This window comes from Amblyomma maculatum, chromosome 4 (genome assembly GCF_055883805.1).
Source record: "Amblyomma maculatum isolate TAMU_Amacu chromosome 4, ASM5588380v1, whole genome shotgun sequence".
In the NCBI taxonomy this organism is placed as follows: Eukaryota; Metazoa; Arthropoda; class Arachnida; order Ixodida; family Ixodidae; genus Amblyomma; species Amblyomma maculatum.
Window position 1 is genome coordinate 179,855,098 of NC_139347.1, and position 142,114 is coordinate 179,997,211.

At 48.4% G+C, this 142,114-nt stretch overlaps 3 protein-coding genes, 2 non-coding genes and 1 pseudogene across 9 annotated transcripts; 2 read left to right on the forward strand and 4 right to left on the reverse strand.

Annotated features, from left to right (window-relative positions):
* Nucleotides 1–953: 953 nt before the first annotated feature.
* Nucleotides 954–5,936, reverse strand: LOC146193732 (uncharacterized; annotated as a pseudogene). Its single transcript, XR_014706865.1, has 3 exons — nucleotides 5,780–5,936; nucleotides 3,638–4,985; nucleotides 954–3,596 (listed from the first exon to the last, which is right to left on the reverse strand). The product of XR_014706865.1 is annotated as an uncharacterized LOC146193732 (transcript).
* A 2,946-nt stretch (nucleotides 5,937–8,882) lies between these two features.
* Nucleotides 8,883–9,005, reverse strand: TRNAL-CAA (transfer RNA leucine (anticodon CAA)). The gene is made up of 2 exons: nucleotides 8,968–9,005; nucleotides 8,883–8,928 (listed from the first exon to the last, which is right to left on the reverse strand). It is a non-coding gene; the product is annotated as a tRNA-Leu (tRNA).
* A 391-nt stretch (nucleotides 9,006–9,396) lies between these two features.
* Nucleotides 9,397–9,518, reverse strand: TRNAL-CAA (transfer RNA leucine (anticodon CAA)). Its single transcript has 2 exons — nucleotides 9,481–9,518; nucleotides 9,397–9,442 (listed from the first exon to the last, which is right to left on the reverse strand). It is a non-coding gene; the product is annotated as a tRNA-Leu (tRNA).
* A 52-nt stretch (nucleotides 9,519–9,570) lies between these two features.
* On the forward strand, nucleotides 9,571–28,679 carry LOC146193735 (uncharacterized). The gene is made up of 5 exons (XM_084602817.1): nucleotides 9,571–10,252; nucleotides 10,993–11,277; nucleotides 15,482–15,586; nucleotides 20,023–20,344; nucleotides 26,308–28,679. Exons 1-4 carry the CDS (start codon nucleotides 10,100–10,102, stop codon nucleotides 20,278–20,280), a joined length of 801 nt encoding a protein of 266 aa, XP_084458943.1. The 5' UTR covers nucleotides 9,571–10,099; the 3' UTR covers nucleotides 20,281–20,344; nucleotides 26,308–28,679.
* A 7,652-nt stretch (nucleotides 28,680–36,331) lies between these two features.
* On the reverse strand, nucleotides 36,332–50,748 carry LOC146193736 (uncharacterized). 2 transcript variants are annotated; one of them, XM_084602818.1, is made up of 4 exons: nucleotides 50,601–50,748; nucleotides 43,981–44,375; nucleotides 42,724–42,860; nucleotides 36,332–41,855 (listed from the first exon to the last, which is right to left on the reverse strand). In XM_084602818.1, exons 2-4 carry the CDS (start codon nucleotides 44,349–44,351, stop codon nucleotides 41,800–41,802), a joined length of 564 nt encoding a protein of 187 aa, XP_084458944.1. In that variant the 5' UTR covers nucleotides 44,352–44,375; nucleotides 50,601–50,748; the 3' UTR covers nucleotides 36,332–41,799. The 2 variants fall into 2 exon arrangements, with proteins under 2 accessions (XP_084458944.1, XP_084458945.1); XM_084602819.1 differs by lacking the exon at nucleotides 50,601–50,748 and adding an exon at nucleotides 50,117–50,594.
* Nucleotides 50,749–50,763: 15 nt separating this feature from the next.
* LOC146193737 (E3 ubiquitin-protein ligase RNF19A-like) lies at nucleotides 50,764–114,677 on the forward strand. Of its 3 annotated transcripts, none has more exons than XM_084602814.1 (9): nucleotides 50,764–50,922; nucleotides 102,081–102,341; nucleotides 102,529–102,929; nucleotides 103,303–103,505; nucleotides 104,320–104,627; nucleotides 105,174–105,381; nucleotides 109,161–109,521; nucleotides 109,621–109,788; nucleotides 110,907–114,677. In XM_084602814.1, exons 2-9 carry the CDS (start codon nucleotides 102,126–102,128, stop codon nucleotides 111,088–111,090), a joined length of 2,049 nt encoding a protein of 682 aa, XP_084458940.1. In that variant the 5' UTR covers nucleotides 50,764–50,922; nucleotides 102,081–102,125; the 3' UTR covers nucleotides 111,091–114,677. The 3 variants fall into 3 exon arrangements, with proteins under 3 accessions (XP_084458940.1, XP_084458942.1, XP_084458941.1); XM_084602816.1 differs by having other exon boundaries at nucleotides 50,765–50,922; nucleotides 105,267–105,381; XM_084602815.1 differs by lacking the exon at nucleotides 50,764–50,922 and adding an exon at nucleotides 51,689–51,982.
* Nucleotides 114,678–142,114: the final 27,437 nt, after the last annotated feature.

A 142,114-nucleotide genomic window follows, 5' to 3' on the forward strand; every position in this document is an offset into this window, starting at 1 on the left:
GACAGCGATACTTGAGATCTCAACTCCCGGTCGGTGGCAACTAAGGCGCTTCACCGCGCCATCGCCCACATGGGGGCTAGCACAGCTCGAGGACTGGACGGCATTCCCGCTGGGTTGATTAAATGTCTTGGCAGGGAGGCCCGCGAACAGCTTGCTGAATTATACACTGGAATCATCGCCGGCGACCCTGTCCCCGAGGACTGGCTCCACGGCAAGGTATGCCTCCTCCCGAAAAAAGGCGGGGATCGAGGCTCCATCAGGGACTACACGCCGCTGACCATCTCTAGTGTATTCTACAGGGTGTTCGCCCAGGTACTGAAGACCTGGATAGTATCATAGGCCGAGGCGAAGGGCCTGCTTTCGGAGCTGCAAAATGGATTCCGACAGGGTCGTCGCCCAGAAGACATTTTTGTACTGCCGCAATGTATTGAAATAGCGCGCAAAGAAAATTGAGGGCTTGTGGCACGCTTCCTGGACATAAGTTGGCGTGACATGGTCAATAGGGTCACGAAGATTCGGACACGACTGAACGACTGAACTGAACTGTGATAGTGTTCCCCACGAGCTTCTACTCCATCGAATGGCTACTATCGGGTTGCCAACAAGATGGATCGAAGATGGATCGCTACAGCGACTATATAGCGACAACACCGTGGTGGGATACTTCGCCGATGCCAGCTCCGACCCTGTCCCCGTGCGGGTAGGACTGAAGCAAGGATGCCCAATGTCGCCGATCCTGTACATGCTCTACACAGCAGAGCTCGAACACTACTTGATCCGCTCTGGCGTCGGATTTGCCCTTCCGTACTTGCACAATGGCATTCCAGAGTCCTGGACACTACCGGGCCTGGTGTTTTGCAGATGACATTGTACTTCTAGCCGCGGAGGAAGCACAGCTGCAGAAGCTTGTCTCCATCTCCGCCGAACATCTCGGAAAACTGGGGCTAGCCTTCAATGCAAGGAAATCAACTGTGCTGTACTTCGCGGGTCCCAGCACCTCACTCTCCATGCTGCGTCTGCCAAGCGGAGAGCCTATACCTCAGACGACCACCTACAGGTATCTCGGCCTTAACATCAGTGCCCAAGGAGACGTATATGCAGCACACGAAGAACACGTGCAACGTTCCTCCCAGCGAGCGTGCTGTATTTTGCGCAAACGGTGCCTGTGGGGATGCAGCCGATACGTGATAGTCCGCGAATTGTGGAAGGCTGTGCACGTTCCGGACCTGACATTCGCGAATGCTGTGGTGTGCATATCGGCCTCCACGAGTGCTTGGCTGGAGCGCGGACAACACGAAGTTGGCCGAGTAGCCCTGGGGTGTCACGGACGAGTTGCCATTGAGGCAATCCAGGGTGACCTCGGCTGGTCATCGTTCGAAGCAAGAGAGGCCAGCAGCAAAATTGCATTCGAGGAACGGCTCCGCATATTACCCGACTCACGATGGGCACGACGAGTGTTTCGGTACCTCCACTTTAAGGGGACCAGAACGCGATGGTGCTCCGGGGTACAGCGGTTGCGTTGCAAGTACAGTCTCTTTGAAAACACCCAAGAGAACGAGCTAACTGAACGGAAGAGCGGACGCGCGGTGCGGACCCGGGTGCAAGCAACAGAGACCGGCCGCTGGCAATCCGCTATGGAGACCAAATCAACGCTCCAGATGTACCGCACCATAGCCTCCTTTATACTCTGTGCCTGTCAACGCGCCGCGCGAACAATAGAGCGGCGCCGTTTAGTAAAGTTGCGTGGTACTGCCGCTGAGGGCGCCACTGACGTAGAGGTCGAGGCGCACGGGTACGAACGCCGGCGTGGGGGCGGGAGCGCTGTTATTCGCTTGCGGGATAACTGCTACTAAGCATTAATCGTACATATTCAGTGTAGTTACTTGTAAGGCCGACATTTTTAAAGCATAGCAAGTGATCACGGTACTTGCTTGACAATGACAATAATGCTATGACATTTTTTGTGAGGCACTCTCAAGAAATGTGCGCATGGCTCGAAAACCTGTATAACTGCTCCGATAGCGTCAATGGTAACAGAAAAATTGTAATGCTAGTCTATGCTACGGTGAAACAAATTTAAGAAGGCACCAAGATTTATTACATTTAGAAACAGCAGCTGAGCTACAAGAGTAACCACTTTTACAACTTCATCACTTTTTGTGAAAGTGGCTTTTGCTGAAACAGCGGCTTACACAGATCATTTTTGTCAGTTATCGAAGAGGCGTAGTTCACCAGCAGCGGTCTGATAAATCTTGTTACCACAAGTCGAGAAAACTGTTGACGGTGACTGCTGCCACTGACGGGGCACTTTAGCAAACTTGATTTGCAGATGGCTGGAACAGCTGCGTCGGTCAGATTTCTAAGTGGATTTTGTAGTCTGGGATTTTCTTTTAAGGTTCTATCCACAAACAGCCGCAGAGTGTCTAAGACATAGAGTAATGCGTCAGATGGGTAAAGCAGCCCACCTCGGTCCTGACGTCGCGTGAACAGCTCGAGTGGGCTACTAGTAGGTGGCTTTGTTGTGAGTAAACAGCACTGCTCACATACCATATGCTCACTTATTGCACGAGCAATGTAGCCACCTACACAGAACGTAGCCGACAGCTGTAAGGAAGGTAGAGAAGCAGCGACATGCTGCACATCTAAGCGTCCCAAGGCTTCCAAAGCAGCCTCTGGAAGCTCATCGCTGCTCCCAAGTGCACAGAGCCCTGCAGTCCTAAGTCCAGTGCTGTGGTGACTCTCATGACAAAGCACGTTTCTGTGTTCAGATGTCGCGGCGATTCCCGTATTCAAGACCTTTTCTAGTCCTGAGAGTACTGACCGCACATAAAGTTGGTCGTTGCATCCCAGTGACCGCGACGCCTCAGGGCTCCAAACAGCGCTTCAGTTGGGTCACTGCTGAATTTCCGCGTTAGTACAAAACGGAACTTCTCCTCAGCTAGCAGATAGCGGATGCAGCAAGCAGTCGAGTAAGTTGTGAGCAGAAGGGCCTCGTACGTTTCGGCTGTGAAAAAGCCACGAGGATAAGTTGCATCTTTCTTTAGTTGGTCGATATATAGCGGAAAGGTAACTTCTAGCCATTCCAGCCTAGAATCATTTTTGTCGTCAAAGTGCCTGACGTCAGGGAACCTTTTCCCGATATGTTATTGTTTGTTGCTGGTGTCGTGCAGTAGGAACCACCGATGGATGTTTTTCATAAACAGTATTGTTGGTCCCGCATAGGCAAATGACATATGGCAGCTTTGTCCTGTGTGCTCTTTCAAAAACTCCAGAGCAGATGTAACGTCTGGAGAAAAAACTTCGACAGCTCTTTTGACCTTCATTTTTTCAATATTATTCGGAAAAACATGTTTTCTGGTTAGACTCCTCACAAGTTTTACAATCCAATCTTTCTGCATCTCGTAGAGTTTCTTCAAGTGAGATGATGTAATTTCTCCTTTCTTTCCAAGGTCGCGTGCAAGGAACTGAGAGCGGATGTTTTTCAAAACGTGGCAATAATCGCAGCTTGAGAACAGCAGCCGATCATGATTATACGTATGCGGTATCCTGTACGTGAGGAATCCGCAGCAGAGGTCCTTCATGGCACTCACGTTTACCTTATGGTTGTCACTTACAAGGCGCACCACCTTGAAGTCACCTTATGGTTGTCACTTACAAGGCGCACCACCTTGAAGTCAGCCTCTTCGACCTTAGTGAGGACATATCGCATCAATTTGGACAGCTGTGCGCCATTCAGTCCTTCAGTGAAAAAGTACGATGCTGGTATTCTGTGTGAAGTAGACAGACCGTTAATTACAAAACAAAGCAAGGAATTTGCCAGTACCGGCGTACTAGCTGTCAAGATCGATGGCCACACCCATGTCCACATGGCCCACGAAACTATCTTGCTGCTTGTTATACTGTAGCTTTGGCTTGATTCGCATCTCATCGACGATGAGAGAACATACTCTGCAATGCGGCAATTCCAGCTTGTCAAGCTCTGATTTCAGCGGGGCTTGTGCCAAGCCACTGAAGCCTGTTTCTCCAGAAGTACTTCCAATAAAGTTTTGCAGCGTGTTTCTGCTCGGAAGCTTCAACAATCTTTCCTTTCGGGCATGCTCATAGGCTTTTGTAGAAAGATGTCTAAGTATAATGCAGTGTCGCACTTCATCTTCCGACCATATGTATTGGCATTTTTCGCTTGAAATTGACAACTTGGTCCAGCAGAAAAACGGCAGCCATGTTTTTTTTCTTCCGCTTGTCTCCGGATATATGCCATATTCTCAAAATTGCTGTCTTCTTTAAGCTTTTTCAGCTCCATTTTATATCTATCTACTGTGGTGCGAAGCCTGTCTATTTGCTTTTTTAGGTCTCTCTCCTTCCTCTCCCACTTAATTCTTTCCACTGCTAGCAGGTTGGAAGATCTGATGTCAGCTTGCGTTGTCGGCGCGGACGAGTTCTTTTTCTTTGTTTCTACAAATAGCTCTTGGTTAATGTTGCGCCTGCACTACAATATAGTTGACGTTTGTAGTTGGAGAGGCTTCAGAGACCTCATTGTCAGTATCAGAAGTTGGCGTTGCAACGTTCGTGCATTCGTCGTGCTTCATGAGTTTTTTCGCTGGCTCATCTTGGCCACGGCCGCTCGATGGCCGTGTCTTGGCTATGGTGGGTCTCAAAAGCTGCTCTTTTTCTTACGCTTGTACTGTTCCTCTCCTTCAATGTTCGAGGTTGCAAGTATGACGGGTAGTCAGTGAACACTGATGGTACAACTCCCTTTTTCAGACGGCACCTTTTTCCTTCTGCGAAGTCCGAGTTTTTGAAATGTTTGCTGCATACCCTTGAATAGTTGGAAGTGCAATTCAGTATACCCAGTCGCCTATTCGTATTGCTGTCAGCCATTGCTCACGCAGCGCAGCTTCGTCGGGGATCTCATGAAAAGCAACGCCAGGCTCCTTCTTTTTACTGTCCGACCGGCACAGTGGCACACAGCAGTATGTCATTGGGATCTGCAAGGAGAATAACTTCGGTATCAGCTGTTACTTTCAATGATTCAGCAAGTCGCGCAAAACAATTTTTTTCTAACTTAATGAACAAGGAGAACAAATATACGCGTTGTATCTTTCTGTTTCACTCACTCCAAAGTAATCGTCACAAGAGGTAAAGCTTGTGTTTTTATTTTATCACAGAATTATGCAATTAGCCTATACACTGCAAATAAAAAAGTACTGCACTGGAGCATATGCAACATACCACACAAACGAGCTAACAAGGGAGGCAATTAGCATTGCAGTCCAGAAAATACACGTGCACATTAATTATTATTATTGCTTTACTGACGCGTGATAATCACAGTTTCTGGTGCTGTAATTATTTTTCACAGGCCTCAATGCGGTTGAATATGACTTTTGCGGTTTCCGATGCTAGAGAGGGACACAGCGATCGAGTTGACAAGGGAGACTAATATAGACTTTGCATCATCCGGTTTAACAAAAGTTAAAGTAGCCATCGTCACAATGGGTAAAGCCATGTAAAGCTTGTGTTTCAATTTTATAACAAAGTATCACAATTACGTATACTGCAAAAAAAAAGGGCTGCGCAGGAGCACGCCCAACATACTAGACGAGCTAGGCAGGGAAGCAATTATCATTGCAGTCCACAAAACACACGTGCACATCTAATATTGGTACTGCAGTACTTTAATAAACACAGTTCTTTGTTCCGTCACTATTTTTCACAAGCCTCAATGCAGCTGAATACTACGCAGCGATCGCCGGAAGGATAAAACAAAGCTGGCACTTACCAGTTGGTACAATGCTGCATTCCTGTAGCATCCGAAGGCAGAGTAAAAAGCAAGACCTTGAACAATGCGAAATAGCCCACGAAACAACGAGACATCAACAACACGTGGCTGTCCGGACTGCTCTGCGACGCGGCGCACCCGGCACACGCCTGCTACAGTCTAGCCACTGTAGGACTGTAGGCCTGGCGAGGGCGACCCTACGTCGCTGTCGCCATCTCTTGGCAGCCAGCGTACTGGCGAGGGCGACCCTACGTCGCTGTCGCCATCTCTTGGCAGCCAGCGTACTGGCGAGGGCGACCCTACGTCGCTGTCGCCATCTCTTGGCAGCCAGCAACGACGGCCGCGGAGCGCGGAGTTGCGGCACAGAAAGTATAAAGGAGGCTATGACCGCACGCACAAGCCCTCTACGACAACAGCGGGGGTAGTGCCCTTCTTTTCGAGGCGCGCGCTGGAGCTCTGCGCAAACTCGTGTACCGCCGGCGCTTCGATGATTCCGCCGAGGCACAAGCCGCCACCTGCAGAGCCTGCGGGAGACATGAGGAGCTCCTAGCACACCTAGTGCTCCACTGCGACGGGTTGTCTCCTCGACACGCAGATGGCGCTACTCTTTTGCGCGCATTGGGTTTCAAGGCGGGCGACGAAAGCGACGAAACAAACGCTATCGCAAGTCGTAGTGTTTCCACCTCAAATGCTAGGCTACAACAGTGGTGGCAAATAACTCGGCGATGACCGCCAAATGACTGAACATCGCACTCAGTGACTGCCACAGTGCGTGTGTGAGTGTGTGCCAGTGCGTGAATTTGTGCCAGTGTGTGTTTTGTGCGACAATGTGTATGCGTGTTTTGAGTGTTTGTTTGTTTTTTACAACTTTTTGGTCTGATCCGAGGGATCCCGTTGATCTCCCGATACGAAGGGAATGACTACAGACTCATAATAATAATCATAATCATCATCAGGTGTATACTGGCCAGCTCAGACCCGTTAACGCAAGTTCGGGCTACTGAGTGGACTCAAAAGGTCGCTGAGAGCAACGGAACCTGAGGCCATCTAAGTATAGCGCCCACAAATAGCTCATTGCTGACAATAAATGTTTTCCAATCCAAAAATTAGTGCAGAGGAATGAATTTTGTGCTGCTTCACTGGAAGGTTATTGTGATGAGAATACCAAATAACGCAAGCGTATTCTGGTTTGGGATGAATGAGCGTCAAATATGCGAGCGATTTCACTGATGGGGGCGCTTGTCGTAGGTTCGACTTGACTCTAGTTCGACAGAAGTAATTAACTGAGGTGACGATTTGCCTTGCTAGCAATGTGAGCAACTTGGAAAGACCACCTGAAATCGCGTTAAGTGGGTGCCTAGATATGTTTAAGTTGTCTCTGAGGTGCTTTCAGAATCGCCGATAAGTCGCCTCGAGGGTGGTTCTGAATGACGTCGATGGAGTGACGAAAAAAAAAGATTTTTTTCTTTACATTCAAAGACATCAGCCATGTTTTACACCCAGTCAGTACGCGCTGGATTTCAGACTGGATAAGCACAAGGCCATCGTTGTTATTTGTAAGGCGATAGCATGATACGCAATATGGCCAATAAATACGTCTGAAGTATCCCAGATACTAGCCACTGTTGCTGGTCAGGGCAGTCAGAGACACAGCATTTGACGCAGACGGCATACGGGCAAGACGTGTACTGTTTGCTGTCAGCTTGCATGTTAAATGACTGCAGGCCTCCACTATGACGTCCCTCATAGCCCAAGTCGCTTTGAAGCGTTCATCCTGCAAGCCCAAAGTTAAACCATGAACGCTGATTTTTTTGACTCTGTAAGGCCATCTCCGCCTCGGTGATGAAGTGTACTAAAACTACTGGGTGCTTTTTGTTATAGTTTCGTTTTTTCTAGAAGGTCGAATTTTTTTGAAACAGACAGGTAACTGATTTTAATTTTAGCCCCGGGACCGGAATATATAACTACACCATGTAAGACGTAGAATGATTGAATTATTCGTAAATAACTAGATACGTTAATTAACATTCTTTTTTTTTTAATTTTCATTCCAAGGGTTGTGTTGTATTTGCAGAAGTGGAGCTAGTCCTGAAGGTAGTAAAACTATGAAAAAAAAAAGATTTTCTTGCTACAAAGGCCACAAATGTGACCCTGACAGGCGGTTTCACCCAACAAAAAAAAACAGCGCCAGCGGCGTGTCCGGCGCAGACCGCTCGTCGCGCGCTTTCAGGCCGGACCATGGCCGGTCTGCAAGCGCAATGTCTGCACGCATTGGGATACCGACGCGCACCGACGCGGCGACTACCAGCGAGGCCGCGGTCGAAACGAAATTAACAGCGACCTGCCGTGCGTCTGTGAGGATCTCAGGTGATGCTCGAATGACGAAATATCTGGGTGGAACGATCTGCGTCACAGGCGCATTGGTAGGGTGTGAAACTGCCCTATCAGGGTACATTTGTGGGCCTTTTGTAACGCGTGCTAGCCACAATTAAAGAAAAAAAATTCGCTGCCGTACTACGAGTATAAAGGACGAGTTACAAATCTGCAAATACCACATACCCTCTGAAATTAAAATTAAAAAAGTTATTTTGTTTAGTTATTTGGCAGACTAATTCAAGCAGTTTGACTCTTAGATGGTGTCTGCGGCGCAGGGTTGAAATAGAAGACCAGTTATCTTCGTCTTGGTAATGAACTCTGGGAAATGTGCTGTTCTCGGCGCGGAGCAATAGTGCGAGGTGACACAGGAGGGCTGCAGCTTCGCTTGCGGCGAGAGTTTCGCAAGCAGTAAATGGAAAGAAAGAAAGAAAGAAAGAAAGAAAGAAAGAAAGAAAGAAAGAAAGAAAGAAAGAAAGAAAGAAAGAAAGAAAGAAAGAAAGAAAGAAAGAAAGAAAGAAAGAAAGAAAGAAAGAAAGAAAGAAATCCGCTGAAAAGGAGGGGAAAATTGACACCTTCTGTGAAAGCAACGCTTCGCGTGCTGCCCTTATCTTCATCGACGCTTAGCGCTACACGCACTTTCCACTTTAGGGAAATGTTAAATTCAGACCAGAAAAAAAAAAAAAAAAAAAAAAAAAAAAAAAACGTGACGCATAAAAACAAAAATTTGTGTCAGAAGTGGGATTCGAACCCACGCCCACATTCGTGGACCAGAAGTCTCACATTACCCGTCTAACGCGGGCAAGGTTTTAAACCTTGAGTCTGGCGCCTTAGACCGCTCGGCCATCCTGACACGCGATCACGACGCCTCTTGAATAAAAATTACGGGTAATGGTGAGTTGATCTGTTGACCTACTACTGAAGTTTTTGTCGGAGTTTAGGCTGAACTGCAAAGTATTTTCCTCCAAGCGAAGCCCATACGTACGACACGGAAAGAATGCATGCACATTCTTATCCTAGGTATTGCTGATGTACCACTTACCTTCTTCAAGCCGCACTCAAAACAAATGTGGCTGCTCCGTGCTGAAGCGTCACGCGCACTGTAGCAATTGCGCGTGACGCTTCGTGCGCTGCTCTCATCTTCTTCGACGCCTCGCGCAACATGCATTTCTCACTTTGCCAAAACGTTCAATTCAATAAAAAAAAATAAATAAAAGAAAAAGTGATGCATAAAAAAAATTATGTGTCAGAAGTGGGATTCGAACCCACGCCCACATTCGTGGACCAGAAGCCTCAAATTACCCGTATGACGGGCAAGGAATGCAAACCTTGAGTCTGGCGCCTTAGACCGCTCGGCCATCCTGACACGCAGACACGATCGTATATAATGTTATTTATCCTGTACTCTATCTTTGTATTATGATTGCTTTTGAGTTGGTTTGATTAACTTATGTTTATGTGCCACTTACTTGCTACAAAGGGGCACGCATGATATACAGTGAAAAATAATTGCGTTGGAATACTTCCAGGCGCGACTAATACGCACGTGAGTTCCGATCGAGGCCGATTTTTCTGTAGATGGCGGTCCGAGCACATGTTCCATTTTCTGATCGCATGTCGCGATTTGCACAGCTATGCATAGCTGCACGGAATTGTTAGGTGGCGGTTTGTCGTTTGAGCCTCAGTGGTAAGGAACTGTGGCTTAGCGGCGAAGGAAGCCTCGCTGCTGTTTCAGCAGCGAATACACACACCGTGCATACCTGTGAGAGTGAGAGCTTGCCTGTGCGGTGTCGAGGATGACGATCTCACAAGACATCGCTGAGGCCGCTGTGTGTTCTTCGTGCTCAATCTATTTCGACTGCCTTCACGTGGCCCTTTGGTCGGCACTGCTACGGCGTCTTGACTTGTAGCAGTTGCGCTGATCAGCCCACTGGACGCATCGAAAAGATGGTGAACTTTGCCAAGGCACTCGCCTCCAAGGTGTGGAAGGTGGTGCTCGGCTTCTTCGGTGTGCTGCGGAGGGCCATGTGTTGCTTCCGAAAGCGCCGCAGGGCATCTGACGTCGGGCTGCCCGTCTACCTCACGGCTCTCGATGCAAAGGTACGGCGTGGTGTGTAAACTTGGGTTCGTGTTTACCCATACCCTCTCTCACCACCTCAGGCGCGAGCCCCTCGCGACTCGACTCAAGGCGTTGTTTCACAATTGTCTTGGATGCCGTTTATGGAAAGTAGACGCTCGATATCGAACAGCTGATACCGGCTTGGGAACATGGGGAAGACGCCACTTTATTGTTACCACATTAACTGTCTTATTTCAGACGTACAGGCTCAACCACTGTCAGCTCTATTAAGGACACTCATTTCAGCCGGAAGTTTGATCAAGTGGCAATGTCTTCATCTACGAAAACAAGCGCCGCAGGGCACGGAATTCAATAAATTGTCGTTTCATCCAGAACGACTGAGAGCCATTGAAAATACAGTACCACCCTGAAAGGAGCACGAGTGATCAACGTAGGATGTGAAGAGTGCTTTCTAATTTCGATTAGCCATGTACCTTGTGCCAAAGTTTCACGTTTTTGTACGTTTTCCAGCCTACTTCATTTGGTTGCAAGAATACGAGTGTTTGGATTTGTAAAGTCAGCTCAGTGCATGATTTCATAAACCTGTAGCATAGCATGAGCGTGCACGTGAGTCTCAAAGTGAACTGAGTGCTTCTGCAGGCGTAAGAGAGGAAGGCATAAGAAGGAGGCCTGACTAGACTTTCAAGCCTTTTGGGCATTGCATGTTGCTATCATTGGTGTTGGTACCACACATACCAATGCCTGTGGCTGCTTCTTGCAGGTGTGCGTCATGCAGCAGCTGGGAGACGATCTGCAGAGCTGGGAGTGGAATGAAGATGATGGTCCCACCTCTGTCCAAGTGGACTGTGCAGGGAACACAGATTTGATGTCACCAACAGCAGCAGCAGGAGCCCAAAGGCACGTAGCGGCCAGCAATGGGCCATCCAGTGCTCGGCCTGCTTCCTCTGGCAGTCGGGGTTGCGGGGACCAGAGGCGGGACTCGCAGAGTGAGGACGATGTGGACTTCTTCAAGGATATGGCACCCCTCAACATCCGGCAGAAAAAGGTGCAGACGGCAAAAGCTGTGTGATCATGTTGTGATTGCACGCCTTCACACATGACCGAAGTGGTCACATTTTTTTATTTTTAGTTAGGTGTGATTTTTGGAGGTTGTGGCTGTCACACTTACGGTCCTTGTATGTTTTTCTTTTTCTTGGCTCAAGAATTTGGGATAGCATTGCCTTGTACTTCAGTGTTTGGTTTTGCTACAAAGAACCTGTAGTATGACCCAACGCAGTGACCTGTTATGTATGTCATAACAAGCAGCTTGAGCAGAATGCACTGTAGTTATGCAGTGCCACTTAGTGTCGCATATAGTTCGACGTACGCCTCGCAGATGAGGCATGGAACTGAATAAATTGGCAGACTACCACCTGTGCCTTTGATATTGAGCCCATTTTAGGCGCTATGCAAACAACTGGATGCACAGCAGACTCTCAACATTCTTTTTTTTTTTTCTCTGTAAAGTTGTGTCAAATTAAGTTGCTATTCATCTCCATCATGACCTTTCTTTTTCGGGTTAGCTGGCATATTTAATAACCAATATTTCTAAATGAATGAGAATGGCAGGATGCACTTGAACACGGTCATAATGTACTAAGTTTATCTTGTCATTTATCCTAATTTTCTCTCGTTGCCTGCAGTTTCAAAAATAATCGGTGATTACATGAGTGCTTATTTCCTTTCAGAAGTAGGTTACAGTTTCCCGATCATCGACTCAGTTTTTTTACACAGTTCACACACAGACAGGAAGTAAAAGGCATGTATCTCATATTTCAACTCCAGTTAGTTTACTGTCAGGCATTCAGAGACTGTTTAGGCATAAAAAATATTTGTCATTAGGAGTGGTGAGTGCTGCCTGCAAGGACTAAGGCTGTGGATGCAGCAGAACAAGCTTTCCCACTGTCCAGAGGGCAACATAAGTCTGTTTCGCTTGAGAGCAAGTGTTTACAATGTTACAGTTCTTCCACTTTGTGTTATACAAATCGAGCCACATGTCCAAAAGTAGGGCTAGAAATCTGGCAAGGCAACAACACAGGGCCTCCCATGGTGGCAAAAACCAGCCAGGTGGCAGCAGCATTGCCGTAGCCACTAAGGCTTTAGTTGCACATAGCTACTGCAGCTACACATAGCTACTGCAGTTGCACATAGCTATCGTTGTTAACCACAGTAAACAACGGTGAGCAGACGAGGCTAAGAAGTTTGCAGAAGTAAAGTGGATGCAGGTAGCACAGGGCGAGGTCAGTTGGAGGAATATGGGAGAGGCCTTCGCCCTGCAGTTGGTATAGTCTGGCTGATGATGATGATCACAATAAGCAGTGGCTAGCGATTTCTCTTAATGAGTACATAATTGACTTGAGTAAAAAGAGTAAAAGAGATGTGATGGCTGATGGAGGATTAATATTATATCCATGACGTAAATTCGTGACGCCTGCATGAAATGCACAGATTGAAAACAATGGGCAAAGAAGTGTCACGACCGCTCGATGGAAGCACACTAAGTGCGGCCTGCTGCGTTGTCCGAAACCGGCGGGAGGCGCCTACTTCCCGTCGCCAGCGCCATGGCGGCACCACTCGGGAAGAGCCGCGCACGGAAAGCTGCGCTGGCTGCGCTTTGAGTGAGGTGTCGGCATGGTCGGAGCCTGCTGTTTTAAGGATCTTAGAGCTCCGTTTCATACAATTTGGCAACACGAATTCGTATATACTGTCATGTTTAATGTGAACATGTCAATACTTCGCGTTTGCTCGGCAAGGGTGTATACGGGCGTGTAGTTCATCGCTACTCGATTGAAGTGTGCGCATTACCATGATGTTGTGCATTCCGATCAAGTTGGTCATCACATGAAAATGTTACCTGGCCATCACATGAAAATGTCAGCCGGCTGTGAACAATTCGAAGCTGTTCAGTGGCCTTGGTAGCCTAATGCATAACCCTTTAAATAAATATGTCGTGAATTCCGTATGTGTAATTTTCATACTGTTTACTCATTCCTGCATACATATTGTATAAACAAAATTGATGTCAACCTCCTCTAAGCTCCCAGCGCTATCAAAAGAATAAATGTGACCCTATTGTTAGCCACTTCTCTGAAAGTGCGACTTATAGCCCACCTTTTCTAGACTCTAATTCTCTGACAAATTTGCAGTGGAAATAGGAAGACGTTTCTTGGGTAAAATCTAGCTAATAACCCGATTTCAACTTAGTTTGGACTTTGTACACCAGAACTCAATCCGTGATAGTTATCCGAGTTTTGGACTACCGGTCAAAGTAAGCAAGTATCCATCGTGCCAGGCTGCTTCAAAGTGCAATGTATATGCGCCCAAAGCTTTTTATTCCTATATTTATTTGCTTCTCGCAAACCATCATTTTGCTGCCTTGCCATTGCCAAGGAACGGCATTGAGTGTTCCAGTTACGAAACTCACCTGCAATCACAAGAATTGCTTAATGTTTCTCTAATATTCAGCACATTTCTGTGGAAGATCAAGGATGTAAACTGTCATAAGTTAGAAAAAAATACATTTAGTGTAGCCAAAAAAAAAAAAAAAAAGTTGTCAAACGTTTCTAAGGGCAACTGCAGCCGAGAAGACCACAGCGAGCTGCTAGATGCATTTATTGTATGGTCATACATTAAAAAGAAGAAAGCATTCACAGGCGGATAACTTTCCTTGCGAAAGATTTATGCCATTGCCTTAAAAGTCAGTAGCTATCTCATCGATGACGAGAGAGCAGTACACTTCCTGCCCTTCATGTTCGACACAAAGCCGCTACTTTATTAATGTAGGCACTCGAACTTCCCCGGCTGATTGTCCTACATATTTCTTAAATGTAGCACGACATGGAATTTTTAAAAGGCCACTGCTTCGAACATGGTCATACCTTTTGTTTGAGCAGGCCCTCCACAAAACGCATTCCCGCAGGACGCCTTCACTCTTGGCCGTTTCTTTTTTTTTTCTTGCTGAAACTGGTCACCTGGTTTCTTATAAATTGCCGCTTTGTCACCCTTTTTCGCTGATTTTGATACATGTACAAATACCTGTAAATCTTTGTTGTTTTTGTGGACATCTAGACATTCTTTCATTTCATTACAATTGGATTGCAATTTTCGCAGCTTCTTTTTCTTGGTGTCCAACTTTATTTTCGAGTCTGTTTCCCACCTTATTCACCTCTTCTAAGACACGCAAAATCTCTAGTGTAGTTTTGCAGGCCCGATCATGCGCTTCTAGGCAGCCTGGGAAAGAAGGGCTTCCACGGCATGGCTAGGAGACTGCCGAGGACTTCCACTATTATCAAGGCTTTCCTGAACCTTGTCACGCCCATCGTCTATTCTAACTACTATGTCGCCAGTAGAACCCCTTCAGTGGGGCTTTCTGGACTATGCGAGGTTCTTTTGCAAGTACTGGAGGTATCTATGAAACAAAGTTGGGACTGCAGTTGAAAGCAGGAGCCTTACCTTGGTATTCATTTTTCTAGTCATTCTCTGTGAAATATAAGGAGAATACCAGAGACCTGTCACAAGGCTCCCACTTTTTATTTTTCCCGATTGCCCTTGGGGTGAAATATTCTTGAGCCACGCTTCCAGACGCTGCAGGTCACATGAGAACTCATGAGGCTTTACGGTAGGGTCCTTACTCACGCTTGTGTGGCAGAGATGCACACAGCAGTTGTACAGCATTGTGCCACATGCGTGATCCTGGCAGTCACACGGGCGCACAGAAAAAAGCCTGAAGCGAGCATAGCACAAAACGTTAAGGTGTCCCGGCCATATCGGCATATACGTGCTCGCACACGCGCGTATAATAAAGCTTACGCTGACCACGCAGACATGAGGCGAACGCGTCCAGACAGGAAGCAAACCGTGCAATCAGAGCCACCAATCCCACTCTCCCTGAACAGTGGCACCCTCAGCAGAAACAGCGGGCGCAACTGTAAACTTCTCAAGGACGCGCTTGTCCATTGACGGCGGTGCGACGTAGCACGCCGCACCTAGTGTGTTTCCATCAAGCGGCCGTGGAAGTATCAATTGCATGGAGCACTGGTGGCGATAAGAGTGCATGATCTAGCAGTGATTTGTGTGCTTTGTGTCATATTCAAATGGGCCAATGGAGAATGTTGCCCGGGTGTAAGCTACTGTGTGTACTGCTGAGTCGCTCGTGCAGCTGCACTGATTGTGTTGTTGCCTTTCTGGTCTTTCTGCATGCATGGCTGCAGTATGTGCCCCGCACCGAAGACACGCATGGAGGTTCCGGTGGGACCTCCAGCGGGGGGCTTTCCAGTCGTCTCAAGTTTGACTCCCGAGCTGTGCTGCCTTACCAGGTGACTGTCTGCAGTTATTGTGGCGTTGCACCATTGTTAAGGAAGCAACATATTTACTTGTGAATGTTATTTTTTTGTCCAAAAATTCGGTGCTGAATTGCTCAGTGGACGTATTTTTACGCAAAGTGCAATTTGTGGAAGGGTCATTTTTTGCAAGTTCTAATAAATAACTAATGTAAGAGGTACATTTTTTAGTTCGACAGTACTAATCTGGAGGTTCAGAGCCTAGCAAAGTCGTCTAACGTTTGCATGTCTGTGAACTGGCAGCGTGGCACTGACACCCTCTTGGTCACGCCTGGCCAGAGACACTGGCTTCCAGGACAGTAGTCCGTCTAACCAATATCTCGGAGGCAACACGCAAATACTGCAGCGGGTGCTTTTGCTTGATATAACCACTTTTAGGTAGTGTTCAGCATTCACCATGCTTTGCACATGCCGCTTGCCATTCTTCACATCTCGAACCTCGCACCAAGCGTTTTGTTTATTTAATAATGTTTTTGAGGGGCCATTTATGATTTCTTTACCCACTGAGGGGTGTTACAGCTGTAGACACACCAAATTTTTGTTGTGTGTTCTCTCTCAAACATGATGCATGGGACGATATAAGACATGAATATCCACATGGTTTATGCAAAGAAGTGATAAATAATTTACAACTGAATTTCTTCGCTTCTGTAGCTTCATTTTCGTTTCAAACGCTTTAACATCAGACAGATGTTGATGTCACGTGAGGTGCACAACAGCAGCTGCTTTGTTCCTTGTAATTCGTAACAACCCTTGTGCAAGAGCTGGAGTTGCAAATATCGAATAAGCAGTGATTACATCACAATCTTCTTTTCTTTTTTCATGACTCACATGACTAGAACTCACAATTCACATCGCTGCTGTCATTCAACGGTTAAAGCCGGAATCGAAATGCACAAGAAAAATTTCAATCGATATAAATTATTTATCTGGTGTAGGCAACTCCATTGTTCTTAATGACTTTCACTAATAAAAAAAAAAACCTGCATCCGAAATTTGCTGTCAACTCCTCCAATGTAAAGTGGTATTCACACGAGGCGATGTTCCTCTACGATGCACTGCACAGCAATGGTCACTGCCACTGGCATGCCCGCACAATGCAACAGGATGTTGGCAATGGAGTGGCTCGTTTTCAGCCTTACAGGAACCGCTGCATAAAGATGCAGAGCACAAGAAGCGAGGAGGACGACAGGACAGGTTGCTGATCCCCCTTGACCTCTTTTTTTTCTTGAGCTCTTGCCTTTTTGTGTGCAGGTTCTTGTAGGAATGGAAACAAACCAACTGGCCCTAGTGGCAAGCATTGCATTTTCAGTGTTGTGCTCGTACTTCCATCATATTGTTCAGTTGCCTCACAGTGCGAGGGAAGTATATAATTATGCTGGGAGCCCATTTTTGAGACTGAACAGCATCGAGTACACTAACGGTAATGATGGGAATTCTTCTGGTAATACACGGCATTTCTGAGGGGTACAGTGTGGTGGTTTCAAACTATATTTTGCAGTGCAGAAAGTTACAAGAAGCGAGTTTTCTTTCCGACGCCTTTCATTAATGTTAACCTCATAGTATAGTCGCAGCTGCTTTTTTTTCTTTCCACTATTCCTGCCAAGCTATCACTGAACCAAACTGTGGCTCAGGCCACAACTCAAACGAAACGAGCGTAGGGAGCTTATTTGCTAAAGCCATGCAAGAGCAACTAAGTGGAGTAGCAAAACAATGAGTAGATCGACTGCAGAACCTCCAGCAATGTGTAGTGTCACGATCTGTGTTCGGATAATGAACGAAATTTTCCCCAAACGCAGAGCCTGATCGACACGGCGAGCAAGTTAGTGCCCGAAGTGACAGCCTTCATCTCATTGTGCACAGCTATCATGCGGCGTGTCGCTTTTCATTATCAGTTAGGTGGGGCACTTTATGCAATCACAGTGAACACAAAATACAAAGAGACTATTGTCAGCATGTAGACCAGTAGTGGTATGTTTGCTATACTCGCGGACAAGTTTTTCTGGCTATGGATCCAAGGCTACGGGGGTGGAGCTTTCGTCATGGTGTTACTACAGCATTTAGTTCTGGCCTCAATTACGGTTTTGGCTTCAGTTCTGGCTTTACTTGAATTAGTGACTTCCGCAGAAATGTCTTCTTTTACACTACTTAAGGTCTAAGTGAACATATATTTGCGGTTAATGAATATCACGCGCTATGTATGTTGCCGAAACAAGTGCATTGCTAAAGCGCACAAAATCCGACGGGTAGATACAGCAGCAGCAGCAGCCGACATATGCTTTAGGAGTATTTTCGGAGATTTCCGGCAGATGGTGCAGCCTTCCCGTTGGGACGGTGTCATGTACTGTTTTTACAATGCACTACACTAACGTCATACTGGCCTATATTGCAGTACAATCTTGATGTAATAACAACATAGGCATTCCTGTGATGATATAATATCCCAGAGCACGATCCGCATAACTTATCGAGGCGCTACATTCTGCTGCGCAGTGAGCTGATGCGCTTGGGCTCTGTAGCTCTGGCTGCATAGCTACAAAAACTTGTCCGGGAGTATATGTACACCCTGGGGTGTGTTATGCTGACTTTCTTCTGTGTACTTCTCAGGGGTGAAATTGTAGGCCAGCCTGGTTTAGGCAAGTCTTTGAGCTCGTGTCGTAGTCACCAGCTTCCTTAATGGAGCATTCAGAAATTTCTTTCCTTTTTTTGCACGCCCACTTTCATCATCATCATCAGCCACTGCAGGGAAAAGGCCTCTCCCGTATTTCTCCAATTAGCCCGGTCCTATGCTAGCTGCATCAACTTGACTCCTGCGCCCTGCGAACTTCTTAACCTCATTTGCACACCTAGCATTGTGTCACCCCCTGCTCGCTTTCCTTCCTTTGGAATCCAATTTGTTACCCTAAGTGACCATCGGTTATCCTCTCTTCGCACCACATGTCCTGCCCATGAACAAATTCTTTTTCGTAATTTTCAATAGAATTTTATTAACTTGTTATTTCTCTGATCCACTCTGCACGCTTCTTATCTCTTAATTTGGCACCTACCATTTTCCGTTCCATAGCCCTCTGCATTGTCCTCAACTTAAGCAGAACCCTTTTCATTAGCCTTCATGCTTCAGGCCCATAGGTGAGTAGAGGTAAGATGCAACAGTTGTATAACTTCCTCTGGAGCAATATACTAGTAGCCTACTGGTCATTATCTGTGAATACTTGTCAAATGCGCACCATCCCACTCTTATTCTCCTAGTTGTTCCCTTTTACGGTCTGGATCTAATAAGTGGACATACTATCCGCCTACTACTTCTAGTGCTTCGCTACCTAACGTAAACAGCTGTTCCTTCCCCAGGCTGTTGAACATTACCTTAGTCTTCTGCATATTGGTTTTCAAGCCTACCTTTCTACTTTTCCTGTCTAGGTCATTTATCATTCTTTGCAGTTCATCCCCTGGGTTACTTAGCAAGACAATGTCATCAGCGAATGGCAAATTACTGAGGTATTCTCTGTCTACCCTTATCACTGACTGTTTCCAGTCCGAGTCTCTGAATACTTCGTTTAAGCAAGCCCTGAACAGTACTGGGCAAGTCGTGTCTTCTTGCCTGACTTCTTTCTTTATGAGAATTTTGTTTCTTTATGCAGAACAATGTTTGCTGTGCAGCCACTAAGATATCTTCCCACTTTATCCCATCTTTTTACACTAAGTTTGCATGCACACTTCATATGGATGAGTAAAATATTGTTGGCAGGGGAAGGGCTGTGTATCAACTCTTTTTCTGCATTTTGTAGATTGAACTTAGCATCATTATGTTGCATTTCTGTCATGTCATCTTTGCTCTGATGGAAAGCGGTAATGTTTTAACGCCTGCTATTTGGTAGCCCAAATTTCTATAGGAGCGTGCTTGGGACTGAACTAATCATGCAGGGAAAATGCACAAAGACAACAAATAAGAACATTGCACGCAGACTTTCTCAGCTTCCATTTATTTCTCTTGAGGCACATCCTTGTAGAGCTCCTATTGACAAATACAAAAGAAAGAGGAAGGGAATCACTGCCTTGCTTATCGTAGAGTCCATCTGGAGCCCTATAATTCAGGCTGTATGATTGGAAGCATATTTATTTTAGCCGATTACTTTTCTTGGTACTATTACCCGTTACTTTAAGTCCAGGGTCCATATTCTGAGTTTGCGTAGCTGTCGAAAGTGTCACTATTACCCTGACCTTGAGTCATCTGACTGGTGGAAGCACCTGAACCAGATGTCACCAACACTTCTGGTTCCATTCGGATGACTCAAGGTCGGGGAGATAGCGCCACTTTCCATAACGACGTAAACTCGGAATACGGACCAAGCCTGCACTGTTAAGTGTTTCATGTCATTGTGGCTGCTAAAGTGGCCCTCCTGCCATTGTTCCAGGGTGCAGATTTGGGTGTCCTGGAGGACGATGACCTGGCCTCCATGGAGGCGAGCTGGGAGGACCAAGCGGAGCTGGAAGTGGACTCGGCGATCCGGGAGAAGCGCCAGGCAGAGCGGGAGCGCCGCATCGCAGAGCACCAGCGGCGCAAGCGCGAAAAGGAGCAGCAACGCGGCAGCGGCAGTGTAGGACCGGCAGGCAGTTCAGCCACTGCGAGCGGCACGCCCCATGCCAGCGCCACGAGACCCAAGGTCTTCTAGGCTTCAGCCACTGCCCTCCTCCTCTACGTGGAATCCTGAGGGAAACTTCTCTGATGGTGGCTTGGTAGGTGGCGCTTTCTGATTTCAAAGCAGAATATTATACTGAACTAATTAAAGGGCCCATGAAAGGTTACTTATGAAAACTGGAAAATGTGTACGAGGAATAGGTGTACCATGAATCGTCGCCGCAACATAAAAATTTTTAAACTACCATTATTAGCACAGAAGATATAGGTAGTCGAAAATGATGCTCCTCCTCAATTCGGCACACGCAGGCACACAAGAAAAAAGGAAATAAACAACTCACGACAGCACTCACAAGTTACGAGTGTTGAACTTGGGAGCACAAATTTGGGTAACCAACTGGATTCGAAGTGAAGGAAACCATAGCAGAGGATGGCAGAAAATTAGGTGGGCGGATGAGGTTAAGAGGGTCTCAGGGGTCAGGTGGATGCAGCTAGCACAGTACTGGGTTTATTGGAGAAGTATGGAAGAGGCCTTCACCCTGCAGTGGGTATATCCAGGCTGATGATGATAATGGTGAACTTGGGAGCATCCAATGAGCGAGTGTACCCAGCAAGCCCATGTGATGTCACATGGGAGGTTTGTCCATGGTGCTCGTGTGGATATGTTGCCCAAATCAGTGGCAAGCTTTCAAATTTGACTTGAATACTGATAAGGACCACCTCTGTGGAAATCTTGCATTAGAATATTATTGCAATCAGCATTTCAGGGGTCCTTTAAGCTTGATTAAGAAATTCGCATCTTAGTGTGGATTTCTAGGCTTGTTAGCAACTTGTCACTGTGAAAAGTGCAGAAAAAACATGGACAGGCAAATAGTACTGCACAATGCAAGCACTAAAAACATTGAAGGTTGGTGCTTATCTCTCACCTTGCAATCCGTCTTCGTATATGTTCCTTCAGCAGCATATTTGACACTTGGGCAAATGTCAGCCAACGTGGTCATTCTGCTTTGTCACTTGTAGCTCCACATGTGCCGTGCATGGTGTGTGTCACTTGGGTGAGTGCAACATGTTTCATAAGCTCCATAAAACCCCGGCCCTCAGTCACCAGCGGCTGCGGAACAACTGACCACGGCGGCGGTCAGACCTGTGACGCAGCAGGGGGTGCTAAGAAAGCCTGGCTCCGCTGGACAGGCCGCCATTGGAAACTGACCCTGGCAACGTTTAACGCTAGAACCCTAGCTAGTGAAGCTAGCTTAGCAGTGCTGTTAGAGGAACTAGAGGGCATAAAATGGGATGTCATAGGGCTTAGTGAGGTTAGGAGGCCGAATGAGGCATATACTGTACTGAAGCATGGGCATGTACTGTGTTATCGAGGCTTACCAGAGAGGCGACAACTAGGAGTAGGTTTCCTTGTCAGTAAGTATATAGCGGGTAATATAGATGAATTCTATAGTATTAATGAGAGGGTTGCAGGCATCGTAATTAGGCTTAATAAGCGGTATAAACTGAAGGTTGTACAAGCCTATGCACCTACATGTAGTTATGATGACCAGGCAGTTGAAAACTTCTATGAAGATGTAGAATCGGCAATGCGAAAAGTAAAGACGCAGTATACTGTACTAATGGGCGATTTCAATGCCAAGGTAGGGAAAAAACGGGCAGGAGACAAGGCAGTAGGTGACTATGGCATTGGTTCTAGGAATAGCAGGGGGGAGTTACTAGTTGAGTTTCAGAGCGCAAGAACTTACGAATCATGAATACCTTCTTCAGCAAACCACATAATGGTGAGGTCCACAGGATGGTGACCACAGGATGGTGAGGTCCCGAATTAGCCTAAATCTGAAGAAGGAACGCAACAGATTAGTAAGAAAGAAACCCATCAACGAATTAACGGTGAGGGGGAGGGCAGAAGAGTTCAGGATCTCGCTACAGAATAGGTTTTCAGCTCTAACTGAGGATGGCGACATTACCCTCGAGGCAAGGAACAATAATTTCAGAGATATCATTACTGAGTGCGCGGTAGAAGTAGGTGGTAGGATAGTTAGAGAGGATACCGGCAAGCTGTCTAAGGAGACGAAAGATTTGATTAAGAAACGCCAGAGTATGAAAGCTTCCAATCCAACAGACCAGATCGAATTGGCCGAGATATCAAAGCTAATCAATAAGCGCAAGGTGGCCGATATAAGGAAGTATAACGTGAAGAAAATTGAGCATGCTGTAAAGAGCGGGGGAAGCCTTAAAGCGGTAAAGAAGAAATTGGGCATAGGCAAAAACCAGATGTACGCGATAAGGGACAAGGCGGGACGCGTCATCACTAATATGGAAAAGATAGTCAAAGTAGCCGAGGAGTTCTATACAGATCTCTACAGTAGCCAAAGTAGTCAGGACCGTAATGAGATTGGCGGTAGGGAAAAACAGTCAGACGTTCCACCAGTGACGAAGGACGAGGTCAAGAAAGCACTAGAAACTATGAAAAGGGGGAAATCAGCTGGAGAGGATCAGATAACTACAGATTTGCTGAAGGACGGGGGGGATATCGTGCTAGAAAAACTGGCCACCCTGTATACGCAGTGCCTGGTATCATCGACGGTACCGGAACCATGGAAGAATGCAAACATTATCCTCATTCACAAGAAAGGGGACTCTAAGGACCTTAAAAATTACAGACCAATCAGCTTACTGTCTGTTACGTATAAGGTATTTACTAAGGTAATCGCTAATAGAATCAGGACAACCTTAGACTGCAATCAAGCAAAGGATCAAGCAGGGTTTCGGAAACGGTACTCTACTATCGATCATATCCATACCATCAATCAGGTGATAGAAAAATGCTCGGAATATAACCAGCCCTTATACATAGCATTCATTGATTATGAAAAAGCATTTGACTCAGTTGAAACCTCGGCGGTGATGCAGGCATTGCGAAATCAGGGGGTAGACGAGCCGTACGTGAAAGTGCTGGAAGATATATAAAGCGGCTGCACAGGAACCATAGTTCTGCATAAAGAAACTAACAAAATTCCCATAAAGAAAGGTGTTAGGCAAGGAGACACAATCTCCCCAGTACTATTCACAGCTTGTTTAGAGGAAGTATTCAGAGACTTGGAATGGGAGCAGTTAGGGATAAGGGTAGATGGAGAATACCTCAGTAATCTGCAATTTGCTGATGACATTGCCTTGCTAAGCAACTCGGGGGATGAACTGCAAATAATGATGATGACCTAGACAGGAAAAGTAGAAAGGTAGGCTTGAAAATCAATATGCAGAAGACTAAGGTAATGTTCAACAGCCTCGGGAAGGAACAGCAGTTTACATTAGGTAGCGAAATACTGGAAGTAGTAGGCGAATATGTCTACTTAGGACAGGTAGTGACCGCAGATCCCGACCACGAAAAGGAAATAACAAGAAGAATACGATTGGGATGGAGCGCATTTGGCAAGCACTCGCAGATTATGACTAGCAGCTTACCGGTATCGCTCAAGAGGAAAGTGTACAACAGTTGCATCTTGCCTGTACTCACCTATGGGGCGGAAACGTGGAGGCTAACCAAGAGAGTTCTACTTAAGTTGAGGACAACCCAGAGGGCTATGGAACGAAAAATGGTAGGGGTAACATTAAGAGATTGAAAGCGTGCAGAGTTGGTCAGAGAAATAACTCAAGTTACCGACATTCTAGTAGAAATTAAGAAGAAATGGACATGTAGTGCGAAGAGAGGATAACCGATGGTCGCTGAGGGTAACAAACTGGATTCCAAGGGAAGGAAAGCGTAGCAGGGGGCGGCAGAAAGTTAGGTGGGCGGATGAGATTAAGAAGTTCGCAGGGGTCAAGTGGATTCAGCTAGCACAGAACCGGGTTAAGTGGAGAAATATGGGAGAGGCCTTCGCCCTGCAGTGGGTATAATCAGGCTGATTATGATGATGATGATGATGATATGTTCCTTCCACAACTTTTCACGTCAACCTAATGCCCTCAGGTTGGAAATCTGTTAGCAAGATCATTACGAGCTTGTCAGGCCACCGTTCAGCAGCATATTTGACACTTGGGCAAATGTCGGCCAATGTGGTCATTCTGCTTTGTCACTTGTAGCTCCACATGTGCCGTGCATGGTGTGTGTCACTTGGGTGAGTGCAACATGTTTCATAGCACACCACTTGCCACACAGGGCTCGCTTGCTTTCGCTTCGATGCGTTTAATCGTGTTCACGGATTGCTCACGCATCTGGAATTGGTTTCGGGTCCTTGTGTACGTCAAATGAAGCAGAGGATTGTGCTGCTGCTGCTGCTGCTGCATCTGAGCAGAAGCAGTGTTCTCAGCAGAAGGCAGTAGCATGGGAATGTGAGGTTGTTGGAGCAATAATGCTGGGAACATGTGTAGGAGGCACCAGACAGATCCTGACTCGAGGCAATGATAAGTGAATGCAATACGCATCATGCGGCAGACTCAGGCAGTCTCTCATGTTTTGCAGCCAGTCTGAGCATCGTCTGGGTGTTCGCTGAGTGCAGGGCTTCGCTAAGCCAGAAAAATCACTCAGGAGTGAAAGAACTTAGTGGTGCCTTTCAAGAATACTGTAATACTAGTACTACCTGCACCTGTCAGGTGAATCCTATGCCGACCTCAGTTGGCTCTTTTCCTTTGTGTGCGATACTCCTTTTTAACAGGAAGTGACAATAAAATAGGAAACAGCATGACCAATCTTTGAAACGAAAGAGTGAGAAGTGTCGCATGATTCTCTGTCGGCTTACAAATGGAAATAGATTGTGCACATCATCTTTGACAGCACGAGCCAGAAATGAGCGCTCTGCATTGATTGCATTCTTTCTGAACAGTGAGGCCACTGTGTGCATGAAAGACGATAAAGTTGGACTCATGGCAACATAGGGTGCTGTTATCCTTCCACAAATACTAGTATTGCAACAGGTGCATGCATGAAAAAGGCTTCTTTGTTTTTGTTCTGCACCTATGTTAATGAATATTTGGTAATTTCGAATATTCTGAATATTTGGTCTTTGAAATCTGAAGTATTCATTTCAAGAGGATTAATTGATTGGTTTATAGGACAGGTGTAGTATCTGTCACACTTTTACCGTGGACACCTGAACCACACTGTGAGGGAAGGCAACAAGGTGCGAGTAAAAGCGGAAAGAGGGAGGGCTGTAGCGTAATTTCAATCACCTGGGGATATATAATGTGCACTGACATCAGACAGCGCACAGAAGCTCCTGTAGGAGGGAGGAAAAGCTAGGGACGGTGAGGGGAAGTGAACTTAGCTGAGTGCCAGGGCCCTTCACCGAGTGCTGGCGGTGGCTTCCTTGGCTCTGGTTGCGCAAGCTTGGTTTTCAGCACATTCGCTTTATCACACCAAGACTGGGTGGGAGCCCTCCAACATTTTGAAGTGAAGAATGCTGAAAGATGATAAAAGTTGGCATCATGATCGCGGCCAACAGTGTGCTTTTGCCGGTGAGATGTATAGAAAGATGGATGGCTCTTGAAAAAAAAAAAAAAAAAAAAGAAAAGAAAAGTCTCTCAAGTCTCCTCCCGCCACCACCACACCACACGTCTAATAAACCCTCTCCGCAACTTGGCATCAAATTTTCTTGAAAAAAATTGGGTTCATTACACGAGAGAATGTAGTAAATCACATTGGCCTTAAACAGATCTGCGTGAGTGCTTTTCCCATGCTTCTGCATACTGTTTTTTGTTAATTTTCATTACACTAATGTTTTTGCGATCCCATTCAAATTGTATCTTCGAAGTTTTACTGTTTTTGTAAGTGTTTTTGACTGAAGGATCCTGCAATCATACACACAAACACAGTTATAGAAAGTGAGATATGGTCAGTCTGCTGATTACTACTAGATCTGTATCTGTTCATTCCTTCTTTGTAGTTTACTGCGACTAGGTGAAAGTGCTGCTCCTGTACATGTGTAGCATGTCAATTTTTAGGATGCCCCAATCTTTCACACATTTTCTATTGGACTCTTCCTGCTAATGCACTCACCGAGAGTGGTGGCATTCTTTAGAAGTCAAGCAACTCCTCTGTGGTATTTTTTTTCTCGTGCAGGATGATTGATGCTCAAGCAGCCATGGCTCCCACTGCTTCAGTGATGGACGACTGCGGTGGCAGTTTTTGTATCGGTGTGAAGTAGCGACAGTGCAACACCAACCACGGTGCTTCGTGACGCACAGACCAGACAGAAATGACTGTTGCCATGTTGCTGGAAACAAGAATGATTTTGACAGATGGATGTGCTATATTTTTGTTTTTGCCACTTTTTATACTTGCAACTCACCCAAGACTTTGTGCCCAAGCATACACCTGTTGGCTGGCTCTAAGGACGACGCATGGCAGATGCAGAGTTTGTCACGTGTTTGAGAGTTTGCCGCTACTCTGTGTTCTGCTGCGTGCGATTGGGTGATTGTACAACGAGCGTTCAATCTTTACCTCTTTTGTATTTAACAGGTCCTTCGTGCATACATGTGTATATAGATACCTGGCGAGGTGAATTGCGGGGCAGTCTTGCAAAGACCACCATTTGGTCTGTGTCGGGACAGATGCAAGTGAAGACGGCCGAATTTGTGGACACTTTTCCCTGTGATATGGTGAGGACAATGCGGTACGACTGCTGTATGGCTACACAGAGTCACCAGGAAGGAAACTGCTCACTTTCTGGGCAACAGGTGGAAGTGCACCAAATGCGGAGGTCAGCAGCGGCATTCTGTCGAAGTGCAGGCTGTCAGATCATTTTGTGCATTTCGTGTTTCTCTTCACTAGTTAGCACTGTTTATACAAGGCTGCATTTGTGCACACTTGTAATGTGAATGTGCTTGCAGCATTGTATCGTTGCACATGGGTGACATACGCACAATTGCATGTTCCCTGTCCTCTCTGGTGCATTTGGCATGACTTGTGCACTCTGGCAGAAAAAAAAATGGCATGGTGTGTGGGCTGGGCTGTCTGTCCCACAGAATTTCCCGCCATATCTGCCAAACTTCTCTCGCCAACCGACGGTGTGGCCGAGAGGAGGTTTGTGCGAAGCCCGAGGAGGAAAACGATGGCGAATGTGTCATCAGCGGCAGTCATATCCGTCAAGAATCGCAACTTGTACTGACGTTGCTGTCGTTAGAATTATTGAATTGAAACCTTTTCTTCTAGCCATGCTTATTTCAATTTCATCGTCTTTAACTCAGTTCGAACTCTTCCTTGAGCTTCATTGCGTGCGCAAAAGCTGCCCGTCACTCCTTGCTGCCTGTGACCAGAGTCCTCGTGCATTTGTGACATGTTTCACTGTACAATCTCTAAGGGCTGTTTGGATTTCTCACTCTTCTCTTTGAGGGATTAAGGAAATCTTGTGGAGAGGATACCACATACTAACATCTGAAATTTGACAACCTCAGTCGTGTTTATAGTTATGTTGACAATTAGTTAATGCAGCAAATTTCACTTCTAACACTACTATGCAAAAAGCAAGGAGGTACATTGAAAGCAGGATACTCAAGTTTTCCCTTTTGGTGCCAGAGTGGACATGTCAAGTGGGCTGAGAGTGTAGAATACAATTGTTGCGTCGGACACACCTGGCCAGGTGCTTGTGGTTTAGCAGCTTCGATTCATGCTTACTGAAGCCATTTCTGGTGCTGTCTTGTATATCATAGGCAGTGATGTTGACTAACCAAATCTGAGTGTGTTAAACACCAAATGTAAAAAAGTTTTAATCAATTCAGTGGCGAAAGCAGTTGTATTTGTCAGACACGCTTTTGCAGAACAGTTCCTGTTACCTAACGTGGGCGATGCGATTTAGTGGTCCTTGGCTGTAGGAGCTTGGCAAGGGCTCCAGTTTTCCATGATTTATTTTGCTCACATGACCACATTTTCAAGCCCCTTGTTTCCCTTTTACCAGCTTGCCAAAGTGAACCAGGAAAAGTTTGGCCGTCCAGTAATGAATTTGAGCGGTTGAGGGAAGATGCAAAGAGGCTTGTGTTTAACGCATTTGAATCGCGTGATGATATTAGTTAAACTGGCTTATTGTATTACTGCCTTTGCAGTGCAACCACGCATGACTGGTGCGTTAAGTCATCATGCGCGCTAGTCAAAGTGAGAGAAGTGATATGAAGATCCTAGTATACAGTTGCTTCACTTCTTACTGCCCTGCAACCATGTTCCAAACTGTGTGTCCCACAGTACGGAAGAGCTTAGTTCTGGTAGCAAACCTGCAAGTAAATGATCTGCCATTTTTCTTTTTGTTTTGTCATCACAAACTCAAATCTTTTTGCTTGCGGGTTTTTGAATGGTGTGAAAGTTTGCATGCACAAACATTTAGGGCGTAGATTTGTTTTGCTCTGTTGTAGTCTTTTGTTGAGTGATAAAATGTTTAGGAGTTTGTTTTTGCAATGTGCACACTACTGTGCTGAGAAAAAGAATAAAGAAGGTGCACTGGAGATAGTGAGAGCTAAGCTTGGAGCAGGACACCACTTGCCTGTTCTGTTGGCTCATTATGGTAATGACAAAAGTTTACTGCAACACAAAGGGAATGCACCTTTAAGGGGTGATTGACACTCTTCTTAGCACGGCTGGAACTGTGGCAACATATTAATGCAAATATGTTGCATGACATGCACACTAGAACAAAATAATGCATGTGTTTGTGAAAGGGCATGGTCAGGTGTCCGATAGCATGTGGAATTTTTTCTTAATATTCTGGAAAAATGTAAATATTTGTGAGAGCACAAGAGTAAGTACTATATTAGCCCAAAGGTAATATTCAGGCTATTTTTAGTTTTAGTCCAAGTGGAGTGGCACACACTTGCAATTATGGACATGCTAGTGATAATGCATCGATGGTAAATTTTACGCTTGAGGAGGCATAAAAATTATGTTCGCTTTTCATTTGGTGATCTACATTTAGTTCCAATCAGTAATTCAAGCTGGAACTATGGATAACCGTGGATAGTGAATCACAGTTATGGACAACACTGTGGAGAGTCTATAACTGATTCACTATCCACAGTTATCCGTAGTTCCAGATTGAATTACTGATTGGAACTAGATGTAGACGCACGAAATGGAAAGCGAACATAATTTTTATAGTACTTCCTCAAGGCCTAAAATTTGCCATCGATGCATTAGCATTAAAAAGTCATGCTATAGTTTGTCTGATGTATACAGGAATACGAGTTTGTTCTCCTTCGGTGCGTTTTCATTTCATTGCCATAGAGTTTTTAAGCTTCAGTTTAGCTTAGCTGTGCACTTTATTGCCACCATGCCACTCCAAGTGCTCCATTGGCATCAGTGACTGTACTTTTTGCGAGGTTATGTTGGACAGAAGCAAAGCTTGAGGCTCATATCAACGCCCAAAGAACAAGATAGACGGTTATTATTTAGCTGCAATATGCCAGCTCTCTAAAGGAGTACAGGCATTTTCCTTTTTTTGTAAAGAGGCCTACGGTGGTAGTAGACAAACTTAATGGCTGCAGGACATTGGCCTGCCCTTAGTATACTGTGCACATTTGAATTTTTTGTCGCGCTATTTTGATTTCAGCAGGTGAACAATGACTATGATGTCAGAATTTAGCTCGGGTCACATGAGGACACAAGACTAGAAATTTTGTCTTCACACATCATCTTAATAAAGTACTAAAGGTGGAAAGCTTACCAGGCATTGAACAGTAACAGCATTGAACTTTATTTTGCATACCGTCTTTATAGTTATTTGAGTAGCTACTGCAGACAGTTAAAAAAATTTAGCACTCTATCATTTATTCCTCAAGCTTGCTGTAATTGTAGCCAGATAGCTCCATGCCAAAGGAGTAACATCTGTGCTCGAGTGTGGCAATGGCAAGGCCTCCCTGGTGAAAGCCAAGATGGATGCAAGAGCAGCAGGTACGGAGATCTGTAACGTTAGCAGGACCATCATTTCCAAGCGCTGGTTGTGGATTGTCTCCTCAACCATACAATTTATGGCATGTAGACCGCTAAGCCCCACGATAGCTTCGTTCCCTTCCTCAAAGTGTTCCCAAATTAATAATGACTGCCGCATAGTGAAACAGTCTGCTATATGCAAGAACAGTACTACTATATCCCAAAACAAAGTGGGTGTAGTGGAAGGAATGAGAGACGCATGGACTCTGGTGTTCAGGGAGCACAAGAAGCACTCCACGAACCTCTGGCTACAGCAGCATGCTTCACGTTTATTCACAATGAATGTTGTGGAGCACAAAATGGAAGGATGATACCAGATTGTAATTTGGTTCTTGTGTATCTTTATTTTCTTTTCTTCCTAAGAAGGCAGCCACACTGTCATTCCTAGTGCTTTCACTGTAGAAAATTCACCGCTCAAAGGAAGAGACAGGCTTTGCAAAACTGTTCGAGAACTCCTACCTTAGAACCATGAATGCGTGAGAGTCTAAGGAGCATTTCCATGCTGGGAATCTTCTTACCTCCAACAAAACTACTACATGTATAAGTACATCTGAAATAGAAAGAAAGTTAAGGCCTCCTCTGTTGCAGTGTTGAAACTTTTTAACGCAGTGGCTACGGCGCTCGACTACTGTTCCCAAGGACACGGGATCGTATCCCGGCCTCGGCAGCCGCTTTTTGATGGAGGTGAAAAGCAAGGCGCCCGTGTACTGTGCAATGTCAGTGCACGTTAAAGTACCCCAGGTGGTCGAAATTTCCGGAGTCCTCCACTACGGCGTCTCTCATAGCCTGAGTCGCTTTGGGACGCTAAACCCCACAAACCAAACCAAAACCGAAGTGTATGGTTCTATAAAATAAATACTATCACATATGCCATCGCCTGCCCACCCGTTATTGGAAATATCAGTACAGTCGTGCCCCGTTAATATGACCCCCGTTAATATGGACGACCCGAATTATGGACAGTTTTTCTGGGGACGAAACCTTTTCAATGTATTTATGCCTCGTTAATATGGAAACTCGCTGTCCGGACAATGGACAGGGGAAGAATGCGCGCGCCCCACTTGGGCCCATGTATTTTTGTCTCGTTAATATGGACAGTGCTTGAAAAAAAGCAGAGTAGTCCGAACGCAAGTTAAAGAAGGGCGCGCCGCCCGCGAACCTACGCGACAGCCGATACGGCGGGATGCCTGAACGAGTCCTGTCGGGTTGGAAAGAACCAAAGCCGGCGTGTTGCCGTTTTAAGGAAGGGAGGAGGGGAGCGCAAGAGCGGAGAGGAGCGTACAGAGCAAACCGAGGGCCAGCGTAAGAAAGACCCCGAAAGGGGGAACCAGGAGGCTTCTGGGTGCAACGGAAGTGCCGCCGCAGTCGGGAAAACAGCAACATGTGGTTGCAATAAATTCTGCTGAACGTGAACAGAGAGGCCGGTAAAAGCGTAAGAAAGAAAAGACAGGAAGAAAGACAGGTGCCTACAGTGGCGGTGGGAACTGAAGTTTCCTTTCCTAAAGAGCAATGTGTGTTCCATGAAGCCGTTAACGCTTTTCGGTGAGAGTTAAGACACGCTCACAAAGTACAGCGACAAAAGAGGCGACGTAGGAACACGCAACCCGGACCGGGCGTCCCGTCCTGGACGTGCTTCCCTCTCATGCTCCTGGTTTTCGGCCTTGTTGCGCTGTCGAACGGCCAAACTTTGCACACTAGGCGGTCCGTATGTCGGCTCCGCTTTGAGTCAACGATGCGGCCTTGACAAGGTCTGAGCTCTTCGTAGTCGGCTAGCCGTCGCTCTAAACTGTACTTCAGCTTGCAGTGTTTGTTTTTGGGAACACATAAAAACGGCGCCAAGAAGATGGGATGTTCGATAGCCCTCTGCATAGCAGCTTGCCAGCTTGACTCCTTCGCTTTCTTACAGAAACAGTACAAGGCAAAAAAAGAAAGAATCAGAAGAACGGAAAGGCAGAAAGGTTAACTAGGTAAAAAAGTGCACAGCATCAGGAGCCTGTAGCCCTGAACTTGAGTCTGGCTTTTGGCATGGCGGGAGTTAAACGCAAAAGAACAGAGCTGAACGTAGGCGCGAAGAAATCTGTGAATACAAGCGGCAAAAGCCATCTCATCTCAGTCAATCCAAGCTGCGAGGGACTAGTATCGACAGCTCAGCTGTTTCCTCGCCTCAGGAGAATCTCAAGCAGCTACTTAGCGGCTACTTAGCTCAGTGAAGAGCACATTTTGGAAGTGGCGGTGAGTAGAGAATCAGACTCTGATTCATCGCCCAGTGGGGAGTTCGTGCTCGAAAGTTCGACCAACACAAAGCCCAACATCACGGGTGTCATGGTAAGCGAGTCGCTTCAGGCTGCACTACAATTTTTCGAAGACAACAATGACAAGGATAATGCACTCAAATGTGCCGGGGTTCTGTGAAATTTTGAATCCAGTGCACACCGTTATGTACAAAAGCAGTCGTTAATTACAATTCTCTTTTCTCAATAAAATCCTTTTTCTTTTTATTCATGACTCGTTATTATGGATGACTCGCTTTATGGACAGTTTTGGTCGGGAACCAAAGTGTCCATATTAACGAGGCACGACTGTATCCCCAAATTATCAGTGTTGTGCTTTCAGAGGAGGAAGCAAGCAGAAATGAAGGCTTTCATGGTAATTCCTGCATAATGGTTATTATATTCTTTAATAAAATATAACAGCCTGAACCAATCAGAAGCAACTGGTTTTTTCGAACTTGTGGTATACATGACAAAAATGAGTGAACATATGTATGATGGCTGTTGCGTCTGCATCGTTAAGCTGATATGGACGTAACTGGTGGCACCTGATCATGTACATGAGTGCCATGTACATGATGATCATGTACAAGCACAAAGGGATAAACACTGAAAGGAAGCTGGTAGGTGCTGAACTTTGCCGAGGTGACAGCGAGTGGCGCTAAGTCACAATGCAATAACAAGATATACCAGAGGTGGTACTGCATATTTCTTGGTGGTCTTTAAGGACTAGGCACAGCGTGGCAACAATATAGCCTAGCTCTGCAAGAGACACAAGTTGGAGAACAGAAACAATCTTACTGCTTTTTATGTCTGCAACAATTACTCATTACTCTAAAAACATCTCGCACAGGCAATTGTACAGTGCCTCAGAAATGCCAGCAAACAAGTTTTCCACTATGCATGGTTCCAAGGCATCTTCAATCAGCTCCGATCTGTATAAAAGCTACCATTATACCACATGCAGCGGCATTGCAAATCTGTTTATCAAATACTTGCTTTTCATCTCTGGCACATTAATTAGAGCACTGTCACTCACACAGCTCTCACGACAATTGCTAATCCATGCATTTCTCAAATCAGCAATCCGAAAGTACTCTCTTTTTGAAAAGGGCCTCTTGTGACGTAGCATTCAGAAAACTCACTGTCTGAATACTTAGAGCCCAAAGGATTTTTACCTTTTCATTACCCCTTCAGTTAAGACATAGTGCTTGTGGTGGCCTGTATTCTTATCTTGCATTATTTAAATGCAGGAATGCATTTAACGGCTATGTTTTCAACACTCCCATTGTCTGTCACGTTTCTGTCCACCAAGGCACTAAAGTTTCAAATATTTTTGTGTTGTATTACTTCAAATATTGTCACCTGAAGCAGTACTAATTGCAAACAGTCTTTATACTAATTGCAAACAGTCTTTATATATTACCTAGCATGTGCACACCGTTGCTGCTGCAGTAAACAGCCATTCAAACAAGAATTGTGGCAGTGGCACCAGGTGGTGCCACTTGGCAATGAGGTGATCGAAAATCGGATAACTGCCTCCCATCAGACACGGAGGATCACAACAAAGGCGACGTCAAACCTACGTCACGGCTATGTATTGCCATCAAGGTCGCGCTAGCCTCATTGACCTTTTCACGAGTCTTGGTGAAAATGGTTTGACTGGGCTGTGGGGAAGCTTCCGTTCATTTTAGCACGAGCGGCTTAGCATGTACATGTTGAAGAGCTTGAACTGGTTTATACTAAGCAAATTAAAATGGCGCAACGATGTGGGCGAGCAGGAGACGGTGCCTTTGCTAAGCAAAAGTTTATTCCTCATGCTCGAAATGGGAACCTAGGTGGCAAAGAGAATACTGGAGCACTGAATGTGCTAGCATTATAATTCTTGTCTTCTCTTCATATATTTGTTTTATGCTTTCATGCAAATAATTTCATACTAATGGTTCTTTGCTCCAATTTGCTGCACGGAGAGCAGCAAGTGCATCTCAAGGAGGTGCACCGCCTACGTGCTTATACTTGCTTTTTGCAAGCTTTTCTGCTTTTCATTTGCAATGGTATTGTTCAGGTCATCAAGTCAAGGTTCCGAAACTAAGCAGTGCCCAGAGAAATATTCTTAGGGGGATAGAAGGGAAGCGCAATACTCCCATACGTGTGTCACCAGCCACCAAAATTTCTCGCCCTCTTGAGACTGCACACACGAGCTATCTGCCGCAGCTAGGAAAGGTGGTAATAGAAAAACCAAAAGCACAGTGAATAACCACAATGCCAGAGCGCCGGTCATCAGAGACGAAAAAAAAAGTGCAGAGAAGGCAAGGAGGTACAAAAGAGCAATGCGTAGCAGTGACATAATTTTACATCACTCTTGTTGTCACGTGACCCTCCCAGTCCAACATGCATATACAGAGTCCCATCTGCACTGGCTGCTCAAAATTGTACTCAGCTAACCCAGCGTTCGTGTTTAAATGACCATTTTCGTTTTAAATACCCGACTCATGAAATGCAAACTGTGTTGCTGAGGCATTATGACCTCACACATTTGTGTCCTCATCAGCGGAACCTTCCATGAGTACTGCTGCTGATAACAGAGAATGCTAAGCAGTTGCATGCATTCCTGCAGTGGAATAATCCAGGCATAGCACAAATTGGATCACCAGTTTTTTTCATAACGAATACTGCTTATGCACCATATATATATATATATATATATATATATATATGAACGAAAGAAGCCAACAGTCGGCGAGGCCAAGGAAAGCGTTGGGGATGGTACTTTGTCATTTCTTTTTTTAGTGTTTACTTGGATAATCACAGAGATTAGTAATGTAATCTGTTTAGGGGAAAGATAATTAAACACAAAGTAGAAGAAAAAACAACGTGCCGATGGTGGGAACCGAACCCACGACCTCCGAATATCGCGTCCGGTGCTCTTCCAACTGAGCTACATCGGCCGCTGTCCCCCCTGCTACTTTCTTGGGTATTTATGTTGTCTGTATACGAACCTTGAGAGTGTTCACCAGCGCCACCCTCAGGCAATGCGGCGGACGTGGAACGTGCTTTGTTACCGCCAGTGTCACGTAGAACGTGATCAAGAGCGAGGGCGAAAGCTGTGCTAGAACCCTCTTACGCTACCTATGGCTTCAAGACTGCCAGAACCGAGACCCCCGTAAGCTACAAGCAGATCAATTAAGGGGAAATGAGGGTGCTCGTTATAATACATGAACGAAAGAAGCCAACAGTTGTTGGCTTCTTTCGTTCATGTATTATAACGAGCACCCTCATTTCCCCTTAATTGATCTGCTTATATATATATATATATATATATATATATATATATATATATATATATATATACATATACATATACATATGAGATGTGAAGAAAAAAAAAAAAAACACGAGACTGGTCCAATAAATGATTGTACTCACAGAATCAGTTCTCTGACATTATCACCTTCAAAGTAGTCGCCTTCAGCATTCACATACTTCTGCATTCGGTGCTGCCATTGCTGGTAGCAGTTCTGGAACGAGGTTTTTGGAAGGCCTTTCAGGAGATTCTCTGTTTTTGCCAGTCGCATGGAGCCAAACCAGGTGAATAAGGAGGATGCTTCATCACAGTAATATTTTTGCTGATCAGAAACTGCTTGACAGATAGGGCCGTGTGAGCAGGCGCATTGTCCTGGTGCAACAGCCATCCATCACTCCACAACTGTGACTTTTTTTTTTCCTAATTTCTTCACAAAGTCTTTTTAGTACTTCATTGTAGTAGTAGTGATTAACAGTCTGACCACTGGTAACCCACTCAATCATTAAAATTCCACTCTTTTTTCAAGCTACACACTTAGCCTTGTTTCTTTTGTGCCACACCTCGTATAAGTCTTGTTAAAAGAAGTGAATGTGCAAGCTTTTCCAAGATAGGTCAATCTTTTAATGTCAGACACATGCCCTTCACAATGCATAGTCTATTCAAGGCTGGCCCCAAAATGGCGGCCACACAATGAATTGTCCACACACTGCTTAATAAATGATGAACTTGCTGCTTTTCGCATGTCACTGGAGGATGTAGTACACAAAGAGGCTGCACCTCCCATGCGCAGGGCTTCATTCGTTGTCAACCAGGCAAGTACGAAGTAACTGTACCAAGCCAGTTCGCTACACGTAACCACAAATGTTAAATGAACACCGAGGATAAATTTAGGCCCAGGTTACCTAGGTAAATTTAGGTTGCCACATTCTCATGGCACGACAAGGAAGCCAGTTTCACTGAGAGCAGCTTCTACATGGTAGGAAAACCCACAAACATAAAATCTAAGTGCTGCCTCTAATGGCTGCCCCCACAAAGTGCCATTCTTTTTTTTACAACAATTTCTGAGGCTAGACCTCACAGCCATTCAGTTTCAAACAGTAATCACAAAGTCATTCCAGCTATCGATGTCACAAGCCTCAATTCCATAGTGAGGAAACAAATTGTGATGTTTTCATAAATTTTTATGGAAGTTAATGCATCTTTTGGAGTAAACAGATATGAAGTGAGAAGAAGCTGTACAAAAAGTACAATCAATTTTTACCAGAAAAAACTTTTTTGTGACAGAGTTGTCCTTTAGTGCCCCTGAATAAGATCCGTGACATTGCTCCAGCAAAAAAAAAATAAAAAATAAAAAGAAAAACTCAAAAATATTTCACTAGTTTCGAAGCTGGTGGCAAGAACTCGCACTGACTTATTACTAGAATGCACACTTACCTCTGAAATAAAAAGATATAATTGTGACTAATAAACTACGAAACTAGCATGAGTTAGTGTGCCTATTAGAACGCTAGCAACACCATAGAAAGCATGCAGGGCACTAGCTGCTGAGGAGCAAAGGTTGCGTGCACACACAAGGCTTCCATTAGGATAAAGCTTGGAGGAAGGAAAGCACAGGAGAGACCCTCGCTATCCGAGCTGCATAGCAAAAAGTGTGGCAGAAGTCACACGCTTTCACAAGGCCTATTAGGATCCTTTGGTTACACGTCTCTTCAATTTCTGCATATTGTCGATGCCTGTATCAGTTGGGCATTCGCATTTTGATGCAATCGCTGGACTTCACGAATGAAGCAAGGTTTTCGGGGCCTACGGTGAGCGTTGGTTTTTACTTTTGAACACTTAGCTCATCCAGCATGCCGTCAGTTGCTCTGGAAGCCCGCAACAGCGCACGGTGGCCCAGTGCAACATTAGATTGTCTGCTCACCCTGAACTTTCAAGGCACTAGCAGCACACACGCAAACGTGATTTCGTTCTCTCAACAGTAGGGTCCTCTGAGCAGCGTCACCTGGAGACAGATCGTGGAAATATTGTAGAAACGAATAGGAGCACATTTAAAGCCTGCCGCACTCGTTCCTTCAGTGGTGCAATGGATTGACACAACTTACCTCAACACTGAGTGAATAAAACATCTGTTCAAATACTGTAAGTGCAACTTTTTTCTAAATTGTCTTTTTAAATGGCAATGTTAAAATAAGCTACCAAGAGCTTTCATGGCATTATGTGATGCTTTTAATTCTTAATAGCCGCAAAACCAGCTGTGAACAGAGCCACGAGGTGATGGCAAGACAATAGTAACACTATTCAATTACCTTCACCGTAATTATTTCCTGCCTTCAGTGAGTGTACGTTACCTTTAGATTGCATTCAGAGACACCTCTCGGTAACAATCGCCGTTTAACCCACTGAGAGGCAATTAGTGAGGAGAAAAGTTGTGGGACCCTACCGTTGAGGAGACAGAATTACGCCATCGCAAATACGCTCAAAGGCCGCAAGACGAGCAACCAAGTGGCAATGCAGAGCCCTCATGTCGGACTTAAAAGGGTACGACGTAATGGCCCCTACTCGATTCTTTCCTTCCTCCATAGCGTAAAGTGTTTGCCGGTGTAAACAATCACTTAGCACATTTGCTGACAATCATGAGCCTCCAATCTCTTTTGCTCTCGAAAGCATTTTTTAAGCTTACACAGACAATAAAAGTGTACTGGAATTACTGGAATCCTAATGACAAGATTTCTTACAGAAAGCAGAGATCTCTTTCACACCATGTATATAGTTGGTCCACCGGAAAATACCTGTACACATGCAATATCACATGGCAACTCTGATTTGCAAGCTCTGCTTGGAACAGCATTTCTTCCGACTTCAGTGTCGCAAGAGTTACAGTAACCACGGAAATTAAAGCAACACGTAAGCAAGGCACACAACAGTTATGTCCTCGTCTGCAAGCTGATATGAAGCCGAGAGAAGAGTAGCGCAGTTCAAGACAGAGTCTTACTAAGGTCGTTGCCTTTGGAGAGTCATACTGGAACACTGGCATGGAAAACTTTATGCCTCATTCCTAGCATTTAACAGACACACAATATGTGCAATTCATACGGCGAAAATTTCAGTGAGAAAGAGGCAGGAAGTGGAATGAGAGGTCTGTTCTTTTTATGCAGGGTCAAAGGCGAAGTCTGTAGAGACATCCAGCTTGAAGATATATGTTTGTTGTTTCTCTGAGTTAGACCCTCCATGAATGCAAATATGGCAAGGATGCAGACTAGGATTTCAGGGGAGAAACATGCACTCAATACTCCACTTGTCATTTGACAAAGCAGTGGGAATGCATGGTATATATGTGCACAATTCATAAAAATCCTACCGCGATATCTCCATTACAGAGTTTAATGCCCCCCCGACCAACAACCAATACTCAAAAGAGGCATCACGGTGTCATGTGTGAGTGGAAGTCATCGTCTCAAGAAAAGAAGCAAAGAATACACCAGAACAGAAAAGAAAGAACAATTGGCATGCAGCAGACAGAGCCATGGAGATGAAGGGAGGCACATGGCGTACAATGCGCACATCTGCGCAGAAGCAGTAATTAATCACTCAAAGGGCAGAGACAGAAGACCAGATGTCGCAGCTGCACAGTTTCAGGGCTCAAAAGTTCGCACCAACCCACAGAGCCTATGGTTGTGGTGGTATATGTCACCCGCAAAGCGAGGATGATTGTATATGCAAAGACGCATGCTGCACGCAGCCAATGTACAGGTAGACAAGGAAACTTGAAATTCGGAGCTGGTGTAGGAAACGCGCATCAAGGTTGGCCTCCTAGGTCGACACATCCCGGCCGCAATCCAGATTGTTGAGACATCCCTTCGGTAATGCTCCACAGGTCTTAGCGAGGTTACTTCGAGTGGCATCCCTCACCAAGATTGCCGTTAAGACATGTACCAGTCGGAACATTTTCATTCTCATTATTTTTCTTGAAGAACTCAAAAGGTTCTAATCAGGACCGTTTGTCACGATTCCTAAGTCCAACCGCGTGTGTTGCTGTCTGATAAATGCATGCTCATCTGTGTCTTGTAACCTCTTTCTGTATTTGTTGTTGTTGCCTATTGGTAAAGTAGGCAATGTTTCCCCGAGATGCACGGTTTTTCAACTTACGCTCCAGACATGCAGTAAGTCATTAAGCTGTCGCACTGTATGGCTACAAACGAACATACCAGAAAGGTTGAAAGTGAAAATTAGAAAAAATAAGATAGCCTAAGAAAGACACTGAAGTTGACCCATCTGAAAAGAACTGCTCTGACTCTGTGGAAGCATTGAGGGTGTGGAGTAATAAAAACGAAAACAAATGAGGCAGGCATCAAGTTTTCAACTGTGTGCCGAACACAGATGAAATTGTTAAGTTTGTTAAATTACTCTTGCATTTTCACCTTGAACAAAATGATCTGCATGGACCACTAGCCTCTAAGTCGTTCCACAATGTCCACAGGATCACATAGTAAGGAAGATAAGACAAACGGGCTAATGAGGGCTAAGAGTGCACACAGAAATGGTACAACGGAAAAAACCACTTTTATAGAAATAAATCCAAGCTGAAGTGATGGCAAAAATGCAGAGGCACCAAGAAAAGTGGCTGACAGCACGGCATGGAGCACGCTTTGCTGATTACAGAGGGTGGACAAGCCGCTACAACACGCTGCACAAAAATTCCTTCTGAAGCGAGCATGTCAAGGAAACGCGACAGCACGAGTATGCATGTTGCCTAGCTTGTATTTTATGCACTGGCCTGAGTAATTGTACACAAAGTCAGATAAAAAAACAAGTGGAAATGTTTAGAGAGTTTCTGTGAGCCAAAGCATCACCATCAAGCACACACACACAAAAAGAAAAACTATGTTGCAGACACCAAAATGTGTGGTATGAAATTGGGTGTCATTCAAGGTGCCTGGAGATTAATCAACGAATGAGGTCAATGAGGTCAAAGCACGCCTATTAATGCACCCATAATATAAAACCATAGAAAGAATGAAACGAAAAGAGAACGGCCTGAAACAATGTTGCACTTCCCCCTTGTGAGCTTTGCTCAACAATTTACTGTTCTATGCCGAAAAGGAAAGCACCGAATGCCCGAACTACCAGGCAGTATCGAACATCAATTACTGGGTTCCAACCAAGCACGACAGACAGAACATAAGCAATGCCAGAGTTGACCCCAGTGAAGGCCTCCGACTGCTTGCAAGACCTGTGCTCCCTGTGAAAACAGTCAACTCAAACAAGCACATTTCATCTCGAGGCTGTACAAAAGTCATCCACACTGAAGCAAAATACCAGCACTAATACACCTTTCTTACCCATTCATGCTCAGTTCAATTATGGTGTCAAAGTGAGACTGAAAAAGTCGTTAGTGCAACAGCTCTGAGATGCACAGAACATTGCTTTAATGCTTTAATACTGACTAGGGGGTGAGGGCATGTCCCAAGGCAAAGACTTGCTGTCAACCGCACCGTCTTCAAAGGGCCCCATTGTATGGCCAACAAAAGGAGGTCGCGTTAGCTACATTACACTGGTGCGACCAGAGAGAAAGAGAGGTAGGGTGCACATGTTTCAGCACGTGCACGATTTTGTGCAGTCACCCGGCATGCGCCAGATGAAAAGGGCGCACAAGAGCATGCATTTTACCTCGCACATGCTAAAGCTGCTAATACCGAAGGCACAATCCGTTTCAAAGACGAGGAAACACAAAACAACCTACAGCATTTCGCCCGGCTGTGAAATCTCTCGCTGGAATGGCAGGGAGCAGTTTCGTCACACTGCTACCGAAAGCACTGCTCTAAGTTTTCCGAGTGGACCCAGCCAGCAGCAAAATTCTATAGCTCATAGTTGCCAGGTTTGTAAGTATGTGATGGAGTAATAAGAATCCAACAAAGCCACTAATTTCTCTCCGCACAGGCGTGCGCAGTTCCAGGCTCATCACGGAAGATGATACTAAATGGACTAGCTCACAGGTGAAGCAGCAAGAGTATCGCCAAGAGCTCAATAGCTCCGGCAGGCGTGACAAAAGACAGCCATGAGTGGCGATCAGCAGCGAAGCTTGCACGGGGATTGGAAGACGCCCGTCCGGGCCTGCAGCTTCTCTGCAAAGACAACAGAACATCAACAAATGGTTGGGCAGAAGCGGGCATCAAGCAGCATGACAGGAGGACATGGTTACACAGAGAATCTGACAAGTGACTAGCGTCCCTCAAAATTTCCATCGTCATTAAGTAAAAGAAAGAATACACAAGGAGTATTTTTCTCTCACTTTGGCTGAGTCAACCTGAATGCATTCGTATTATCATGACTCATCAAGAACAGCAAAACAGTTCAACGCAATAAACTAATTCTTGCCTCAATAAGATCGGGGATTTTTTTCTTTTTGGTGTTGATCAAAGTGAAACAATGATGCAATGAATAAATGATTAGAAAGTAGAAGAAAAAAGCAGCCACATACTGTGCTTGGGCGAGAGTGGTACTGGCAGACACGCTCAAGAAAAGTTTACATAAATACACAAGCGTTGTGTATAGAAAGTGCTACTATTGCAAGCATCACCTATATTCATTTGTATGTAAAATTTGTCATCAGAATATATGAGTCACTTGGTGGTACACCGCCGCCCCCAAAGTGGGGCGTCTTTCTTTGCCCTGGCACCGATATTTCGATGCCACCACACTAAAAAAAAGAGAAGCTTACGCAGCTGCCATTACCCGGTCGGTAGAGCATCAAACGTGAAAATCGGAGATCATGGGTTCGGATTCCATACACGTGGGTTTTCTTTTTTCTACTGTTTGTATCCCTTTGTATCTACTTCACCCACCACATGCACAGGCAGAAAATGAATACCACAAACTTCGTCGACAGCAGCAGAAGAATAAAAGAAAAAGCGATGGGTGAACTGCATTCAAAGACTATTACATGAACTCGCATGCTGCCCCTGTCCACACAATAACCATAATGCCCCGTACCAGACAGCTGCAACTCGGGTGGAACCAGGGCTCCATTCCACTCGTCGCTGCCATCGCAGCAGTCGCAGATGCCATCATTGACACGCATGGAGAGCACTGTCTCGGGACTGTGTGCATTGTGCTGCTTGCAGTAGAACCTGCAGGATAGTTAGTATGGTTGTCAGCACTGTCAATTAAGCTCGTTAACATCAAACAGTCCTCCCCCATTAACGTCCTTTCGGTAAAGCAAACCCAATGCAAAAATGCCGGTGCCAGTGGCTCTATTTTTCAAAGGCTTGGATCTGGTGTGCAACCCAGGCCTAGGACTAAATATAGGGATCATAGGCCAAGAACACCCTGGCATCTTACATTCTTATGAAACAAAGAGTTGAACCAAACAATGAAAGCTGCTCCACCATCCTTTACAAGGATCAAGAGTAGCATTTGATCAGGGCAGCTCGTATTTTTCCCTTTGGAAGGCAATGCACAGCCAAAGAATAAGATGGGTTGATCATGACTTTCTAACCCATCCTCACAATTTAAACAAAGGTACCCAAACCAACATGGACAACACATTTTCCCTCACGCGAGCCATACGTAAATGATGCAAGAAGGGACAGACTACTACATCTTGACATTGCCAAAAGTTTAGTTCCCGATAACGTCACGGAACAATTTGGATGTCCTGCAGTACTAACATAAGACCAATGGATAACAGGCAGGCAGTTCACGCTTGTGCATCATGACAATGTGCTCCCCGATGCCTAAAATATGTGGAATATAGTTACTGAAACGCTGTTGAGATATGTTCTGTATCAATGTCAAGTTCGAAACTTCACCAGCGACTCCAGGTGCCAGTGAATGAAATCACTTTTCTACCCAAATGACACAAAGTATTTAAAGTGCAGAATTATAGTTTTTTCATTCCCGCAGCACCACATTTGTGCTTTTGGTAGTTTTTACTAAACAGCAGCAATTTACTGCTTCAGCTAGCAGTTTTATAGTGTCAGCGAAACTGGGGATCTGCTATGAAGTATCTGAGCTCAGTTTTTCCCTCAGCACTCCACAATCTCGGGGCATGACACCCTTGTTTCACACAACACTACATTCCTAAAGCCATGAGATCAACTACTGACCTGTCTAGCTACCTGTATAACATGTAAAAAGTCACACCTACGTTCAGTCGCACACAATGGTGAAAGCACCCATATTTTCACGAGTATTTCCAATATTTCCACTGAATAAAAGCTCAATCTACCTCCTTCACGTCATCCTCACCTTCCATTTGGGCAGGCATTGGTGCCCGGTTCATCCGAACCATCGTCGCAGTCACAGTAGTCGTCATTCACCTGCTCGTAGCCAATCACGCTCGCAGAGTAGAGGCACTTGAAAGTCTTTCCAGGAGCGTAGTGTTTGGCTTCACGAGGAGCTACACCCCGTACACCACTTTCCACCTGTGGTGCCAACGAGCTCGGTACTGCCTTGCTGCTGGCAGCGGTAGCAGGCATGGCACCACGCCGCAATGCGATGCGACCGACGTCAACTTGGCGGAGGGACAGCAGCTGATTTATCACATACAGTATGCCAATGAGGAAGAGGGCGACAACAACGTTGCGACGTTTGAGGAGCAACCTGGGAGTCCATGCCATGACAGATCATGTCCTGGTCTGAACCTGTGGTGGGAAAAAGGAGCAGAGAAAATGGATGCTATAGGCCCACTACCAACACCCACGGTCTGTCATCCATGTGTGTTTCCAAGTGCCTTGCGCTTTTCAATAACTATGTTGTACTGAGTCGATCTGCGAATCACTCCTATCTACCACTTTCACCATGTCAAACAAACAAAAAAACATACTCAGCCTCACGTCGTGAGAGATGTGAATGCAATCTCGAATTTTGTTAATTAATGATTAGGAATCAATTTAGGTGGAAATAAGATGCTTCTTACTAAATTCACCAATTTGCTACATTTACACTGACTTCATACAAACATTGTCTTTCTGCGGTTGAAAGTGCCCATTTTTTAGTACGATAGCAAGCACGCTAAAGGGTTGAAGTTAATCTGCAGCCCTCCATTAGTGTCCCCCACAGCCCAATTCACTGAAGGAAAATAAACCTTGGCAGCAAATTCATGCAACCAAGAATTCAGGCATCACACACCTTTGGATTAGACATCTGCTTCCTGAGCAAGTGCTAGAAATTTTCACAAAGGCCCAGCAAGCTGTCTTGCTTTGAACCTAATTTATTCACTTATGTCTCTAGCCCTGTAGTAGTATTCCTCCACTTGTTGCTGCCTTCTTCCTCGTATTTGTTGTCTTTGGCAACGAATACTGAGTCACTACAATATTTAATGCATGACGGAGCACAGGGCCGGTTTATCCAGGGCTCCAAGGGTTCAAATGAACAGCGCCCTGCGTTCTCCTCATATTTGTTGTCTTTGGCAACAACGAATACTGAGTCACTACAATATTTAATGCATGACGGAGCACACGGCCAGTTTATCCAGGGCTCCAAGGGTTCAAATGAACAGTGCCCTGCGTTCTCAGGGGCCCTCTAGTGTTTAAAAAAAATGGCGGATTCTAGGTTTGGTCCAAAAAATGCTCATCTTCTTCCTGATTTCCTGTGATTAAAGTTAGAGCTTATGTGTTACCATGTCCAATGCTTCAAAAGCTTTTTGTTACATCGTACACTTAATCCTAAATCCAGTCTTATATTTCACTCGTCAAAGTACAAAAACTTTGTACCTGTCCAAATAGGTGGCGATAGAAATCCGAATGGATTTAGCTGGCTCTCAGTGGTTTCAGTTATTTTCAACTGGTCCCAGTTGCTACGCAACTGATAACTGCTCCCAGATGCCTATCAGCTAGAAGTCAGTGTGTCCCAGTTAAATTCAAGTGAAATCAATGGTTCCTAGCTAGCTTTCAGTTGGAAGTCAGCTCATACCACGTGGCAAACCAACTGACCTCTGTCAATATTGCTGTTGAGTTCAGTTGTGTGTTTTATTAAACAGATTGAGCAGATACAGTGATAGCGGTTGCAAAAGCAGTAAATTATTAGTAAGAGATTATGACTGCCCATAGCTGAACACCGACTCAGCAATTTGTGATTGCTAATAGAGACGCAGATGCTCAGGCGGGTCAAAGTTGGAGTTCTCATCAAGAAACTCTCCTAGCGAAACGCTCGAAAACATACTACATTTCTATAAGCGTTTCTATAAGAAAGATATTGAATACCTTTCTTCACATGGTTAAATGTGGAATGAAAAAAGCAGACATGTTATACGAAAACATGCCCCCTATAAAAGCTGAATTCTTGTGAAATATTTAAACTTATATTTCTTTGATTGTGTAAAGTGATGTTTCTGTAAAAAAATAGCACGCTTTGCACGTTGTAGACGTTATAGCATGGCTGAAGTGTTCGCCGAAGTAGAGGGCATGTACACGAAAGATTCTCCGCATGGGGAGCCGGCAAATAGAAGCCATTTATGCTGTCCTATGATGATACACTGAAAGGTGGAGCTTAAGCTTCTCGGTGAAACGAACTCCGTATGGTATTTTGTAAAATGTAAATTATTCTGTAGATTGAAAGCAGAAAACATTACAGGAGTCCCCCCCCCCTTTCCCCCCATACAGTGGGAAATTTATCCAATATAAGCGATGGCTCTTTCTCCTAGTGGCTTAGCTTTGAGCAGCACAGATAACAATATTTCGCACTTAATAGGCACACTTTGGAAGGGAAAAAAACGTTTTGAAAATACTTATGGTCGCGCAATTACTTAAGGAAGTGTTTAGTGGCATTTCGGGAAACAGAAACCTTTTATTGGCAACGTCTGTATTTGTGGCTTCGCTACTTTTGCGGCCTATGTACGCACCTTGAGATGATGATGATAATGAAAAGAAGAAATCACAGTAACGCCATTTTGTGCACCCGAGAAAGACCAACTGTCCGGCACCAAGTAGGACAAATGCCCATGATTCTTAGCGCGCCCATGGTGGCTGAAGTGCAGCACCCTCAGCTTTCCCTCTAGCTAAGAGTGTAAGCAACTCTATGCTTGGAACAGACCATCAGCAAACTGAACGCTTGCTGGTGCACTTCACAACCGAACACCTAGTCTACCTAATGCATTTACTTATTTTGACTTGACGGATTCAAATTTCGAGTCTATGACTTCGATGCGCTTGAGCAATGATACTAATTTGGAGTCCAGATGAAATGGGCATGGCATTTCCGCTCAATATCTTGTGCATATCTACCTATTTTATTTAGAATACAGCTCACAGCCTCCAGATATGCGCTATTACATGATCCTTTTAGATTCTATGTTTGGCCTTATCTGATAAATTCCTGAGAATTGGTTATTTTGTCTGCCAAAAAGGTGCCTTCAGACCACAATAACGCAGCTTGACAAGTTTGGCGCCAGTGCCACCCCATACTTTTTGCCGTGGGATCGCAGATGACTGCTGCGCCACCTCGATCTTCTTGTTTGTTTGTAAACATGGAAGAGGTCTGCAGGGGTGGAAGTGGCTCGATCATTTCGGAGCAGCTTTGAGACACAGACAAATGGCATTGGAGGGTATAGTGTCATCATTCATCTTTACTTCACTGCCTCCTGCCAATAATTTATCAGTCTTTGCTTGAGCAATGCTGGGGCTCATTTTTATTATCTTAGCAGTAGGCCATATGCCTTTCCAACACTCTTGAGAAGCTTCCTAGTGACTGACAGCTTTGGCGTTCGAACTCATAACGCTTCAAGTATGATTTCCTCCGACGTAGGCCTGACATGCTTCTCAAGGACAAAGGAGCTCGATGTTGAAGTATTGCCTTGTTTTCAGAGTAAAAGCACTACAAAGACTTATGTATTTTTTGCAGCTGGACAAGTTTCCTAACAGCACGGGGTAGTTTATGCTATCTGCATCGTTTGCTACTCTCATTATTCTTTCCACTGGCGATCAAAAGGCTGGAAGAAGGTGCTACGTCATATGCATTGTGAATTTTTTTTGCAATTAACTATCTCCAATCGCCTGTGGCTCATACTAAATTTACTTACGAACCAATATTTAGTATGCTCCATGCTTCCTTCCCTTACAAATGTTTCATTTGTATTAAGCCCAGAGCAAGACGCATTATATCTTTGCCCCTGGCGCTGTGACATTGTTCTGAAGTTCTGCTAAATTTGATGGCAAATAATCAAGGCAGCCAGTTTGGAGCAGTTGTGAAGCAATATTGCATTTTGGAGCAGGCAAAGCAGTTTGGAGCAGAATGAAGCAATGGGAGCATCGCAGTTTATGTAGATGCATTGCCTTAGGTGAACTTCAAATCGTCTTGCTGGTTAGTTCTCAAAAATATTAGATGATTGGCAGCTTATTTATGGTAAAAATTTGCGAACAGGTTATGCACAAGACTGATCTAACACATAGCCAATCGTCCTGCACTATGTATAATTATCCAGGAAAATAACCGCTCGAGAATTACTTCTTTCACGAATGTGCGTTCTGACTTTTGAGGGAGCATATTGTGTGCCCTGCCATTTCCTAGAGCAGCTTCAGCTGCTCTAGAAAATAGTAGGAAGTGTCCATTGTGCGGGAAAGTATATGCTGATGTTCATAAACAGACCGCAGGTTCTTTGAATAAATATGGCGTGTATTCTCTGTACAAATTCTAAAATGCATCAAGTTTCAAACATGACAACAAGGGGCGGGGTGGGGTGATGGAAAATTATAGGGGACCTCTTAGTGTTTTTCGAGCCGAGCCCTCGTCACAGTTAATTCAGCCCTGGTGGAGCAAGTACTGAACCATACGTGTCCTATCTTTCAATCTTGGAAAACAAGCACAGCAACTAACTTAGATAAGCTCATATATTTTTATTTATTTATTTATCAAATGCTGTTGGCTGTCTATTAGCGGCCAAGGCAGGAGTGGGTACAAGCAACAAAAACGGACATTAGTAGCGTTCACATAGATTTATAAAACTAAAACTGTTCATGAGACAGAGAAAGCAACACAAGCTAATTCTCTTCGAATGACAGCAGAAAGGATTAACAAGGGGAAAGAAATCGTGCACATACGCAAGTATACACCAGTCTAAAGAACATAGAAAAAAAAAAGAAAAACGTAGTGCCATACACTGCAATGTGCAAAATTGAGACATGAGCAGTTAGGGTGCAGCATCAGTACGCGAAGTGGGGAGCAAAGATAATTATTATGCCACATGGTCTTTAACGGCAGTCAAGAATGAATCAATTGACAACAAGTTCACAATCTCTGGCAGCAGAGTATTCCATTCTGCTGTGGTTCGGGGAGAGAAGGAAAAGCGATATGCATTAGTTCTAGTCTGAGGCATCAGAATTGTTTTATCGTGTTTCCTCCTAGTCTCCCTTATTTTGTTAAAACTTAAAAATGCGTTAAAATTAATTTTTGTTCTATTGTTGATTATACTGAACAGGATTTTCAGCTGAAGAACTGCTAACAGTACGAAGAAATGAAGATGAAATGTTTGCTGCTCATGTCATCCATGACTATGACACTGCTGTTACCATTTGCGTGAACAGAAGCACATAACCTTTGTCCTTTTCTGAAAATTAGCTCCGATATAATGGAGATATTCTGACTGTAACTTACGAATTACATTTGCTACTCTCATATCTCCTACCACTGTGTGTTTACAATATTAGCGCTTCAGGCTGTGCTGACGCAGAGTACATCTGCACAAATATGAAGAAGGGTTTCAATCACTTGCTTCATTGCCACAGATTATAGCCACCTTTTCTCTTAATTTATAAAAGCAAATGTTTTCGTGTGTGTATTTCTACTTTCCTGATTACTACCGCTAACTAGCGGTTAACCAGTTAAAATGCTTCGTATGGCAGTGCATATTTTCTCTATATTTCAACAAGTACAGCACACTTGCACATGCAGCAGACTACTAGATGGGTGCCAAGGCCGGTTTTCATTCGTTCGCGTTTTGTTCAAGGGCTTCTGTTGACGCTTTCAGCCCTCGGTGACTGAAACCGTCGACAATCATCATTCTGTTGTAGAAGGTCCACAGAAAAACCTATTCACAATTAAGAAGCCAAAACAAGCACAACACCACACGACTTTCGAAGCACTGCCAAGTGCAGCCGTCGACCACATCACCGTAAATACATGCTCAATTGTCAAGGTCGCAAACAAGCGTCGGTGCGACGTTGAGACGCACACGATCGGTGCACCAATTTATTATGGCGATCGTTACTTCATTATGCACATCTCGCTTCGAGCAAATGTCACGGCGCCATCGCAGGTGTGCAAAATAGCGCGGTCGATCCAGCTCCCGATTAGGGACCGGACAAGGGCACCTCTTAAAGCGGCGCGCGTCTTCCCAACGTTATGTGCATCGACGTTTCAGGGAAACAACTGTCAGACGTGCCAGGCTTACCCATAAGGCACACAACCCAGCATTTTCCGGCACATCATAACAGACGCCTGCGCCAGAACGGGGGCAGTGTCAAACGCCTCGTAGCCGCAACTGTAGGAGGAAAGTCGCAGCATAACGTAAGATCCGACGCTAGCTCGACGCAATAATTCAGCCCTCTGCTGCTTCCAGGTGGAACAAGTGGCGTCGGAAATTACGCACGCAGCGTCTTTCCTTTGGGACCTGGGCAAGCGGCGGCCCGAAATAGTGCCTTGTTACGGCACACACACCGCCGCGTAGGTGAAAGCGGCGGCGGCGGCCGACCATAGGGCCACAGGTGAGAGAACAACGCACGCACGATCGGCTCCCTCTTGCAAAGGTGCTATTTTGGGGGCAACAGGCTCTCGCACTGCCCGCGTTTTTTCTCTGGGCACGCGGAAATTACGCGTGCAGAGGCGGTTCCACAAGGAAGTAAGGCCAGAATCGACGGGCCGAAAAGTAGTCTCACCGGCTTGAAGACAAGGGCCGTTCCATTTTGGAACGCGCCTCGCGCGCCGCCAAACCGACAAGAGCGCCGCGCTTGGTGGCTTCCGCCGGCAACTGCTGTCGTCACGGCTTCCGGTGACGACTTCCGGCATTGCGTAACTTCCTGCATCGCTGCCGCGGCCTGGTTTTTCAAGATGGTGTCCAGTCTTGTGTGAGCGAACGCGGTGTGCGACGGCCCGTGCAAAATTCCCTGTGTTTGTGACGTGCAGGATGCCCAACCAAGACTCTCCAAATCTTCTAGTTCATCATATCTATGTCGAACTTCACGCCTTCATTTAGATTCGGTGAGTGTGAAGCCTCCCCGCCCAGTGGACGGGGCATTTTTTTCTTCTCTCTTTTGTGAACACCGAGCTTCGTTTGCGGCGGTGTATGCGTCGCTCCGCGTTCCGTGGTTTTCATAGCGTTCGCGAATCGCCGATTTGACCCATCAGAGCCGTGACTTCAACTGGCCTACTATAATGTGTATCAACGGCTCGACGGGGTACTTCGGAGCCTCGGCAAATCTTTGTTCGAGCCGTCCGCACCTGGCGCTTCCCTTGCTGCTCGCAGCGGTCCCTCGCTGCGGTTACGCAAAGCCTCCGAACGAGTTTACAGAAATTGTAGCCCTAAGTTTAGGTTTAGGCCGGGCCGCGCAAAGGACGGGTTCGCCTTGGTATTCGAGGGCGGCCAGAGCGCTAAATCTCGTTTCGACGCACGTCGGGAACATCCACCCCCCGCCGATCATCCTCTGGCGCAGCTCCCGAGCTCTCCTCCCTGTGTCACTTGTGGAGCTGGAAAGTTGAGTCGGCGCAGGGCTTCGAGATCGCAGTTGCGTGCGCTTCGCGTCCAATCCTTGCAGGCCGCGCTCCACATCCCCCGATCCTTGGAGAGTGTGCGTCGTCGGCAAGAAAATAATGTGCGCTGTTGGGACACCGCTACCACACCGTGCCCGACTTATTTTTTCGCGTTGCGCAAGAGAAACGACGGCTGCGAAGAAACGCAAAATAAGAGGCCGCGGGGCCCCTCCCCCCTTTTCTCTTGAGCGTGCGCGCGCACGGCGCAGCTGTGGTTCTCACTTGCTCTGCTGATCGCGGTGATTCACGCGTCGCGTTTTTTCTCTCCAGAGCATTGCGGGGTCATGTCATCACACCGGTGTGTGCGCGCCGATACGTCCACAGAGATCACGTATGCTTGCTGCGACACTGATCGCTAGTGCTACGACGCGAGTCGCGCCTGTCTCTTGGAGCGCCGATCGTCTACGTCGTCTAGGTCGGTGGTGTGTGTGCGCGCGCGCGCGGTCGTGTAGACTGCTTCGTGGTTCGTCGTGCATCTCGCAGCTGCGCGCTGGCATTCGTCTCATCAAACGTGAGTGCCGTCCGACCAACTCTGCGCGTGCTTGTATCTGTGTTGGCTCCATGGAGCGGCCCAGTACGGGGTCGCTGATTCGCGCGGCACATACTCAACCCCGGATAGAGATGTTTGCCGACCGTCTGTGGCGACGCACCCGCTGATTAAAAGCTGCGTGAGCTTCGTACAGCTGTTCGTGGGGTACTTGTGCATCTCTGCTGCTGTCTCATGTTCTGGAAACCACGTAGCGTAGGTGTGCGCGTCTCGAGCGTGACCCCATCCTCATCTAGCTAACGCGAATTGTTTTGGTTTGGATTGTTCATCCACTCTGTTGCCCGCCGAGTTGCGCGCGCGATTTGCGAGTACTTTTTTCCTCGTTTACTTTCAAGGACTGTCGGGCAGCGACCGACTTGATAGCAAACAGGCAGTAAAGTCCGATCGACGCGGCGGTATTTTGCAACCGTCTGATGGCAATAATGAAGTGATTTTCTATGTTTGTGCGATCGCCTGAGAGAAGCAGGGAAAGCCGAACACATACATGTTGCTGCCTTGCTTTCATCGCATCGCGACCGAAAGCAAAAATTGGTGTTGCCCACTTGAGGACATTGAGGCACGCTAGGTGGCGCATGCATATATACGTACTACTGATCAGGGTCTTAAAATACAAGGCCATGAAATACCTCGAGTAGCAGAATATAAATATCTGGGGGTATGGGTAAACGAAGGATTGGCATACATTGGAAAGCATGAGTAATCACTTAAGGCCAAAGGACGAAGGAATGCCGGGATAATGAAGCATAAGGCATTGTGGGGATACAATAGGTATGAGGTTTTGAGGGGTGTTTGGAAAGGAATTATGGTGCCCGGACTTACTTTCGGAAATGCGGTATTGTGCCTAAAATCAGAGGTACAGTCGACATAAGAAATAAATCAGATCCGTTGGACGATTAGCACTAGGTGCCCACGGCAAAACTACAAATGAGGCGGTACAGGGAGATATGGGCTGGGCATCTTTCGAAGTACGGGAAGCTCAGAGTAAAATATTATATGAGGAACGCCTGAGGAAAGTGGACAGTAACAGATGGGCAGCTAAAGTATTTAAATACCTGTACTTAAAAAGCGCTGACTCACAGTGTAGGAAAAGAGCTAGGAAACTAACTAGTAAGTATGCTAGTAACAAGGACGGAGAAATAAAGAGCATTAAGCAACAGGTGAAAAACACAGAAGCTAAAAATTGGATAAATTCGATGGAAAAGAAACAGAGTGTGGAACTATACCGAAAGTGGAAAATGCAGATCAGGAAGGAAGATTTCTTTGATAACTCAAGAGGCAGTGCCCTACTTCGTGAAGCTAGATCAGGGTGCCTTAGAACACGCAGCTACAAAAAGAAATTTAACAATGGAGATGACGCATGTGCTATATGTGGTAACTCCAGTGAAACAATTGACCATATTATACTGGAATGTAATGGTATCCATCCGGAAGTTGATGCAGGCGCATTCACTGTTTCTGAAGCTCTGGGGTTTAGAGATACCAGTGGCGCGGTGGAAACTAGCAAAACACGACTGGAAGATTGGTGGCTTAAAAGCAGAGAAGTGACATAATGTTAGTAATGTAGAAACGAAAATTTAATAAGTAGAATGATGGTTCAGTTAAGAAATCTAAATCAATAATTAAAATATAGGATAGATGGAATATAGGAGCGTCCCCTTTGAAACGGGGTGGTAGCAGTAGCTATCATGCTCATTTTCCTACCTATATTTTAATTATTGATGAAAAATGAGCATGATAGCTACTGCTACCACCCCGTTTCAAAGGGGACGCCGCTCCTATATTCTATCTATCCACTACTACACGCTATTTCCTAGGCTGTGGGAATATGGTGTTGACGGGAAAAAATAGAGGGGGGGGGGGGGGGGGGGCTTAATGTGACATCTGTATACAAGCCCTGTTGTGGATCCGTCACGCGGCGGATCGTTTCCTCTGCTGATAGGGGCGGCCATCTGTGTGTGACCGTTATCTGGCCGCTATCACATGTGTGCCGCAGTGTGGTCTGGGATCGAGGTGATTACACGTATGTACTACTACACCAAGCGCTCCGTCGCGTCTGGCCGGCTTTGGCTGGTCGCCGAGCGGAACTCCCCGCCGCGCTACGATAAGCGGCGTCGCCCGTGTGCGACGCTTTTGTTTCTGGCCCGTGTCACTCAAGGAGTGCGGTAACGAGAGTAAAACAAATAAAAAGATTGTTTGCTGCAGCTACGCAGCATCAGCCGGATTGGCGAACGTACTGTGTACAGTGAATTAACCCATTTGGGTGGTAAAAGCAGCGGCTTATGAAACTGTTGTTATTGCGCTTCAGAAATCGCAAAAAAAAAAAAAAGCTTCATGTGTGCTTCGCGGCACATTCTTTGGACTCCGCATATCGCGCATTCCTTGCGAACGGACGTGGGTCACTCCGCAACGAAACCAAGCGGAAAGAGCCTTCCTTTCGTTACAGCCGTTATTTCGTTGTAATTGCAGGGAATGTTTTGAGGCTTTTGCCTACTTTTTTTTTTTTTTTCAGTTTAGTCACGCTTCGGCGTGGGGCAGTGTGTGAAAAGGAGGCCACGAGTGTACCACTTCCTCTTGCGACCTTTTGCTTTCTTTGCTAAGCCTCCTTACACCTAGCAGCGTTTGATTGGGGATATGCTGACCGCGGGAAGCGAATGGTGCTCTCGCCTACTCTTGATGACGAGACGGGCAGCGTTTCGGCGGAGGTGCGACTCAGGACGACGGGGTGCTCTGCGATGTCTGAAGCGGCCCCAGCTGGGCGTAATGTGTTCGTAGCCCTTCACTACGGTGCCCATTTCTTGGTGGGAGGTGCGGGTGAGGTGGCCACCGATATGCAGGGACATCCCTTTCTTTCCTTCTTGCCACATTGATTCACAAGCGTTACTTCCCTCGGCTTTCATGGCAAGATGGCAGTCTCAGAGAAACTGAACACTGGTACGACAGCAGAAAAGTGGACGAGCAGTTTATGGGAAATTGCGGATCCTAGCGACAGTACCGCGCGTGCACGGAGCCATGTGCCTGAGTGCTTCTGCGCTCCATGGCAGAACAATCCCGGGTTTACCAAGGAAGTTTCGAGTGGGAAAACAGTTTGACAACGCGCCTACTGAGATTTTATGAAATATTTCTGCTACTGTATAGCTCCACGCTGCCTCCAGTGTAGGGGAATACGCGCCGCTTCTGAAGATGCCATCCTTTCAGAACAGCTGCGAGCCAGGCTCTAGAGAGAGAGGTTCTATAAGAAGTGTTCACTCTCGAATTCTCGTAGGTGGGGCCTTATAAAGTCTACAGCACCAGAGGCCTCAGCTGCCGAGCGAGCCCGATTGATCTGCTCAAGCTGTTCTTCCCAGCTAGTGTCGGACAGCAGCGCAGCCTTCAGCTGCTCTTCGTTAAGGCTATCTATGATTGGCTCTGGTTGTTGGCAAGCCTATGTGATGCGATCTATTGTGCAGATTCGTTGGATTCCGGGCGCTCCCCTTTTTATCGCGCTAGAATGAATCTTATGGTGGGGATGCAGGGTGTCCAGGCTGCTTCCGGTCGGTGCCCATAGCCAGTATTCAGGCAACATACACACGAGCAGCTGAACTTATAGCTCGCTTTGTTTGCGGGAAGGCTGCCTCGACTTACAACGCTGCTTCGAGACTCCCTATTTGCAAAAAGGGGGAGGGGGGGCTGTCAATTCTTTATCGTCTTCCTGATGCACCACACGCGTCGTCAGTGCGGACGTGCTGATTGGTCTCGGCGTAACAGGTGCAAGCCAGCACGTGGCGCTATCTGGCGCCCTTAGGACTATCTGCGCATGCGCAGTGGAGCTCATGGTAGCGAATTTAATAATGATGTAGTGCAACTCCAATACCTGAGGTACGCGCTCTTGTAGTGTTATTTGCCCTCGGCCATTCGCGTGTCCGGCGCGCGAAAATATAACGCAGTCACGGAAGCCGCGGCAAGAAAGCTTTTTCAATGCTTTTCAGTCGGCCTTTTCTATTAGGGCTTAATTTGCTGTTCGCAGCTTTTGATATCTGTGTGTAGCAGAGTGCAGGCGGCGGTGATTTTTTTTTTTTTTTTCGCCCAAATCCACCTTAGCAGACCTTTAAACGCGTGGTTGCATTAGCGGTGCGGCGACGTTTATCACTGCGCAAGCCACTTATCACTCCTCTGCTTAAAAGCGCACTTTTCTAGGCCCACGCTAACCAGCGCTTTTGAATCGAAAGGCCCCTGCTACAAGCGCGTAGTTTTGCGCGCTCGTTAATTCAATGTGTTATGTATTACAAAATGGAAAAAAAAACGCACGGGGCGATCTTTCCCAATGGCTTCGTCGCATTTATTTCCGAATCCGCTGCACGGTCAAACGTTGCCACTGTCAGCTGTGTCGTGCCCTTTAGCAAATGCCAGTTTCTGTGCCGCTGCTCTCCCTCGTGCGGTCTATCTGCTACTGAATATTTACGTAAAATCGCTCGGTGTTCCACAGTTTTTGCGAGAGCGGCCGGAAAAGCGTCACCACGTAACATTATAACATCACTGTTCTAGTTATGCAGTACCCTAGGAGCTGAGCACTGAAAGATATTCGTCCGTCGCATATGTTTTCTTCCGACCTACCCACGCTTCCTGCTCGTATAAGCTGTCGGTTAAACTTGACGCATTGTGTGAAACCATATAACATACCTTTTTTTTCCTTTATTTTTTTTTTTTTTCTTTTTGCGGTCTTACCGCATGATCTCAGATTGGTAGGGGTTTCCGTACAGTGTTCGGTAACCGCCCTCTGCGTTGCGGTAATCTTGGAGATGAGATTCCCCCAGCCGAAAAGGTTATTCGTCGTTTATCCGAAGCGTGGAGAACCGAACCCCGTGTATGGAGGGCAAGACGGGTGACCCGGGGGGACGGGAGTATGGAAGCGTGTGTGCGTGCAATACACGCCGATGGCTTGGTGCAATCGGTTGCGAGTGTGGTGGACGCCCTCCGAGGGCTGGCGGGTGTAGCAACCCAGCCGTGCTTGTATATGTTCGTGCTGAGTGGTTACGAAAGCGAAAAACCTCTTCCAAGCCGACGGGAAGCGTGAAGGCGCGGCCACCTTTTTGCCTCGCAAAATATATGCCTTTCGCCCGGGCGTGGCGGTGGGAAAAGAAGAAAAAAAAAAATTTGAATTAAGCCCCTCTCTGAAGCGTACGTAGCAGCGACGCGCCGAGGTCATGGGAGCGGCGTTCTTTTTGTGTGTTTTTGTTTATGAGGTTTAACGTAGTGAAGAGGTCTGGAAATTCCGATCACCTGGGGCTCTTTTACGTACACTGATATCTTTTATTACAATGCACGCGTCGTATGGACAGATATACTTGGTGAATGTGCATAGTGTCACCTGCAAATTTCTGCAGTCTATACTCCGTTTCATACATAAAGTGCAACACTACCAAAGCTACAGCTCTCGTTCGCGCTCTCCGCATCCGCGATAAAAAATAGTGCCTGCTCTTGACGAGAGAAAATAATAGTTGCTTTGTCTGCAAGCTTAATACATTTTGCATTTGCCATCAACTTCATAAAAAGTACCTTTTTTAGGGAGAAAAGGTTGGATTCGGCTAATTTGTATGTTTTTTTTTTTTATGTCGTTTTTGTTCGTGCCGCGTTTTGCTGCCCCGCAACCTTGCCAGCTGTGCCACCAGATGACGCTGGCTGTGGCCTCCGCGCTGCGCATCTCGAGAAAATGGTTCTTTGGTGCGCATTTTTTCTATAAGATCCGCTCTGTGAAGATGTCTAAGCATGCGAAGCATGTTATTGCAAACGTTTATGCTCGGAATAGAGCCTGTTTCGGCAGGAACCACTCGCCTACAGAACGAGCGCGTAGTGATACGCCTCCTGTTTTTTTTCTTGCGGACTATTTGCGTAGCTTTCGCTGCGTTGCACCTGATGTATGAAACGGAGTATAGAAGCCGGCAACCAGTGAGTGCACGAAAACCTGCCGCGGTGGCTCAGTTGTTGGGGCGCTGGACTGCTGCGTCAGAGGACGCCTGGTTTGATCCCACTATCTTGCTTTTCGATATAGGGTCAGCTGTCTATTTTTTATCTTTATTGTATACCTTGCAAGGTACACGATCGCGCACACCTTGTACGAGGCAGATGCGAAATACAGCTGGCGCCGTTGCGTCTGGTAAATAGATACCTCACACACGCGCAGCCAAAATGTGCCGTTACATCCGCCGCCCGATGGGGACGCCCTCGGTGTGGTGTGCCCATCCATTTGCCTACTGCCCTGGACACCGACACGCTGCTCAAGGAGAGCATTGGGTAAACGTGTATGGTTTCCTTGTCAGTAACGATATATAGCTGGCAGTGTAGATGGATTCTGTAGCATGATTGAGAGGGTGGCATGCATCGTAATTAAGCCTAGTAAGCGGTATAAACTGTGAAGGTTGAACAAGCATACGCGCCTACGTGCAGTCGTGATGACCAGGCAGTCGAAATCTTCTGCGAAGATGTAGACCCACACATGCTACGTGGATGACAAAGTGACAATCTCTATGTCGCATGCGTGGCCACGCCACACTGCACACTTGCTACTGCTGCCACGGTTAGAGCTTCCTCTCCCACCGCGGCGGAGGAAACCGCGATCGCGTTGGCCATTGCCGACCCACGTACGCACAGTTCTTAGTGACTCTAAACGTGCGATTCGAAATTATTCTAAAGGCCTGCCCAACCGCCGCACGCATACTCCGCGGCGGCCGCACTCCCGATCATAAAATCCACTTAGTCTCCGCCCACGCGGGGAACTCTGGGAACGAAGGGGTCGACCGACTAGCCCGAGATCTAACAAACCGGGCGGGCGGATCCTGAGGTTTTCGGCGAGGCTTTCTTGACTTTTGCTGAAATCACTAACCTACACTCAGAGACGAGGCGATGCTTCTTGCCTCCCCTTTCTGACCTTGACAGAGCGCAGGCCACCATGCCCCGTAAACTTCAAATTTTATTCTCAGCTATTCGAGGTTGGCACGGATTGCCGACGGGGAATACGACCCTATTTGCCCCAATTGCGACTGTTCAGTAACGGCCACATTGACACACACACCCTTTGGGGATGTAGGGGAAGACCACCCCCTCGTGCTTTACTGCCAGCTCCCTTCGAGGAGAGCTGGGACCAACTTCTTACGTTCTCAGACGAGAAGACGCAGCTGGCGCTTGTCTCGTGGGCCCAGAGCGTCGCCCACACCTGGGGGCCACGCCAGGCCGGCATGCCTTAATGATTACTCTTTTGGCAATAAAAGTTGTTTCTCTCTCTCTTGGCAGTGGGGAAACTAAAAACACAATACACTGTTTTGATGGGCGACTTCAATGCTAAGGTAGGCAGAAAGCATGCTGGAGATCAGGCAGTGGGTAACTATGACATTGGGTTAAGGAATAGCAGGGAGGAGGTATTACTTGAGTTTGCTGAACGAAATAGCTTGCGAATCATGAATACCTTCTTCAGCAAATGGAAGAGCCGGAAGTGGAAAAACCCTAAAAGGGGACTGAAAATGAATATGCAGAAGATTAAACTAATCTTCAACAGCCTCGGGAAGGAACAGCAGTTTGCAATACACTGTAAAAAAATGTGTGTGAACTTACAGGTATTTTTAAAAAAAATTTCTGTGCCAGTACAGATAATATCTGTTCTGCTTCATTAACCGAAATACGTTCACGAAAAAAAACAGCAATTTTTTGTTTTCCAGCCGAAACCTTGATTGGAAGGCAAACAATTAGATATATTGCCAGGGGGCGCTCGGAGCGAAAGACGTTGAAGTGAATCTGCTCCGCACTCGCAGAACGTACTACCTAGAACTCGGACCGTGGAATTTCACCTGTACCGGGTCAGTTAAGCTAGCCCCACTCACCAATATCGTGACAAATCTGGTGGAGGTGCGGGTTAGCTTAACTGAGCCGCCTGGTTTATTTTCTACCACAAACTATTCAGTTTGTGGTAGAAAATACTTGAATAGTAAGTAAATTTTGAATAGAAAGCGAAATTGTATGACAACCCTGAAGGCACTGTCCGATGATCGGCTGCGTAGCAATTTTTATTCGAAAGGAGATAACTAGTGGCGCCACATTGAGGTTCTTTGTTGGTTGGCTCCCTGCTACAGGGGTATCTGTTACGCATTTTGCACATTGCCTCTTTTCGGTGGCTAGACAATAGAGAGTTTTAGTACTGCGTACGTAAGCACACGCAGAACCCTTGCGTACGTAGGCGGCCTGCGTGCTGCTTACTGCGCATGCGTCATACGCATCACGATTGTTGCGTACTGCGTATACGTTGCTCGCGTACGCAGAAATCCCTACCTCTGCGTGCGTTCGCTGAACCGTCTGCGTGTTGTTCTCGCGTATGCGTATGAGAAAGCTCGACAGACACGTTTGGCTATATGGCCGCGCATGATAAGCAGCAAACACGCATCGCGTGTTCGTTTCTTTTTCATTGCAAGCGATTTGACGCTTCGCAAGAAGTAAAATCTTCTATTTCATTTGTTGCTCCGCAGTAGAGGGCGCGGATTGCTTTATGCGACGCACAAATTGTTTTCTATGAATGCGCTGCGCGAACGCTCGAACTTCTAGCTGGTGTACTTCGTCGCCAGGATCTCTAAAACTTGAAGCAGTAAGTACCAAGTTTCCCGTGGGCTTTACACCTATAGACAAACGCCGTATTAACAAACAAATGGAGCGCTCGCGACCCCGCCGCTGACTGGGGGTGAAATATATAGGCTTACCACCTATGCGAATATGTGGAAGCGAAAGATTTCAAAGCCATTTTATGTCTTCACGGGGGCACCTATGATTTTGTTTTTGGTATAGAGCAACTACAAACATCCTAGAACAGACTGTGAAAATATGAAATGCCATTTCATAGGCGGAGTATCTATATAACGCTGCGTGACTTATAGGGGTACGAGCTGGTAGGGCCCTTAGAAAACATGTAAACACAACTTACCGCAGTATCTTTCTTGTTTAGCACAGTACCAATGGAGGCTGCTTATCATTAAATGTTGGCGAGTATACTTTGAATAAATGTATGACAAAGTATGCTGAGTCATTCCGCGGGTAATCTATTTATAAACGCCGCTAAAATATGTGTTGTGAAGCCGTACCGCATACACGCTCGCTATGCGCTGGGTGCTTCTCCCAATCGCGGAAGCTTCTCGTATACAGCTGCCGTATGTACTAAATTTTCTTGATACCTTTCATTCAAAGTAAGCAGCCCATAGACAAAACTACATTAAAAAGGCATTTTTAAACTTCGGAAGGGAACGGTCCATTGTAGAAGACGGCGGCGCAGCCGACGCTATATTCGATCGCAGACGACGTCGGCGACCGCGAACGACATTCGTGTGGGCAGACGGACTGTTGGTCGTCTGCTGTTGTGCACGGCTCGTTTTTCGTGCCGAGCGATGACTGCTTTTAGCTTAAAAGCTTGTATCATTTGAGCGGCCACCTTTCGGAAGAGCAGACAGCTAAATTTCATGCGTATGTAGGTTTTTACAACGCAGATTCATCGAGGCGCGGTAAATATTGTTTGGCCCCAAAAAAGCCGTAGCATATTTTGTCATACTTTTTCTTCAAAACATTCGCTAACTTTAAACTATCTGCCGTGTTCATTGGGGCTGGCCTAAACCGGAAAATTATTTTGGTAAGTTTTCTTTGCCTATGGGCCACGGTGTCGACTTTTACGGCATACGTTTCGTGGCATTTTAAATATACTCCGCCTCTCTAATGAGACTTCGTATAGTTTCGCAGTGTATTCTCCGAGGTTCATAGTTACTTTGCACTGAATAATGACATCATAGGCGCACTGTTAACTCGGAAAACTGCTTTGGCGTGACATTGTTTCTATCGGAAAAACGGTTTGCTTCTTGGGATTTAAATTTGCACGGGGTTGTATTGTTAATTTTCGTTTTCTACTACGTTTGCTGGGGGGTAGTGCTCCGATTCGGTTAAAGTTATTAATTATATCCTCTGTAACAACGACGGACCAAATCAGCACCTTTGCGGCATGGGTTCCATCTCTCGCCTGTCGGAAAAACAAAGAAGCCAGAGTTCCTGCGCTGCAAAATTCAGTTTTTGAATGGCTGCGAAATGGCACTGCACAGGCCACCGCGCTTGCCGCGTTAGCTTTCAGACCCCTGCGTACGTATACGCTTCCGCCCTACTAAAAGTCTTTCTGTGGCATGTACGCGACCGTGGCGTAGCGTTCCGCAAAGTACGTGGGCTGTGCGTACGTAGCGCTCACTACGCAGTACTAAAACTCTCTAATGACGGTTGCGAGGCCAACCTTATGGGTGCCATCGAGTATTGCCAGCGCCGAGAGATATTCGTGAGATGTAGTTGGCAAGGCTTTCGCTTAAAATAGTGTTCGTTGAAGAAATTGGCCCCTAACGCAATTTTATTGTTGTTACAGACTGACAACTTGAAATAAAAGACGAGTAAAAAAAAAAAGATATATTTGCATCATGATTTTCACTGAGGCAGAAAAAAAAACAGAAATAAAAACAAAAAACGCGGTATAACGTCAATTTACAAAAATGTTCTATCAGTTGTAAACAGAAAAACTAAAATCGCAGAAAAAAAATTAAAAATTAGGGAACATAGCAGAACAAAAATTTTCTGGCAGTTGTCCTGCCCGAAATTTTTCTGTTCTCACAGTGTAGGTACCGAAGCACTGGAAGTGGTAGGCAAATATGTCTACTTAAGACAGGTAGTGACCGCAGATCCGGACCACGAAAGGGAACTAGGAGACTAAAATTGAGATGGAGCGCATTTGGCAGGTACTCAAACATTATGATTAGTAGCTTACCGGTATCACTTAAGGAGGAACGTGTATAACAGTTGCATCTTACCTGTACTCACCTATGGGGCTGAAACGTGGAGATAACGAAAAGGGTTCTACTTAAGTTGAGGACAACGCAGAGGGCTATGGAACGAAAAATGGTAGGGGTAACATTAGAAGATAGGAAGCGTGCAGAAGGGGTCAGAGAAATAGCTCTGGTTACTGACATTCAGTTGAAATTAAGAAGAAAAATTGGCATGGGCAGGAGGTGTAGCGCGAAGAGAGGGCAATTCCGATGGTCTCTGAGAATAACCAGTTGGATTCCAAGGGAAGGAAAGCGCACCATGGGAGGGGGTGTGGGGAGGGGGGGGAGGGGCAGAAAGCTGGGTGGGCGGATGAGGTTGAGAAGGTCGCAGGGGTCAAGTGGATGCAGCTAGCACATGACCTGGCTATTTGGAGGAATGTGGTAGAGGCCTTCGCCCTGCAGTGGACGATGATGATGATGATATGCGTACAACGCAAGCGATGTTGTAGCCCAGCCACAGTGGTGCCGTGTCGGTCGTGGACATCAATCAATGGTGCCCTTCGCCGGGGAATGGCCTGACTGCGCGCTTTTGGCCGAACAAGGTACTGATATGATCGGAGGACCAGGAGCACCGCAAGGCGTTGAGGAAGGCAGAAGACGGCAGGAGTTGATAGGAGAAGAGCAAACTGGAGATTTATTTTACATATTTACAATACATAAACGCGCAAGCACGTGAAAGTGATCGAGGTAGCTCATAATGAACTGAGAGCACAGGCGAGACACACCGAGGCAGCCCTCGTAGGCTGCTTAAATCACCTTTCAGTCCCACTGTGGAACCCGGAGCCGCTTCTTTTGGCTCCACCCATGGCTTCTTTGGCTCCGCCCAATTGTTCCACCAGCACCTCACGCACAAACGCGCACACATACACACACCTCCTCGCACTTGTGCTGGGAACACGGTATACCACTGCACAACAGCCAGGCCGTCCCCGTTCTCTCTGAAGCGGCGATGTCCCATCTGGTTTCAGCCATCTTCAGTGGTGCCGGTCAGACGATGGTGCACACATCCTCAGCAGCACAATCGAGTGGGGGAGGGTATTTTTGCAGGTCGTGATCGCGCAATCACGTGACACAACAGTGACGTGGAGCAACTACGTCACTTCTACGTGTCCTGTCGACGTTTTTCTTTCCTTTTTTTTTTCTTTTTTTCTTTTTTACTGGGGCAATGAGAAAAGCGCTTGGCCGTCCGAACGCGGCTTCGAGCTGGCGGAGGGAGAGCATATATCTAGCCGTCCGCACGCTTTCTTCTGTATTTTTTTCCCCTCATTAAAGGGGCTTTAGGGGCGGGCAGGCTAGCCAACGTAGACAGCGTGGTTTCAAACGAGTGACGGCTTGGAGCTGCCCTCGCTAAAGCAGTATGCACGCTGGCCTCCTCCTTTTTCGCTAGCTGTGAGGTATGGGCTGGTTTGGCTTGAGAGGCAGCGGAGGGAGTGCTGAAGATTTGCTGTGTCGTTTACCTGGCTCAATCAGCCGCTTTTGCACCTTAAAAGTTACGCCTCAATTATGTACATACAACTATATATATAGTGGCGTATCCGTAAGCTAAGTAACATCTTGTATAATTTCACAGCTTAATTTCAAACATCCACGTTTACGCGCCGCAAGATGCTGTAAAGTTATTTGCTTTTTGCCACTAAAAAACTGCATGTGTGTGGGCGCGCGTGTGTGCAAATAACTCATGCGCAGGTACTCAATATATTTGAGGCCCCGCATAAGGTCAGTACTCTTGCACGTTTTCATTGTAGTGAGGAAGCAAACTCACAATCCATGCAGCGCGCTGCGAAGAAGCAGACTCGCGACTCGAAGTCTCTGCGTCGCTTCGAATACCAGCTCTAACCCCTCCAGACCACCGGAAGAAAGAGAACGAAAGCAAAAACTGCGAACGCACAAAATCTGCGCTCACTCATTCCCCTGGGGGAGGAAAATTCTGTTTACTGCTCATGAGGGAGGGGAGAAGACTGTGTTGGAGGAGGAGCCATGGCTTGGACAAAACTAACTGCCGCGAGCGCTTCCTCTAACAAGGAAAAAAAAAAAAAAGAAAGACTCCGTGAGATACGCGAACGTGACGTGTAGGCTACGTCACTTATGTGTCACGTGATTGCGCATCGTCTACCTGCAAAAACATTCTCCCATCGAGTGGCACGTGCAGCAGCATCTTTGAGTCAACAGTAGCCATCTCCCACCGCTGGGTCATAACACGACGGCGCGCCCCGGCTCCTGGTTCGCCCCAGGCCATGGTCCATTGTTCATAGGAGGGGTGCCGAAGATCAAAAGACGCCCGTTCCGGTTGCCGACAAGAGTGCTTGACTTCAATTAGCTTGTCGGGAAGATAAGGATCCGTGCTCCTTTGTACTGACGTCCCCCGTCAACACGCCTCGGCCCGCTGTCGCAAGGAAAAACCACATCCGGCCTTCCAGTGGCGCTCTCCGAATGCGTGGACCCTCCGCGACGATTTAGGGCCCCGGGCATGACAGTACTATGCTTTCTTTCATCCGTAAGGTAATCCGTTGTCAGGAGCTCTGGCTTTCCTGTTTAGGGAGCACCGGTGGAACTTGGGGACCCTATGGTCGAATGATGCGCCGGCGTTGATTCGGAAGCTGCGACTCGGCGTGGTCGCTCGTGTATATCGCCTCGTGTGATAATTTCAATGTTTTCCTCGCTTTCCGCCGCCGTGGGCCTTTGCGTCATCTTTTGTTACTTTGCCAACGAGTGCGCGACGGTGTGGTGGGGACAATAAAAATGATGTGAGGCTTCAGTTTGGCAGCCGACGTCGCTTGCCGCCTTCCGTCACTCGTCCTTGAGAGTCGCATGCGTCGTCCTTACGGCATCGAACGTAACGAGGGGAGGAGCCCCTTGTGGCCCCCTCGGGGGTCATGCGTAGCTTTCCTCGTTCGTAGATGCGCGCGCGATGGCCCCCTCCCCTTCCCACGAGTCGTGCGTGCAGTCGTGAGCAAAAGTGGTATACAACACTCCGCCAGTGACAGAGCTGGGGAAAACTGCATCGAAATGCCATCTAGCGACAGCGTAAAGGGATAGCGACATCCACACATGCATGTGGATAAAATGGGGCACCGCCACTTAGATCTTAGATAGCTGTTGCTAGGTAAAGTTGGGATGCAGTTTTCTCGAACTCCGCCTCCGGCTGAGTGTTGTGTACCACTTTTGCTCACGACTGTAATGCACCGATGCCCGCGGGCTGTTGTGTCTCGTCGTGTCCACCGCAGGCAACGAATGGCAGCGTACGCCGAGCCAGCTGCAGGCTGTCGCAGATTGCCACCTTCGTACTTCCCTTTTTGCCCGATTGCCTTCCCGGCTCCCGTGAGCCGGTCAGGATGCGCCATGATTCTTAATGTTGCTTGGTAGCATATGGGGATCTGAGCTGCACGATCCGCAGATATCCTGCCCGCTGAACGCGTATAGAGGATGGCCGAGTGAGAAAGGGACAGCATGCATTTGGGAAGTATACTGTGAAGCCTTCGGTAGCACCAGACCAGCGATCTCGTGAGGGGCTGCAGTGTGTGATGTTGCTAGCGCTGTCTTGCCAGTGCTCGCACATAGGGTCAGAGTATGGGAGCCTAGCGTGAAACCAAATTGAGGGCAGTCTTCTCGGCAGCGAGTAACCGTTCCTCTCTCAGCTGAAAGTGTGGTGTTGCAGTCGCTCTGACGGTGGCAGTAATCGTTAAAACTGCTTACAGTTTCCCAAAAAGCCCCCTGGTGGTCAGTGCAGCTCTTGTCACTGCTGACTTGTTCAAAAGTTGTTCTTCGTCGGTTAACATAGAGGACGGCGTAGCTTCACCCGGCCGTCAGTCATGCTTCACTTGTGCTGGTAGTCGCGGTACTTGGCGGGCTGTTGCGCCATTGCTTCCCGTCCGGCTGCGCATTAATCACGGAAACAAGGCTTTCAGTCGGGCGAGACGGAAGTGATGGACGAAGGGCCCCTGCCTCGTACCTGGAGGTATTCGGGGCCACTACATTGCGCCGACACTGGGATCGGCGACGCCGCCTTTGCCAAGAGAGATGTGGTCGATTTTTGTGACTTTTCATTCCCCTGTTGTTTCTTTCCAAATTTCTCACAGGACTTCTTGCATTTTTTTTTAGCAATATGATTATTAAGTTAGAGCACATTCTTTGGCATATCATTGTCAGGTCAGCATCTTCTAGAATACAGCCAATACATGTTTACTGGCAGGCTGGTTAATCATCATTAGCCCGACTATACCCACTACAGAGCGAAGATCTCTCCCATCTTCCGACACTTGACCCGTGCGAACTTCTTCGGAAATTCCATTCTCGTCGCCGATGAGGGCCCCGCGGCGTCTCGGTGGTTAGAGCTACTCTACCGAGGGAGCAGTTAATCGCATCGAGCAGCGACGACCGCGTTTTAGTGGAGGAGCAATGTAGAAAACTTCCACGTGCTGTATGATGTCAGTGCACGCTGAAGACACCCAGTAGTAAAAACCCTCCTCCATTATGGCGCCTTTTGTAGCGAACATGCTCGCTTTTCGTTTCTTTATCTGACGATAGACCCCATTAATGAAACCGAATCGGTGGCCGCTGCAGCGAGAGCGGTGGCCTCCAGGCATCCCGGTAATGAGAACATGAGCCCTGACTTGATAGTCGGCCCTCGGGTCGTCTTCCCTCGTCTATGTTTTGCTATGGCTCTTAACAACAAACTTATTTCCCAATACAGCGAGCTGTTAGTAGCCTAATCATCATCTTCATCGGCCTGACTATACGCACTGCAGGGCGCAGGCCTCTCCCATATTTTTCCACTTAACCCGGTTCTGTGCTAGCTGCATCCACTTGACCCCTGCGATCTTCTTAACCTCATCCGCCCACCTAACTTTTTTCCACCTCCTGCTACGCTTTCCTTCCCTTGGAATCCAGTTTGTTACCTTAAGCGATCATCGGTTACCCTCTCTTCGCACTACATGTCCTGCCCATGCCCATTTCTTCTTAATTTCCACTAGAATGTCGGTAGGGAAGGAAGAGCAGTTTACATTAGGTAGCGATGTACTGGAAGTAGTAGGCGAGTATGTTGCTTAGGACAGGTAGTAACCACAGATCTGGACCATGAAAAGGAAATAACAAGAATAAGATTGGGATGGAGCGCATTTGGCAAGCACTCGCAGATTATGACTAGCAGCTTACCGGTATCGCTCAAGAGCAAAGTATACAACAGTTGCATCTTACCTGTACTCCTATGGGGCTGAAACGTGGACGCTAACCAAGAGGGTTCTAAAGTTGACAACGCAGAGGGCTGTGGAACGAAAAATGGTAAGGGTAACATTAAGAGATGAGAAGCGTGCACACTGGGTCAGAGAAATAACTCAAGTAACCTAATAGTAATAGTAAAACGTCTATTTTATTGTTAACCGGCGTTCAAGTTAATACGTCTTTGCAATATTCTGGTGCGCACCTCCGATATGACGGTGCTTTTGCGAGGAACGCGGTCTGCTATAACCCGAATAGTCGTCGGTCACGGCTTTCCGGTGACGTGGGCGGACGACATCCGAGAGAACGGAAAACGGAACTGTTCTCTACGCCGCCCTTGCTGCCTATGTCCAACCTGTGTACCTGGAACCGATGGACGCTCTTTTCAAGGATGATTCACCCTACGTGTGCGCGCATGAGTAATCATAGCGCTCGCGGTCGATGCTAACCTACTGCTATCTCGGATTTGCGTAGCACTTGGCTGATTCCGGAGACCTCATGCATCCCGTCGGCTTATTCCTTCCTTTTTTTGCATTGCCGTGACTATGAATCATCGCCCACAGTGTCACACGGCGTCAGCGGTGTGAACACGCGCTTACGTCAGCGCGGTCGGGCGTTGGCGTGTATACTGCCGTAAACTGTTTGTCACCGCAGCGGTTTAAACGGCGTAATTTTCGCGAGCTGCGTCTTTAAAAAGCAGGATTGATAATCTGATCGCTCCTAACGACTCACGGGCGCCTGCAGACGCAAACCCGCGTCTGCGGACGTTGGCGCTGACGCCAGAGCCTCTTCCTGTTGCAGCATCCGCCGCGAAAGCCCGTCGCAAAATGAGGCCGGATTTCGATGCCCTTTTCCATCCGTCGCTGGCTGCTAATTTACGCACGCTCGAGCCCCTCCGGTTCCTTTTGATGCCTCATCAGAGAGCCCCCCTTCATTCTACTGAGCGACTGTAATGAACACTGCCGCTGGACACTGGCAGTGTAATAAATACTTATTCTCTCCCCTTGCTCTGTCATCCTAGGGTCGCAAGTGGCGCGTGGCAGTAAGCTGTAGGGAATGTATATGGGGCCTGGAGAATCGCCTAGCTCTGCAGGTGGCGGTGACGTCCTTTGAGCTCGGGGATATTAACGGAGCTCTTGCTTTGTCGATCGTTTCCGCGTGCAGTTATAGTTCGCCGGCCGTGCCGCTTCTTTTAGGGCTGCCACCTCGCCGAGAAACACGCGCTTCGGTTTTGCGAGAGGTTGCTCACACGCGGCATGTGCGTGTCTCAAGAAGACGCGGGCTCGTGCATCAGTATCCGCCTGCTTGCGCCTGCTGCTTCTACATCGCCACACTGATGTTCACTTGCTATTGGACTGCTCGTCTGTGATTAGTTTTGCCCCGATACGGTCGCGCAGCGTTTAGGGCAATACTCTGGCCGGCGATGCGGTATCGAATCCCGGTCGCTTTTCTGTGGAGGCGAACGGCAAGGTGCCCGTGTGCTGTGCGATCTCAGTGCACGTTAAAGAACCCCAGGTGGCATAAATTTCTGGAGCCCTCCGCTACGGCGTCTCTCGTAGCCAGAGTCTATCTGTTCATTAAATAAACCAAACAAAACCGGTTTGTCTTTCTATTTTCGCGTTTTGCGCGGCAGTGTATGTCGTTGTTGTTGTTGTTCTCTAATGTGATGGCACATACCCACACAGGGGGATCGGCCAAGAATTGCAGTGTATGTCAGGCAAAATTTCTTCCCTCCTCCTCTTCCTCTCTTTCTGCGCCTCAGCCGAAACTATACTTCGTCTTACACGATGTCTGCAGCACTGGGAAAGGCTGAGGCACCCCGCTCCAATCAGGAGCACGCGCACTACAATAGGCAATTGTGCTCCTACGCGCCTCTCGCCCCCCAAATTGACAGGGGTGACTGTAGGAGCACAATTCTCAATTATAGTGCGCAGGGGCGAGAGGCACTTAGGAGCACAATTGCAAGGGCACCTCTGCCTTTCGCACGGCTGCATATAGCTTGAGACGAAGTGAATGCATATTTATTTGATGAGGTGGCTCTTAGGTCGAAAGGGAGTACGGGTTGTGAGAAGGGTGGGTAAGGAACGCTGCAAGAAACCTGACTCCCTGGTAAAGCAATAGTCGAGTCTAGCTCTCCTCTTGCAGAGACATACCATCCGCCCGGTGGTCACTCCCGTGCGTCGTAGTATAGAGTACGGTCGAGGTGGTCGCTCCCAAGATCCCGGGTGGGCCTTGTACTCCGATGCCTTGGGAACAGGAGTTGGCGCGGTACGGGCTCTTCTTCGAGGTCTGTACCGTCGCCATCGGTCAGTTACGTTGGAATGAGGGCGAAGCCTGAGCGAAAAAGAAAAACGTTTTCAGTGCGAAATGACAAAATCGCTAGCAGTGTTGTAATGGCGGCTAGTTGGGTTTTCATCATCATGTAGGCGCGCTGAACTTTAACTCAAGACGATTCACTAACTTCACATACCAGTCTTGTCTTGTGTTAGGGAATCGTCTTGAGTTCAGCGCGCCTACATGGTAATTAAAGTCACCATGTTCGTGCAAATACCTACGATATAAGGGATGCTGTACATAACTGCGGAGTAAAGGTTGCTACCAAGGAGGACAGGGTTATACTTCGATTTCTGCGGATCAAATGGAGCAGCCAGCAGTCTTGTTTTCATCTTTTCAATGCTTACAACAACAATCACGTATTCTTTCCTCAGCCAGTCAGGAGGCGGAGCGGTCGCACAGCTCCAGCCAGTGAGAAATGCGGTGTTGTACAAGCGCGTGGTTTTTCGGACCTCCGAAGGTTACTCCGGATCAGGGTGCTCCGTACTGAGCGTGTCGCTCGTAGGCCCTCAACTCCCTTGTGGCCATGCTTGTGGCGGTCTTCCCGTGGTTTCCCTTCTCGTCGAAGACGGGGTCTTTCTGTACAGCTCGGAACTTTCGTGTCCTCAAATCTCCCGGTGCTTTTCCCCGGTCCTTTGCGCGGGCATCGCAAGTCATTGATCAGCTGGCCGTTACGGTGTCTAGCAACCGGGAATTGTCAGGGAAATTTTATGCACCGGGAAAAATCAGTGGAATATCAGGAAAACCACCAAACATTTTGCCAGGTCAGGGAAAATGGCGTGATATATTCTGCAGTGCGTTTTCATTTTAAGCTGGCGCACAGCAACTAGGCTATTCATGCAGATTTGTGTGTGTGTGTGTGTGTGTGCGCCTGTGCTGTCTTGCCATGTCGCAGCGGCGCCGCAAAGCGAGGCACGATATATTATTTTGACGCCAACGCAAATCAGGTAAGACCTGGAAAAGTTTGGGATTTTGAAAATGGTGGTTTGCTAGACACCCTGGCTGCAATCAGGAAATGCGGAAACGCCATTCTCCCGGGCTCGATCGCCCTGTTTCGTTCCGCCCCACGCGCAGCGGAGCGTCGCAGGTTTTGTCTTCGAAAGGTCGGGCTCGTAGCCTGCTCTTCGAGCGCCGCCTCGTGCGTGTGCTTAAAGGAGAGGGAGGAGGGAGACACCGCTCGTGTAACGTTTCCCGTGACAGCTCCGCTTACCGGCCGCGTTCCAGCTGCGCGCGCGTGCCTGGTTCCGCTAATTATCGCGCCAACGCTGGACGCGCGTGACACGGTGCGCGTAACGGCTGCTGTCTCCCGAACTGAACGAAAGAGGGGAGTTGGCGATTTTGTTTAATCCGGCTTGTCACATGGGACGCCAGCTGCTGCGTTCATTTCCAGATTGGCGAGTCCGGACATCCTCCTGTGAGCTCAGTGTGTGCTCGCTTTTAGTGCGAGGGGACTCGTGCGCTCACCACTACCGACCAAGATTCTTGCCAGATCGTTGTTGTTTATTTGTGGCGTTGCTTTCGCACTAAAAAAAAAAAAAAAAAAAGAAAAAAAAAGAAAACATCGTAGCGGATTCTAACCGGTCGGATTACAACGGGATGCCGAGATTCTTAACCGCTGAGCCACCGCGGCATTATGGCTAGGTTTAAGTAGGAAACATCTGCCAGTTGACACGGCGGGCCCCAGATGACGCCACAACCCGTGGCCCCCGCGATCACGCGCACCGTTGCACAAGAGTTGATCGCTGAGGCCACGGTGCCAAGAATAATCCCACGGTCCACTATGTGTTCAATATATATTGATGACCTGCAAATAGCCTGCACATCCGCCAGCATACTAGTGTGTGAGAGGCAAATACAAACCAAACCAAATGACATTAAACAAACTCGCAGCGTGGGCAGGCAACAATGGTTTTAAATTTTCTTCACTAAAAACAGTAGCTATTTTTTTCTCCCTCAAAAGAGGGCTTCGCACTGACTCCACTCTGTATTTACATGAATCTACCTGGTCTTTGATAAAAAACTTGCTTTTTACCCCACTTACATAACCTAAAAAAGAAAGCTTCTCGAGCCCTAAATATCCTTAAAGTGCTCTCACGAAAACAGTGGGGCTCAGACGGGACATCTGTCGCGTTCATTAAATCGGACAACTTCGTAACAGAGCACAAACGACATCCGTTTATTTTTGGTTACAGCAGACGACTGACGCCCCAAGCGTCCCTCCCTGGTTTTGTCTTTGAAGCCTTGTCGGCTTGGCTTGTCTGTCGACTCGGGGCTGTCTTTTTTCGGTTTCGGTTTCGCAACAACATCTTCGGATTTATCGCTCTCTGGTACGCTCCTGTTTAGACTCGACGCGACCCGGTACACAACACAGGCCGCCGTCCCTCAACAGGGGTTAACAGAACATCACCCATCAATAGTCTCTATGTCGAAACGAACGAACTGTCCCTTACGACAGAAGAACCATGCGTATACATGTGCATACATACAGAAAATAAGATCTCTTCCGAAACACCTCTGTTATCCTATCGTTACTACATCACCGTCCAGAAATTTGTTCAGCAATCCCGAGCAGTCAAACCAATCCTCCTCCGATCTGAAGAAAAATGCAGAGAATTAGACTTACTGGATGCCCCTCCCAATATTGCTCATAGACCAGATCCACTACCACCATGGGAGAGTTTTCCCTCTATGTGTGACTTTGGCATGCTTACAGAAAAAGCAGACTCCTCAAGAACACATATTGCCAGAATTTCTTTCACTAGATGAAAAGTACAAAATATACAAGGCATTTTATACAGATGGTCCAAGGACAGCAGATTACGTGGGAAGTGCAATAATCCAGGGAAGTTCGGATCAGAGTGCGATTGCCTCAGTGCTCGTCAATTTTTACTGCCGAAAGTTATGTCATATCAGTGGCCGTAGAAGCAGTACTGAAAGAAAATATTAAAAGCAGTGTTATATATTCTGACTCTCTAAGTGTCATTGCAGCGCGCTGCACCCCAAAAATGCAGAGGAGCCCTCAATTGGAGACATCATAAACAACGCAGTAAAGGCTTACGAGCAAGGACAGGTAATCAAATTTTGCTGAGTCCTAGCCATTTATGTATTAGGGTAATGAGAAAGCCGATGAACGTGCTGCACGGGCTCGTAACAGTACAGTAAAATAAATCGACATTCCTTGCAAAGATTCTAAGAACAAAATGGCAGACTTCATGGGACAAGGAATTAATGGAAGTCATGCAGACATCAAGAGCGCTTTGTCGAAGGGATCCTATGCAGTCTCCGCATCGGGCACACACACCTCACGCACAACTTTTTATTCCTGCAGCAAGAGAAACCTACATGTGAAGCATGTGGAGATGAGCTCACAATCGATCATCTTTTGGTATCATGCGCAAAGCTCGACGAAATAAGAAAGACATTTCGTAGACCTCTATAACGAGCACATCCCACTCCACTCTAACCTTCTCCTCGGAGAAAGTGCCCTTGTCGAATTTACTTGTGTTCTCAATTTGTTCAAAGAAATCAACGTCCTAAAGAAACTGACATAACTGTAAACAATAATGGTCTTTCTAACAAACCCTGTGTTTGGCGCATGACGGCCTTAGTTGCCTGTGCACCATAAAATCCTATACAATACAATGCCAAAACCTCCACCGTTTGACGTGGCGGCTCCCGCATGGCGCCACGTGTACAGTTGTAGCTTCCCGTCCTTTCGCACTTTATACTCGGTTCAGCAGAGATAACATAGCCAAGTTTTTAGCCTTCTTGAAAACGTCTGCGCCGTTTAAAGAGCGGGTGCTTGGGTGTTTACTACAAAATTTTTTTTTCGCGGTTTTTGAAGTGACCTGAGAAAAAAAAAAAAAAAATGGAAGGGCTGTTTCGGAAAGAGTCGTCGCATCGGCGTAGTCCGCTGCCGAGCCCCTGCGAACCCCTGCTCGGTTTGCTTATCAGCTGACAGGTCGTGAGCAGACACCGAGCGACGCATGCTTTTAATTGTTTTCTTTGCCTTTTCTGCATTACAGGGCGTCCGCGATGTGCATGCGGCCGCGTAAAACAATTCCCGGTTATCTGAGCCGTTTTCTTGCCGATCATTTTTCGCGCTGGTCTACCGACGCACTTCGGTAATGCGTCACATGCCGATGAGCCAGGCACCCGATGGGCTGGTTGGGATTATTTTTTTTTTCCCCGTAGCGAAACAATACGTATTGCATTAAACTTTAGGCGTCCCTCTGCGCTCGGGTGTCGGTTGTTGTACTTAAAACTTAAACGTTCCCCGTTGTGCCTCTCATCGCTAAACAGGTGGCGGGATTTCCCGCCGGTGGTATGTGTAGTTCTGGAAACAGCGCATGCCTCTAAATGCTACCATGCCGCGCTTTGCAGCAGCGGAAGTGCTGCGTCTGGCCACACTGCAAGATCGTGTTTTTCTTTTTTTCTTTTTTGTCAATATGCTGGCGGCTGGGAAATGAATGTATCAGAGATGTGGAGCCCTGCTCTGACCTCCCGCCCCATCTTTGTAGCTTTCTCTGCTTTTTGTACTGGAGACCTATCTCCATGTGCAAGGAATCTTCGGTAAAATGCTCGTCAATAAAGTAGCACTAAGAAAGGCCATTCGCGGTAAGCCTTACGCTTCCAAGAGAATGAACAATTAAGGTAAAGCTTCGGAACTGCAAGTGCGTCGTGTAATGAAGAGGAGAGAAAAAGCTGATGTCTCCTAAAGCTCCAAAGGGGCGGCTGACTTTGAGAAAAAACACGTTGCGGTACTTGAATTTCATAGTTCGCTCAGTAGTGTTTCAGATCTTTGCTTTGGACGCCAAAATAAAAAGTCTCAATCTATTTCGGCGTGTTGAGTATCTGGAATACGTGGAGTATATACGTGCGGGTTATTTCAGGGCGCCTGACACGCCGGTTCCGCCGTCAACAAGTACAACAGGCGTCCCACGAGAGGCGTATAGATGACCAGTGCATTCCCGCGCCAGATATATTGGTCGCGCTGCCTGCTCAAACCAGTGACTCCCTCGGATTTCTTTTCATTGGGGAAGTACGTGGACTTCTCGTTGCAAGACAGTCGGTTTTATGGAGGCGTTTCATTCAAATCGGTTCCGGTTAGTTATGGATTAGTTGGACATTTGATAATAATTGTTATCAACACAAAGGTCATATGGTTGTTCCTGCGCACATTAAAATAAAGATTAAGTAATATACTGTCATAAACATATGTGCTTTCATTTTATATCTGCCTTTCACCTATATCCTCTCATTTTAATATTCGGGGAGCATAGAGGTTCAAGTCTATCTTTAGCGGGGCAGTTAATGAATGTTGATCAGCGATCGATGCCTCTTGCGTCTCCCAGCTTCGCCCATGTACTGCGCACTTGTGTATCGACCAGGGGAACAGCAGCCTCCGCCGAGGCCGACCAGCAGCGCGCCGCCAGGTCGTTTAGCGAGGCAGAGTCGTCGTCCGAGGCCGTTCAACTCTGCGGCGACGACTGTGGTCGGTCCGAGGAGGAGGGGGGCTTGAGAGTACTCTCTCGAGTAGGTGGCGAGAGGGGAAAGTGTTTATCCTTCCGCCCTCCGCTTTTGGGAAAACAATGGCAGTGCCCTGCGCTGCCGACGATTGCGCAAAGGTTCGTCGGAGCGACAGTCGGAGAGGCCTCATTGCCCTCGGTCGTTGCGTGTCGTCCGCCTTGATGAGGATGGCCTTTGACGCTTGCGTGTCCTTGCTTTGTTCAGTTGGGTATTGGCACTTATTTATTTACTTATTTATTTGCTGGCAGGCATATCGCGGGCAATAATCAGGGCCCGTATTCCGAGTTCGCGTGTCGTTATCGAAGTGTCGCTATCACGCGACCTCGAGACGTCTGACTGGTCGGAACGCCGGAACCGGGTGTTGCCACTACGGAACTGGAAGAGGCGGCAACATCATGTTCCGGCGTTTCGACCAATCAGGTGGCTCGAGGTCACGTGAGAAGTGCTGGAACGTGGAAGTCGCTCTTTCTTCCCCGCGGTGCTACGGAGGGGCTGCTTATTAGCAACGAAGCCCTGCCGTTGGTATTGTTAATGGAGCGGATCTGCTACAGGGTAAAGTTGCGCACTCTCGTGTCTAGGTTTCGCCAGATATATCCTTCGCCATCCGCAGATATATATATATATATATATATATATATATATATATATATATATATATATATATATATATATATATATATATATATATATGGGTTTCATATCTGCTCACCAGGGCCTGCCTGTGCAACATTGAGCCCAACAGCGCTACCAGTCACTGCAGTTGTGCAGAGGTTGGGGTGCTCGATTGCTGTATCCGAGGACGCGGAATTGAATCCCGGTCGTGGTGGCCACTTTTCGATGGAGGCGAAAAGCAAGGCGTCTGTGTGCTGTGCGATGTCAGCGCACGTTAAAGGACCTCATGTGGTTGCAATTTCCATAGCCCTCAACAAAGACGTCTCTCGTAGCTTGAGTCGCTGTGGGGACACGTTAAACCACACAAAACGAAATAATTTTGTGGCAGTAAATTTCCCCTCTCTCTCTCTCATCTGCATTTCCGTCCTGTGTCCAAACTGCACCGTGAAGGCGCTAGCTGCTACCAAGTCCGTGCTGCGGCCTCCCGCCGTATTATCAGTTTTCTCCTCTCGATATCAGTCCAGCTGGGATATCCGGAGAGAGAGCAGTTATAGGCTTCACTTGTTTCGGCTGTACGCGGCTGTGAAAAGTGCGACTCGTAGCTTTGCTGTATGTAGTAGGATCATCTCGGGCCTCAGGTTCTTAATTTTATTTTTCCTATAACAGCTGAAAAAAAAAAAAAGGAAATTATAGGCGGTGAAATAATTGCGGGTCTCTGTAGGGTGGTTTCATCGCCCTTCAGTGCGGTTAAGCTTTGCCCTTCAACGACTGATCGGCTTGTAAGCTCGCAAGCATACGGCGTCAGTGTGGACGATCAAGAAAGCGATGACGTCCTGGATCGTACACGCGTACTGAGCACGCGTTTCCACGCAGCGTGGGCTCTCCCAGCGGCGAAGGTAACGAGGTCTTGCGGCGCGCAACACGCACTTGGTTGGTACGGGTGGCGTGAGGGGTTCCGGAACGTGCAACCTTGGCACAGTCACGATGCCGCCGTGTTCCCCGGGACGCCTCTCGGCGCTGCGGTGCGTTCAGCCTCCCCGGGGTGTGCTTGCTTATAAACGTTTCAGTGCGAAAGAGCACTGCTGCGCGGTGTTATGAGTTGTAACGTGCAACACAGCAGTGCTGACTCGGCTGAGGGGCCACCGAATGCCTTAGATTTCTGCATTTATAAGCACGGTTCGTGATGTTCGCCGCTGTGGTCCAGAATCCATTTATACATGTAGCTACGTATATAGTCAAGCTTATGGGATATAGTTGCCGGAGCCGATCGGTGGGCGACGACGACCCAGGTTCCGGACCCTGGGCGACGACGCTGGGGCGTTCAGCATCGATCGGACCGCTATGTGGGTCACGGGGTCGCCGCACGTGCGTGTCAACCGGCTGCGGCCTTGAACCTTCGGCTTTCCCCCTTCCCTGTGCGCTCTGCCTTTCTGCGCTGCTCGTCCCCGGGCCGTGCGTCACATCCGGCCCCGATTCCTGCGCCCTGGAAAAGCGCCTGGGCTCAGGTGGGCTGGGGCGAATAAGGGTCTTGCTTCCCTTCTTGTCCCTGCGGGGGAATATGATCAAGGATAACCGCTTCGCGGACGCCATCTTGCGCATCGGGGGCAGTCACTCATGGAGTTAGCCAGGGAGATGAACTCTCAGGAGAACAAACTCGTCGAGAACGGCTGAAAGATCTGGACATGTACCCGCCTGTGTGCACTTCAGGATTGAGTGGGGCCTGAAGAAAAAAAAAAATCAAATGTGCACGGAAGATGCTACATGCAGCTGCTTGCAGAAATAAATCCGCGCTAATTGACAATTCCTCGTTCAAGGCTATCTTCTCTTTCCTCCTCCTACTACTGCTATTGCTTCTCTTCCTCTTGTTTTATACTCACCGGGATAATCTGGATAAGTCTTCTCCCAGCTTAGCTGCCGTGCGCGCGCGACTGGCTCAATTAGTGGCCTACCCTTATCCTTCACCCGTCAGAGACGGAGATGGCGCCCTGGCCGGTATGTCACGGATGAGCCCGCGTAGAGAACGAGGGGGTATACTTTCTGAAAGAGATCATGAGAGCGCTTCGATTTGTATTTTTGCAGCTTTCCGGTGCGCGCATCGCTGTTGTATTTTGCAGGGACCAGATCTGATCAAAGCACGTGGGCTTGCTTGCCATACCCAGGTCATTGGCCCTTTAATAAATGGCTACTTCCCGCGTGTCCAATGGGCGCACAAAGCGTAGCACGCTTGTGTAATATCACTACTGCTACTATACTACTTCAGTAAAGTGTACTGTTTACCCCGTCACGCCTATCGGATCCTGACTGTAAGGACGAAACTTGCTAGCAGGCCACTCATGTATTCAGATATGTGGCGCAAATAAACACAAACAGAGGTGAAGATACACAGCACACGCGCACACTACCAACTGTAAGAAGAACCGGTTCTTCTTACAGTTGGTAGTGTGCGCGTGTGCTGTGTATCTTCACCTGTGTTTGTGTTTATTTGCGCCACATATCTGAATACGATGATGCACCAACTTGCCCCTCAAGCTGTTATTTTGAGATACCACTCATGTATGGTCCGTGCGTCAATGACCAGAGCTACTGAATGATCGCCCATAGCGACGCACCTCGCCGCGGTTGCTAACGCGATTCGGTCCCGATCATGGTGGTCACTTTCCTATGGAGGCGAAAAGCAAGGCACCCGCGTAACTGCTTGTGCCCTGTAAGTGCGCGTTATATATATAACCAAAGATGGTCGTAATTATCCGGTGTCCTCCACTGCGTCGACCTTCCGTAACCTGAATCGCTTTGAGGCCCGATTGTCGTAAAATTCTGACTATTATGCGTACGTGACAATACTGAGGTATTGCCAAATAATCCGGTTTCGCGTGAAATGTTAAATGTTTTGCGTTGCCGTGTTTGTATTGCGGTGTCAGTTGGGAACCGACTGTGGTCGCCACCGCAATATGAGGGCGCAAAAGGAGGCTTTTCTTCTCTGTGCAGTTGGTGTCTCGCCTTGCGCATGTAGCGCTTCCATGTGGGATCGTTCCGGAAATCCTGCGAAAGCACACTTATCGCCCTTCTCTAGGGTGCGTCTTCTTCACACCTAACGAGAAGGTTTTCAGTAAATATTGAACGGATACGCAGAGGAGCGTGAGGTACGTGACCTGCGCCTTCGAACTGGTTGCTGTATCCCCTAATGTCCCACCCCCTACATGTCGGGCCAGTAAGGGATACATGCCAGTGACATTGGCGGACGGCAGCCCTGCGAAGCGGGCTCTCGAAGGTTGTCGTTCGAAGGGTGAATTCAACGTAATCGCATTGCCGGCCACTGATTGTGAGCTAGCCGTTTGGAATGAGGGACATAATTCAACCACGCTATGATGGCTCCATACCAGGCTTTCCGACTATATATAAACCTAAAAGGGCTGGAAAGCCTAGCAGCCCGTAAAGCCGGCACCCCGGCCGTCCGCTACTGGCGTTTTTAGAGCCGAACCATCGCGCGAACTCCAGACTGAAATGTGCGATTTGGCGCCGAGGAAATGAGTGAAAGACCCCCCGTCCGAAGTCCCGTGCACGATTGCGTGACGATGCGTCAGCTTCGCCGCTCGTTTGCATTCCTCTGCGGAGTTTGAGAGGGGTAAAGGAAAGGCTAACGAGCCCTCTGTTGGGCCGCTGCCAGACGCGAGGCGCACCGCGTATGGACGTCGGCCGGCGCCTGTACCCGGCGGCCGCCCGACAGCTCAGCTGTAGGGGTTGAGTCGGGGTGCATATAGCTTCACACGCACACAAAAGACGGCCCGCCGCAGTAGTCGGACCCCCATTGTTCCAGCGGCGTCAGCCGGCAGTCGTCGTACAAAATGAGCCACGCAATGGATGGGAATGTCGCCCCGACAGTCCATGCTTGCCGCTCTGTGGGTAACTCCCGACGGCGAAGGCCGATGCATGCAGCGCTGGTTAGGCCAGAGATGCGTGGGAGTTTGCAATTGGTGCGTGTGATGCCCTTTTTCCTCCGCTGGCCGAGTCTTTGTTGCTCGGGTTACGGTGGCTAGAAGGGGTGTTCCGGTGTGCGGTATTTACCGTTCCCGCCTTGCAAAATATGCGGCCCCGTGGCGACTGCTGCGAAGTTTTCGCGTTCCCTCCGCAAAATAGGCCTATTGTGAGCTGTTCGCGGAACAAAGGGGCATTTAGTTTAATGACTTAACCGCAGCTCTGTGCAGGCGGTTAAGTTCTGTCTGGAGTTGGCATTTAGTTATGCGCTCCTTTCTGAAGGGGAAGAGGCTGCGAGCTTCATACTGTTCGCTTTATTTTTTTTCTTGTTATTGCTCGTAAGCGATGCGGAGGTATGACTAGGCCGTGCGGCAGTCGTTTTACGCAGCTGCCTGGGTGAATCATATGTCAGGCGCCTGGGATCAACTGCTGCGGCGTGAGGGAACGTGTTCATTGATGCCTCGCTTCACCTTGCCGTCCGTTGCTCCCGCAGAGGTTGGCGGAGGCATGCAACGGGGGTCGTCTTGCGTGGCTGCTTTCTTCAGGCTAAGGCAAGAACGGGCGACTATTAGGGATCTGAAAATAAAAAATGCGGGAAATTAAGTACTTTTGTCGTCTTGCTATCAGAAAGTACAAAAATGTGGCTACTACTTAGGTAGATTTTCACGCGCATAATATAATTAAACACACGAAAAAAGAAATCTCAGTGGGAACTTGCAGCCTCCCGCAAAGAGTGCTTCGTGAGCGTTCATTTGATAGGGGACCAATCGTGATGAGTTTCAATGACCGACAGGCATTCTTTCAATCGTCTGACGAGCCGCAGTATAGCAGTGGGCTGTGATGGAGACAGCATTGACGCGTGAGAATCGATCGCCGCCTTTGCACCGCACCTGCCATCCGGAAGAGTCCGTGCTGAGCTGTCTGTCCAGGCGCCACCTGTGCCGGCCCTGTGACGTGGGAGCCGTAAACCTGCCAGCCTTGGGCGATTGACGGGACTTTTACGATCGAGCACCGTCGCCTTGTTCCTTGCGCCCGATGGAGTGGGGGATGCTTTGCCGTGTGCAGTGCCTGGCGAGTTGGTGCAAGCAATTGCGTGAGGCATATTCACGCCAAGCGGTGCTTGAGCTTTCGCGCCGGTAGATTCGCCATGTGATCGCGTTAGGTTGCTGCCGGCGCGGCCTTCCTCCTCTGTCACTGGAAATCGTCCTGCGTACCCAGTGCCATGTTACCGTTACCGGAGTAGCGGGAGCCTGGGCGCGCTTAGTGCGCGTGCGCAATTCGCCACCGTATTTGTCTCTTTTACCTTTTCATGCTGGACGTGTTACGTTCCCTTCTCGTCCCTTTGTGCGCAGTTTCTATTGACCGCGTGTAGGCATCACGTCGATCCTTTCAATTCTAGCCGTCTCTTGGTGATGCACAATTCTGGTTTGTTCCGTGCTGGGGCCCTATTCTTGACACTTCGTCGTTTTGTTCAAATTGTGACGTACGCGTGACGTGTGCAGTAGGATGGTGCCAGGTTACGTAAGCACACAATCGGGATACGCATTCTGAAGAAAAGGAGAAATAAAGTGACAGAATAAGGCGCGCTGTCGTCTGCTACTATATATTGGCGCCAAGTATGAAAAACCATGGTGCTCCTGCAGGAACCGATACTGTGCAGTGCATTCCGTGATTCGGAAGCCTCGGGTTGCGAGTGAAGTATGTTGTTGTGGCGTTGCGGTATTAGTGTGTCATGACATACTTGCGGTCGAACATTCAGCTTCAGCTACGCACAGAAAGGCTGCGCGAGTTTCAACTGAAGAGCAAGAACGGCAATGGAATATTAGCAGTGGTGCAAAATGGGAGCGGAAAGTAGAATTGCTGTTCATGAGCGCCGATGACCTCTCGCGTTCACTTATCAGCGGCTTTTAAATGCAGGAACTCAAACGTGTAAGGACTTGGTCGTAAACAGACAGATCGACAGATTTCCAAAGTAGCTTCAGGACTAACGAAGAGGCGCCGACGCAGCCGGTAATGTCCATCTCTGAGGACAGCGCTCGCAGTCTCAAAGTATCAATTACTCTTAGATACTGGCTGGACTACCCACCTTTTTCAAAAAGTCGCGTTATGACCAGCTACCGTCAGGTCACCAAGTTTGCTTAAGTTTCTAACATATTGTGTCGGCTTGAGTTGTGTAGAGCGCGGAAAGCAGCGCAGAGAGAGAGAGAGAGAGAAAGTCTTCCACACACGCACACACGCGAAATGGAAGGCATGCGCTGGGCCTTACAACTAGTCGGTTGAATTTTCATGCGCTGACGTGCGAAAAGCTCTTGCGAAACGCAAAAGATATCCGGGATAGAGAACGAAACAGAAGAACAGAATAGCAAGAAGGTTAATTAGGCGATTCTCAGGCTACAGTGCACGTGCAGAGGGGGATAAACAGACAATAAGGAAAGAAAGCGAAAGATGACTGATGAAATCATGGTATGAAGCTGGGGCGGCTTCGCGCGCTCGTATTCCTTACTATCGAAACGGTAAAATGCAAATCAATAAAGGGAGATTATTTTCAGGCTGTATTAAAAAAAAAAAGAGCAATCAGCGCAAAATGTCACTCGACTACATCATATGATTAGAGCGTACCGTTATAACGTGAACGAGAGTAGAAAACTGGGCAAGTTGGTAAGTATTCATCTTGTGGCACCACAGGGAGGACAGATACGGACAGACCAAGTGCTCTCTTTATAACGTGCTCCGGAGAACTTTTTTTTTTTTCTAAAAAATAAGCAAATGGTGAGCCCGCATGCATATTAAAAGAAAACTTTATGCATGAAACACATCACATATGTGGCAAGCAAACATGTGCCATGTACATGGAACATACATTCCTTTATTAAAATAGCTGTGAGTATTTTTGCTTGCTTTTCCCGTTGTGGAAAGGCTGTTCAATTCATTAATATTGCACTGAGTGCATAGTGCAAGGCAAAAAAAGGCAGTGTTTAGGGCCGACGTTTAAGAAATGTTTTGGTGATACCTCGCTGCATGTCGCGCGAAGTTCCTGCACAGCCATCGAACCATATGAACCCTAAGGTTGTACTCACGAACCGATCATGCATCGCAGTGGTCTCTGAAATTCGTGATGGTTTGGTGGGCGCTGTTTAATAGAGAGACAAAGAGAAGAAAACACGGGACTGGCGTCTTTATTTCTCTTCTTTGTGTGTTAAAGAGCGTCCACGAAACCACCGTGAACAACCGACTTCCCCTTGTGTTGCGCTCTGAAATGCCTCGTCTCGCGCAGATGAACCGCTTCAGTTAACGGGCCACATCGACGACGCGGATCGATGGTTTCTCTAGGAAAGCAAAGCATTTGCAACGGGAGGGTATACCTACGACCCTCGTGCGGCAGTAAATTTGCGTCATCATTATTAATCCGCTAAAAAATGACGCAGCTGGAAAGTTCCCTTTTGTCGTCGTTTCAGTGCTTTCTGCAATTACAACAAGTTGTGTCAGCTTACTTCACCCACCAAACTGCGCTGAGCTAACAGCCGCCTACACTGCACGTCAAATTCGCCGTTTTTTTTTTTTTTTTTCGCAGCTGCCTCAAGTGGTTCAAAATGCGGCGCCCAACTTTGGTCATTTACAGCAAGGGCAGAACATCCTTTACGTAATAAAACTCATTTTGACGTCACCATTAAATGTTTATGCATGACATATTTCCCGCCACACAACGTCAGCCAATCAGAGTTCAGGAGTCGGTTCTTGACAGTGGGCGGTTCATCTCAGCTCATTCGTAAAACAAACGCAAGTGCTTCCCTTTCTACCATATATACCCCTGTTTTCCTTCCACAGTTACTTATCCGTGTATCATGAATACCGCTGATAAAAATCCGTTTTCACACTCACGTCATTTTTACGTCACCGCAAAAAGCCATTTCGACACACCGAAATTTCGCGCCACACATTTGAAACAATCAGGGAAACAAAATGGCGCCGAACGCCGGCCATGTATGTTGAGAATAGGGGGTATTCACTGACGCGCTGTGCGCGGTGCATTGTGGGTAATTGAGGCGCAGTCGGCCATTTTTGTGTCCACGGAACGAACAAGGCGAACGTACGTTTCAAGTGCTGTCGTGCGCCGGTTCTACGAGCAGTGGCATCCGCAACTATATGTTTATTGAGCTATCGTAGACTAATAGACGCGTGCACAGTGTAAACAACGGAAGCTGAAGAGCTGCGCAAACGACCTCGGCATTTTGAGGTTCCGGAAGTACACACGAACAACTCCACTCGAACGAGACACCTACCGAGATGCGACGTCACGTATGGCTGGCACGGCTCAACCGCACAAGTATCATGGAATATGAGAAATGTAAGTCAAAATGGGCTGGACTGGAATCTTCCGGATGTGCCCTAGCAGCCATCTCTTGCCACTATCCGTGCACGACTGTTCTTCACGCACTCGGAAGACACATTCCCGGTAAAAGAGCAGCGCGGCAATGTATCGCTTCCAGTCATGCGCATGCATGCAGCGCGCCGCCAGCACCTCCTCGTCATGTTTTGCTGCAATAAAATCCACCAAAGAGGGCTCGCTAAACTTTGTGTTTGCCGTACTTGTCTCATTCGATCAGAAGAAGTCGGATGTTCACATTAATTCGCATCGTCTGTGTCGGCTGCTAATCGAAGCAGACCGCATGCAGATTCGGCGAAGGAACGTAGGCGAGCAGTTGTTTTGCAGAAGGTTTGAAGAACTTTATAAACTTATTTATCTCTAATAACAAATAAAGTTTAGCGTGGCCAAAACTACGCTGCATTTCAAGAGTTTTGTTGCAAAATGTTATTTCGAGCCCGCAAGGCAACGAGGTGGAGCCACCGGTGTCATCGGTGTGGCCTGTGGCAGCGGTTTCTTTTGCTTCCTTACCGCTACAGACGATGCAAACATCCGACTTCTTCTGATCGATTGAGGCAAGTACACCAAAGAAGTTTTGTATAAAAGATACTGACTACCAAGCGCCTCTTCTATGCAGAATATCAGCTACAAAACCTCAGCGGTTTAGTTGGTATAAACGTTGGACGGCACGCACATAACTGCACAAAGAGCGAGTTCGTCTGCTTCAACCGCGGCTCTTAACCCAGCAGCTTGTAACGTAGTTGCGTTCTTCGAGTGGTCAGTAGGCTTGCAATTGGTTTCTTGCGATGAAGCTCGTCTGTAGGACAAGGAATTCATGAATGTCGCACATATTTATGCGTGGGCACAGGCCGACGCTTACCGTGCAGTTGCGCATATCGACTGCACACGGGTCGGTACCAAAGTTTAGTTTCGTACAGGTCTCGGTCCGCATCGCGCACACTTTGCCGATAAATCGAACTGTCACTCATGATACCGACTGAGTTTTCATAACAACGGTGCTGGCATGAGGCAGAGCGACAGAGCAAACGGACGCGCACGAACAGCTAATCTAACCGCCGCCCCGTACTATAGTACTAGTCAGAACAGGACGCAAATATGGCGTCGGCTGCATACTGACGTCAGCTGTGACGTCACGTGAATACCCCCTATAGGGCCCCTGGTTTCTGCTCTGCTCCAGTGTGCACACATATGCCTACGTTCAAAATCATTGCGCGGAACATGCCGGAACCAGCAGCGCGTGGAATTATTGCACTTTCGGTTTTCTCATTCGAGACACCGCCTGTTTTGCTCTATTTCCGTCCGTAGAAAAAAAGTCTTGAAGTACCAAGAAGACGCGTTTCGGCTGAATCGTTTTCAGTTACAGTAATGATTTTTTTTTTTTTGCGACGTTATCTCTTTACTTTGTAATACATCATGTCAGCTGCCATTTTTTTTTTTTTTTTTTTTTCTGCCCGTGCAGTGGTCAGATGTGGCTGCCGCCCCTCGAGTCTGGCCGTGGGTCGGGGAGTTGTCCGGGAATACAAAAGTCGGGGAACAAGAAAAACAGCAGCTTTCGAGAAAATTCGTTCGTTTTATTTCTTTTTTACTCAGCTTTAGTGTTCTGTACTATGTTTCGCTCGCCTTTTCTTCTTTTGTTCTCTGGTGGTCGTATTTATAAGAAGGGCGAAAAAAAAGAAGCTTTATTTGCGCACAGCGTCCGCGGCACAATCTGCACGCAGGTTGGAGCTGTTTGTAGCACCTCGGGGCATTCGTTTGTTTTTCCCGTTGGAAACGTGTATATAGTGGAGGAAACTCAGATGTTGTGACTTCTGTAGAATCCCTCACATAGGAAGGGGGGCCAAGGGGGAGTTGATCCGCATTTAGGTTTGTGCATTGAACGTAGCGTGTTCTTCCCTTGCGACCGGGCCCTCCCGGCGCTGCGGCAGTTCGGACGCGCCAAGGGGCACGGCGTACTCGTTCGCAGCGGGCTCTGCCTTCCACGAGTCGGTCGTAACACAAATGCCGAAGAGCCGCCGTTTTTGGCTCGCAACCTTTAGGAGGTTGCGACGCCTCCGCGTCCTACGCTTGCCTGGACTGCCTCAGCTGGGGTCAGCAAAGGTAATTCTCCGGACCCTCCTGGGAGCTGCGGAGAGAACGGGGATGGATTGGGCCGAAAACTGTGCCGGTCGCGATTCCGGGAACCACCTCATTTTGTTCCGCCAATGTGGGAGCCTCGTTTTGAGACTACTATATATCGCTCTGTGCAGATAGGGACGGAACGGGTCTTGGAGGGTACGTGGTTCATATTATTATTGTTTGAGGCCGTAATTAATGTTATGGCGACACCTGAGCTCGCCCGTAAGAGGTGTCATTAGCGGGAATCATTAACGCGATAGTGCCGACGTTTTCCTTCTGCAGCTTCTTTTTGGGATCCTGGTTGGCGTACGTGTCGTCTCGCTTGATCATTAATCTCTTAATTTGGGCGTTCGTTATCTCGCGCAGATTCACTATCGTACAGTCGTAGGCCACCTTGTAATGTGATAGAGCGTCCTTTGGTGCAAAGAAGGGAACAGCCGCTAAACAGCTGCTTGGTAGCCAGCTTGGCTCGGTGGCTGCCCCCTTATATCACGGCATTCGACAGCAGACAAGTACCGCTTACATAAATGTATAAATTATAAACAGAACAATAACCGGAGTACCAAAAGGTCGAGGAAAAATCAGAGGAAGTTCATGTAAATGCAGAGACACGCCACAAGAAAGAGAACACTGGTCGCTTAGAGATATGTATTGATATAAACATTTCACGGATTGATTTAAAGGACGAAAAGTTTGCCACTATTAGGTGAGTACTGATTTAAAATGGTAAAAAGGCCTGCCATGGTGAGTGCGGCATGGTGCAACGTGCGGACGTTCGGAGTTAAGGGTATTCGTATTACGTATTCGTTATCTTGAAGCGCCGCTATGAACTCTGATTTGTTATCCTTTTTAGTGATGTCATGGATATGTGTGAGACCCGCTTTAACCAAGCCGTGTATGGCGGGCCTGCGTGGCCTGGGAGAGGTGTACCTGTCTCCCAGAAGAGTCGCCATGTTTGCTACTCCTGCCATGCGTGGCATGTGGTCTCGCGCCGACCAATCAGGTCGTGTCACCTGCCAGAGCCATGCCCCTGACTCTTCGCTCGCAATTACGCCGGTAGATTTTCAGCGAAACGGTGCCTTTAACGCGGCTTGCACGTGCGCCCTGTGTAGTCTCGCCTAGCTTTTTTTTTTCTTTTTTTTTTTTCGGGCTGTTTTCGCCCGCGCGGCGTTAACGTGGCCAAGAGAAGCAGTGCGTGCATGGAGACCGGAAGGGAGACTGCAGTGTCGCTGAACTAGTTCAGCCGGTGCTTGGCCCCTCCTTATCTACGGCCGGGTGCGTTGAACCGGGCTTCTGTGGCCGCCACCAGCCGGCCTTGCCCTTTTCTGCGTGCACTGCTATGTAGACTGCGCGTGGCTGCCGTCTCTGCATAACGTGTGCCGCGGATCGCAATAGAGGAAACGAAAGCCTGGCACAGCTAGTCGCCTAAATATAATACATTGAAAGTGTTGATCGGACGGAAGTCTTCCTGGCAAGTCCAGCATCTTGCGCTCTGCGTCTTCAGTGGACCACGCTAGGGTGGTAGCCTGGCTGGAAGGTCCAAGGGTGGGGCATGCACTGCGGCGCCAACACAGACGCGCCTCGTAAACGCGCTGGTCGAGACAGGAGCACGCTCATTACCATTTGCGCCAGTCTATTGGCGGCCACCCCAACTGGAAATGCAAAGGCGGCCGAGAGAAATAAGTGCGCGGGGGAAAGTGCGGGCTGCTCCCAGTAAGCATTGGCGGCTGCTCGATGGGAGTCCACTCTGGGATTCGGAGCGACAACGGGTTGGCGTGCATTGCGTTGTGCCATACTCGCTGCGTCGCGACTTCGTGAAATGACGCTGGAAGCTGTGCGTCGCTGCAGCCCAAGAGGCGTTCTCTCGCTCAGGGAAGAGCCGGCAGTGGCGGATCTTCTGTGCTTCAGGCCGCACGCAGTTATTGAAGACAGTCGGTTGGAGTCCTTAGCCGGTAAGGTATACGTGCGTATGTTTATTTTGCAAAGCGCCGCAAGCCCGAGCTTCGCTTTGCCTTTTTTTTTTTTTTTTTTTTCGCTGCACGTTGTTTTCTTCCTCATTTCTGCTGCGGGCTGAATTAGGTAGTGACGTCCGCTTGAACAGCGCTTAAAAGAATGCGTCAGGTTTTCATTGGCCAGTGTATTTGCGAACCAGCGATGGGGCATTTCTCCCTGCGGCATTGGCACACCGGGGCCTGGCTTTGGGGCTTGATGTCAAAGGTGCACCTGCAAGGGTGTATAGTACGCGCGTCGATGCAGCGTTCGGTGCGTTCGGTGTGGTGTGCACCCTGCGCTGATGAGGGTGCGCTTGTGTGATATTTGCCTCGTCGGCCGCCTCCTCCATATTCGTGCTGTGCGGCCTTGGCCGCGTGTTCGCGTCCCGAGCCATGCGGCCCATGGTCAGCAGCGCCGTGGCGGCGGTGCAGTCGCGCTACGGGCTTCTAAATATACGCGAAGCCCCGAGCCTCCGCCCCGGCGGGAGGCGAGGTGACGACGGGCTGCGCGCGAGCGTTTTCCAGGCGGGGACCGGGAATTCCTTGGTGAAAGGCGATCGCCCTGTTGTGCTGCAGCTACGCGGCTGGGATACTAAGCGCGTGATGTTGCGTCGGGCGCCTGTTTGTTGTAATAAGACGCCCCGCGTGGCGACGCTGCCAAGGCCGCGGATGCCTCGGCTACGCGGGCACGCGCATCGAAAGGCGCCCTTCTGTTCATTGTGCGGCAGCCATGCGTGCACCTGAATTTGTTGCAGCGGGCGGCACGCTTGTGTTTTAGTCTTTTGTGCTTATGGTTTTGCTGTATGCAGGAAAGCGCTAATGCTATGCGGCGTTTTAAATATGTTTGGCTTCCAAACAGATGTGCCTTTTTCAAGAGCGGATACGACATGTCTTCTAAAGAGTTATATGAATATTGCTACAGCAGCTTACTGGGCTCAACCAGACGCCCGACACATCCGTCTAAGAAGGCTCGATCGAACATTTAAATTTAATGTTCCGCGTGATATTCCGCGTCATCAGACATGATTGATACATCGACTTCGTTTAAACGTGGCTTTCACGCGCAAGTACTTACACTTCATTGGACAGATGGACTCACCGGAATGTTCAACTTGTGGCATCCCAGAGACTGTGGACCATGTATTATTGGCTTGCCCAGAGTATGCGAACGAAAGAAATGTACTAGCTGCTTCCTTGAAGCGTTTAGACAAGAGGCCTCTGTCGGAGGAACTGCTGCTGGGCGCTTGGCAGGACAAGGGGAAGGGCGTCCAGGCCGTTTGCGCTCTTTGCCGTTATTTGAGCGCCAGCGGACTTGATTCACGCTTGTAAAGCAAGCTGCTGTGTCTGTATATATATTTCATATGCCTTCTCCCACATCGTCACCCATCATGACCTCCTCCTTCTCTCCTTCCCCAGTGCAGAGTAGCAGGCCAGATTTGAACTATTCGGGCCAACCTCTCTGCCTTTCAATAAATCCATCTATCTATCTAGTAATCTTCGCTCCTCATTCGCCAAGTAATCCCCCCCCCCCCCCCCCTCGCACTCACATACGTGACGTGGTGTCCCCAGCTGGCCACTGAACATGATAAACGGCGATGGAGTGCCAGAACTCCGGGTCAGACTGGCCGTTGCATAAATAGGAGGCTGTTAGAGCATCAAAACAATGCCGAAGAAAAAAAAGGTCTGGCAATTTGGCGATTCACTGTCGAGAGTGCAGTTCCTGCCGTCGCTTCTCATCGAAGTTCAAGGAAACATGAATTTTGCAAATAAGCGCAATCAGCTCACCCGTGAAATCATAGAAGCCACCGCTATTAACGAGCAAAAGATGAGTGCGTTAGCACACCTTCACTTGCTTTGCCTAGGTCTGTTTTAATGCATCCTTTTTCGTCTTCGCCTGTGTTTGTTTATTTGGCCCTTCTTTTTCCAGTCTCGCCTGTCCCAACTAATGTCCTTGCTCCACCGTTTTATTGTCATTGCATGCATATGTGGTTCGTTTTTAGCCCGTTCTAGAAATTGCTAAGCATATGACAACCATGGATTTTTGTCAGTGTCATTTTACCAGTTTTATTCGGTTTTGTCTGCATAGATTTTAGTGTTTTTTATTCAGCGTCCCTTAGTCGTTTATTCGCGGGTTCCATACGTTTTCCATGTTTTAGCGCTTTTAACTCCGCTGACCTTTACTGCCTTGCCTTTTAGTCTGATTTTATGCGCGCGCTAAGTTGTTTTTGTTATTTATTGGTCTCGTGCTTTCATTGTCTCATCTCGCTAGGCCGATTGGTTTAGGAAACCATGTCTGCCTTCAAAGCTGAAGACGCAGCATACTGACGTAATGTGTGTGTATGCTTTGTTCTCTCTTTTTGTTGTCGTCTCAGCGGTTGACGACAGTGGTGAGACCGTGACGTGTAGAAGGCGCTTGCTGCTAAACGCACGTTAGTGTTTGGGGCGTTCTGTTGAGGTACGCTTGGAGTGTGCGTGATCCCGACGGGAACCGAAACGGCGCTCTCGTGATTTACAAAACTTGGTCAGCGCATCGTTAGTGCACGCATGCCGGTGTTTAAATGTGCCGTATAATCGTTAGTAGACTTGCCGCAGCGTTGTCGAACCTGCAGTGTTTTATGGCAGCCTAACGGACAAGTGCGATGGTCTCGTGTGGCCTGACCTTCCCGGTTTTTCTCGATTTTTTTTTTTATTCAGTCCTGTGCCGTGCAGCTTTCGCAGCCCAGTGTCTCCTCAAGGGCGGCCGTTGTTTTATCTCCCCCTCTTTAGTTGCGGTTCACGAATGCTGTGAACTCGGTCATCTGCGTTTCCGACTTGGAAAAGAATGAAAAAAAAAAAAAAAAAAAACTTAACAAGAGACTTCGTATTCACCTCGTATGCCTGTGCCGCGGTAGTTCGTACGAATCGGGTCGTTTGTTTCGTTACTCATTTAACTGCGCCCGTCTAATGATGCCGAGACCCGCCGTTTCCGGATCGCGGGACGTGCTATGCGCTCGCCCAGTATATCTTAATTAGCCGAACCACAGGGAGGTTGGTTATTTTTTTTTTTCGTTTATTCATTTATTTCTTTTTCTCCCAACAGGGCTTAGCACGGAACGACACGTCCGCTAGACGGCGCTGGGTGCATAATAAATAAGTATATAAGCGTTGTTTGTATCGCATCCGCTACTCTTTCGTTCGTTCTGCGGCAGGGTATAAATCTCGCTGCCGTTATTTACTGTGCCGGATGGAGCCGTCACTCCGGAACTGCTTTCTAAGCATATGCGTCCGACGTGGCCGCGTTCGCTGGCGTACGACTCCCTCCTCTCGTCAACACGTGGGCCATGGTTCTGAGAGGACGCCACTTTCTCCTCCTCTATCTGTTTTCAACGTAACGCGTCCCAGGGTCCTCCTCCTCCACATTCGGTGACAACGTCAAGTGATGCAAAAGCGGATCCGCACGGAGTGCTCATCCGGCGCTCCTGCTGCTTTTTTTTTTTTTTTTTCTTCCATACTGCACGGAGGCGGGCGTTGCCGCGCTCGACAAGGTCGTCCTCATCCTTTCTAACGTGACCGCGGTTGCTTCTTTTTCCGTCCCGTTCGGTTCCGCGGTGGTGGCGGATGCGCTTCACGGTTCAGCGCCGACCCCGAGGCGAGGTTGCCTACTGAGTGTGTGTACGCACTGCCCCCCACTGCTGCCGATTTGCATTGCGCCGCCCAAGGCCATGGACAGAGGGAACGATGCGCGTGTTTTTTTTTCGCCCGGGCGTTGCCGCCGAGATGCACGTTCCAGCTCCCGCGGAAAGAGCGGCCCTCCTCTTGCACATTTCGCTGGGAGCAGCGCGCATCTTATAAAAAAAAAAAAAAAAAAAAAATCCCTAGCAGGAGTGGGATAACACACACACACATGACCAGCGCGACTATGCCAAGTGCAAGTTTTGCGTAAACAATGCCGTTTGTGCGGTGCTTTTTTCGGCCTGTCAGTTTTCAGCTTAGCATTACTCACGCTCCATGTTGACCGTTGTCAGCAACCTTTGGGAGCAGCTTCGCAACGGTCATTATTAAATTCCCCGCACTGGCGTTTAACGCTGGCTGGTGGTAACTGACTCTCCGTACTGGCGCTCTTAGTGCATCGCGCATAAGGATGTTCATAAAGAACCCATTCTTTTAATACGATTGACGGCTTGAAACTGCGCCATCATTTCTATCGAAATTAATGGGAAATGCTATTCGTCAATAATCAGTGACTAGGAAGGAAAAAGCAAAACGCTGGGTCTACAATTTTATATATTAAAATGTTTAACAGCCACGTAAGGGCACGGGATGAGTATAGATGGGCAGTTAGTACCAGCTAATCCAGAAGAAACGCCAGAGTATGAACGCTTCCAATCCAACACAGCAGATAGAATTAGAGATATCAAAGCTAATCAATAAGCGCAAAGTGACGGATATAAGGAAGTATAACATGGAGAACATTGAGCATTCTGTAAAGAACGGGGGAAGCCTTAAAGCGGTGAAGAAATTGAGCATATGCAAAAATCAGATGTATGGGCTAATGGACAAGGCGGGCAACGTCATCACGAATATGGACAAGATAGTCAAAGTAGCCGAGGAGTTCTATACAGATCTCTACAGTGGAAAAAATAGTCAGGGCCGTAATGAGATTGGCGGTAGGGAAAAAGTCAGCCGTTCCACCAGTGACGAAGGACGAGGTTAAGAAATCAATAGAAACTATGAAAAGAGGGAAAGCAGCTGGAGAGGATAAGATAACCATAGATTTGTTGAAGGACGAGGGGGATATCGTGCTAGAAAAACTGGCCACCCTGTATACGCAGTGCCTGGTGTCATTGACGGTACCGGAACCATTGAAGAATGCAAACATTATCCTTATTCATAAAGAGGACGCTAAGGACCTTAAAAAATTACCAATCAGCGTACTGTCTGTTACGTATAAGATATTTACTAAGGTAAGGTATTTACTAAGAAAGTGCAAAAGCCTCTCCCACATTTCTCCAATTAACCCGGTTCAGTGCTAGCTGCATCCACTTGACCCCTGCGAACTTCTTATAACCTCATTCGCTCACCTAATTTTCTGCCGCCCCCTGCTACGCTTTCCTTCCCTTGGAATCCAGTTTGTTACCCTAAGCGACCATCGGTTATCCTCTCTTCGCACTACATGTCCTGCCCATGTACATTTCTTCTTCTTAATTTCCACTAGAATGTCGGTAACTTGAGTTATTTCTTTGACCCGCTCTGCACGCTTCCTATCTCTTAATGTTACCCCTACCATTTTTCGTTCCATAGCCTTCTGCGTTGTCCTCAACTTAAGTAGAACCCTCTTGGTTAACCTCCACGTTTCAACCCCATAGGTGAGTACAGGTAAGAGGCAACTGTTGTATACTTTCCTCGAGCGATACCGGTAAGCTGCTAGTCTTAATCTGCGAGTGCTTGCCAAATGCGCTCCATCCCAATCTTAATCTTCTTGTTATTTCTTTTTCATGGTCCGGATCTGCGGTTACTACCTGTCCTAAGTAGACATTCGCCTACTACTTCCAGTGCTTCGTTACCTAACGTAAACTGCTGTTCATTCCCGAGGCTGTTGAACATTACCTTAGTCTTCTGCATATTGATTTTCAAGCCTACCTTTCTACTTTTCCTGTCTAGGTTGTCCTAAGAGCTTGTTCATAAGGCGCGCATATGACCAACCAAGGCAGGAAATGCTTCGTCATTACTAGCATATCATGTCATTCAGTTCAGTTCAGTCGTGACCGACTCTTCGTGACCCTATGGGCCATATCACGCCACGCTTTCCGGTCTCTCACTATCCTCCTAACACCACATAACTTCATCTGCAGCGCCGCGAGGATGCCATCTAACCATCGCGTTCGCTGCCTACCCCTTCTCCGGTGACCCTCAACCTTTCCCAACATCAAATCTTTCTCCAGCGACTGCTCTCTTCTCATCAGATGACCAAAGTAGCCGAGCTTTAACTTTAGAATTTGACCCCCCCAATGAGCAGTCAGGGTTTATGGGTCACAATATCGACTGATTTGATCTTCTGGCAGTCCAAGGAACTCTCGAGAGTCTCCGCCAGCACCACAATTCAAACGCGTCAATTCTTCGGTGGTCAGCCTTCTTCACAGCCCAACTCTCGCATCCATACATCACAACCGGAAAGACCATAGCACGAGCTATACGGATCTTGGTTGACAGACTAATAGAGAGATTTAGCTTACCGTGATCCGCGATCCGCCACCGTGGCTCTCTATCGCGCGTGGGCGGGGCGGTCAGGCCGATTGGTCCCGACGCGGCAGGTCTGTGTGCCGACATCCAGTATGTGGCGCCATCTGTAGGCGTCAAGGGGGATCTGGGCATACATCCGACTAATTTCCTTGTGATTAGCTGATGGTAACGGCGGCAATGTATAGAAGCCACGCAGCATGCAGAGTCATATGTCTGAGTAATGTGACCAATCATGACTCATAGTCATATGAATAAGTCTCCAGACCGAAATCCGAAAGCGACTTCGTGAAGACGAGCCCTGAAAGCGCCCCAACGGACACATTTTACTATCGCAAGCCAGGCTATGCATTAGGGAGTTTTAGAATAGGAGGATTATCGGTTAGGGCAATAGGTTATGTATTGGTGGTTTGCGAGTGGGTATGCTCAGAGTAATTGACGCAACCCTCGCTCATTCATCGCACCATTCCGCGTGCGCATTATCACCCCGCTAATGTACACTGACCTCCACCCAGCTGGGTTCCCCTATTCTAAAACTCCCTATTATCTGAGCGTCCGCTATTTTTTGTATTGCCTCTATTGAAACGCGGCGGCCGTATCCGAGATCGAACCCGCTACCTTAGAATCAGTAGCCGAATGCCAGAGCCACTAAGCCACCGCATTGGGTGTTCATCCGCAGATTTCTTGTTTGTCCTTTGTTGTGCGAACACGAGCGAATTCTGCTCCGACGACGTACACTACAACGTGTGTGACCCTATCCTGCTCCGCTTTTCTTCTTCTTTGATTCATTGCGCGTACTCGCTCGCACTCCAGCAGATTCCCATGCGGCCTCTTCGATGGGACGTCAAGCTCACCTTCGAGCCGACGCTGCGCCTGACATTGGCACCGTGACCTGCTCCACTTTCGTTACCTTCGCATTTCTTGCCGAGGAATCGGAGAAAGCCGGTGAGATGTGCAATACTGCAACACACGATAATGCCCTGCCGTCGGAGATAACGCTATTCCGCGTCGTGTGTGCGCGGTGGACGGCTGATGACCAAAGTGCCGGCACGGCGGCGATGCTGTACCTAGTTGCGACTCGCCCAGCTGACATGCACGTGAGTCTTAATTCCGGTGACCAGGCGGTAGGGTGTGCCTTCTTGCGAGGCAGTGCGGGGATTTCGCGGACGAACGCCCAAGTTGGCTTCTCCGCACTGCGTCGGTCACTTTTCCTGCGCGCGCGCCGTGCGTAGTACGTGGCCAGTCGTCCGAGTCGGAGATTGTAAATTGAGCAGCTTCGCACGGTCGCACGCTTTCGCCTCGGCGCACGTAACGGTTTCTCGAGGCGCGATTCGGTGAAAACCGCGCGCATTCCGCAGGCCTGGGCACGCGTGACTAAGTACGCGCGCAATCTTTGAATCGATGGGCGCTGCGGTGCGCGCGAGAGGAAAGCCGTTGCCCAGCGCGTTCTCCTGCTCGTTGTACTGTGCCGTTCAATTCCGGATGAGGGGCAGTTCCTCGTGGCCGACTGCATGGGAGACGCTTTTTTTTTTTTCTTCTCTGAAGCGTATTGAAAGGTACCGTCGTGGGCACCACCGCGGGAGTGTGCCGCGGCTTTTGCACTCGCAGGTCTCTGGTATGGGCGAGGTAACGGTAACTGTCTGTAAGGCCCGTGCTCTGTTCGGCCTCGGCGGTTGTGGATCGTGCAAGTTTCTCTGCCGGACCCTCATGCATATGTTGATGTATATATGTACTTGTGTTTGGGGAGCATTTCTCAGCTGGGTGCCCTAGAGTGTTGAACAGCGCGTCGCGTTCTGGTTCCTAGAAGGAGAGCATTAGGTCTAAAATGCGAGCTCTTCCTTCGACCCCCTCCGAGGTTTATTCCCTTTGCTGCTGGAGACGGGAGAAGCATTCCTTTTGCCTCGGCTAGGACCCTCAGCGCGGTCTCCCGCTGTCCAGTCGCCCCAGTGCCAGCGACCGGAGTCCATAAAACCCGCGAGAGGGGTCAAGCTTTCGTCGCGCTGCACTGCGATGTGTAACGTGCATCTGGTGCGCTTTGCGAAGGTTTCAGAGGAGAGAGTTTGCAGTGGACTGCATTTTTATCTTGATTTGTGGAAAGGGGCATGCTCTTGGCTCATCTCAGGAGCGCGGGACTGCGCTCAAATCTCTTTTGCTGGAGTTATACCCCTGGCGATAGGGCGCTCGCGCTGGCCGAGCGCTAGGAGTAGCGGTTGCTTTGGAGCTGGTGCAAGAGGCGCCAGCTCGACTGCGGGGATGCAGGAGTCCCTTGTTTCTCCACTTGGCAGCCAGTTGCCATTCTTCCCTGATTGTTGCTCCCTTGGGGAACCAAATCAGTCTTGACTCTGTGAGGAGAGCCAAAGTCAAAGGACCGGTTGCGCTGGCTTAGAGGAGGTCAGCGGGGATCCCTTGTGATGTCGCGAGCTGGATACTCCGGCGTTGATCTGCTGGCTCAGAAGTACGCAGGAGAGACTCCCACGGGGTGTTTGAGTTCTCTGTGTTGTAGTGTGTACAAATCCACGCCATGTGTATAAGAGCGGCCGGAGTTGAGCAGTGTTTGCACACGGGGGCTATCTGTTGCGGAAAGGTCCTGCTGTATAAGAGGGGGAGTGGGAAGCTGCCAGGAAGCGCCATTGGACGACCTCGCGTCTTGTTAGATCGCGGTGTGCGGGAGGAATTGAGCATCTTTCGAGTCGGTAGTGCTGGAGTATATGACCGTGTAAAGGGTGAGTAAAGGTGCGCCGCTTCTTTGCGAACAGAGAATCGGCGATGCGGCGCGCCGAGTGGCTCGCTGTTCTGTCTGGTGTCCGATTAATACTGATTACATGTCGACGACAGTGCTTTTGCGCGCATCACGCGCGGAATTCGCCCCGCCGATGTGGTGGAGTGTTTACGGCGCTCGACCACTGTACCCAAGGATGCGGCATCGAATCCCGGCCGCGGCGGCCGCTTTTCGATGGAGGCGAAAAGCCAGGCGCCCGTGTTCTACGCGATGTCAGTGCATGTTAAAGAGCCCCGGCTGGTCGAAATTTCCGTGAGCCCTCCACTACGGCGTCTCTCATAGCCTGAGTCGCCCCGTAAACGGAACGTGCGGAATTCGCGCTGGGCTAGTCGAGGTGGAGTACGGTCTACCTGTTAGCTGCCAGACTCGGGCAAACCGCGGTTGCCGTAACCCTGGCTAAGCGTGTTCATGCATGTGACGAGGGTAGTTACACCGTTACACGTTCCGCTTTTATTTGCCGCGCCACTGACGGTAGCAGTCTTCCGAGCGCTTACCGCCGCTGAACGCGCTTCAGAGAGGTTTAGAATAGGGGGCTGGCCCAAGCTTTGGGGCCCCCAAGTAGCTTTGGGCGTCGAAATGCGCACACAAAGTACGTAAGCCATGCTTGGCGTCTTGGGTTAACGCTTGGTCGCCCCAAGCTGCCGTTGGGCCGCCTAAGTTGCGGCAACATAGCGGCGTCCGGTCAAGCGGCAGACGCTCGCCGCGGCACGAGCACATCCGTCCGCTCCATGGTGTCACGCGTTCACGGCAAACGAAAGCCCAACGAAGCTTGTGCTGTGTCTCATGATACTCGCACCACCAAATTTTAGCGATAAAACGCACCATAGTTTCTGTTTGCTTCCGGATTTACCGAGCTGCTAGTCTCGGCTATTTCGCCTCGTTTGGTTGCCATGGGGACCAGACGTTGGAAAACGCGGATGGTTCAATAGAGGCTTCCCGGCTCAGCCTGGATTTGTTAAGATTAACAGTTTTTGTCTTGTCTGAATAAAACGGTTTATGTAACTGATAGTTTTAAGATAGTTTTGTACAATAATAGCCGTTTTTGATGAATAAAATAGCGTTGTTGGCTTTCATGGTCTACCTTCGGGGCTCAGACTTTGTACGCCCCGGCTCCGCTGCGTCGGGAAAACGGGAAAACTCCGATTCTAAACCTCGCTGGTCGGCTCGCACGTTGCGCCGCGGCACGCTATCTTGGGCCAACCTCCCGCCGCGGATATACAGTTCCTCGTTGCTGCGCCTATCGCTCGCCGACGGATGACGATTGCGTGCCTGTTCTGTCATCAGGCAGTTCCTCTTTTGTTCGGGTTCTCAGAATGTGTGCGTAGCTGCTCACTGTGCACACCGCTATCGGTAAATTCTCTTCTTATAAGGCTGGTCAATCGTATCGGCAGGCCGGACATGGGGGACCATTGCGCCCTGTTTTCTGGAGCTTTTTTCTTTTACACGATCTCATAAACCGCAGCGGTGCCTACAGTTGTAGAATTAGCTGGCACGTGCGGGGAGGGCGTTTTGGCAGCAGTAATGCCGCTTTCTACGTCATAATGGCGTCATTCGCAGGCAGTGCTTGAATCAGCAAGCGCGAACTCTTCAGCCATCGTCTGGCAGCGGCTATTTCCGTCGACTGTGTGGCCAAGTGACCGCGTGGGCGCTTGTCTGCCCCGAACTCGTGAGGCGACACGTGTGACCGAATGAACTGCATGCCCAGCGTCTAAATGCGTCCAAGCTCGTCCAGTTTCCTGGTTTGCGGCGAGCACGCAAAAGCGCAGTAGTGTTTCGTTCGTCTGTTGTTGGGTTAAGTGTGACCGTGGTTTTCGATCGATGCTTGCCACAGAACAGCGAAGATCAGTCGGACGTGATAGTCTGGGAGGTCACTTCTTCACATGTTCAATCGAATTACTTTTTTGTTCCAAACTGGGAAACACGCACGCTCACTCGAGGAACAGTTCTCTCAGTAGCCGATATGTCCCGCAATCGGGGCAAACGTAACGCGAAGCGTTTACGGCTTCAACTCCTGTTTTCAGAAGGGGGAGGGGGGGAGGGGGTATGCTCCTGTGGCGGCGGCCCTCGCCGTAAAAAGTCACTAAAGCACGAATGAGCTCATCTAGTGTTTTCTTTTTTTTTTTTTTTGTACGTATTAGAGGCGTTTTTAGCATCGCAGACTTGGGTCAAAGCTTCCCTATAGAGCCTGTGCCCATCAAAATGAAGACATCACACGTCTGGTTGCATGTTTTACGTCACTGTTGTGGCGCATGTTTCGCAGCAAAAGTCTGCAGGCATATCTAATCAAGTTATCATCGGCTGCTCCGGTATGCACTGCTGAAGCTGGGCTCTGCACCACACAATGGCGCCGATGACGTCACCTTGACTTTCACCGGCGGCCACGAAATGATTGGATTTTATATTGTCGCATGGTGTTGCGGTTTTAACGTCTAGCTGAACGATGAATATGTCATGTGAAGCGTGGGAAACTGTATTGAAATCTCTAACGTATCGTTTTAATAAGCCCAAATAACCTTGCATCAATGACTGCATTTCAGCTTATTTCATGTCTTATTATTGATATCTTATTTTCATCCCGTTGAAATCGAAATTCGGTTACAAATTACTTAGTAGTGGTCATAGGCGAATACCAATACTCCGACCTCAAAACCCTTTTCTTTTGCTTCTCACGCGATTTAGACGCGTGCATAATTAGGTTTCGGGTGTTTTATTTATTTTTTCTGGCACTGAACGTGCGTCATCTACAGCTCACGTCTGTCTTTAGCGTTTTGTTTATTGGTTTCCTTTGCCGGAAAAAGCTCTCGTAAGCATGTTCTGAATGGCCGCACGTTTGCTGAGAACTCGAGGACCCCCGATCGGCGAGTATACGTCTTTCTCGTGCTTTTGTATTCACCACTTCTGTATTCACGCATCGTCCCTGAGGAGGCTCGATTACGAATGCAGTTGTCTTTGTCCTGTGCCACTATGGTGCCGTGCATCAAAAAGCGCGGTGCAACGTTGTCGCCTAGCCTGCGACGACCAACTCTCGAGTTCAGCAGGTGTCTGTGCGGAGCACCGTAGCAACAGAATCCCGGCACCTAGCTGGCTGTCAGCCCGCGCGCTTAACCACCGGGCATCGCCTCAACTCCCGCCGCTTGAGGAACTGGAACCCAATCCGGCCATTACCTACAAAGAAATTGCTGACTTGTACAAAACTCGACACTGTCTTTTTCACCCCCCCCCCCCCCCCCCCCCCCCCCGCTAAAGGACTAACTAAAACTGAGGAGCGCTGGCTCCTTCGTCTATACACCAATACAGTTCTGTGCCCGGCAGTACTGCAGTATTTCAATCCGGCTTTTAATGGCGAATGCCCGCACTGTGGGTGCACATTTTCAGATGTGTACCATATGGTGTGGGCTTGCCCCTCTAACCCCGCTTACTCCCCTTTCCCTTCACCCACCCGAGAGAGCTGGGAGGCTGCCCTGCTCGGCTGCTCTACCTTGGAGAGCCAACGTGCTCTCGTGGCTAGGGCCCGAGCTGCCGCGGAAGCCACAGGAGTACCGGACTAGGGGCCCCTCCTAAACTTTGTAAGAGGCTGGCCCTTAAGGCCTGCCTCCCACTTTTTTTTTCTCTCTCTCATGTAAATATTATCTAATAAATGTTTTTCACCACCACCACCTAGCTGGCTGTAGGTCTGACGCGTTTACTTAAAAATAATATTTCCCATTGTTTTCAGAAAGTGCTAACACGGTAACAGATTTGCGTGGCTGCAGCTTCGGAGTGCGGCAACTATTCGTTCGTTGTCTCCATTACGCGTTAATTCTTGCCGTTTTTGCAGCTGGGCAGCGCTGGTTGATTATGCAAACATTCAGCAGGGGGTGGGGCAATCTCGGGGCCTCAGTAGCCATGCGTGCCCTAAGTACTGAGTTGACACTCGTGTGTGCGCGTTGGTTCGTGAACTCCACCATATTGCCAGCGCTCAGTAAGCTTTCCTGCCTGCGCTGCGTCTATCGGTGGTCTATCGTAAACTACCTGGTCAAGAGGTGATGTAAGCTGAAGCGTCTGTGCATTCTTACCGACGCAGGCGCCACCGGTAGCATCAGCGTCGTTGGCGTTCCGTGAAGGCGCCATGGCCTCGGCGGGGGGGCCCCCCGGGTCTCCCGAGGGCGGCGGAGTTCTGCCCGCCCGGCGCCACCTGCTGGCTGGCGGCCGATTCTCGCTGCGACGGCTGCTCGGGTCCTCGTCGACCTTCCTCAACCGACGAAATTTCGGACGCGCCTGCGGCTCCCCGCATGACGCCGAGCAGGCGGTCCGGCCGCCGCAGCGCATGGCCGCCCAGCAAAGGGTGCGTATTGCACGCCAGGCGACAGTGCGGCGCAAAAGGCGGAAAGCCCCCCCTCCCCTTCTCCAAAAAAAAAAAAAAAAAAAAGAAATGCACTGGAGACATAGTTCTCCGAAATTTTGATCTGCTGCGTAATTGGCCAACAGCTGGAGAACCAAGACTCTGGAGTCTCACTGACTACTTGCCGCAGGATGCGCGAAGGAACAGCGGCGGCAGCGGGGCGGCGGCGGCACCGGGTCGGCCGGGCGACCGCCAGGGCAGCTCGGACACCGAGTCCCTGTGGAGCGTGAGCGGCGGCGGCACGCTGGAGTGCCCGCTGTGCCTCCTGGAGGCGCCCGTTGAGGTGTTCCCGCGGCTGGCGTCGTGCGCGCACCGCGCCTGCGGCGACTGCCTGCGCCAGTACCTGCGCGTGGAGATCTCCGAGAGCCGGGTGAACATTGCGTGCCCGGCCTGCTCGGAGCCCATGCACCCGAGTGACATCCGCCGCCTCCTCCAGGACGAGCTCATGGTGGCCAAGTATGAGAGCTTCATGTTGCGCCGCGTGCTGGTCACCGAGCCGGACGCCCGCTGGTGCCCCGCGCCAGACTGCGGGTGAGGACTGTTTCCCGTTTTCTTTTCTTATACCCTACCCCATGGGGTACATGGGCACTTAGAAGAAAGTAGCCCTGGTTGCAATTTTACTAACTCTGGCTGTCAGCCTCTCGGGGTAGTTTGTGAAGCATTTATGTTCCTAAAAACTTGATTAATTCTAGCTGATGCTTGACCCTTCCAGACCTCCACCTCACTAAGTTCCAGAAAAACACTGGCTTCTGCCATGATAGGTCGTATGACGATTTGATCATAGAAAGGCATTGTCTTGTCTTTGGGAAGAGTGCATTCTCTGTGGCACTCATTTTTAATTTTCTGCACGCCAATGTAGGAGCACCCAGCGCGCCCCCTTCAGTGTGTCCTTCCATGGGTGCAGGTATGTGGTGATAGCGAGTGGCTGTGCCAGCTGCCCCAAGCTGCGCTGTGAGCGTCCCGGCTGCAGTACAGCCTTCTGCTACCACTGCAAGCAGGAGTGGCACCCCAACCAGACCTGTGACGCTGCCCGAGCTCAGCGAGCGTCAAGGCCCACCGCGCAGCCTGGCGCACCCCTGGGATTCCCACACGACGAGGGCCTCCAGCGTGAGTGGGCTCCCCACAGCTCTTGCTCCTTGTGCAGCCTTTACTATAAGATCCAATAGGGGGAGCCTACCCCGAGTCATCTTGCAACTGAAGCCCGTTGTAGTTGTAAGCATCCACAAGCCAGGGCAAGAAAGAAAAGAAACAAATGAGGAAAGAAGGAACCGTAGCCTAGTTTAGCCCATCATTGCCATTTGGGGAGCTCCATTGATGAAGCAGTGTAGGGATTCAGCCAGATTCCTAATAACATTGGCATCTATAGAAGTTGTGGACCACTGGGTGATTATAGGTGATCTTAAACACATGTTGATTTGTGCCTTTTGAAGCACTAAAGTGGTTATGTAGAGGGCCAGAAGTATGTGCCATGAAATATGGATGGCAGCAATTTTGAGAATCTTACACTCTGCTTGTCATTGTCTGGCAAGGTACTTGTGCCAGAATTAAAAATGATTAATATGCGGGGTTTTCAGTTATGAAATGGATGATCGCTGATGCATGATAGTTCGAACACTAGTGCCCTGATTGGCTTTGGGCATAGTGGCCTCATGGTAGGTTGGTGTGGCAGCAAATAAAATGTCGTAGAACTATACTGGTGCATAGGATATTATTTCAGATTTCATGTCCCGGTGGACAGAAACCTGTTTGTAGCGCACTGGCTCCTATGGCTGCCGCATGCAACTTATTCACACTTTTTTAGGAATATGCAGGGGTCGTTATGATTAATCCTTCCACAATGAGGACAGCCCAATTTCATCATGGACAGGCAGCAAATGTGCAGTGCCATTCAGCCCCGTGATTGGGGACATGATGTGTGCAGGGGACGACATCAAGCACTGCCCCTGCTGCAAGGTGTTCATCATCAAGATGGACGATGGGTCGTGCAACCACATGACGTGCCGCCTGTGTGGCACCGAGTTCTGCTGGCTCTGCATGAAGGAGGTGTCGGACCTGCATTACCTGAGCCCCTCTGGCTGCACCTTCTGGGGCAAGAAGCCCTGGAGCCGCAAGAAGAAGATCCTCTGGCAGCTGGGCATGCTGGTGGGCGCCCCCGTGGGCATCGCCCTCATCGCTGGCATTGCCGTGCCCGCCATCGTCATCGGCATCCCTGTCTGGGTCGGCCGCAAGGTTCGTCCCCCCTCCCTCTCTCTCTCTCTGCCCCCCTCCCTCTTTTCGGGGCTGCCTATGTGCTGTGGTTGAGTACGTGCAGTAATGCACAGATTTCATCATTGGTTTGGAAACATTGGAGCAATGATTCATTCAGCCCAGCTGCTGAAAAGGTGCCGTTTTTTAATAGAATGCAGTTGCATGGCTTTTGCACTTGTAAGGTGTTATAATTGGTCAACTTTTGAAGTGTTTCAGCAGTTTTACTAAAATTTTCAGGGATGGCTTATCTTTCTCTTATAGAATATATACTAAGTTTCATCACCTTGGTACAAATAGAAAAAAAAAAGTTGTAGTTGTTAAAATGAGTGTCAGCTTAGAAGAGCTATCATTTCAAAAATCATGAAGCTGTACAAACCCTTTGTGCTTAGATAACTTCTAAGCAGTTCATTGTGCAGGATACGGCCAATTGCAGAAGGTCAGGACCGTACTGATGGGGTACTTTAGAGAATAGACTTTCAAAATGCCTGTTATTGCTTGATGCATGCCACGCTCTTCTCTGCTTCGTAGGGAGCACTGCTGCACCTGCAAGAGAAAGGTCTTCCCCGAGTGTTCGGAGTGAAAGCTAAGTCCTCCCTTTTCTTGTCTTCCCCCTGGTTGCAGCTTCACTCCAAGTATGACCTGCGGACTACCAGCCGCCTCAAGCGCAACTTTGTGGTCACGAGCGGCGTGGTGGCCTCCTTTCTCGTGTCGCCAATCATCGCTGGAATCGCTGTAGGTGAGTGAGCTTTGTTGGATATGTGGAACGGAAACAGTCTGTGGCTTTGATGTGAATAAAGAGCTGTAATGGTTTTTGTTTGAGGCAACCTTCGGATAAAAGTGAACAAGCCACTGTCGTCTATTCGTGCACCCATCCCAGTGGCTTAGCCATTTGGCTGCGAATCTCAAAGCCGTGGGATTGAATCCTTGGCTCAGGGTTCGATTTATGGGAAATCCAAAGGTGTCCTTATGTTGTGCTGCGTCAGTTCACCTTGGAAAGTACCCGGGCAGTCTAAATTAATCTGGCACCCACCATTATGGTATCCCTGACAGCCTGTGTGCGGCTCCTGGACTCGAGGGATGTGCCTTTTGCCCATGCATCAGTACCTTAATGTGTGAATGTGGTGCAAGATCTTTCATTGTTATCTGGCAGGCAGTGAAATTTCACCCACTTCTAATTTTAAAAGGATAATGCGATAATTTGGAAGTGGGAGTAATATGATTTGAATGCTGTATGTGGTGCCTTTTAGCCCATTGCTAACATTTTTTGGAAAGCCTCTTACTGGTGTTCAAAACTGCCTTTTTCTACGAGCGACAACCACAAATAAACTGACCTGACATCCGTACACATGAGAGACAAAACCTATGCATGAGAGATTGAACATCAAGGCATGGCTCGCTTGTGTGCTCAACCCCGCCAGGGTGGCGCAGTGGCTAGGGCGCTCGATTACTGTGACCAAAGATGCGGAATCGAATCTTTGCCTCGGCGGCCGCTTTTCGGTGGAGGTGGAAGGCAAGGCGCCTGTGTGCTGTGCAATGCCAGTGCACGTTAAAGACCCCCAGATGGTGGAAACTTCCGGAGTCCTCCACTACGGCGTCTCTCGTAGCCTGAGTCGCTTTGGGATGTTAAACCCCACAAACCAAACGAAAGCTAGTGTTCTCAGCCAGCTCAAGGCCTGCGTCTTCTGCCAGAACTTCGAGGCCACATGGGCTTTAGGGCTCTGTACCGTTGCACTGATTCCTCCATTTCCTGCAGACCTTTTATGACAGCAAGAACTGTGCAACTTCAGAGTGGAACTTCTGAAATAAGTTTTTTCCACAGCTTTGATAAAGCACCACTATAGTTTGCCTTATTCGAACTTTGTGGCAGTTTGATAATTACAGTGAAAGCTCGTTAATTCACAACTCGTTAATTCGAAATAGTCATCGTGGTCCGGTCCGCAGTGCATAGAAGTCTATGCGCGTAACAGCTCGTTAGTTCACTCAAAAATTGGCGCCGCCACCCATAATTCGAACTGCACGCCGCCAAGCGGCGCTGTTAAAAACCATCGTTGGAAGCTTTCACGGCAGAACGATAGATGGCACAACCATCGGGGCGCCGCTAGGGTGCTGGAACAAGTACTAAACAGTCTTTCCTGCCGCGACTCCTTCGAGGAACGACGTTTTAGTGTTATCGACCACGGTTTCGTGTTGCATTTCGTGAGCCCTCGTTTTGCACGCCGCTTGTTGTGAGCTTGTGTCCGCGAGATGTGTTCGCGTGGGAAATACTGTGCCAAGACGGTGAAGGAGAAAGTGGCTATTTTACGCGAGGTGGATGAACGGAAGGCCAGCAAAGTGGAAATCGCGAAAAAGCACGGGATTCCACCAAGCACGTTGTCGACGTACGTCCGAAATAGGAAGGCCATCGAGGATGCCTATGAAGCCGAAGATTTCGCCAGCAACAGAAAAAGGCTTCGGTTAGCCAAGTATCCGGAAATTGAGACCGCTGTGATCACGTGGGTGAAAGAAATGAGAAGCGCTGACATTCCACTGAGCGGCCCAATTATCATGGCGAAGGCGGCCGATTTCGCCCTGCGCTTGAATGTGGAAGATTTTGTCGCCTCCGAAGGATGGTTTCACCGCTTTAGAGACAGACATAATCTTGTCTTCCGGGTGTTGTCTGGAGAAGCCAAAGAAGTGGATGCAGAAACTTGTGCCACGTGGCGAAGCGGTGCTCTACAGCAGTACTTAGAAAGCTGCTCGGCACATGATATATTCAATGCTGATGAGACGGCTTTGTTTTATAAGCTCCAGCCCGACAGAACAGTAACATTTAAAGGGGACAGCTGCACTGGCGGCAAGCGAAGCAAAGAGCGGATTACTGTTCTGGTCGCCGCTAATATGACCGGGACGGAGAAGGTCCCTCTTTTTGTTGTCGGCAAGGCACATAAGCCTAGATGTTTCAAGAACATTAGGACGCTGCCGACGGAATACTCCGCCAACAGCAAGGCGTGGATGACGGGCGAATTGTTTAATAAATGACTCTTGAAATTCGGAGGATGGAGCTAGGGAAGCGTCAAGTTCTCCTCATTGTGGATAACTGCTCGGCACACAAAGTCGACGCCGAGCTGAAAGCCACAAGGCTCGTCTTTTTGCCCGCCAACACGACTGCGGCCTTGCAGCCGATGAATCAGGGGGTGATCAGAAACATCAAATGTTTCTATAGGCGCCACATGATCGAGCGCATGACTTTGTGCACTGGAAACCAGAAGACCAGCACCATCACATTGCTCACAGCAATGCACATGTTGGTGCGTGCATGGGAGCAGGTCACGCCGTCCACAATTGCAAACTGCTTCCACCACTGTGGCTTTGCTGCCGGAAGTATGAAAGAAAGTGGCGACGATGGGAGTCCGGAGCCTCTGCCTGCGGCTGTGCGTGCTGTGCTGCAGGACATCAGTTTTGATGATTACGTTGGAGTAGACAGCGATGCAGCAGTGTGCGGTGCCCTAAGTGATGAGGACATTGTCGCTGAAATTGTTGGGGAGCAGTCTGTCCCAGAAGAGGCAGAAGACGAGGACGACGACGAGGAGCAAGAGCCCGTGCGTCCATCCGCGGCAGAAGTTATGGGAGCGCTGAATGTCGCGCGCCTTTTCTTCAGCTTTGAAGAGGGGGAAGAAGACTCCCTGCGTCGCATTCGCATGCTAGAAGACCGAGTGAGTACGGTAGCCCTCAGAGAGAAGAAGCAGAAGATGATAACAGACTTTTTTGCTAAATAAATGTTTTTCGTGCCCTCCGGGCATCAAACGCCTTCATTTTTGCTCACTTTCATTAGTTCGAATTTTGGTTAATTCGAACTGGCCTGGCGGCCCCGTGGAATTTGAATTAACGAGCTTTATTCAAAAATTGAGAGCATATGCATTTGTTCAATGTATCAAATTGGAAGATACAATAGAATTGTGGTAAAATGAAATTTTCTCAGTCAAAAATTTGCTGTAGCTCTTTTGTAGTAAAATAGGGCTGAAAAATTGCCATGTTAGGACTTGATAGCGCATAAACAATGTATGCAATCCCTCCCACATATGCTAAATCATTACTTATGTCACAGTCGGAAATCTCGTTGAAAATTACATGCAAAATTATGGCACTGCTGAGTGCATTTACCAAACTTCGCTCCACACCTTTGCAGGTATCTCTTCTCCTAATGGTGCTTTCCTGATCATCTTTCGCGCAAAGCATTGCCATGGTCCGACATTCATGCGTTCAGCCAGTGTCGCAGAATTTAAGATTTTCTGTGGGACAGCTAATAGGGTGGCTGCCATGGGTGGCTAGTTGGTAAGGCATTATTGAAAAACGGAACTGCTCAAAAAGGTTCTTCTTCTCTTGTCTTGTCATTTTTACGCAGTTCTGTTTTTCAATGCTGTGGGAGAGATTGTAAAGGGTGGACACCGATGTTCCATGCTTCCTGCCCTTTATTCTCATTGCCTTTTCCCTATAATAGCTTACAACCCTGCTTAGTATTTCCTCGTGTCCATGCAGGCATTGGTGTTCCCATCCTTCTGGCCTACATCTACGGCGTGGTGCCAGTATCGCTGTGTCGCTCGGGCGGCTGTGGTGTCACCACTTCGGCATCAGGTGTCCGCATTGAGTTCGACGAGGAGGGCGATGGGGTGAGCGGCGTTGGCGGAAATGGCTCCGCGGTCGCGGCCGATGGCGCCAGCGTGGACACGGCAGGCGGCGGGGCCCCGGCCAGCATCGGCGAGGCAGCCTCCCTGGGCATGTCCGGGGGCAGCCCCAGCCTCGGCTCGCACCTGGACGCTGCCGCGGGCGCCTCCAACACCGCGATCGCGGGGCACTCGCTGACCGGAAGCATTGCCTCGGCCAGCGCCCACTCGCATCGGTGAGCCATTCTCATGTGGCCCCAAATGACTGATACTGCTCGAGATGCTGAGAACATGTGAGATATATCTTGCTCACATTCAGTTCCTGTCCTGTCCAGGTTGGAGGTTCAGGCGGAGGTGTCATCTAACAAGCGCTTCAGCCTGAGCAGCCACAGTGAGACTGCCTCTGCCACTGTAAGCCTGAGCGAGCGCTCGGCGAACATGTCTGGCTTGGCAGATGATGCAGCCAGCACCCGTGCATTGGCGGGGTCCATCGTTGGTTACAGGTGCGTCACTTCTGCCTACCTCATTCCAAACTGTGACAAAGTGTCTTCTGGGCGCAGTTAATGCACCAACTGCTGCTCGCAGTATGAGATGCCTTATTTTTACTTGCTTTAAATGGTTCTTATCCTAAAACAAACAAGACAAACTGGTTGTTGGAAATGTGCTGCATTGGTGCTGAGATATAACGCATTTCGTGCTGTTCGGCCATGAAAGCTGAATGATCTTGTATAATTATGGAGGCATTGCCTTTCAGTGCCATATTTTAACATTGCGACCATGAAAAGATGGGGGTCCCATCTGTGCCTGTCTGGTTGGCAGTGGTACTTTGTAGATACTCAGACATTGGAGTTTATGGTGGAAGGCAGACTACTTAATATACTTGTCAAAGTATAGACTGCCATCTAGAGGAAATGGATTTAGATGTGATGCCGTGAAATGGCCATGAACTCATCACAAGGCGGTGACAAGACTGTAAACTGTCTTGAATGCCCATGAAGGTATCACCACTTTGAACTGCAAACTTCATGTACCCAACATGCTCTGAAAACTACTGCAGGGAAAATGCCTCTCCAATATCCCTCCAAGTAACCCGGTTCTGTGGCAGCTGTATCCTCTTGATCTCTGAAAACTCCCTAATCTCATCTGCCCACCTAGAATCCAATCTGTGACCCTTAGGAACCACTTGTTATCTTGCCTTTGCTTTAAGTGACATGCCCATGCTCTGAATATACATTGCAACATCATGATCTTAAAGTACTCTTGCCAAGCAGTGCTAGGAGGTGAGATGCCACCAGGCAGCAGCTCACTTTTCAAAAGTGTTGTGATGTTGTACGTGCAAAGAGAAATACTGGCACGTTGTTGCCATCATTCAACATATTATTTTCCTTCTCTCCGGTTCCCGCCCCTCGCATACTTTGCTCTGCACTGTGTTCCATTCCCCTACTTTCGACTGTCCTCACCTGTGTGGTTCCTGCCTGCACCACGTGATGTCCCCACTCCGTCTAATTCACTCTCCTCTCCCTCCTTGGGCTTCGTTTCGTGCATCCTTGCCCCACCTGACTGGCTGGTGGCCCTCTCCCCTCCCCCACCACTTCTTGCCCCTTCCCCATGCACCCCACAGAGAAGGGACCCTGGCAGCACCTGTAGAGGTCCATGTGGACCCATCGGAGGAGCCGGACTACTGCCGCCAGTGTCGCATCACCCACCGGCCATGCTGCCCCAATGCCCTGCCCTCCTCTCCCCAGCAGCCACAGCACTGCGAGTGCCTCGAGACCGCCAGTGTCACCAAGGTGCAGATCGAGTGAGCACAGAGGATGGTAGTGTACGCGGGGTGTTTGGTGGCCTCTGGTACGTGCACAACGAAGAGCTTGTTGCAAGTTCCAGCACAGCTGTGCAAAGATGTTGTCAGCCATTGCTGAAATGGAAGCCTCGAGCTGTTCGAAAACAACGAAGCAGCTGCTTTTTTCTTGGTTTGCTGCTGCTGCTCCCACCACTGTGGGTGAACCTGTGGCTTGGTAGCCGGTGAAATATTTTGGACGTGCACCTTGTTCTCGTGGCATTGGACACGCCTCTCTGTTGCGTCACCTGTCGGGTGCTGTGGTCGGTGTCGGGACATGTGCAGTTGTTTTGTCAATTGCTGCCCCTAGGGTCGTTCCTTTAAGCAGTTGGTGCTGGCATGGTTCCTTGCTAGAGGTGCGAACGGAAGGGAGAATTTTTAATGCTCGGTTGTTGCTGTGGCCCCAGACTTGCCAAGTGGCATTGTCCTATTGGCAGTGGCTGTTTGCTGACTTTCTGACATGGTAATGGGAAGGGAGAGAAGGCCATACCTCGGTTGCTTCAAGCTGAAGACTCTCAACTACCTCTCTTGTGTCAAGAAAGGAGACGTCAAAATATCTTTTACCCAAGTTATGTGACTAGGCAAGAGGATAGAGTGTACATTCATTGTGGCATGTTCAACAATTGGCACCAACGAATGCACCCATTTGTCCTGGCGCCTTACCTCGGTGGGCATTGGTTGGTTTAGCTTGCTGACGGAGGCATTGGCCTACACTGAGACACGAATGCGGTCATAGTAGGGGCGCACAAAACTATGGAAGCGTAGATGAAACATGCCTTAGTGTGAGTGTAATGCAGTTGCCACTACAGTTGGTAAGCAAAATGCTACCGAAATGGCTCAAGCATCAGGCTTTCACATCACGAGTCATGCTTCTGCAATCTGCAAGCATGGAGAAACACATTCACATGGTGCTTCAAAGGCCCCTTTGCCCGCACACCACTTTACAAGTGAAGACATACAGGAGGCATAAGAGAGAACGAATGCTACAGGTGTCAAAGCAACTGTTGTCAATCTCATCTTTTTGTTCATGCACTCTAAAGGAAAATGTGTGTCATCTATTGCCAACTTCATGTGCGCCCTTTTGAGTGCGCTGCCCATTCTTTTTTGCGTTTTCCTGCATCGGTTCGTTGAAGAAGGTGTGTGAAGAAGCCCAATGTGCAAGGCCGGCGAACCACCGAATGCCCTGCCACTTTTCTCCACAGTGTTCTGGTGGGAGCAAGGCACGACCTTGAGAACGTCAGAGGTCGCCAGGGCGTGGCGAATGGCCGCTATGTTGTCTACGGCCATTGTGTCGTGTCACATGCTTGGATCATTGTGCTTGCACGCCTGGTTGAAAGGCGATTTCATTACTGGAGGTTATAGTCATGAATGTGTTCCGGACATTTAGTGTGGTGGTGCCACTGTGTGCGTAGAAGTTTGTCTGGAACTTGTATTCAAGTATGTTCATGCTAAATTCAAGCTCGTGCACGAGCTAGTGTGTATTGTATGTAATACTATGCCACAAGAAGGGTGGTTTGCGTCATTGCTTCTTATGGCGTATACGCACATAACTTTCTCTCGTTTTTGCAGCAAAGGAATAAAGAAAAGATGCTTGAGGGAGAACTAAAACCATGCCCTTTGTTTTTGTACAGTGTATAGAGAAAAAGAATATTGTTGGTTTTGGTGCTTCCATGCTGTCACAGCTAAATCGCTGCAGCAGTGGATTTTGTTTCCTACACTGTTGGTGTGGCGTTATACTCGTCAGAAGCCTCTCTGGCATTCATGGATTGTTATGTGTGGTAGCAGCATCCAGCTTTTGTTCTGTGCTTCTCTTCCCCCTTCTTTGCGTTGCTCGGCAATTTTCTGTCGCTCTTGGGCAGGTGCGTCTGTCTGGGCCTTCCAAGGTGGTGCATTGCTTGTTGTGACTGCTAGTTGCTTCCTCTGCCTCGCAGTTTCTTGTGGGTGTAAAAGTGCACGAGAAATAAGGTTTCTCATGAAGCTCTCGAGGCTGTATACAAACTAGCATCAGCTGTCAGCCTCAAGTGACCAGTTGTGCAGATGTGTGCTCCACTTGTGAAGTGCTCAATGGCATCAACATTTACTCCTACCACTGTACCCATCGTTTGGGGGGCGTAGTCGTACAACAGAGTCAGTAGCCTCCATTGACATTTTGTAGAGATCCTTGCGCATTGATGGTATGTACTGCATGAGTCGCCGGTGCAGATTTTTTGATGATTCAAGCTTCTAATGGAACTCCTGCTTGCTTATCATTGTCCATTTTGCGGAAGTCAGCGGCTGCAGTGGTCACGCTCTTCTCGTTGCATTTGTTGACATGGGTGCACTGTGGTTTCTGTCCCCATCTTCAAGCTTCACCTCCAAGCACTTGCACGTTTCCAACAGGCAGCTGTGGTTTTGTGCAAGTGTGCTCTGATCAAGTGTAACTGGCATGGAGTAACACTTTATGCCTTTCCTGCTGTTGAGGCTTGCTTTGTGTCTGCAAATTGAAAGCTTTGTACAAAGTTCTCGTCTGGGCTGCATCGGTCCTGCACTTTCGTCGGATGTTGCTGTAGCGTTGGGTTGACGTTGCCAAACTTCTTGTCACTGACTCTTGCCGCTTTTCGTTAGCAGCAGTTGACTAGCCAGTGCTCAAAGTGCACCAGGTCCTCGTCGCAAGAGGGACACATGTTGATAGGTTTGTGCACTACACTGATGGATTGGCACTGTCGCTAGACTGTGCTTGACACTGCTGCACGAGCAGCAAGCACCTTTCCGTCAAATGCTCTCCAACGTGTGGTGGGTGTGGTGTTTATTGGGCATTTATCGTTCAACAGAAAAATGATAGCTTCACACAAAACCCCATTTCATGTCGCACATGTCTGCATAAAGCCCATAGGTGGCATCACATGCCCAGGCAGCAAGAAGGACTGGGCCAATATTGGTACTACGGTGACAACATACAAGTCCTATATTGGGCCAGGCATAGCCAATGCATTGCCAGTGTTGGGCCAAATGATTGTGCTGCCTGGGTAAGACCTGCTTCACCTGTTTGAGATCTTTGAAAACTTTGTGGCACAGAGTTCTCCTTTCTTTTTCTTTCCCATACTTCTATGGAACAAACTTGAGCTGGAACACCTTCATTTGTGGTGTGCCCAGTAAAGAGGAAAAAAATATCTACAGAGTTGACGACATGAGTGTTGTCCAGATTTGTTTGTCTTTCAACCTATCCTCGCATCTTGGAGGCTGTGAGTGGTGCGGTCACGAGAGTCTCTTCTTGCACACCGAAGTAGAGACTGCTGTTCCCTGGCTTGGAGGAACCTGTGCTCTGATGTAGGGCACGTGTATTTGTTATATAATCCTGTTTGTAATCTTGTACAGCAGTGGCTTGTGTGGTATACTCGTAAAGGGAAGATAACTGCCAATCTTTGATGCCCCGTTCCTGCCAAGGCGCCGGGGAGTCGTAATGTACAAAGCTGGTTACTCGCAGGCGCTGTGGCGTGAGTGTGTATGCGTGTACACTATGTGTGTGTGTGTATTTATAATTGAATTTAAAGGAATAAAGTTGCTATTTCCACGGAATCTTTTGTTGGCACTTTTATTGACACTTGTGTTCTCTGCATGGAGTTATACATAACTTTAAGAAGTGGGCACTGCGACCTCTAGCACTCTGCTCTCATAAAGAGGGCTCCAAAGCACTTCTTTTTTTTTCTCTCTTTTTTTTAGGGGGGGTCAGAAATCTGTGAACTGCGTCTTGCACGGAGTGACATTTGGACGCAAAGTTCTGTACAAACCTTCTATGGTAACCTACATTTTGACCTTATCACGTGTGCTTACCTTTTGTTATATAAACTTATCAACCTGTGGAACAAAAATCTTTTCTCTAACCTTAAAATTGCGCCAAAATTGCTACTGCATGTCCTTTGCACAATCCTTATGTACAGCCCTGTTTTACCTGCCTCGCTATCTCTTCATCCTTCCAGAGCGGATGGGCCTGGACAGTTGCCAGTAATTCAGCGGCACAGCCTGTGCTGCGCTGCGGAGCTACTGGCAACTGCTACAGCCCATCAGCTGTGGAAAGACGAAGGGATCACAAGGCAGGAAAAATGGCTGTACGCAAGGCTTGTGTAAAAGGCATGCACATTGGCTGCACTGCTGAAGCATATTGGTGGAGTACTGGCAGAAAATACTGCACAATGTGGAAACTACTGAAAAGCAGGAGCTTTCAAACTAAACCAACTGATTGGAAGATAGCAGGGGAACTGGGGATGTGATCTTATGAACAGATAACAGGTGGGCTGTGTAATATTGTGGTTTGGAAGTGAAAGTGAATGCATATGATAAGAAAGTGAGTGTGCGGAACAGACTAGGAAGTATATGGTTAAGTGGAGATCAGTGTCTGACATGCAGTGAATATAGTGGGGCCATTGACTTAACAAAACATCCAGAAGCTTGTGACATCTGCAAAACGGTGCAAAAATATTCCTTTTAGGGATTTAGAGGTGAAAAGCGGGCACTATATTCTGGGATGCGTTAGAGTCGCTGCCATAATCAGTTCAGTCGTGTCCGACTCTTCGTGACCCTATGGACCATATCACGCCACGCTTTCCGGTCTCTATCTTCCTAACATCGCATAACTTCATCTGCAGCACCTCGAGGATGCCATCTAACCATCGCGTTTGCTGCCTACCCCTTCTCCGGTGACCCTCAACCTTTCCCAACATCAAATCTTTCTCCAGCGACTCCTCTCTTCTCATCAGATGACCTAAGTAGCTGAGCTTTTAACTCTAGAATTTGACCCTCCAATGAGCAGTCGGGGTTTATGGTCGACAATATCAACTGATTTGATCTTCTGGCCGTCCAAGGAACTCAAGATTCTCCGCCAGCACCACAATTCAAACGCGTCAATTCTTCGGCAGTCAGCCTTCTTCACAGTCCAACTCTCGCATTCATACATCACAACTGGAAAGACCATAGCACGAGCTATACGGATCTTGGTTGGCAGACTAATGTCTCTGCTCTTTACAAGGCGGTCAAGGCTAGCCATGGCTCTCTTTTTCAGAAGTAGGCGTCTCCTAATTTCATGCCTGCAGTCTCCTTCCGGGGTTATCTTGGAGCCCAAGAAGAGAAAATCTGTCACAGTTTCCACTTTTGTCCCTTGATGCTCCAGGACTTGATGGGGCAAGACGGCATGATCTTTGTCTTTTTAATGTTCAGTTTAAGCCCAAACTTCTTTCTTCTTGTACGCGCATCAGAAGTCTCTTGAGTTTCACTTCACTTTCTGCCATTAAAGTGGTATCATCCGCATATCTAAGGTTGTTGATACGTTTCCCAGCAATCTTCACTCCAGCTGAAGACTCGTCCAGACCGGCCTTCCTCATGATGCACTCAGCATATAGGTTAAATAGGCAGGGCGACAGTATGCAGCCTTGTCTCACTCCTTTCTCAATCGAAAACCAATCAGTAAGACCATGCCCAGTTCTGACTGTGGCCTCTTGCCCTTCATACAGGTTCCTGAGGAGATAGGTGAGGTGATTTGGAACTCCCATCTCTTGGAAAGCTTGCCACAATCTGCTGTGGTCTACGCAGTCAAACGCTTTCGCATAATCAATAAAGCAGAAGTAGATGGGTTTTTGGAACTCTTGCTTTTTCCATGATCCAGCGATGGTTGGCAATCTGGTCTCTAGTTCCTCTGCCCTTGCGAAACCCAGCTTGCACGTCCGGAAGCTCCCGATCCACATACTGCTGCAGCCTACCTAGGAGGATTTTCACATCACTTTGCTAGCATGCGAAATAAGCGCGATCGTGCGGTAGTTGGAACAATCTTTGGCACTGCCTTTCTTTGGAATAGGGATGTAAACTGACCTCCTCCAATCCTGTGGCCACTGCAGGGTTGTCCAAATTTGCTGACATAATGTATACAGAACATTAACAGCGTCGTCATGGTTGAGGATTTGAAGCAACTCAGCTGGAATGCCATCAATTCCGCTAGCTTTATTCTTAGCAAGGCTGGCTAAGGCCCATTCAACTCCTCTCTTCAGGATGCCCGGCTTGAGATCGGTAATCACAGCCGTATTATGTTGTGTTTGCACATCCGGGTCCTTGTATAGTTATTCTGTGTATTCCTGCCACCTCTTCTTTATCTCTGAGGCTTCCGTGAGGTCCCTGCCTTTTTTGTCCTTTATCACGCTCAGCTTAGCACAGAAGCTTCCTTTGATATCTTTGATTGTCTTATACAGAGCTCTTGTGTTCCTCAATTGGCTGTTGTCCTCAACTGCTTGGCACTGTATGTTCAGAAAGGCATTCTTCTCTCTCCTTGCGATTTTCCAAAAATCCGTATTGAGAGCCTTGTATCTTTCTTTTTCTCCCATAACTTTTGCCATCCTCCTTTCCTCAGCTATTTGCAAAGCCTCTTCAGACAACCAGTTTGCTTTCTTGCATTTCTTTTGCTTTGGAACTACCTTAGTAGCAACTTCTTGTATTATATTACGCACATCAGTCCACATCTCTTCAGGCTCTCTGTCTTCTAGATCTGATTCTTGAAATCGATTCCTCACTTCAACAGCATATTCTGATGGAATTTGATCCAGATCATACCTGAAAGGCCTTCTAGTTTTCTGCGTTTTCCTCAATTGAAGCTTAATTTTGGCAACAAGAAGCTGATGATCGGTGCCACAATCGGCCCCAGGCCTTGTTTCTACTGCTTGTAGAGCGCTTCTCCATCTCTGCCGGCAAAGAATGTAATCAATCTGATTCCTGTACAGACCGTCCGGAGAGGTCTATGTGTACAGGCGCCTCTTGTGCTGTTGAAAATGAGTATTCGCTACGGTCAGGTTATTTGCTTGACTAAACTCTACTAGCCTCTGCCTAGCTTCATTTGCCTCACCGAGACCGAACTTGCCTGTAATTCCGGATATTTCTTCACTCCCCACCTTAACATTCCAATCTCCAATGAGAAAAAGGACGTCTGATGAGGGAGTGCGGTCTAAAAGGCATTGCAGGTCAGCATAAAATCTCTCAACGTCAGCTTCTTCAGCAGTAGTGGTTGTTGCATAGACTTGGATAACTGTTATGTTGAAAGGCTGACCTTGGATCCGAAGTGAAATCATTCGGTCGTTTTTGGGGTTGTACCCTAGCACTGCTTCGCCCATACTTCTGTTTACTATGAAAGCGACCCCATTCCTTGTGGATTCGTGCCCACAATAAAAGACATAATGGTCGCCGGAATTAAATTCTCCCATTCCGGTCCACTTGAGCTCGCTGATACCCAAAGATATCAATGTTCAATCTGTCCATTTCTCGCTTGACGAAATCCAGTTTACCTTGCGTCGTAGATCTTATATTCCATGTTGCTATGTGATATATCTGCTTGCAACATCGGACTTTCCGGTTGCTTCCCGACACATCCACAACTGAGCGTCCTTTTGGCTTTAGCCCAGCCGCTTCATTCGTCCTGGAGCTACTAGGAATCGCCCTTTGTTCATCCCCAGTTACATGTGGGACGCCTTCCAACCTGGGGAGCTCATCTTCCGGCGCCATATCATTAATGCTATTGTGACTGGTCATAGGGCTTTCTTGGCAGGAAATATTGGAGTGGGTTGCCATTACATTCTCCAGTGAATCACATTTTGTCAGAACTCTGCGGTGACCTGTCTATCTCGGGTGGCCTTACACAGCAGAGCTCACGACTTCATCGAGTTTCGCAAGCCCCTCCGCCAGGACAAAGCAGTGATCCATGAAGGGGCTGCCATAATACAATAATGGAAATTGCGATTGTGTTATTGCATCATATTTGGTTCGTGGATGTTAGTAAGAATATCGGAAGTGTACAAGAATGAACATGATATGCTGTACATGCATCACAACTTCAAGGCTGTGGCATATTGTTGGGACAGCTGGATGTATATGACTTAGACTAATTCTGATTTAAAAATGTGGGTGCAGATTTAAGCATCCATTTTTTTACCATTTTGCTTTATTAGGGCACACAGTTTAATGTATGAAGTGTTTCAGCGTACCGTCAGATTCTTAATTCCATATGGAATGCCTTTTTGAGCATAGAAGTGTCGGTCAAGGCAGAAGTTATTATAAATTCCGCTATAGACCTTTTTTAGTTTCGATACCTGGGTGCAGCCATCTTAGTTTGATGGTGGCGCCCCGTATGAGCCAAACTGCGGAACGTCCGCTCCGGCGCCTCCTGACGCCATCTTGGGCTGTGCTGTGCGTGTTGATGCTGCGGTGCGGCAGTGTAAAAGTGCTGTTTCGCGGTGCTCATGAAAGCTATCCGACACCGTGATGCTATTTGTTCTTTGTTTGAGCGCGCCAGGAAGCCGTATACCATCCGTTTGACCTAGCGGCTGCTGTTGGAAAGAGCACAGCGGCCGGGGTGGCTGCGAAGGACTGCGCTCCACTTCCGCAGTGAGGATGTATCTGCTATATCTTTCACGATAAAAGTATTTTAAATTGTAATTTATTATCGCAATGTTAACTGCCCACACAAACACACAGCGAATGAACCGTATGGGCAGCTACCGAATTCGGAATGCAGATACTGCGAAAGATGTTTTCCAGTTATCGCCGCATTGATTTAACATGAGGTGCGACACACTTCGATATACGATCGACTGTCCTGCTTCTACAATGTATATTTTGAAGTTAAACTACGGTTCAAGACTAGCACTTAAAAGAAGTAGGGTCTAAAGTACCATCCGTCGACGTTTTTATAAAGCCTTGGTGTTCGTCCTGCGGCGAGACATCGTATACCCCCGTCCCGTACGTCATAGCAGTATCGCTTGCACGATGTATTGTTTAGCAAAACGTCGAAAACGTGCGCTCTCAGCGGCACCATGAAAGAAAACGACAAATTCACAGCACATACAGCAGCGCTTACGAAAGCGGCGTCGCCCGCTGGCGCGGCGGTCTACGGCACATCTCGTCGAGCGCTACTACCTAGTCGTCGCTAGGCCTAAATTGTTTCGCATCAAAGGCACATCCGACGACGCTTTGTAATTGCTCAGCGCTAGAGTAAAGGTCTCTCATGGAACTGCCTTACTGCCGATTCCATAGTATCAGTAAAAGAAAGATGTAAATTTCGGTGACGCCTTAGCAGCGGAGCCAGCGTGCAGACGATGAGCCGCGCGCCGCACCAGCGGTAATGTGTTGCGTAACTTATTTGTATTGCAATTATCAATAACACGGTATGGGTCAGAAATCCGCAAGAAAGATTTTTTTTTGTTTGCTGTCGGCATATTGTTTAAGAGAACAAATTTTAGCACGCTCTTTCGTTGGCGGAAAAGATCCACCGTATCGTTGGCGCGGAGGGCTTGCGGGAGGCACGGCCTGGCCGGCGTGCATGGCTACTACGGCGGAGGAAGTGAAGTGGGCATCATATTCGTGAGTCCGTCATTGGTACTAAGTTTATCTGGCTTACATAAAACGTTCATAAGCGAATTAAATAAGGTTAGACTGGAAAGCGGTGAAGCAGAAACATATCTCAGCCGAACTCAGACTGTCGATGCATGCTTCCCGCATACGCTCTCGGCAATCAGGTTACGATTTCTTTGCGGAGTCCACGATCACGCATTGCTGTCCCGATGACATTACCACTAAAAGGGGCGCTAATAAAGGTATTCAAGTCTCTCAAACGACAATATACCGAGGTGCAAGGCCGCTCTGCTATACCTGAAGCGTGCGAATGCACAGCCCTCTCGGCACTGGCAACAATGGGCCGGCGCAAGGAATCTGGTTAGAGAGTATCCCAGACAACCATATCAGATCCAGATGTCCATAAAATGTACCCCTCAAAATATTTAATATTCAGAGGATCTCCATAAATACCCACAATTGGTCCAGTGGATATTCCAGAGATGTCCCTATTGCCTCACAGTGGACGCCCATATGGACATTCATTATGATGTCTAGAGGACGTTGCCAAATCAGTCTCTGGACATTGCATGAACATTGCCAAGATGTACAAGCATGCACTTTTAGCAGAGCTAGGGATAGCTGTTGAGCAAAACACATAGCGTGAATTATAGTTTTATTCACAAAAAGACTGCAAGCTGTCAAACACCTTCCCCTCTTCATAGGTTTCAGTTTGCGTCCGTGCTTGCGCCTCCTGGAAAATATGAAAGATGAAGTGAACAATAAAGTGGGGCATTAAGAAATTGACAGGCAACAGAAAATAGTCTAAAAAAAAAGGCCGCATGCACAAAACAAACTTGTCTGAAAGCTGGCAACAGAACTTACAGCTATATAACAGTGAAAAAAAAAATTGATGTAAAACATTTACGTGCGAAGAAAATAAACCTATTAACATGCCCGTAGTTCCACCGTGCCCGTAGTAAAGGAATGCAAAAATTTCACGACCTGTTGTCTCTGTAACAAGGATAGTTAATAATTTGTGTTCACTTCTTTTTCAGTTAAGGTTGGAAATTGTTTTAGAGTGTAAGCTGCACTATTCAGGCTGCAACTTCAGATTTCACCTCGCTGGTACTGAATGACTTCAACCTAATTAGGCATAGGTGTCCACTAAAAAGTGAGACATACTGTGCCTTCCTTTCCCCAAAAACCAACTAAAAAATTTAAAAAAAAATAGCGGAATGAAAAGGTGGTGTTAAGGCACTCTCGCATCTACTTTTAATGAGAAGCTTGAGCACCCCCCTAATTCAAACCGTGTACAGCCTTGGTAAACCATGCAAAATCATGCTTGAGCTTTCGCTCATTTAAATTTGTTCAAGCCATGCTTAAACAGGCATCTAACTGGTATGTACACACACAGTTTTGTACAAAATAGTGGCTAAATTTTCATACCTTGTTTTGCAAGCCTTTCCTTTTGCTGTTTAAGACTGCATGGAGGATGTTGGAGCCATTTCTTTATACCTGCTTGCACATCATCCACTGTTGCAACATACCGCATGTTTGACAAGTTGCAGCCACTGAAATAAATACAGCAGTATAGTAGCTGTGGTTCGTTATTAAAATACCAAAAAGAAGGAAAAATTGTTGCCAGCCGCTGCAGTTGCTATTTAATAACTTAAGCACCTGAGTACTGAGCTGCAGCCAGTGGAATTAAAGGAACAGGGAGAGGAAAACAAGGACAAGTAGAGCGTAATGACAGCAAGAATGGAAAAGAGTTTCATACACTCTTCATAATATCCAGTGGGAACAAGCTGGCACCGCACGCATGGCAAGACAACAATCTTATTCTCTGAAGTGATCTAATAAGAGCCAGCCTAGCTTTTCACAAAAAAAAGAAAAACTTGAACAAAAAATGGCAAAGCAGCGACCCATTCTGCGATGAAGGCATGCAAAAAGTGATGTTAAAAAAAAATTATATAGCAGGGAGGTCGCGGCCTTCTGCATCATGTTCTCTTCTATACCCACTCCCGCAAAATGCACTTTATGTCAATATCAGCAATTTCGCTCGCACATTTGCTAGGCGACGCGCGCAAAATGGCTCGCCGCCTAAAGAAAAAGCTAGAGGTTCCGATGACGCAGGTGATCCTTGCGCGGCGGGAATAAACTCTGGGTCAAACATGACAGAGGTGGGCTCCGGGCTGTCATTGCGGGCTAGCTCTCCAACTACTATTTCTGGTTTATGCACTTCTGCACACTCGTCGGGTTCACCAAGAGCAGAAAACGTGGCACGAGTATTCCTCGCAGCTGCGCGTGCTGCCCATGCCTTCGCTCTTGCTTAATTTAGGCATATCAGAAAAAGTCGTGCTCTTAGGTGATGCTGAAACGTACGCACCTTTGAAGAAACGTACTCCACGAACAAGGCAATGCACAGGGCGATTAACAACTTGAAATGACTGCTGCTGTCAACTTCGTCAGCGAAGATGTGGCCATGTGACGCGCGTGCGACGATATGTGGCTGCCAGCAACTCGGAGAGCGGTTGAGGCGATGTGAGCTTGTGTCAGCTGTGCAACATATGCATACCAGGCACAATGACACTTCCGGCTTCCGGGGATCGCTTCCGGTTGTACAGGAATGTACTGGTAGGGTGCAGAGCTATTACACCAAGCGCAAGCTGCAATACTCGGAAGCGCCAAGATTAGCAGACGTTCCCAAAATACGACGACGCCACTCGACCGCTGAGTGTACTGAAATAGGCATGTACTACGGCATGAGTCATCTGTGGACACACGTCAATTGACCGCGTCTTCTCGCTCACAGGGACAACACCATTGTGTTGTGGTGGCTGCGCAGCGGAGGCAGGGAAGGGAACGAGACGAACGCCGCGGACGCCATCAAAGAAAAAAAAAAAGGCGTGCTACTCCGCGCTAATTTTGTGGTAGAGTTGCCGAAGATATCATGAAAGTGACAGCGCGTCGCCCAATAAACGCATTATTCATGTTCATAACAAATGTTTCATAGAACAAGCCTGCAGGCAAAGCATTTAATATTTTTCGCTCGCCATAAGGAATGCACTATTTCTTGATCGCGAATGTAGGCAGCGAGTCTCTCCAACGTTCTCCTCAACCTCTCTGGCACACGAGCTGCCCACGTTTTTATCATGCACTACGGCATGAGTCATCTGCGGACCGCGTCTTCTCGCTCGCGGGGGGGGGGGGGGGGGAGGCAGAGAAGGGGAAACGGTCTTGAAGATGAAATTGAGGGGCTTTACTTGAAGACACTGTCTGCCTTTCCACTTAGTCCGAATCAAAATTTAAAACAGAAATCTGCTGAACTATGCATGTCCACTGAAAGTCACATTATAACATCGAAGTTATGTACACTGTGTGATATCTTCACGACCACACAAAGGTAAGGTCATGAGGATATCCACTAAAAGATGATCTTTTAATATGGACGCATGGACATCGCATGGGTGTACAAAAATGACGTTTGATATTGAGACCTTTTGTGAAGATCCTATGGATATTGCTGGTTGTGTGGGATGGGCCTGGTGCGCTGCAGCTTTGGCCATATATGTGGCGCCAGCTGGGAGGCGCCACCGAAAAAGGCGGCTGTCTGGATCCGCAGCCGGGATTAGCGCCGACGCTGTGTTCCAATTTATTCCTAGTTCCCCGTAAGAATGAAAAAATAAACACCGACTGAAGCAAGAGCCTCTACTTAATGTTGTCTTTATTGTCATTTCCAACCTCATATTGCACCCATTGCTTTTCGTTTCGGCTGCGCATTTCTAATGTATTTTTGTTTTTTTTTCCAGGACTGCATGCTAGGTTTCTTTAAAGCATGCACGACCGATCGCTTGTTTGTATCGAGCGCGCAGCATGCGAAAAAAAAAAAACTGGGTAGTTTTTTTGTTCTTTTTTTTTTACTTCTAGACCCAGCTGGAGCTCCAAGAGTTGTTGGAGCTCCAAGAGCTCCATGCTTGGAACCAGCGCTCGGCAGGTTTACGGACATTGCCTGAGCTGCAGAGAGCACAAAGCCTTCATGCACAGCGGGAGGTGTTTTTTTGTGTTTTTTTTAACCGCTTCCTAATGATAGTTCATTCAGCGCTCGCTTTTGGGAACACTAGCCTGACGTGGAAGCACGACATCGAGAGCGAACCGCATTGCAGGAGTGCGCGCTTTCAGCTGACTTGCCACGCGTTCATGTCTCCCCGCAAAGAGAAAAGGTCCATTCAAATTAACAGTTTGATTTACTGCTGTGTTTATGGGTGCCATAATAGTATTAAAAATATCGCCGGGAAAAGCAACCAAAAATCAAGTTTTTTCGGTTTCCTTAGAAATCATACGAGAGCGACGGGACTCATCGCTAACAGTGGCACCCGGCCGTGCGGATGCAACTGGCACCCGTGATATTGCGTGGGTTTGATAACAACTACATAAAAAAAAAGACTAATTACATATGTAGTTAAGAGATGCCGAAAGAGCCGAATAAAACTCACCTCCAAGCTGACGTTGTAGAAGACGCTTTTCATTTGGGCAGCACATTTTCCGAAGATATCCGAGGGCACCTCTGCACTGTGAAGTTCCTCGCGCACTCCATACACGTGCTTGGATTCATACAGTTTCTAACCGCGCACCAAGCAGTTATCCTTAAAATAAGTCTCAACATTCTTGATCAACCGAAATCCACAGAACAGCACGCGCTCAGGAGCTTGCTGACCATGCCTGTTTTTCCGCGCACAGCACTGTCACAATTGTCACCACTCGTTTTGACGCACCGAGTAGAAAATAAGAACTACGGCAGAACTTCCCAGCGCCGAAAAAGCACGCATGGCCCGATGCCTTAGGGCACATCTCCAGATACAACCTGTGTTCGTCCCGTCCTGCGGAAGCGCCCTTTTTTTTTTTTTTTTAAGAGCCTTTCCATTGACCGACGGTGCCCAGCTGTACTCGGCTCTCGCTTCTGGGGCGTCTCACATATGCCGTCTACACATACACTGCCGCCGATCCAGGGGAAAAACCAGTGGTGCGCATTGCACACTGGCTTAGTTTTTGTTTTATTTATCTCCTTACTTTCAGAGTGCCAAATTGCGCGGGTTCCAAATTCCTACTTGAAAGAAGAAAAAAAAGCAGGAGCGCTCGCGCGCCGACGATGCGCTGCACCCAAAGCGCCGGCGGCCCTCTACCAGACGGCATGAACGAGTAGCGGCTTTCTTCGCTTTGCTTTTAATTCATTTTTTCAACACACACACGGTACATGTTCTCTTATGTGCGTGTGTGGCACGAGGCAGGAAATGACCAAAAGAAGTTTCGTTCTAACACGTTTGCTGCCGAGAAGCGTAGACTTCGCGTTCAATCCGCCGCCTCTCTCCAACGAGCAGACATACCACTTACGGATGCGCCGGCGGGAGGTGGCACCACTTGTTCCGGAGCAGTGGCGCCTCCATACCAGCGCACTAGGCCCATTTTCCTCCTCTCCTGCTCGCTCTCGGTAAAACGGTCTATAGTTGACTACCATTTACTGACCGTCTTTGATAATACTCCAAGTTTGAGGCCATCGGCGACGACGTGTGAAAGTAATTCTCTACAAATGTGCAGCACAAGAAAATGGGCGTTTTCCTCTGTGAAATAAAATGGGGCGCATGAGGCGGGCAGGAAGGTCGGTGTAAATATATCGTCAGCTCGTGATGTGTTTCGGTGCCTACCACGTCATCTAGGTTATTTTATGTCGCCCCTTGTAAGATAATTGCCGCCAAGTATGTGGTCACTTCTGAGAGCGTCAGAGCAAAAGAAAATGCACCGCATGGTGCAATGGAAAAGAATGCAGTGCTACCGCCGTCATCACCACCGACCTATGTTGGAAACAAAATACATGTGGTGACAGTAATCGCTGGGTACAGATACCAGCGGTTCGGCTCGCTACTAACTTCAACGACAGTGATGAGTCGTTTCCAGGGTAGACGACGCTATCGAATAGAGGGGCGGGGAAAAGCATCACTTATGGTCTGTGTCGACTTGGGAAAACTGTGAAACAACCATCCGCTCAGAACCAGAAACGCCGTGTTTAGGCCATAGGGGACTAGAAAAAATAATAATGTGGACAATAAAAACACAGGCCTCCAAGACAGCCCGCACAAGGGCGCATCGTACAGCCGCGGCTCGCGGTGTATAGTTTCGTTTTCGCACTTTCGGTTGCTCGCGCTTGCCTCACAGTGCGGTGGTAAATTCATTGACTGACTGTAAAACATTATTGAGCAGAGATAAGGGAAGATATGTAGGTGGGTCTCTAATCCTGGACTGCAGCGGCTTCCGCTGCTATCCGCGCGCGTCACCTCTGTCCAGAGCTGGATAGCGCAGCCTCCCACCCCTCAATAGTCGGCACTGCATTTAGGTCACCAGTTGGATTGTGTGGGCAGGTCCACACCATGTGGTGCAGGCCTGCCTTCTCCCCGCAATATTTACATTTAGGGTCGCAGAACCCGGGATGTATAGGGTTTAAGCTGTGTGGTGTGTTATATGTACCTGGCTGTAGGCGTCGGCTTTTAACTTCCTCCGCTTTGGAGATCGCCTTGGCTGGGGGTAGATATTTTCTGCGAGAGAGTCTGCAGTGCTGTAACCTCTCCGTGTTTGTCGCCAGAGGGCTGGAATAGGGGGGGGGGGGGATGGAGGGGTTGAGTACCAGGGGAAGAGCTCGGGCAGTGGCATGGGCGCACTCGTTCCCTTCCACGCCTTGATGTCCCGGTGTTCAGACGAGGCATTTGTCTTGCTCGGGGTGTCCATGATTTTTAATATTCTGGCAGCCTTGGGCCATTCTGGCAGCCTTGATGTAGTTGCGGTAGGCAGCCATAGAACGTAATTATATAGGCGCAGGTGGTATGCGTGGCGGCTAAAGCAATAGCCACCTCCTCCGCCATTTCTATATTGTCATCGCAGACGGTGAGGGCACCAACCAGTTGTTATTGAATCACAACCGCTACCGTGTACCCCGCTTTTGACTTTGCGGCATCTACCGAAGTAGGACTCAATGTCTTCCCGTATTTTTCCTGGATGTATTTGGCCCACGCCTTCCGGCGCCCTCCATGAAACAGAGGATGCATATTGTGGGGTGGGGGATTGGCTATGAGCGAGTTTGACCACCCGGGAGGTATAGCCTGTCTTTGTACGAGACCTTTAGGGCTAGTCAGGTAAAAGTCCGCAATAACGGTCTGGCCCGTGCGGGTTGCTGCTAGTCGATTAAAATGGGTGGCGCGTTGGGTGGTAAGGAGTTTTTCGGCTGAATTGTGCACCCCTAGTTGCAAAAGGCGCTCTGTGGAAGTTCTTTTGGGCAGGCCCAGCGCCTTTTTAACAACGTTTCGTATCATGACATCAATTTTCTTATAGTCTCCCTTGTTAAGGTGCAAATACGGTGTCGAATACACAATTCTGTTAATGATGAATGCTTGAACCAGGCGCAGGGTGTCTTGTTCGAGCATGTCCTAGTTGGTAGTGACCCTGGCCATCATACGCGCAACCTGCAGACTGGTGTTTTTGAGCAGATCGAGGGCGTACCAATTTCTGCCCCTGTCGTTGGCGTAAAGGGCTAGAACCCTGATTGCGTCCTTCTGTGGTATTGGGTCTCCATTGAGGTCGACTTCAAGAGTAGGTCTGCGTTGGCGGGAGCTGTGTAGTACCAATAACTCCGATTTTTCGGGGGAGCAAGTGAGGCCGCAGTTAGCGGCGGCGTAGGCTTGCACGGTGGTTACGGCCTCTTAAAGGCGGTCCTCGATGGCTCTGTGGTAGGATGCGGAACGCCGTCCGCTGGTCTGCGCTGCTCAAACACTCGATGAACACTGCGAAGGTGAAAAATTGTCGACTTAGCGCAGCTGCCAACGTGCTCCTGCCGCTGCCAGAAACGAAAAGGTCGCGGTTGCGTGTCGGGTCCGCTTTATAGTCCGTGATGCAGGTGGGCGTGACTTCAGGAAGGCCTCAGGTTGGCTTCACCACGTTGATAAGGCCATCCGCTTTGCTCCTGGCTTTGTCCCCGGTAGTCGGCTGATATGGCTCTGTGGTAGGATGCGGAACGCCGTCCGCTGGTCTGCGCTGCTCAAACACTCGATGAACACTGCGAAGGTGAAAAATTGTCGACTTAGCGCAGCTGCCAACGTGCTCCTGCCGCTGCCAGAAACGAAAAGGTCGCGGTTGCGTGTCGGGTCCGCTTTATAGTCCGTGATGCAGGTGGGCGTGACTTCAGGAAGGCCTCAGGTTGGCTTCACCACGTTGATAAGGCCATCCGCTTTGCTCCTGGCTTTGTCCCCGGTAGTCGGCTGATATGGCTCTGTGGTAGGATGCGGAACGCCGTCCGCTGGTCTGCGCTGCTCAAACACTCGATGAACACTGCGAAGGTGAAAAATTGTCGACTTAGCGCAGCTGCCAACGTGCTCCTGCCGCTGCCAGAAACGAAAAGGTCGCGGTTGCGTGTCGGGTCCGCTTTATAGTCCGTGATGCAGGTGGGCGTGACTTCAGGAAGGCCTCAGGTTGGCTTCACCACGTTGATAAGGCCATCCGCTTTGCTCCTGGCTTTGTCCCCGGTAGTCGGCTGATATGGCTCTGTGGTAGGATGCGGAACGCCGTCCGCTGGTCTGCGCTGCTCAAACACTCGATGAACACTGCGAAGGTGAAAAATTGTCGACTTAGCGCAGCTGCCAACGTGCTCCTGCCGCTGCCAGAAACGAAAAGGTCGCGGTTGCGTGTCGGGTCCGCTTTATAGTCCGTGATGCAGGTGGGCGTGACTTCAGGAAGGCCTCAGGTTGGCTTCACCACGTTGATAAGGCCATCCGCTTTGCTCCTGGCTTTGTCCCCGGTAGTCGGCTGATATGGCTCTGTGGTAGGATGCGGAACGCCGTCCGCTGGTCTGCGCTGCTCAAACACTCGATGAACACTGCGAAGGTGAAAAATTGTCGACTTAGCGCAGCTGCCAACGTGCTCCTGCCGCTGCCAGAAACGAAAAGGTCGCGGTTGCGTGTCGGGTCCGCTTTATAGTCCGTGATGCAGGTGGGCGTGACTTCAGGAAGGCCTCAGGTTGGCTTCACCACGTTGATAAGGCCATCCGCTTTGCTCCTGGCTTTGTCCCCGGTAGTCGGCTGATATGGCTCAGTGGTAGGATGCGGAACGCCGTCCGCTGGTCTGCGCTGCTCAAACACTCGATGAACACTGCGAAGGTGAAAAATTGTCGACTTAGCGCAGCTGCCAACGTGCTCCTGCCGCTGCCAGAAACGAAAAGGTCGCGGTTGCGTGTCGGGTCCGCTTTATAGTCCGTGATGCAGGTGGGCGTGACTTCAGGAAGGCCTCAGGTTGGCTTCACCACGTTGATAAGGCCATCCGCTTTGCTCCTGGCTTTGTCCCCGGTAGTCGGCTGATATGGCTCTGTGGTAGGATGCGGAACGCCGTCCGCTGGTCTGCGCTGCTCAAACACTCGATGAACACTGCGAAGGTGAAAAATTGTCGACTTAGCGCAGCTGCCAACGTGCTCCTGCCGCTGCCAGAAACGAAAAGGTCGCGGTTGCGTGTCGGGTCCGCTTTATAGTCCGTGATGCAGGTGGGCGTGACTTCAGGAAGGCCTCAGGTTGGCTTCACCACGTTGATAAGGCCATCCGCTTTGCTCCTGGCTTTGTCCCCGGTAGTCGGCTGATATGGCTCTGTGGTAGGATGCGGAACGCCGTCCGCTGGTCTGCGCTGCTCAAACACTCGATGAACACTGCGAAGGTGAAAAATTGTCGACTTAGCGCAGCTGCCAACGTGCTCCTGCCGCTGCCAGAAACGAAAAGGTCGCGGTTGCGTGTCGGGTCCGCTTTATAGTCCGTGATGCAGGTGGGCGTGACTTCAGGAAGGCCTCAGGTTGGCTTCACCACGTTGATAAGGCCATCCGCTTTGCTCCTGGCTTTGTCCCCGGTAGTCGGCTGATATGGCTCTGTGGTAGGATGCGGAACGCCGTCCGCTGGTCTGCGCTGCTCAAACACTCGATGAACACTGCGAAGGTGAAAAATTGTCGACTTAGCGCAGCTGCCAACGTGCTCCTGCCGCTGCCAGAAACGAAAAGGTCGCGGTTGCGTGTCGGGTCCGCTTTATAGTCCGTGATGCAGGTGGGCGTGACTTCAGGAAGGCCTCAGGTTGGCTTCACCACGTTGATAAGGCCATCCGCTTTGCTCCTGGCTTTGTCCCCGGTAGTCGGCTGATATGGCTCTGTGGTAGGATGCGGAACGCCGTCCGCTGGTCTGCGCTGCTCAAACACTCGATGAACACTGCGAAGGTGAAAAATTGTCGACTTAGCGCTGCTGCCAACGTGCTCCTGCCGCTGCCAGAAACGAAAAGGTCGCGGTTGCGTGTCGGGTCCGCTTTATAGTCCGTGATGCAGGTGGGCGTGACTTCAGGAAGGCCTCAGGTTGGCTTCACCACGTTGATAAGGCCATCCGCTTTGCTCCTGGCTTTGTCCCCGGTAGTCGGCTGATATGGCTCTGTGGTAGGATGCGGAACGCCGTCCGCTGGTCTGCGCTGCTCAAACACTCGATGAACACTGCGAAGGTGAAAAATTGTCGACTTAGCGCAGCTGCCAACGTGCTCCTGCCGCTGCCAGAAACGAAAAGGTCGCGGTTGCGTGTCGGGTCCGCTTTATAGTCCGTGATGCAGGTGGGCGTGACTTCAGGAAGGCCTCAGGTTGGCTTCACCACGTTGATAAGGCCATCCGCTTTGCTCCTGGCTTTGTCCCCGGTAGTCGGCTGATATGGCTCTGTGGTAGGATGCGGAACGCCGTCCGCTGGTCTGCGCTGCTCAAACACTCGATGAACACTGCGAAGGTGAAAAATTGTCGACTTAGCGCAGCTGCCAACGTGCTCCTGCCGCTGCCAGAAACGAAAAGGTCGCGGTTGCGTGTCGGGTCCGCTTTATAGTCCGTGATGCAGGTGGGCGTGACTTCAGGAAGGCCTCAGGTTGGCTTCACCACGTTGATAAGGCCATCCGCTTTGCTCCTGGCTTTGTCCCCGGTAGTCGGCTGATATGGCTCTGTGGTAGGATGCGGAACGCCGTCCGCTGGTCTGCGCTGCTCAAACACTCGATGAACACTGCGAAGGTGAAAAATTGTCGACTTAGCGCAGCTGCCAACGTGCTCCTGCCGCTGCCAGAAACGAAAAGGTCGCGGTTGCGTGTCGGGTCCGCTTTATAGTCCGTGATGCAGGTGGGCGTGACTTCAGGAAGGCCTCAGGTTGGCTTCACCACGTTGATAAGGCCATCCGCTTTGCTCCTGGCTTTGTCCCCGGTAGTCGGCTGATATGGCTCTGTGGTAGGATGCGGAACGCCGTCCGCTGGTCTGCGCTGCTCAAACACTCGATGAACACTGCGAAGGTGAAAAATTGTCGACTTAGCGCAGCTGCCAACGTGCTCCTGCCGCTGCCAGAAACGAAAAGGTCGCGGTTGCGTGTCGGGTCCGCTTTATAGTCCGTGATGCAGGTGGGCGTGACTTCAGGAAGGCCTCAGGTTGGCTTCACCACGTTGATAAGGCCATCCGCTTTGCTCCTGGCTTTGTCCCCGGTAGTCGGCTGATATGGCTCTGTGGTAGGATGCGGAACGCCGTCCGCTGGTCTGCGCTGCTCAAACACTCGATGAACACTGCGAAGGTGAAAAATTGTCGACTTAGCGCAGCTGCCAACGTGCTCCTGCCGCTGCCAGAAACGAAAAGGTCGCGGTTGCGTGTCGGGTCCGCTTTATAGTCCGTGATGCAGGTGGGCGTGACTTCAGGAAGGCCTCAGGTTGGCTTCACCACGTTGATAAGGCCATCCGCTTTGCTCCTGGCTTTGTCCCCGGTAGTCGGCTGATATGGCTCTGTGGTAGGATGCGGAACGCCGTCCGCTGGTCTGCGCTGCTCAAACACTCGATGAACACTGCGAAGGTGAAAAATTGTCGACTTAGCGCAGCTGCCAACGTGCTCCTGCCGCTGCCAGAAACGAAAAGGTCGCGGTTGCGTGTCGGGTCCGCTTTATAGTCCGTGATGCAGGTGGGCGTGACTTCAGGAAGGCCTCAGGTTGGCTTCACCACGTTGATAAGGCCATCCGCTTTGCTCCTGGCTTTGTCCCCGGTAGTCGGCTGATATGGCTCTGTGGTAGGATGCGGAACGCCGTCCGCTGGTCTGCGCTGCTCAAACACTCGATGAACACTACGAAGGTGAAAAATTGTCGACTTAGCGCAGCTGCCAACGTGCTCCTGCCGCTGCCAGAAACGAAAAGCCAACTAAGAATGTGCAATATGCTACCACAATTGATTGTGACGTCATTTTTAGATCCCTGTACCACGGTTTCTGGTTACATACGTGAGGTTGTTCTTAAATTCAGAATGCTGAGTGTCCGATTTTCAATGGAATATCTTTCTTCAGTTTCAAGGCGCAAACTGTATACAGACCTTATAGACATTATGCTACCTGCGCCTGTGTACCGTTCTGTATACTATGGAGGCCCATGACAGGACGTCTTGAAGAGAGTAACGAGGATGCCAGTTAAGCCTACGACAAAGACGTTTTTCTTCAAATTACATACCGGGACGCTTCCAGTCAAAGTTTGGCTGAAAAAAGAAAAAGAATATTTGTCCCGTGGACAACCAATTGCCTCCTTTGCAAGAAACCCCAAACAGTTGAGCATGTCTTTATAGACTGCTGGGACCCGATATTTCATTGGGATGTTCTTCAAAGAACAATAAAAAAAGAACTCCCAATAGATCCCTACGGTGTACGCTTCCTGCCAGTTGAAAATCAAGAAACTCTATACTATATGATAATGCTCCTTAGCCTCCATAGTATATGAAAGACTAGAATGCAAGTGCGTCATGCGGACGTCAATACGCGACCTGTTAGAGAAAATTTCGTCGAGAGCATGGCGTATATCCGAGGTGTGTACAAAAGCGAGCCTGATCCACCAGAATGGATGAATATACTTGACCAGTTGGTTGGCATCAAACAATTTTAAACCACATGTGTCAGCCGAAGGATTGGCGACTCTTTTATCATTGATTTTGTGTTTTGTACTTGTCATAAGCCTGGTAATAAATAAATAAAAAAGTCAAGATGACCGAGTGGTCTAAGGCGCCAGACTCAAGGTTAAATTTCTTGCCTACTAGTATGTGGGCTAAACGAGATTTCTGGTCCACAGATGTGGGCGTGGGTTCGAATCGCACTTCTGAAACCTTTTCTTTCCTTCGTATATTTCGAGAATGCAGTACGGTGCTTCACGTGAAATCTCTCTGGTGGCAGTGTCAGGATGGCCGAGTGGATTCCACTTCCGGCCACCGAGTGTGACGGACGTGTTATGAGCTCCGGCCCGGAAACAGGTTTTTTGCTGGTGATGCCCAGGATTATCAAGTTGTGCTGCCGCAATTGCCAACAGGTGCGTGCGTTTTGAATACCGTCTTTCTTCACGGCGATTTGAAAGCCGGGCCTTTTCGTGTGGAAGACTTTCGCGACACGCTGGTTCATCTCGGAATGCTACCTGAGGTGCTAGCTTTAGGGGCGTTCCAGATGAACCATGTGTGGGCGGTCACCTTTAACAGCCCAGAAGCGACAAGGTAAATTTTGGAAGCGAGCGATGTTCAAGTGAAAGGAAAACGGTTCCTTGTCAGCGGCCCGGCTAACCAGGATGTGCGGCTGAAGCTCTACTGGGTGCTTCATAACGTCCCTGACGAAGATATTCGTGTGGCACTATCCCCATACGGCAAAGTAACGGACCTGTCTCGGGAGTGCTGGCGCGTTCAAGGTATGGCAGACAAAGGTTCCTCTACCCGCACTGTAGGCCTCAAGCTAAAGCCCGGTGTGACACTGGAGGACTTGCCTCACCAAATACGCATTTCTGGAAGTACGGCACTACTAGTCGCACCGAGGCGCCCGCCGTTATGTCTGAGATGCAATAGCCGAGGGCACATCAGGAGGGAGTGTAAAGTGCCTCGCTGTGCCATGTGCAAGCGATACGGCCATGAAGAAGCTATGTGCTCTAGGTCGTATGCCAATGTAGCAGGTATCAGTGCGGGCAACGAAGTCCAGGCAGAACATCTCATGGGCCAAGTGAACGCAGAAGAAGCAGCTGGTGGAGGGAGCGTGCCACCTACTGCAGACAAGGATGCCGCACTTGCTCCTGAAACAGAAGGACCAGTTAACGCGCAAACAAAGAGTATAACGGAAGCTTCTCCTGCGACGGAAAATGCTGCGGAGAAGAATGGTGGAAATAGGAGCGAAGCTACTTGTGCATCGCCTGGGAAAACTCAGGAAAGTGAAGACGCCGTGATGTCAACCATGCCTACAGCAACGAAACGACTTCACGCCGACAGCAGCAACGATGTGCACGGCAAAGGGAACGAAGCCAACGAGGAGCCACCAGTGAAAGCTCTCCCCAACCGAAGGCCGTCCTTGAGAGTAGCACCCAAAATTCCGCCCGAGCCGAGACCCGAGCGGAAGCCGTCGGTGATGCCACCGACGTGATCCCCAGCCAAGTAAGTGCTGGAGTCGCCAACGAGGGTACGATGGCTAAGGCAGGGACAGCTTCTCGCGGCGATTTAAAAAACGCCGTGTCTAAGAACGGTAGGCTGCAAAAGACTGTGCAAAGGGGAGAAAATGAGGTTTCGATCGGGGGCTCCAAAGTCGAAGGTTTTTTTCTCGGGAGCTCCTTGAGAAAAAAATTGCAGTGAACATAGAAACAAGTTTGCATGTGGCCACGCTGAATGTGCGCGGCTTGTCCACTCGGAGAAGGCAATATCAACTAAGTCGGCTTTTCATGGAAAACAACCTCGACGTCATTGCTATTCAAGAGACAAAAGTGGAAAGTGAGGAAGCAACAAACCGCATGGTGGAACCTTTCAGTGCGCACTATATTGTGTGCATTATGCACGCTACTGGCACAGCGGTTGGCTGTGGCCTTTTTGTTAAGAAGTCCTTGGAAGCAACCATTGAAAGTGTTTATACTTGTGGCAGTGGCCGTCTAATAGTGTGTGACTTTATACTGCAAAGTAACAAGTTTAGAGTCATTTGTTTATACGCTCCAAATAAGGAGGGTGAACGCAAAATGTTTTTCGAGTCATTTGAGCGCCACCTAAACACAGATGAAATGATCATCGTAATGATGGGTGATTTTAATTGTGTGTGCCGATCCGAAGACAGAACTAGGCAGGCGCCTGTTCGAGATGCGAGTTCGTTGTTTTTGAACGAGCTGGTTGACGACCGCGGACTAAAAGATGTAGGGTTATTTATGTCGAATCCAACATCACAATGGTTTACCCATCACCAGCGAGGCAGCCTCGCCAGACTGGATCGAATTTATGTATCTGCAACAGTAGTACCTGTGTGCACCGAGTATGGTGTTAAAAACGTTTCTTTCAGTGACCAGTTTGGTCATGGTGATGCTGGGCCCGAGAAAACCGCCCAAATTCAACTGGGATCTGTGGAAATTCAACGTACAGATTCTCGATGATGAATCATTTGTTAAAAAAATTCAAAGAAAAATCGATGACTTGCTTGTTCGTAGGCAGTAAAGCTACAGTGAGGCATGGGAACTGTTTAAACAAGAGGCGAAAATGATTGCTATCGAAAGTGCCGGTGTAATAAGTAAAAACAAAAGGAAGAAAGAAAATGAACTGCGTACTAAGTTGGATTTTTATTTAAGCGCCGAAGCATCGTCGCCAGGCCGATTCAGTAAGGAAATCAAGGAAGTAAAGAGCGAATTATAAATAATCGACGTAGACAGGTACAGGGGAGCGGTAATCCGTGCGCGCGCAGAAACTCTGTACATGGGTGAAGCTCCAACAAAACGGTCCTTATCAGACGAAATAAGTTATCGTACGCGCAACGAAATAAGAGCGATAACGTTAGGGGACAAGGTTGTGCGAGATAACCAGGCGATACAACGCGCTTTTGTGGATTATTACTGTGAATTACCTGGTCGGGAGCAACAACTGGAAGAAGGGTTTGAAACGCAATTCTTAAGGCTCATGCCGCAAATAGAAGATGAGATGAAAGCAAGTTTGGAAGCGCCAATTACCGTTACGGAAGTAGTGTGTGCAATAGACGAATTAAACTCAGGCAAAGCGCCGGGACCTGACGGGTTCGGCGCCGAGTTTTATAAAGCGTTTAAAGACGAGTTCGCTATAGTCCTACACCACGTAATAGAAGAAGCATACAGCATAAATCAATTGCCTCCGTCATTTAGGCACAGTCATATGGTGCTGTTTCCCAAATCGGACGATCCTACTACGCTGTTGTCAATACGAGCATACCGACCGATAACAATGGCATTTAAATGCAGACTATAAGATCTTTGCGAAAATATTAGGCAAAAGACTCCAGCGCGTAATACAGAGGGTGGTAGGGGCACACCAAACGCGTGGTATCAGGGGGCGTTCTATTCAAACAAACATCCACGTGACTCGAACTATCCTAGAGTGTTGTGATGCGTACTGTGAGAGGAGCAATGATACAGTTAGACTTAGAGAAAGCGTTCGATAAAGTCGCTCACAAAATCCTGTTCAGTATCTTGCAACATGTGAACGTCGGGAAGGTACTAATAGAAGGAATTAGGTTATGCTATACTAACATGTTCACCAGGATTGTAGTCAATAAGGCATTAACCACTCCATTTCAAGTAAAATCAACTGTTAATCAAGGGTGTCCCTTGTCGCCTTTACTATTTGCCTTGTTTTTGGAGCCCTTTTGTTTAACCATTATAACCAACAATGCTATCACCGGTTATCGAGTTTCCTCAAGTGAAGTTAAGCTTTTAGCATACGCGGACGACATAGCTGTATTCTGCACTGATGAGACCAGTATCACTAACGCGGTAAGCGCAGCAACAAAGTACTGCAGGATGACGGGAAGCAGCATAACCTGGGAAAAATCTATAGGAATCTGGCATGGGGAATGGGGTCCCACACGAGTACGTTTTGAAAACATGAAACGGTCACGCTCGCCAACGAAGTATCTCGGTGTGCCCCTACAACACTATAAAGACACCTTGGATTATTGGAAACTGGAAGCAGAGCAGCTCAAAGAAAAAACCGCGAAGTTTGGTGGGCGGGACTTATCCATATTCGCGAGGTCAACTATTTGTAACCTGTTTCTCGTAGCGAGCATTTGGTATGTTCTGCAAGTCATGTGTGCTTCGAGAGGGAGCATACAAAAGCTACATAGGATGTTCGCAGTATTTATATGAAGGTCGACATGGGAGCGCACAAGCCGCACGAACCTTTTTCGTACAGTGAAAGGGGGCGGACTGGGTTTAGCTCACTTGTTCTTGAAACAAGTGGTTTCGAGGTTTCTGTTCGTGCGAGACCAAGGGGATGCTTTTTTTAAGGACTGTGATTCAAACCCGATTGTGTGATCATGTGCCATCTTTTGTTGTGTCTTCAACTCAAGTTAAGGGACCAAGTGTGCGCGGATTTCTTCGAGAGGTTATTGCGTCCTTTCAATTTCTCCAAGCACGATTTTCAGTAAAATACCTGGGAGACGTAACCCGAAGGCAATTGTACAAGGATGTTGTTCATGTATGCATGCCACAGCAAATGTATCGCTTGATGTATCCAAAAGGTAAAGGTAAAGATGTATTGAAGAGAGTAAAGCGGATGCCAGTTCGACCTTCGGTAAAAAGTTTCTTTTTTCAAGTACACACGTCAACTCTACCAGTGAAACCATGGCTCGAGCAGAAAGGTATTTTTGTTCCGTGGACAGTAAACTGTTTCCATTGTAGAATACCAGAGACAATTGATCATATTTTTCTTGAGTGTTCTGATGCTGTTTTTCTGTGGGACATACTACAACGCACTTTAAAAAAGGACTTACCGCTAACACCATATGGCATCCGTTTTCTCCCTACATCAAACGATGGAAGGGTGCCGCATGATATGATAATGGTACAATGCATGCACGGCATATGGCGCACTCGGATGGCGGTACATCACGCAGATCTAAACCCCAGGCCCGCCAGAGAGTACTTTATGGAAAGTGTACTGTACATTCGTAAAGTATGTAAATCGAGCACAGACCCACCAGAATGGTTGCCGGTGTTAGAGGACCTTGTTAACTTGAAGCGGGTTTAAACACATGTGCTAGCCAAATGTTGGCAAGCGCTTTTAACTACGATTGTGTGTATATATAAACATGTATTGTATTGGCCGCAGATCAGGCAATAAAAACAAAATGATGGCCGAGTGGTCTAAGGCGCCAGACTCAAGGTTAAATGCCTTGCCTACTAGTATGTGGGCTAAACGAGATTTCTGGTCACGGATGTGGGCGTGGGTTCGAATCCCACTTCTGACACATTTTTTTCCTTCGTATATTTGGAGCATGCAGTACGGTGCTTCGCTTGAAATCTGTCTGGCAGTGTCAGGATGGGCGAGCGGATTCCACTGCCGGCCACCACAGTGAACTGACGTATTATCATGAGCTCCGTCGTAGCGGTGTTAGCGGCTCAGTCGAGCCGCGGAAACAGGTTTGCTGCTGAAGATACTGACACAGGCTACGAAGTTATGCTGCCCCACCTCCCAGCAGGTCGTATTGTTTTTATTACCGTATTTTTGCACGGCGACGTTCGAGCGCGGCCGTATAGGGTCGAGGACTACAGGGATGCCCTCGCCCGTTTGGAATTGCTTCCCGAGGTTGTGGCCTTGGCAGCATTCCAAATGAATCATGTGTGGGCAGTCACGTTTAAGAACACTGAAGCCGTTAAGAAAGTGCTTGCTGCCGGGAGCATGACTGTGATTGACCCCAACAAGCAAGAGGTTCGCGTTAAAGTGCACTGGGTCCTTCACAACGTGACTGATGAAGAAGTGCGTGCGGCCTTCCTTCCGTACGGCGAGGTGACCGAGTGTTCTATGGAGCGCTGGCGTGTGCACGGCGTCGCAGAAAAAGGGTGAACGACCCATGTACTAAGCCTGAAGCTGAAATCCAACGTGACAGTTGAAGACATACCTCATCAACTGCGAATAGCCGGTGAACCTGCACTTTTTGGTTGTAGCTGGGAGGCCTCCGCTCTGCCTCCGCTGCCAAGGGAAAGGCCACATTCGCCGCGACTGTCGGGTACCTCGGTGCTCGCGCTGTCGCCGGTTTGGTCACGACGAAAGCGAGTGTGTACCTACGTACGCAAGCAAGACCGGACCAGGAAGGAACGTCGATGTGACTGAACACGTTATGGACGAGGTGGAGGCTGAGGAAGCATGAAGGGCAGCTGGAGGCAAAACAGCAACCGTCGAGAAGAGCACGCAGCCTTCAAATGTTGGGCCTAGCGGCACAAGTCCGGCCGAGGCACCTCCAGTACCGCAACACGGCTCGTCTCGGAGGAAAAGACGAGCCAAGAAAAGCAGCCGCCTACCCCCAGAGCCCCTGCTAGAACACTTGACGAACCGCACGTCGAACACCCCCATAATGAGGTCTCATTGGAGGAAGCTGCCGTCACGGCCACAAAACGCGCTTACCTCGAAACCGTGAAAGATGACCAACAAACTGATGGAGCACCCGCGGAGGAGCCGCCCTCCAAGGCGGTAATGACGCGACGGTCTCCCTACAGGCCAAGACCAAATATTCCACCAGACATACGACCTGCGGTAGAGGCGCCTGAATAGCGCTTCTACAGCTGTAATGCGCTGCCGTCGGTTTCCGGATCAGCGTGCCATGGTGGAGACGATATACCATGGAAGGGAACTGTGAGCTTGACCGTCAAACTTTGGCCATGGACTGTGAAAGTGCGTGTGATCGTTGCGAGGCGGTGCACTTTGTGGAGCTCCAGCACGCAGAATCCCCTTCAGCGCCACGGTACCCTGAGCTGAGCACTGCGCGAGCAGTGGGTGCCTTTAAAAATGAACAAAAGATTGAACTGCCACTACGCGTAGCCACGCTGGACGTGCGTGGACTGGCGGCGAGGAAGCGCCAGTGTCAGGTCAACCGCCTCTTTTTAGAAAATGAATTGGATATAATCGCATTACAAGAAACTAAGATTGAGAGCGAGGAACACACAGATCGCATGGTTGAAAATTTTCGGTCCCGATACAATGTCTGCGTATGTCACGCGGTTGGAAAGTCCGGAGGTGGCGCGTTATTTTTGAGAAATAATTTTGGAATTGGGAATGAAACCATTGTCACATCCGAAGAGGGTCGGTCACTGGTTGTCGATTTCACCCTTTCTGGATGCTCATGGAGAGTGATTTGTGTGTATGCCCCTAACAATTACAAGGAACGTGTTAGTTTTTTTGAAAAGGTCAAAGTGTTTTTGAACTGCGAGAGAAGCGTCGTTTTGATGGGTGATTTTAACTCTGTTTGCATGCCAGAGGATCGAGTGCCGATCACACCTGTGCGTGATCAGAGTGCGCAGTATCTCGATGCAATAATTCAAGAACACGACATGGAAGATCTGGGCTGGGTGTTGCTTCAAGGCTCGCAGCCATGTTTTACGCACTTCCAACGCGGTAGCAATGCAAGACTAGATAGAGTATACGCAAGCGTAGGATTTGTGACAATGTGTTCCAACCATGAAGTGAAACATGTTTCTTTCAGCGATCACAGCCTTGTTATTGTAAGCTTTGGGAAGAAACATAATAGGACTCGTTTCAACTGGAAACTTTGGAAATTTAATGTTAAATTGCTGGAGGATGAAACCTTTGTTAAACAAATTATAGACTTAATCAAAATGCCTTGCGTCAAATCAGCAAGCTGCGCAGATAAGTGGGAAAATTTTAAGAACACAGTCAAGATGAAAGCGATAGAACGAGGAACTATCCTTCATCAAAGCGAAAGGAAACGAATCAAAGAATTGGAGTGCAAATTAGACTTTTTGACAAGTATGGAAACAGTAGTGCCCATTTTGTACATAAAAGAAATCCGAGAAGTCAAAAGCCAGCTAGAAGCTCTGGAGGCAGATAAGTACCCAGCGGCTGTGATAAGGGGGCGCGCCGAAAAGTTGTGGGCTGGTGAAGTGCCGAATAAGCGTGCATTGTGTGATGAAAGAAGATGTGCAGCACAAAATGAAATTCAACAGATCCGCTACCGCAACGGAATAACGACCGACCGCGAAGAAATCGAGCGAGTGTTTGTTGAGCATTACAAAGGACTGATAGGGAATGACAGAAGCGCAAAGGGCAGTCTGTGGGACGAATTTTTGCACCTCATGCCTCGATTAGACGAAGAGAAACGTGCGCGCTTAGAACAGCCTATTAGCTTAGAGGAAGTCCAGAAGGCTATTGAGGACCTGCCACTTGGGAAAACACCAGGACCTGATGGGTTAGGCGCTGCTTTCTATAAAACATTCAGAGAAGTCAGCCCGCTGCTATACGATATGATTGCAGAAGCATACAATGTAAAACAAATGCCACCTTCCTTCTCTACTGCCCACATTGTGCTTATCCCCAAAGCATGTGACCGAGAAAACATGCTGTCTGTGGGGGCTTATCGCCCGATAACGCTCACAAATGTCGACTGTAAGATCTACATGAAGATTCTTGGCAAACGTTTACAGAGTGTTATCACGGACCTAGTTGGACCGCACCAATCGTGCGGAGTGAAAGGGCGTACCATTTGCACAAATGTGCACATCGCTCGAAGTATCCTTGAGTGCTGTGATGCCTTCGGTGGCCGAGTTGCAATGGTACAGCTAGACCTGTCGAAGGCGTTTGATCGCGTG

Bases quoted from the DNA above. Each gene is read 5' to 3' on its own strand.
- LOC146193737 (XM_084602814.1), top strand. From the start codon at position 102,126: ATGGCCTCGGCGGGGGGGCCCCCCGGGTCTCCCGAGGGCGGCGGAGTT. The intron at 102,930-103,302 runs GTGAGGACTGTT...CCATGGGTGCAG, and splicing joins TGCCCCGCGCCAGACTGCGG to GTATGTGGTGATAGCGAGTG. The intron at 109,522-109,620 runs GTGAGCCATTCT...TGTCCTGTCCAG, and splicing joins GCCAGCGCCCACTCGCATCG to GTTGGAGGTTCAGGCGGAGG.
- LOC146193736 (XM_084602818.1), bottom strand. From the start codon at position 44,351: ATGGCATGGACTCCCAGGTTGCTCCTCAAACGTCGCAACGTTGTTGTC. The intron at 42,861-43,980 runs GTGAGGATGACG...ACTATCCTGCAG, and splicing joins AATGCCTGCCCAAATGGAAG to GTTCTACTGCAAGCAGCACA. The intron at 41,856-42,723 runs GTACGGGGCATT...TTGTCTTTGCAG, and splicing joins ACCCGAGTTGCAGCTGTCTG to AGAAGCTGCAGGCCCGGACG.
- LOC146193735 (XM_084602817.1), top strand. From the start codon at position 10,100: ATGGTGAACTTTGCCAAGGCACTCGCCTCCAAGGTGTGGAAGGTGGTG. The intron at 10,253-10,992 runs GTACGGCGTGGT...TGCTTCTTGCAG, and splicing joins TCACGGCTCTCGATGCAAAG to GTGTGCGTCATGCAGCAGCT. The intron at 15,587-20,022 runs GTGACTGTCTGC...CCATTGTTCCAG, and splicing joins GAGCTGTGCTGCCTTACCAG to GGTGCAGATTTGGGTGTCCT.